At 47.5% G+C, this 141,638-nt stretch overlaps 12 protein-coding genes across 12 annotated transcripts in view; 5 read left to right on the top strand and 7 right to left on the bottom strand.

Annotated features, from left to right (window-relative positions):
- Window positions 1-13,931: 13,931 nt before the first annotated feature.
- LOC128723919 (zinc finger protein ZFAT) lies at window positions 13,932-43,442 on the top strand. Its single transcript, XM_053817684.1, has 7 exons — window positions 13,932-16,015; window positions 16,466-16,956; window positions 18,051-18,435; window positions 19,166-19,552; window positions 34,341-34,544; window positions 43,010-43,169; window positions 43,242-43,442. Exons 1-7 carry the CDS (start codon window positions 13,932-13,934, stop codon window positions 43,440-43,442), a joined length of 3,912 nt encoding a protein of 1,303 aa, XP_053673659.1.
- A 3,327-nt stretch (window positions 43,443-46,769) lies between these two features.
- Window positions 46,770-58,880, top strand: LOC128725906 (protein real-time). The gene is made up of 8 exons (XM_053819680.1): window positions 46,770-46,832; window positions 55,484-55,959; window positions 56,026-56,506; window positions 56,798-57,056; window positions 57,118-57,239; window positions 58,160-58,418; window positions 58,498-58,598; window positions 58,704-58,880. The coding sequence occupies exons 1-8, from the start codon at window positions 46,770-46,772 to the stop codon at window positions 58,878-58,880; spliced, it is 1,938 nt and encodes a 645-aa protein (XP_053675655.1).
- A 2,317-nt stretch (window positions 58,881-61,197) lies between these two features.
- On the bottom strand, window positions 61,198-63,087 carry LOC128726718 (uncharacterized). Its single transcript, XM_053820541.1, is given in 3 exon segments — window positions 61,198-61,385; window positions 61,455-62,975; window positions 63,046-63,087. Coding segments are annotated over 3 exon segments (1,650 nt in total). The 5' UTR covers window positions 63,073-63,087; the 3' UTR covers window positions 61,198-61,283.
- Window positions 63,088-66,364: 3,277 nt separating this feature from the next.
- On the bottom strand, window positions 66,365-72,023 carry LOC128723602 (CCR4-NOT transcription complex subunit 3). The gene is made up of 12 exons (XM_053817360.1): window positions 71,999-72,023; window positions 70,698-70,795; window positions 70,473-70,607; window positions 69,901-70,354; window positions 69,613-69,818; window positions 69,179-69,452; window positions 68,367-68,880; window positions 68,206-68,276; window positions 67,488-68,083; window positions 67,288-67,398; window positions 66,748-66,957; window positions 66,365-66,620 (listed from the first exon to the last, which is right to left on the bottom strand). Exons 1-12 carry the CDS (start codon window positions 72,021-72,023, stop codon window positions 66,522-66,524), a joined length of 2,793 nt encoding a protein of 930 aa, XP_053673335.1. The 3' UTR covers window positions 66,365-66,521.
- Window positions 72,024-74,467: 2,444 nt separating this feature from the next.
- Window positions 74,468-76,229, bottom strand: LOC128726708 (60S ribosomal protein L5). The gene is made up of 3 exons (XM_053820530.1): window positions 76,160-76,229; window positions 75,081-75,782; window positions 74,468-74,803 (listed from the first exon to the last, which is right to left on the bottom strand). The coding sequence occupies exons 1-3, from the start codon at window positions 76,160-76,162 to the stop codon at window positions 74,615-74,617; spliced, it is 894 nt and encodes a 297-aa protein (XP_053676505.1). The 5' UTR covers window positions 76,163-76,229; the 3' UTR covers window positions 74,468-74,614.
- A 977-nt stretch (window positions 76,230-77,206) lies between these two features.
- LOC128727146 (protein-associating with the carboxyl-terminal domain of ezrin) lies at window positions 77,207-79,386 on the top strand. The gene is made up of 2 exons (XM_053821019.1): window positions 77,207-78,343; window positions 78,403-79,386. The coding sequence occupies exons 1-2, from the start codon at window positions 77,207-77,209 to the stop codon at window positions 79,315-79,317; spliced, it is 2,052 nt and encodes a 683-aa protein (XP_053676994.1). The 3' UTR covers window positions 79,318-79,386.
- Window positions 79,387-79,548: 162 nt separating this feature from the next.
- On the bottom strand, window positions 79,549-82,340 carry LOC128723920 (peroxidase). Its single transcript, XM_053817685.1, has one exon. The coding sequence runs from the start codon at window positions 82,338-82,340 to the stop codon at window positions 80,262-80,264; it is 2,079 nt and encodes a 692-aa protein (XP_053673660.1). The 3' UTR covers window positions 79,549-80,261.
- A 5,101-nt stretch (window positions 82,341-87,441) lies between these two features.
- Window positions 87,442-90,380, bottom strand: LOC128725791 (serine/threonine-protein kinase GL21140). Its single transcript, XM_053819560.1, has 9 exons — window positions 90,130-90,380; window positions 89,817-90,041; window positions 89,604-89,730; window positions 89,075-89,492; window positions 88,907-89,004; window positions 88,561-88,827; window positions 88,333-88,482; window positions 87,983-88,260; window positions 87,442-87,511 (listed from the first exon to the last, which is right to left on the bottom strand). The coding sequence occupies exons 1-9, from the start codon at window positions 90,378-90,380 to the stop codon at window positions 87,442-87,444; spliced, it is 1,884 nt and encodes a 627-aa protein (XP_053675535.1).
- Window positions 90,381-109,061: 18,681 nt separating this feature from the next.
- LOC128723921 (iron-sulfur protein NUBPL) lies at window positions 109,062-109,956 on the top strand (the record flags this gene model as incomplete). The annotated part of the gene is made up of 2 exons (XM_053817686.1): window positions 109,062-109,360; window positions 109,431-109,956. Coding segments are annotated over exons 1-2 (825 nt in total), but the record flags the coding sequence as incomplete, so codon positions are not given.
- An 11-nt stretch (window positions 109,957-109,967) lies between these two features.
- On the bottom strand, window positions 109,968-111,410 carry LOC128723922 (deoxynucleotidyltransferase terminal-interacting protein 2). Its single transcript, XM_053817687.1, has 3 exons — window positions 111,212-111,410; window positions 110,854-111,149; window positions 109,968-110,351 (listed from the first exon to the last, which is right to left on the bottom strand). Exons 1-3 carry the CDS (start codon window positions 111,408-111,410, stop codon window positions 109,968-109,970), a joined length of 879 nt encoding a protein of 292 aa, XP_053673662.1.
- A 1,302-nt stretch (window positions 111,411-112,712) lies between these two features.
- LOC128727740 (zinc finger protein ZFP2) lies at window positions 112,713-119,089 on the bottom strand. The gene is made up of 10 exons (XM_053821678.1): window positions 118,855-119,089; window positions 116,642-116,913; window positions 116,358-116,528; window positions 115,758-116,289; window positions 115,409-115,685; window positions 115,126-115,311; window positions 114,951-115,041; window positions 114,718-114,852; window positions 114,505-114,604; window positions 112,713-114,410 (listed from the first exon to the last, which is right to left on the bottom strand). Exons 2-10 carry the CDS (start codon window positions 116,825-116,827, stop codon window positions 114,271-114,273), a joined length of 1,818 nt encoding a protein of 605 aa, XP_053677653.1. The 5' UTR covers window positions 116,828-116,913; window positions 118,855-119,089; the 3' UTR covers window positions 112,713-114,270.
- Window positions 119,090-132,925: 13,836 nt separating this feature from the next.
- The window catches only part of LOC128723453 (uncharacterized), a 19,991-nt gene continuing 11,278 nt past the window's right edge, over window positions 132,926-141,638 (top strand). The window contains exon 1 of the mRNA XM_053817197.1: window positions 132,926-133,273. Within this exon, the coding sequence (XP_053673172.1) occupies window positions 132,926-133,273 (348 nt within the window). The remainder of the gene's footprint in view (window positions 133,274-141,638) is intronic.

Genomic DNA, 141,638 nt, shown 5'->3' on the forward strand with positions numbered 1-141,638 from the left:
AGGCACCGATTCTTCATGCATCTAACAAACACACGCAAGGATGTGTGTGTGGGTTTTTTAAACCAGAAAAAGGACAGTTTTCTCTCGCATATCCATCCACGTTACGGCAAGCCAAAGGCACTTTTCGAGTGAGTTTTTGATGCAAAAGTTTACAGACAAAAATGGTTTGAATTGTTCGGTTCGGGCCCCAAAAACCCCGAAACGCGTTGGGCGAAATTTATGCCGGCCATATTTCGCCTGGCCCTTTCCTAATAGTTTGGCTTCCTTCTTTTGACCCAGGCAGCTTGCTTGCTTGCTTGTTTTTTTTTGCTTGCATGTTTGCCAGAAGGGCCCCAGCGAAAGCGTTTCATCCCTCATCGTGCGCACAACCCGGAGGCAAACTTATTCAAAACCACTCGCAGGACTCCCGGAAATCTTCATCGAGCGCGCGGCAAACCCGGTATCCCAGGCCCCGATTCCGCTTTTCCGCCTTTGAACAACCCACCGCTCGCTGTAACGGCATCCAATCAAACGGAACTCGTTATCGTAGATAACAGAGTCGTAACATAAATATGAACGGAACGGCACCGTCGGTGCGCACCCTCCCGCACACACACGCGCGCACACACCACATTTCCCAGCCATTTTCCATCACTCTCCGGCGAGAGGGCCCCCTATCTCGGTGGTGCCATATTCGACATTGAAGGAAAAACGCCTTTCTCCATCATCTCGGCTCTGTCCTTCATTTCTTTCCTTTCCCGTCGCTTGCGTGTGTGTGTGTGTGTGTTTTTGTTCCTCTTCTCGCCCCGCTCCGCATCCCGTTCTCTCTGTTCCGTAAGGTCCCGTTTTTTTTTGCTGCCCGGGTCACATCTCAAACAGTCGGAATATTTTCCCATTCAATCGGCCCTGCGCAGCCACCACCATCAGATCCTTTTTCTGTGGCACGGTTGCAACATCATCAGCATCGAGGCACACATACGACCGAGCACACATACAAGCACATGCACTACAAGGCACTTGGGCACGGCCACCATAACCCGATCGTGATCGGACGGCCTGGCCTCCCCCCCGGACGACGAATGCTTTGTTTTCCGGAGCATCGGAGCGGCAATAACACGTACAAGACTTATGAGGGTTATCCTAAGTTATTGTTTATATTTACTAGCATCTCATTTCTCGCCGAGCGACGACACTGGCAGCACAAATGTGCTGCTTGTGTCGGGGTCTCCACCGTGGGGCGTTCAGGCGTGTGTCCTTACGGCGGTTTCTGCGGGAGCTGCGTGTCTGCTCGCAGTGCGATTGGATTTTACAGCGTTGCGTCAATCGTAGCAGCATGCAGCGCCACAATCACCATGGCAACCGTAGTTGAGAGCGAGCCATTTCTATGGGATGGGGGATGTGTCGTTTTTGTTTCTGTTATTGCCCCGTGACGCTTCGTTTATTTTTCTTTTTGTTTTAATCAAACGCATCCATCGCCCATTAATTTCTTATTCATGCACACCAATGCGCTCGTCCTTGTCGGCTTATTTGACCCGACAGCTATCGCAATCCTTTCGTCCTTTTTAAATGGCTTCTACTAACAATATACATGCCTCAACCCAACCAGACACACACACACACACACAAAGTGCTCGTGTTTGACGAGCCCTTGGCTGCGCGATGATAGGCAGCACGAGATATGAAAACGTCCAATTTGTTCTACGGCGTGTTGGGATCCTTTTTGCCCGTGCCCGTCGATGCCTTTTTCCGTGCGAGGTGCTCCGAACGAGAACAACACGTAACCGCGCAACCCTCTGCGCTCTCACGAAATCAAAAGCATATCACATCGGCACGGGAAAAAATACGGTTACGATTATGGAAATAGATGAAACGAAGATTGACACAGCGCCAGCGCCGCGAAATGGCGAAATCGTGTTGGCAAAGACATTCAAGCGCCCTTTTTCGCACAAAGGGCCCACCCTTAGCCCGGCACCCAGCGCCAGGGCCAGCGCCTTCTTTTCCATCTCTTTTCGATCAGCTTTTCCATCAAAATAAAATCGAACGCCGAGAATGCGAGATTCGATCACGTGGGCGAGAAGCCATTTCTCTGGTGCGCCTGGCTTCTCACCCCGGCCGGGCAAATTGTGATGGCTGGGAAATGACAGAAAACACTCTCCTCCGGGAAAAGCGGCAGAAGCGGCGAATTGTGTATGAGTGTTGGGGCCAAACGAGGTCACATCTTGTGGTTGTGATTTCTCGCTACTCCCGGCGTTCCATTCTTCGTGCGTTGATGACCCGATGCCCGTGATTCGCTTTAACGAATTTCGAATTCCCGCTTTCCTCCGAACTCAGGCGACACGGGCTCTCCCGGCCTTTACCGATTCCCGTCGTCCGTCCGGCATACGGCACATTTTTCCTCATTACGGATAGTGCGGGTCGCATCGATTTGGGGCCCATCATCATCCGGCGCTCATCATCGTCGGTCCAATAAATTTGTCGCCTACGGATCTGCGCCCGAGCTAGGTGGCCTAAATTGACGCCCAACGCGCCATTCCGGGTCTCGCGTTATCATTGACGGCCGTATCGGCCGGCACGGCATGAGCGTAACAAAGAAATAACTCCGCCGAGCCATGGGAAAACTTCGTTTTCAATCAAGAAAATGTCCGTACAAGCCTGGCGCAATATTTATACGCCCCCAACCAGGACACACGCAACATGCTCGGCTGGGGCCACGGAATTGCTCCAATTCCCATTACGTGTGACACCGTGCACATTATTTGCGTCCCATCCAATCAGCGGACACCGATGGACGATGTTTACCGGCCTGTTTATCATCGCAACGGCATCCGTGCATCCTGTGCACTCGTCACGGGCGTCACGTGGGACGCAAGTGTTGGCAAAAAGGACACGACGATTATAGGGGGGTACGAGATGGTTTGCCACTTGATTGGATTTCCGTACGAGAGATTTGAGAGCTCGGGCAGAAGACTCAGAAAAAGGTAGACAGAGCTGAAGCGATCTGATTGTGCTCGAAAAGCGCACTAAACGTGTCGTAAATAGCACATCCAGTGTCTGTTTACATTGCTGTACATGCTATTTATAGTCTTGTTGGAAGGCTCAAAAAGAATATTGCTTGGGTGTGTGGCGGAAATTTAGCGCTTATAAATGGTGTGAGTTAATTTCGCTTCATTTTATGCACTGCCCAATACCCAACAGTCAGTTTTTACGAGCCCACAAGCGTTCGTTCGCTCCGCCTGCAAACAGTACCACTAGCGCCATCTATGGACAGGGACGGCAACTAACGGCGAGTAGGCACCATCGCGCGCGGGCTAATAAATCACGCGCTGCGTGAATCTAAGCAACCCCTGGCACGGCGTTCGTCGTCGTTGGTGTATCGCCCATTCATCCCTTCATAATCTTCACCGCCAAGGGAAAGTCCTGCGACCGAAAGCCGACCTGTTACGGGGCGCCCCGTCAAAATAACCGTACTAGATCAATCGGGGCAACATGGCGGGCTTCGGGCTTTCGGATGCGAAAATCCGGTCTACATGTAACGCATCAAAAATCCAACCCCCTGTTCGGGCAGGGGTTGGACGTTCTTGCTGACTGTGAGTTATGGGCCATTTTTTTTTCTCCTTCCTGTCTTCCGAAGGATTGCTCGTCTCTGGGTATGAGCTCGCACGGCTGGGTATGGCATGATGGTAGTGGTGGGTTTTATTTTATTTCCAGCCAGGAAAATGCGGGATACTAATAAAAGACACGGCATTTAGCAAGCGTGTGCCTGTGAGATGGAAAGTAACACGGACCATTAAAAGTATGACATACGGGGAATGATGCCATAAAAAAAAATACCCAACGATGGCAAAGCCGAATGGCGGCGTTAGTGGGTGGTGGTTGGATTTCCATCCAAATTGCGCGTGGTGGCGAGACGAGCGTAAGGAGAGAGAGAGAAAAAAAAAGGAGCTAATGAGCCTCATCATTTATTTATCTCACCGATGGCGCTGCGAACAAAAAGGGGTGGAAATGGCTATGAAGGAGATTTATCGGTAAGCCGACAGCGAGTACCGAATGCGCACAAAAGTACTGCTCGTATTATTTGCTCTCTTCTTTTGTCGTTTAAAAAACACTACACAACAACGAAAATCAATTTAAATTCTTGCGTAATAGCGCGAGATCGAGCTTCCTCCGTGTGGATTTGTGACGTTGGTTGGAAAATGAAATTTTAGCAACACTACCCAACCCCGACGGGGATGCTCGCGTGTTGAGCTCGTACAATTTCCACGCTGCGAAAACCTGGTTTTCCACGGCGTGTTTTATGTAATTATGTACCGAATATATAAGTGCAAACATATAGCGTTTGGGTGGCGTGGGTGAAGAAACGCAGAGAAAGAAAAAAATGGGATCCTCCCGCATAGAAACGAATCCGAGGCGCGCCTGCCAGCGATATGATGAGATGAAATCGCGAATGAGATGATATTCAACATATCATTCCTCGCGAAAAACTCTCCCTCCCCGCGCGCGCGTCTGTAACCCCCCCCCTTCCCCTCTCACGCTGAGGGATGTAAATTCCTGCTTCTTCGGGAAACTCCCGGGGGAGGAATCATTTACACAAATCCTGCCAGTAGGGAGGAAGCACTCGTCCGGGCTCGTAAGAGCAACAACCAAGCGCAAGAAGTAAGACGAAGAAAAGAAAAAACCTCCCACTGCCTCCCCCCCGACACATCAAATGAAAAACACGAACGAAGCGCGTTCGGGCATTTGCCAAAGGAAGCGCGCATCCTGACGTTGACGGCCGCGAGAAAGAGCCAGCTTGAGGCGCACCGTGCGCGCGTGTGGGTGTTTGTATATCCTGCCCGTACCCGGTGGTGCCTGTGTGCTGGGTGCTGACGGTGGTGGGGTGGGGTGTTGTGTGTCAGTCACGAGAAGGGAAAACTCCGGGCGCTACACGGCCACCCGGCTTTGACGAGCAACCGACAGTATCGAAGACAGCCCACGGGCTGCGGAAAAGGTGTTCGTTTCCTGCGCGCACCAGCACCACCAAAGGCGGGGGTGTTCGGTGAGTGGGTTTGGTGGGCGGTAGAGAGAGAAAGAGAGAGAGAGAGAGAAAGAGAAAACCTACGCCTGGGCGCCCGTAAAGGTGCGTAATGGCGTACGCCGTCAAGTCGACGGAGCGCATCCCGACATCGATTAGACATAAACGTGTCACTGTGAGCGCTGGCACGGGCGCCTTTTTTGACGTGCCGCAGGGCTTCCGGCGCACACCCTTCCCTTATCGGGCCCTTCTTCTTCTTCTTCTTCTTCTTCACCTCCTCCTCCTTCTACACACAAACGACGACGTGGAAAACGCCGCACACATACAGCGAACGCTCGATGGAAGGACGAAATGGTGCCTACCGCACAACTACAGCGATAGTTCCGGGGCGGTTTTGGCATCGGAAGGGCATCGATACAAGATGACAAGGACGACGCTGACGACGACGAGGACGACGACGAGGACGATACACTGACGATGCTTATGTACTGCCTTGGATACAGGCGCCCTCTGATAAGACACCCGAAACGCCGCTGCAGAGCGACCGAAATGAGTGAGCGCGTAACGCCCGTAAGGTTGGAAAACCGAGGGACAAGGACAAAGGGGGACAAGAGTGGGGGGAGGGGAGGGAGAAACCCCGTTGGGAAAACTTTTGAGCGCTGAAACACCCACACACCCTTCTTCGCATCCACCCACCCACCGCGGGGATACCGATTGCAATGAATTTCTCTGCAAATTTTCTCCCGCTTTTTTCTTACGCGCTTATGGTGGAAATTTCTAATCCCCGGTTCGGGTGGGGTGGAATTTTTACATTCGTTTCTTTGCTTTCATTTTGGGCGTTTGGGTGATTTTGTGTGTGTGTGTGTGTGTGTGTGTGTGTGTGTTTTTTTTCTTCACCGGGAAAGGGTCAAACGCGCAGGTTGATGGGGGGTTTTCACGCAAGCCAAAAGTCTTTGCGAGTCGGATGGTTTTCTTTTTCGCTTGTTTGCTGAAGGGGTTTCGCGTTGATTGAAAGTTTTGATGGCAGATGGAAGGCTGCCATGCGAGAGCGCCGGTGGATTTGTGGCCTTCGTTGCGTGGGCGAGGGAAAAAAAGCCTTTCCCATACCGCTGGTGATACGGGAATGAGATATCTGTGTTGCTTGCTTCTAAATTTTCTCCCCCTTTTTTTCTCCTGTACGGATGCTATAAACGCCTTGAATGCTCTGAACGCATGTCAACGCTCTTTACCATTTTTGGTTTGGTTGACGATGATGGAGGTATTCAAAAGAATGTTGTGTGTTTTATTTACTTTGAGAAGTTCAAAGTCGTTAGTAGAGCGTTTCCAACATAGAGCGTAGAAAAATTGGGACGTAGCACAATGAATATACATATTAACAATGCTTTTTATTTTAAATTATCATGCATTCAATGTTTTTATTTTCTAAACTAGCAATGAATATTTTTTAAGGAAATTATAAATGATATTAGAAGGTATAAAATACATAAAATTTCTTAGTTGCCTATATTGAGTTATCAAAAAAAATTCGTACATAGTTTTATGCAACAAAATCCTTACACATAATATATCATATCATAGTTACGAAAGGTCAATTTTTAAGAAGTGTTCCCATCGAGACAAAAATCTGTTCATTTGCAAAATAATTAGGAACATTTTTTTAATATACCATTCGTAAAATTGCATGCCTATTGAACGCGAAAGCCTCTAGCCAACGGGACCTTCTTGAAATCTCCTCAAATCTCTCCCAAAAGCCAACGCTCCGGGGACCAAAACAGCGAAACGAAGGCGGACAGTTCTCGAACAGTTTCATATCGCACGCGTGCAAAACATTTCGCACGATTGATGGATCCCGTGGGAGCCGAAATTATTCATTACTCCCTATATTATATCGTCAATTTGTCAGTACCGAAGCGACGCCGGAGAGCCCAAGCACTCTCTGCAAATCTGCGAACGCATCTTGCCACCCACTCATCCGACCAGCGAGTCCTTTCGCGCGTTGGGAAATCCTGTCCCATATCGCGCGCACTGGACGAAACCCATCTTGCAGGAATGCTTCGTCCTGCGGAATCATGCGAGCACTCGACAAACGGTCGCGGCGTCAACACCACCGTAAGGGGTGGCTTCTGCTTGGGGAAACAACCGTTCCAACCGAGGAAATGGGCCGTTCGTCGGCATGTGTTTTGATTTAAATCTACCGTTAAATGGCGTAAATTGCCCCGGTCGGTTCATGCGAGCGCTAAACAGCGCTGCACTGCCACAAGGACACGATTCGCCAGCCGTTTGCAAGCAGGAAGAGAGACACAGTTGCCACTAACCAGTTCAACGACACGGGACGACTGTTCGCTTCTCGTGAGATTTGATAATTCTTGCAGGCGTGATCAGGCATAAAGCATCATGCACAGCAAGGCGATGCAATGGACAAAATTTCCAGTGCCAGTTCCTTTGCAAGGATATGTACGAACTGGTTGAATAGTTTCAATATCCAGTTGGAAGTATGGAAAGTGTTCTGTTAGACGGACTGCTTTTTGATGCTCATTGATATTCATTGCATAACATTGCATTTTCTGCTACATACTTATGTAACTTGACTATCAAATTGAAAAATTGGCAAACATAACAAACATGTGATTAATTGAAAATGATCATATAAAAATGTAAACGAGTAGAGATAGATTTTTGCAAACAAGTTCATAACCTGACAATATCATATTTACTTATGGCATTGTTTAAAGCATTGGAAATTCAAACGTAATTTTTAAAACCATTCCTAAGTTAATTCATGTTCCAAATTTTACAAGATTACTCACTCGATGTTGTAGCGATAGTTTCACGCCTTCCATTGCAACTAAAGTCCCTTCCTTGCCGTATCGTTTCCAAGACCCACAACATGCGAAAAATCCTCTAAAATATCACTTTCTCCAACACGTTACCGTTCGGTAACACGCTGCCGTTATCTACTTTCACCCGCTCGTGAAAACTCCCAGCATCCACAAGGCGCGTCATCTCGTTAATGCACCTCAAACTCGGCTAATATACTGTCGCATCTGCGACATAGTGCGCCTGGAATCCGCCTCAAGTTCATATTTCGCCACCGGGCCCATCTTGCCGCATCAGCCACCAGGAACACGCGCTCGGTAATGGCTTCCTGCTTAGCACTGCACCGTAGCGCCCGTGAACTCGTGGGGGTACTTCCGGAAAAACCCCAACCCAACATCCCATCCCACAAATAATAATGCGTCAAGTGCGCCCGGGCGCATAAACAAACCACTCGGAACCGTGCGGACCAACGCACGGAAAACGCACAACCAACCGAACCGTGCCCGTGAAGTGAACCCGACGGAAAGCACGCTAAAGTCAATCGGATGGCCTCCTTGCTCCTTGCTACAAGCCCTAGGACGAGCCCAGTTCCAAGTGGGGCCCGGCAAAAGACCGTTCGCGCCAGGTGTCAGTCCCGGTAGAAGTCGCCATCGTTGAACCGCCAGAGCCAGCGAGCGAACGGAAGCATTTATCTTCGGCCGAACACGCTAATACGACGACAAAACATACATGTCCTTTCCGGAGGACGAGCATGGGGCTAGCAGAAACAGCATCCTTTGGCCCCACGCGGTGAAGGATGCACGGTTGAGCCTGGGCATCGTGCGAGATCCGGCACACTTGCGAATCGAGCACCCGTTTCGCAGATCCACCAGCGTGAGAACCGGTCGGGGAAAATCGTTCGAGCTTTTCCACCCCCATCCCAGATCCGGAAGCGTGTCGGTCAGTAATTTTTGGCGCGCGCGTGAGAGAACGGGATTTTCCGGCACCGGCAGCGTGCATTCCGTCGCGCCACACGAGCCACGCGCGCGTTACGGCCTGTGGTATTGCGGCTAATAACCGCAGGAATGTGAAGCGCGAAACGTTAAATCAGGGCGAGTTATGAGCGTGCTTTAAACAGCGATCGTTACGTCCCGTTCAAATCGGTGTGTAGCAGCACCAGTGTTGGGGAAGGATTTTTTGGCACGCTAAAAACAAGCCTTTTTTCTGACCACATTTTGGGGTATTTATTTTTTCTTTAACATATTTACAACTCCTATTCTACATAGATGTTTTGCAATGTGCATTTTTTGTCTTACAAATTGAAGGAACTTTTATTATAAAAATCCACACTGGCGCATTGTATTTCGTTCGATGTATTCCGCAAAAATCAATTAAACGCTATCTCACCAACAAACGGTTATCTAAGAAAGGTACCCCGGTTTCTGCTCCATATGTCCCATTGCGCTTCTTTTTCCGCTTACAAAGTGTCGATCACGTTGCGAACATTGCAATTTCGGTCCTAAACCTTCCGACAGCACCCCAAAACCCCAGCAAACATCGTTACGAACGTCGTTTCCTGTCCGTTTAATGTGAACGGGAGGGAGAAAAAAAAGAAACTCCCCACCAACAGTAAAACAGGCCAAGGCACACAACGCTGGGCCCCAACCGCAAAGCTTCGGGACATTCTTTGGTGCTGTGCTAATTTAGCCCGAGGCGATCACCCTCCATCGAGCGAGCAGGTTGGTACGGTTTCCGTTCCCAGCAATGTCCGAGTTCCGGCCAGCGGAAACCTGCAGTGAACTTCAGCGGACGTTGGTTTCGAACGCCATCGATAAGGCGGACAAGGCACGCGTCCCTTGGGCCAATAAGATTCGAGGTTCGGGCGCTTCGTCAGCTACGGCCGAGATCCGTGGCCGTCAAGACACGAGTCCCCGTGGTTACGAGAGAAACGCGTCCGGTGTAACTGCCCCAATGCGGTCCGATATCCTGGCGTGTGGGTCCTTCTGTCCGATCAAGGGGACCCGATGTCGTCAGCTTGCTCCAACCGGCAACGATGGCGATTCCGTTCGTCCTTCCTACCACCACGGCCTTCCGTTGACGGACATCTCCCACCTCTCCTGACTTCCTGTCGCTTTCTTCTTCTCACCACTGGTCCCGTGAACTGGAACGCACCGGCATGGCATGAGCATAAGCGAACGCACAATCGCCACGGCGTGTCATGCGAGCGGGTTGCTTGTTTGGTGCTGGCGCGACGCAAAACCATCCGAGGCCGGTCGGCCGGTGCACATGTTGGGGCAAAGTTTTACTACCCCCAAACCGGACCGGAAAAGCGTCCCTGGGAGAAAATTTAAGAGACCTCAGGGACAATTTTATTGTTTTCAATATCCTGCAAATCAGGGCCCCTGGTCGGCGCCTTCCCGGTGCGTACACTGTCGAGGCCACTTTCGTCCTGCAACCGGACAGAATAGTTCGTGTTCGTGGGGAACGGTGAAAGCGGTTCTGCATGTCTGGTAGCGTCCATGCGTGTGGTGTCTCCTTGTGGGGCGTTGTTTTCAACGCCTGGCTTTAACTCATTGGAAAACAAGGAAGTGAATGCTGAGATACAAGGAAGGACGATTATTCCGTGCAATTTAACCGTCTGATTGGAATGATTGATACGGAGTTGGAAAAGGACAGGGTTAAGGCAATTGGCCATGTAAAAAAGTACGAGTCATTGGCAAAAGTTCCAAAATAATAAATGTCACGCAGAATAATAAATGTGAGTAAGTGTCACAAATCTATCATCTAAGTAGGCTTCATCCATATTCAAATTTTTTTCTTTCATCACCAAATATTCCCTTTGATTTATTTCGAGAGGGTTTCAAAACAATAATTAGAAAAAAAGGAAATGAAGGAGATAAATATTTCTTTATTCGATAATCTTCTTAAATCTACTAACGATCCAGCTAACGAAATGATAACCCTTTCTTACTTCGCTTTGTTTCACCAGCGCCAATAATTCTTCGCATTTGTCACATTGAATGTGCTGCTTTTTGTGAAGCAAAATAGATGCACGCAAACTTCGCCCCATTCTTCGCAAGACGCACCGGTTATGCTTCATCCAAATTGACTGCATCTGTTCCTTAATCCATACAAAGTACCCGATTGTTGAAACTTTCGCTCGTCTTCAGCAAACAGCACCAAACTGTGAGTCATCTTTGCAAGCAGCGTCGGTGTCCCGGAGCACGGGAAAACAACACAGCTCAGACGCATTACGAAAGCCACAATTGTAAAACATTATGCATGATCTTTTCAGCAAGTTTTCCATCCACCCCCCCAAAAGCGGTCGAGTGCATGTGCGTGTGTGCATGGTGCGCGTTCATAATGGCGCTAGTGTTTCCGCTACGAGAGCTTAATCATGAGTTATTAACAGCGGGCGGAATTTATGATCTTTCGCAATCTTTTCCCCGTGCACACCGGGAGCTCGTTTTGTGAGCTGCTAAATTATCCTGCTGCTGCTTTGCAAACGCCAAGCACCACACCACGTGTGCAGAAGTCCTGCGGTACCATTTCCATGATGAATATGTTCACTCACGAGTGGCGCACGTACAGTGTTGGGAGGTGTTTGTGTATGTGTGTTTTTGCATCATTTGTAGCTGCTGATTTGTTTCCCATGCACCGAAATGGATGGCAGATCTATTGGCACATTACGGTACCGCGCGAAGGACGAATCGCAAAGGGTGTAAAGGTAAAAGATCGCACCCATTCGACTGGCCACGGTACCGATCCCACACGTGTTCGCACTTTACCGGCTGAATAGGGGCCCTTCGATTCTCCGAAACCCTCGCCAACGTAATTAGATATATTTATTAATGTTTCTGCCGGAGCGTGTGTCTTTCGGAGCTCTTTCCAATTCCCCAGCCTGGCCGGGTGTTGGACGATGGTAGCCAATGGACGGCCCGTTCGTGTTCGAGTGGGTATGAGCGTGGCGTAAAATTCCAACGAACTCCGGACCTTGGGGACCCCTGGCCACGGTCCGAGCGAAGCGGCCGTGGAAGAAAAGTTCCCCACATTATGTCGTTCGCAGATGAGGGATGGTCGTTTCTCTCGGGCTCGTCTCGCCAGTGCCACCGGACTTTGTGCTGGGTTTTCCCTACCGCATTACGACTGATGCGACCTTTTTCAAAGACAACCCGAACGGAATGAAACCGGGCGAAGGTAGCACGGGCGTTGGGATGTAACTCGGTTCCTCGGAAAGAGTTACTACCGATGTTTCAATATAGCTATTTCGATAGTACGGACACTCGGGGCGAAAATTTTCGCGCTTCTGAGGGAAAATTCTGGCAAATGAGGTCATATTGGCTAAAGGAACCAGTGAGGCTGAGTTAGTCGATCGATCTAGTAGGCAGGAAATGAAAATGGCGTTTCTATGGTGCACATTCTAAGCGCGAAGGACCAGATAGAACCATTTATAGAAGAATAACAATCAATAGTTTGATAAAAGTCAACTCTAATAATTCCTTCTTCAATGTATTCAAAACATCCTCGAGCAACTCAACTGTATTGTATTTCAAATGAATTAATAACAATTTGAAAATTAACATTCAAACCATCAAACTATATTGTTCTACTCTATTTGTTACAAAATTGGATATGTTCTTCTTTTCAAAAGCAAAAGCTCCACTTTCTCACGTGTATTTCGACGAAATCCAACAGCTCATCACCTTCATTACACAAGTCCTTCGTGCGCACATCTTGCGTACGGGTGTTCTCACATGAACCGAGCGTTGCAAGTTTTGCCAACACGCTTCGGGTGGGCCATGTCTATGTGTACATAAATTTGTGTAATAACCATGTGATATATCAAACAGAATTTATTCCAACAATTAGACAACAACTTTGCCCATTCATCAAAATAAGGATTTCAGTTTTATGACCATAACAAGCTCTAGATGGCAGTATAATCATCCTCCTCAGGGATCATAACATTCAGCAAAGCTTCCTGCCCCTGGCCACTGGCGGGGGCGCCACCAGTCATCGCTGCCCTCGGCGTGGTACAACGAGCCAGGAGAGCAGCCGATATGGCAGTATGTTAAAAGATATCGCTTGTACGGCTTCACGGACGGTTCCATTTCCCCGGGCCGGTGGTCACACACGCCTCACACGTCGTGTGCATGTTTCCCGGCTCCGTCGAGTGAACATTGTACCAACCGTGTAACCAGTGGCTTCTTCTGTCCTGGCATGTCCTGGCTTCTCCCTAGCCGGCCGCCGCTTAACCCCTTTTAATGCGTCGGTCCTTTTGTTGTTCGACCGCAGGCCTGCATCCTTTTGCTCGCCCCGGTCGCAGTAAGTAGCGCTGGCGCGTTCGGAATTTCGGGGAGCCCACCCGGAGGAACAGTTCCTTGTCTTTCGTGTCTGAATTTCCGAAGCCGGTCAGCTCTCAAACGGGGGTAATGGATTCGTTGGCTCGCTCCCTCTCCGCCCCGTAAGCTTCTGACCTCCTAAGTCCATTTTCCACCGGTGGGCTCACATCGACTCCGAGCTTCTATCGCCTCGCCGAACCGTCATCGTGATGTTTCCCACTCGGGAAGGATAGAGACCGATATATTTTATCTGCACAAAACAACGAACCGAACTTTGGGGAACGGGGACGAGCAATAAATGTTTTTACATGATATATTTATCAGAAAGTTCTTTATCACCTTTCTCGGGGAGGCAGCAGCACATTAGCAGCGGATTGCATTGTTACGGCGAATGATGCACACCGGTGGGCCTCACCTCCTTTTGGGCAGCCATAATCTCCATGCCACCGTTGGTGTGGTTGTCTTCGTCATAATGAACTCACCTTCATCGGGTGGCCGATATGCAAAACGTGCGATTCACCATCGCTGCTGCGCTTGCTTGCTTATCTCTCAAGGCATCCGATCCGGTGGTGGATCCCGACGGTCGTTTGACTGGCATCGTGTCGCCGGAACCGCAGCCTGAAACCGCAGCTGATCCGAGAACCAACGCGCTCGGTGGACGGCGAGAATGTCGCTTCTTAAATGCGCGCCCCGTGTCTAAAGTTTGATTTACTTCCTCGTTTTCGCAGGTCCGCAGGTTCCCGTGCCGGTGTGTGTTGTGAGAGTTTTGCGACCTTTGCGACCGGCTTGCACACTGCGGCAGAATGCTGCACGAAGAGGACACCGAGCTGGATGACACTCATCTCTGCATTAAGTGTGGCGGCACCGTGGTGGGAATTGAGAATTACATCAAGCACCGCAAGGCGAACTGCGCCCAACCCAACGCAGCGAGGTCCTCGGGCGAAGGATCCGGTGATGGTGCTGTAACGGAGCCGATTGGCAACACCGATCAGCGAAACGCGGATGGTACGACGACGGAGCCTGCACCGGAACCACCGGCGCCCTACGGGACGTTCGACTTTACCGAAACAATCAAGGAGCAACCGGAACACCACAAGAAGGTCCCGAGCTATGGCTATCATAACTACGAGCTGGAGTCGCACCATCATCATCATCATCATCATCATCACCGGGCGGACAAGAGTGAGGTGAATTACGAGTACGAGCTCGGGGCGGATCTGTTCTTTTCGTCGCTTGAGCTACAGAGCAGCAGCAAACCAAGGACTTCGGCGTCAGCGACGACGCCAACGGCATCCGTACCTCCACCATCGCTGCCACCGGTAACATCCGGGACTCCCCAATCGGGACCCGGAACCAGTGGTACTGCGGCAAAACCCAAACCAAAGACTCGCAAAGGATCTGCACCCGAACAGGAGCATCCGGATCATCCGCTACCGGACGATTGGCTAGCGGCACCGAACGAGTCCGATAAGCTGCTGAAGGCCGTCAGCGACATCAGTGGGCACAAAAAAGTGGACTTGTATCCGATATTCCATCAGGAATCACCCGATCCGTCTGAAGAGGACAGTGATGAAGAGGAGGACTACGATGCGCCACCTCGGACGCACACCGGTGGCAAGTGGAAACCGGAAAATCGTCCATCCGCGGCACAGTGGCGCCACTGGCGGCCAGAACCGCTCGAAAAACCCGACCCGGAACCGGCAGAAGATGAGGAATGCTTCAAGAGTTTCTCACCACCACCGGGTCATACGCGCGGTAAATGGGTCCCTGGATCGAAGATCACACGGCTCGAGTATAAACCGACCCACGAACCAACGAGGACCTTCGCGGACAACTACTGGTGTAGCATCTGTAACCGACGGTTAGCGTCGCGAGTTGTCTATGAGCGACATTTGCGTTCCAACTTGCACCTCAAAAGGGCCCAAGAAGAATCCGAGCTGGAACGAGCCATTCGACCGTTGTACGCCAACGAACTGTCGAAACAGTTGACGCGTCCAAGACCTCCAGCTACGACGGTGGATGACCCACCAGGACGTGTGAAACGACACCGGAAGTGCTACTACACGCGTTGTGTCGTCTGTCAGACACGACTTCCGACACACCTGCTCGGGAAACATCTGATCTCACGATATCACTACCGACGGATGTTGAACCACCCCGAGCGGACATTCGACATCGTGCTGCGGAACATGCACCGGATCGTGCTGCAATCCCCATTTCAGTGTGGTCCTTGTCGATTCTACGCCAACACGGAGGCACATTTTATGACACACTGGCGATCACCGGAACACGTGGCCCGAGCTGCCACCGGATCCGGTAACTTCTGGTGCAGCTTCTGTAAGTTCGAGTGTGAAGGTAACTTCCAGATGACGGAACACCTGCAGGGAGCGAACCACCGTGAAGTGATCGCCGTCATCAACCGATCGGTGCCGATCATCATCCGCAAGATCACGCGCATCCGGTGTGAGTGTTGTGGGCAAGAGTTCCGATACAACGCTGAATTGCGGCGACATCAGCGACTCCACTGTGTGGCCGTGAGTGAAGAAGCGCAGGATCAAGTGCGTACGAAGGTGCAGAACACGTTCGCGTGTGAACTGTGCAGTGCGACGTTCCCGAACCGGATGCGGTTGCTGCAACACGGTCAGAAACTGCACCGACTCGCACACTACTACTGCTCGATCTGTGAGTGTTCGTTTGGGACGGCACAGGAGTCCCTGCGTCATCGGCGCACGACGCGTCACAAGGTCATGTCGGCGAGAAAGCGATCGATGGGTAGCAAAGCGATCGGGTTGCTGCCCAAAAAGTGTTCCGTGTGCGGTGTTCAGGTGTCGGATGTGTTGGAGCTGAAACAACACATCGAAAGCGAACACCCGGAAGTGCGTTACAGGTGAGAGCAATTTTTGATCCTTGTTTGATCCTTCCAAGCGTGTCCTGGAGGAGGTACAGAAGTGAGTTCCTTACTCCTCTTGGAGTAGAGGACTTTTCCACGTTTACCAAGGCCATTGCTCGTTGGCAATCAGCTCCATAATTACATCGCTTTGGTGTACGACACGTTCAAGGAAGCGTGATTAATCAAACGACGGTTTTCAATTTAAAGAACCCTGCGAGTGGCCAAAAAAGTAGAACACACACGGGCACCTATTTATACACGAGTGACACGGTGAGCTGACCAATTTCCCGGCTCATTTCCTAAACGTTCGAACCGAAATCCAGGACACGATTTTTCTGCCCTCCTTATCATCCTCCCTTCTCCAACCGAACCACCGTTTGACGTGACCGTTTCGTGGAAAATCATGCTCATGCAAGCCACCCATCCCCATCTTTCGCCTTCTTTCAGCTGTCCCCGTTGCGGCGAGTGTTTCGTTCTGCCGCAGGAGCTCGGCAGACACGTACGTGACAAAAATTGTACATTTTTCAATTCCTCCACATCGCCCGAAACGCCACCGTTCCCGAGACCGTGTGCCACGACGGATGTGCTCTCGAATACGGCACCGAGCCCATCGTCGGCGTCGTCGAGGACACGACACCAGGACACGCCGACAGCGGTTGCACTTCCGGCCGTGGAAACTTCGCCACCAGCACCATCGTCATCGTCATCAGCAACCGGGCCGCATCTTCCGGGCACAAATTCAATTATCTCGAATGATTCAATTAAAGTAAATATGAATGATCGTAAACTAGGCAAGGAGACACATCTGTATTCTTCCGAGGCGACGGCCACGGCAGCGGCGTTCCTGTCGTCGCTCGACCGGGAATCGAGTGCCGAACCCGATTCACCCCCGGTGCGAGCCAGCCTGCGAACGGGCACAGCTGATGAGCCTGCGAAAGGTTGGTTGGTGTCCATATTTCACTGCTTTTTATTTTCCCTGCCCTTTCGGTACAGCTTGGGAAAGCGTTGGATGGTGTTTTCGTTTTTTTTTGTAGTTATTTTAATTTTGGAACCGAAATGGAAATCAGCATCCCCGGGAGCACGGGCAGACGGGAAGGAACAACTTTTCCCGCTGCTTCGTCCACTCGAACTCTCCCGGCAATGGGCAAAGGGTTAGCCGTTGGATGACTAATCCGGTGCATCTGGGCGCATAGTAAGTGGGGCAAGCTGATGGGCAGCCGAATAATGGAATAGCTCCCGTCAAGAGTTTTGCGTCACGGAATGAGTCACGGGGAGCCAAAGTTTGTTAATTTATTTCCCAGAACAAAAACAGAACGTCTGTCCAAATGTACGCTGCAATGCTACGGTGCTTTGGAAGAGTCAGAGCGATTGAATGAAACTGCAGTTGCAATCAAAATTATGCTACCCAAGCCAACTGTTTGTTGCCTAATATATCAAGTATTTTTTCATGCTAATTTAATATCTTCTGTTTATGATTCTTTAGTATATGAATCCAACATGATAACAGTAAGAGCGTGCTACTTTTGAATACTGCTGAAATGTTATTTGGCAAACAATTTTCACTCGAATGAAACTTTCGAAAATGATTTATTGATAATTTTTATCAATTTAATAAAATCATTGCATACCTTTTTATGTTTTAATCCTTTACGTTGAGTTGTATTACAATAATCCTGAATCGAAACATATTACGAAATCATATTTTGTCATATCACTATCGTTATTCCATTTAACCTCTCAGACTACTTAGATACGCTGGCTCACGGCCTACTTGATGGCTCCAAACCATCGGTAAATTCTCTCCCATTTCGCGACCGTCCCGGTCAGCGTCCTACCAAAAGGACACGTTTGACCACGCGTAAACGCACCACCACCCACCGAAAGCCGTAAATTTTACTTACTTTACCCATCAACGTTCGCTAACCGCTTCGTACACCTTTTACGCACACCTTTCGTTTCATGGTACCGTTCGCCTGGGGGGAAAAATCGCCACATCAAATCACATCAAAAATGGCGCCCGCTGTACAAACAGTCGATATGATGGAAAATTATTCACCCGCCAGCTCACCACCCACTGCCCACTCACCAGCATCGCCCGTAGGATCGTCGTTTGGGATTAAATTGGAAGTGTCCTCGCACGGACGGCCACCAAGCGGATCGCCAGCATCACCACCACCACCACCGCTATCGCCAGTGCGCCAGTTTCGCCACCCTTCCGGTGGTCCTTCGCCGGTGGTATCAAATTCGGATTGCGATAATATTGTAGCCGCTCGCAGCCCGCAAGCGTCAGCAGAAATCTTTTTCGCCATGGCTAATAATGCGTCCGAGAATAATACTGTTTACGTTGATGAAATTGTTGGCACCATCGGCGAGGACGATTCGGTCGTTTGCTGGCAGTGTAAAATATGCCCATTCAGGTATTTGTTGCGCCCAGGGTGAAAGTGGGATGAAAATCGCCACCACCACCCCCACGGCGGGAAAGTTCAATTCCGGGGATGAATTTTTGGGTGAAGGAAAATGCTACACTTTCCCGGCCTTCCTAACACCCACCAGGCGGCTCCATTGGTCCTCAGTTATGGCGTGGCTATTCTTTTTACCGAGCGTTTTCTGCTTCTTCTTCTTCTTTTTTTGCGCCTCCATTTCCTCTGTTCCTCACACCGATTGTCCGTTTGCGTACCAAATGAGCCGGATGAGTATCGGGCCTGTGTTTACCTGTTTGCTTATTTGTTGCTGTCCTTGCTAATTTTCCATTTTCCCACTCTTGGAGTGTCCTTTCTCCCCGCACGCCATTCGATGAACCTTACCCTCCTGGAGTTCTGCCACCCAATTGCCCAACGTTTGCGCGAACATTTCCATCCATGCTGCATCCATAGCCGTGCCAATGTGCGTGTGTTTAGGGTGGAAGTGGAACTGGAAGCGAACATTCGCACGCACGACGTACTGACCAAGTTGGCCGGACATTTTCAGCCCGGCAAGGCTATCGGCCCCGAAAACATGGCCGTTTTTCTCCCCCACTTTCACAGGGCGCTGGCCCTGGGATGGCGGGGAAAATGGCGCTTTTTCAACCTTCATTAAAATTTTCTCATTTCATTTATTTCGTCCCTTTCCTCGGTTCGGACCACCGTGACCGGTTGCCTCACCAAACAGCACCCCATCGCAGGCCGAATTTCTGTTTCACGAAATTTTGCACTCATCAAAGTTGGATGACAAAGCAAAGTCGTCCCCATCGGACCGACCGGGGACGGCGCCGGTGAGGCAGCGCCCGAAAATCACCTGCCCCCTCTGCGGAAAGCCATTCTCGAGGGCGTCCCTTCGGTGCCACCTGCGCCAGCACACCGACGAGCGGTTGTACCCGTGCCCGGACTGCCCGATGGCTTTCACGCGCAAGGCCAATCTCAAAAATCACACCGATAACATTCACCGGAAACCGGCGCCCTCCGAAGGGCCCGACGGGCTCGGGCAAGGCTCGGAAGTGGCCGGACCCAGCACCGCGAGGACCGTCTGCACGACTTGCGGCAAAACGTTCGCCAATCGGTGAGTAGCAGCAGCCTCCGTAGTTTTTCCCGTGTAATTGTTGTGCATGCCCGGTGCCTACCGCGGGTCGCATTTGCCGCTAATTTATGACCCGCTGGGAAATATCGGAGCGGTTAAATATTTAGCAGCTTCTTTTCCGCGCGATTTCCACTTTCTGGTGGGTGACTCGTCGGGGCCCGGGTGCCCCGTTGTCTTACGGCGATAGGCGAGAATTTATAGAAAGCATTTTCCGCGCTTTTCCGGTTCCGGACTTTGCAGCCGCGCAAAAGAAAGGCAAATTAATTTTCCATCAGTTTCCACGCGGCATTCCGGCCGCCGACGAGGTTTTTCATGGGGTGGGAAATGGTGCTACAAAACAAAAAACAAAAAAATACGTCCAGAATTGTACGAAAACTCAGCAAGCTACCCATCAGACGCCAAGGCGTGACGTTTCCTTGGCAACGGGCTCGTTCGCTCGTCCATTTGATGGTCCAACAATACCAGGACGAATGGCCGACGTCAGACGTCGTCCGTCTCGTGGTATAATGGGTGCAATTAAGCCTTCGGACGGGTGACGTAAACCACCTTTTCACCCACCACCCCCCGAAAACCACACAAACACGCGCACGCTCGTGGCTCGACACCGCACATGTTTCGTTTGACAAATGTTTACATAAGTGCGCCGCCGGCACCGGAATAATTATGTGAGGGAACGAATAGAAGTGTAACGATGATAAAACTGATAACTTTATGCGGCCACACCCCACGCCCACGATGGGTGACGGCGATGGCGCCACGCATGGCGAACACGGATAAAACACGGTGAAAGATATATCCCTCGAACACCGGGCCAGGGTGGCTCACTCATTTTCAACGCCCGAAATGCCCGAAACGCCCGGCTGCCACAAATTTCCCGTAGATCCCGAGCTCAGCACCAGAATGACGGGCCAACCCGACCGGTGTGTCCTGTCGTCCTTTCGTCCTGCCAGCGGCATGCTTGGGCCAAGGGGGATGTAAATAATTAAATATTTTTATATCCTTGCACGGTACTTTATGAGTGTTGAGATAAGCCGTCGTTCGCAGCCACGTGTGGTGGAGACGGTTTTACGCCCCGGGCGTCCATTTGCATGGTGATCTGAGTAGAATGGCCCACCGGAAACCACACACACACACACACACGCGCATGTCACGTCCTGATGCGCCCTGGTCTAACACCTTCACTGGAAGAGTCAAATTCCGGCGCTTGAATGACACCGGCCTTGAATGACGGTACCATCGGGTTTCGGGTTGGGTCATGTCATGGCTTCTTAAAAGCTCGTGAGCTGTTCCTCGTGTGGTCACCGGTGCGCCTTGCAATGAACGAATTCCAACGGTGAGCCCCTAGCATGTGGTCGCTTTTCTTCTCGCTTCCTTGCATGAGAATGTCAACGAGATAATTCAGCAATTATCCCTACGCCTCGGTGTCGCAGCAGCGGACTCCAACCGGGTGAAACAACACCGAGAGGAACTAATTCATGAATCGGACATCAAGATCACTTAAGCGTGTGAGGATTTTCCGGGCTCTCGCTCTCCGCTCTATGCCCTCACTTTCCATCCCTGTAATGAGGTCACGATGGTGGACCTGGCCGGTCGGAGAGCCGATCGGTAAAAGATTCATTGTAAGTGCCCCAACTGGCCAGCGTGAATGAGAGAGTGAAAGGACATTCGGATGCTCCTGGTTAGGAGCTAGGATGCCGGCGAACCGGCCAATGGACGGTTGGGCGCATCTTGCCACGTTTTCCGCGCCCATTACCGACACCACCGGGCACATTAGCATGGTCGCGATTAGTGTGACCCCGCGTGATTGGTAACCTGGTGGCGAATGGGCAAGCCGGGCGAGTCAAATGAACCGGAAAAAAGGGCGCCACGGCAACGAGCACACCGATAAAATGCAAAGTTAATTACAGAAAATCTAACGTAATTTGTGAAAATAGCTACTTGAGCTGATAGATTTATCGAAAGAAAGCGGGTGAACAGCAACAAAAAAAAGCAATGGAACAATGAGACCGGGTGGCACAAAACGATGCTCTCATCCAAATGGTCGTCGGGTTCGACATGAAATGGAGGGTGTTATTTGTTTTTTTTTGTTTCTTTCACCGACGTTATGCTCCAACCGATTGCACCTTTAGCAATGAGCGCTTCTCAGCAGCTTACGAGCGTACTGCCAATTAATGTCATGTGTAATCTGAAGACGAAGCAAACAATCGCAGACCTCACGGTGTTTTTATCGGTAACGGGACGAACGACCGACCGGTTAGGGGACGATTTTGTCCTGATGTTGTATCCGTCCTTTAGCTCACTCCAAAATTCTCTTCATCGTGTTGCCAAGCAACCGGGATAGCGATGAATATGCAAACAGCGGCGAATTCGATGCACGCAAAACCATGTGTTAGCATCTAAATCGAGTGTAGAACATTGTTTTTTGTTTAAAAAAAATGCAGCTATTAGAATGAAGTAACTATTATCTTATATCAACAACGATTTCTTCTATTCATTCAGCTTTACCTATTTTGGTAACATTTTTCGATATGAATTTATTGTTCTAATTTGTAAATGTAAATCAATTAGCTTGTTTCATAAGCTATGTAAAAAGTTCACTTGTATAGCGACACATGAACCCTTTTTTCATCAAATATTGTTAAAAAAATGACATTATACTTTAAAAATGCATCAGAGCTCCGGTACAATGAGTATGAGAGAGTTTCATTTAGTTACTTTGAACACCGTTGTTATTTGTTGTTTATAAAAATTGTAAATATATGATTATCAATCTTAAAAGCAATAGAAACAATAACCATACAATAATCGGGCTTTTTTTAAATATGTTGTAGCCTTTTATTAGACTTTCTCCAGCTATTTGAATGAACATCAGAGAAACCTTCCTTGCCTTTGGAGTATTTTACTACAGAATCTCATGAAATGCTTCTTCTACTACTCCATTCTTTTGGCGTTCTTTCCACGGTACCTAATACTCCATAACTCGAGCGTTGTTTTCCACTCATAAACAGCCTTCTAAACAGCGACACGATTCTACTTCACCCGGGTTAATTATGGTTGCGTTATTTTGCGCTTGGTAAAATCTCCACTCTCTCGCTCTCTGAGCAGTGAACCCCCAGCAAAAGCACCCTCAAAACACACCACGGCGTAAGCCCGACACCCAACTGCACCAGGGTTCCTATTAAAATATATCACCGCTCAAACGAACGCTTGTAATTGGCAACTGCACGAATGTAGATAAATTTCAAATATCCCCCCGAAAAACGGTCGCTCCCTATTGGGCTCTTGCCCGGAGGGGCCATCGGTCGCGTCGGGGAAAACTATGCGCGAATGTTCCGTCATTTGTGTGTCCCGGCGTCCGGACGCCGATGACGATGATGCTGACGCCCGGACGCGCCGGCCCCATTTGCCGGAGTTCATCCCAGGGACCCTTCTTAATTGGTGCGATGTTACGAAGTGGACAAGCAACTCCCACCACAACCAGTGGCCCAGTTGGCGCATAAACATAACAGCACATAACTTTCAGACCGTCGGACCGGCGGTCGAGTGAAACCCTTCGGATGGTGGGTTCGCAGGACGGATCATTTTTGTGATCGACCCTCTCGGTTTACTCGGGCGTACTCGTCGGCATATGAACTTGCCGCGATGGCCGGTGACCGAGAAGAGACCGAAGACCCGAAACCGTAACAGATGGGGAATTTCTGGTGCTGGGATGTAAGGGATATTAATATGACAACCCCTTACGTGGACATACACGAGTCCCTCTCGCGTATATTTAGCGTACCACCCTCGTCGTTGTCAATAGGGGTAGTTTTGAGATTTACTATTTTGCCTCCCGTGCACCTCGGGAACCACTAATCGAGGCCACCGACCTGGGGTCCATCAAAACTATGTGCCATAACCGAGCATCGAAGGTATTTTAGGTAAGCACCTGCGAATGCCAAAAAGGACACACTCCAGCACAATACCGGAAGAGGCCACCTTGACGGTAGTTTAGTTTGCGGAAACTTTCTCGTTCACCCTGAAGTGCTCGCGTAAGTTCTGATTTATCATAGTCGAAGTAATTGAATCAATTCGTTCACAACCGTCGATCCAGTGCAGGACCAAGCCGGTAGTGTCTCAAGGTCCCTAAAATAAATTTCGGGCAACATATGCATCGCTAAACGGTGGCTCTCGGTGACGCTCCCCCAAAAGACCCAGAAGGCAATTTACGCCGTCTGCATCTTGCGCCAACCCGATGGCAGGAAGATTTAATTACATATTCATACACCGTCCCGTTTTTCACGGCCGGGTTCAACTTTCGTTTCCCGCTCCAGTGACAAGGACCTTTCCCAGGAGGCGAAACGCAATCCCGTGTGAGCGAAAGAATCCCCGTCCGGAAAACCCGCCTCTAGGGTTGAGGTATAATTCGATTGAGTTTTGATGATTTGCCTCTAATGCGAACACGCAACGCCACGAAGTGTCGCTACTTCCGGCCCGAAGGGGGAGGCAGGCGCGTTAGGAAATGAGCTTAACCCGCCCGCCCCGGTTTCACATTTCGGTGTAATTTATGAGTGAAACACCGCCAAAAGGGGTTTTTGCTGGTGGACAAAAAAGGGCCAACCCGTAACCGTAAAAAGAACACTCACACAGGAATGGGCTGGCAAACAAAAACGTTGCGATGCCGGTGGAAAAACACGTGAGGAAATCCTTTTCTGCGCGCCACCACCACCGGTCTCGAGGCTCATTACTAGGCGTGGGGCACCATTTTACGACGTCCCGACGACCGACCTGCGCACATACACACCGGAGAACAGATCCGCAGAAACCGCTACTATGCCAATTCATCTAAATGCCGTTTGCTCGTTTGCATTACGACCGGGCCGGGAGCACACGCCCGAGCTCGGTAATGGGCGGACTCGTCCTTTCCAGCGTCCTGGCGCACGGGCATCTCGGATTCCGGGCGCACATCCGGGGACACATGTAGGCGAAAGATTAAAATTATTTCCAGCACAACCTCGACATAATGGAGGGTTCTTACCTAGCCTCGGCTCGGTGACCCGCCGGTGCTTGACCAACGTGTCCTGCGAAAAAGGGTCCCGCTTTCTTTCGGCCCCGGTGCTACCGTGGCGCTAACAGCTTTCCGTTCGTATTTCCTGTGTATCGGACCTTCCGGTGCGCGGGGAGAAACAATTGGCCGGTGACGGCGACGATGGCGGAATCGGCTCGCGCAATACCCCATTAAGCATAAGTATAAATCTAAATAGCAAATAAATTATGAAGATTTTCGTTTTATTTGTTTTCGGTAAAATTGTAGACTCCCGGTTGCGCCGTTTCGGTGGTGTGTAGACGAGCGCACACCGGGGTCGAGGATAGCACTTTCAGTTGTAGGGATGGCGTTGAAGCAAAAAAAAAGAAGAAACAGTACAACACGACACACAAATCGCCACACTTTTGTACCGTTCGGTTGTTTGCAACACGGTGAGGATCGTTACTGGGCGAGCTGCTTTGCCGGCATCCGGGAAAAGCGGATCCAGAAGGTGAGATCGTGGTGGGAAACATTACCTCCCGGGGCTCACGTATACAAATTATCGATAAAATGCCGATTTAATGCATTCTCGTAAGTGAGACGTGTACATTAAATCCGGCAGTCGGTAGTTGGTTTATTTTTTTTTATTTGTTTTGCTTCAACAGTCGACGCTGTCTCGAATTCATTTTCATGGTGTCCTACGATCGAAACAAAAGATTCTTCAGAAACGTCAAACCCATGCAATGAATGTCATCTCGTAGGTTCTCTCGATTCCCACAAAAACATTCGAAACTAAAAATAACAACTGTACACGCATTTATTTATGGGCAAAGGATAACGTTCCACAGCGCAGAGTACGAGCGTTTGGGCCGTAAAAAAAAGAAACCATTCCTACGAGTGAAAAGCGGATAAACCAAATCCTTACGACCTGGCCGCGCAAAACACCGTCAAGGAGGAAATGCCGCTACCGTACCTTACCGGAAAAACCATCCACCGGACCGGAACTGCACTTCTCTGCGCATCCCTGGCGGTTGTGGCGCTTTTCCCCGAGTGTCCTTTTTCACCGCTGCGACGATAATGCCCTTCTCGCCTACCGTGAGTGGGGGTGAGGTTTTTTTTTTATTGTTGCTATTTTTGCGCTTCGCCGTTACGCCACTTTCGGCCGGGAAAATTCTTTCCCATATAATTACACTGGACGGCCATAAACAAGTTGTAGGCATTCTGTTTGCCGCCGTCTCTACCCAATGGACATCTATGCGAAAAATAAAACACTTTACTATCGCTTTGGCTTCGGCCGCGCCATCCTCGAGACCGTTCGGGACCATCGTCTTGTGTACCATCATCGGTTTATCTTCCGGCCGGGTCAGCCAACGGGAAACCGAGAGGCAACTTTTGACTCGCCGTGGCCACCCTTCGCCAATCTTCTCCCCGCCCGGATGTAACCCGCCGTCACTAACGAGTGGTACTTTGTTTTATTTTGCCGAGGTTTTCGTCGACGTCCGGCATCCCGGTTGAATATTTGCAATATAATACTCCCCGGCGAAGGGTGGCACGGGCACCCTCGGAGGATCGCTGCACGAAGCCCACTGAAGGAACCACGGAAAATGACCAAAAATGATTCCAAGACCCATTAGACGGGACAGACGTGGACAACGGCTTAAGGGCGTAGCGGAGCATATATCGGTTTCGTAAATCGTTCGCTTCGCTTTTCCCGGCATTTCCCGGTTTTTTCCCGGGCCAGGTGAATGGGGGTGAACATTACACCCACCCCGGTGGCGGTGGAAAAGTCATCCACCGTGGGCTGCAGGAATCCATCCGAGATCCGGAACCGGATTCGAAATGCATACTTTTGGGTGGCTCTTTTTTATTATGATCCTGGTTCCGGGTCGGGCTGGTATGCGCACTCGAAGGCGGCTTTCGGTCAACCGAATGGCGTGGAGCGGTTCGGTTCAATCCGAATAGATTAAATAGCGAAATGACCCCGCCGGTCACCACATTCGCTATAAACTCCCATTTACGGGTTGTCGGAAAAGATGTCCTTGGACGTTCGTTCGTTCATTCTTTTTTTGTAGGATTTATTTTATTTTTTGTTGGTTTGAAATGCACGGGTTCCTTTGATTTTCAGCATCGGTTTGACGTTTTGGAGTAGGATGATGTTGCCCGTTTATTCGGTTTCGGTGAAGCATTTAAACGCACTGCTCTGCGACGTTAGGGTTTTCTTACAAATACAAAAAAACAACATTCCACTCGAGCAACGCTCTTGTTTCAATGAATATCAAACGCTAAATAGCGCTTATTGTTTCGGTAATTTCCCGAGCACTTTCTTCCGCTCGAGCGGACGCTTTTAAACCCGTATTCCAACTCATTAGAAGCGTTCGGAATAAAAATACCCACCGCCAAATAGCCGAACGAGAAGCGTTTGGTCAACCGCACCGTATTCCCATCGGCAGCACACATCACACGTTACGACGGCACACCGTTTGATGGCCACCATCGAACCGGTCGAGCAAAAGGACCAAGGGACACGAGCAAACAGATAATGGCCGTATCCGTGCGATTCACCTACACATTACCCGAAATCTTGCGCCAAACTCGAAGGCGTTAGGTGGGTTAGCCGACGGCCATTACTTTTAATTTCTTTCGTCCCGATGCACGCCGGATCGCATCCGTGCACGCCGGTGTCCGGTGGGTGTTTTGTTCCGTCCCGTTCCACTACGAAAGGGTCGGAAAATCTCACCAAACTCGCGCCAGGATGGTCCCTTTTTTTATTGGCCTGCATCGAAGTATCATGGTCAGCTTATTTTATAGCGTCCCTTTCGAGGCAAAAGAGCACCACGGGTAGAAAGAGAAAGGGCTACCCGGGGAGAAAGAGTGCCTTAGAATTATTCCTTCGACCGAGGCGACCGACGCTGGCCAGGATCTATCGGTGGCGAATGTCCAGCGGGCACCGTGTCGTTTTGATAGGCGAAAAAATATTCCTTATTTCAGTTGACCAGAACATAAATGTCTATAAATATTTCCCCAAATCCACCCGGCTTGCAACCAATCGCAACCAATCGTATCCCCAGCCCTGGTGAAGGGCCACACGGTGTCCTTGGTGGCACCCGACAGGACGGTTGCCTTCTTTTGCAGGTGATAATAATATATTTCCTCTGCTGCAAGGACGACGTTGGGCTGTGCTTTTCCTCTATTTTTTTTTGCTCAATCCTACGTTGGAAAATGCGCCTTAAAACGGGAAATGAGAAGAAGAAAAAAACTCCCCCACTCTTGCACACACACACACACACGGACACGGACACGGTTGGTAAAGACTATCGCGAATTCCTGAAATTCGGTCGAAATCCCGGCTAGCCGTTTCCGGGGGTATTTACTAGCCGCCGCTCGCCCCACAATCCAAATCGGAAGGACACGCTCGGTATTTCATGAAGACCGAAGACTGCATTTTGTATTTTATGGCCGCACTTTGTCGGCGGCCTCGGTACGATTGAATACTTTTATCTTCCCGTGCACCCGCCACCGTTTACATGATTTACGGTCAATGGGATTCTAAACATCCTTCCCGGCAGGTGGCCAACGCAAGCGAACGCCAGTTCTAGGCCTTCCCGGGACGCACCGGGTAAAGGACGAGAAAAATGTGACCAATCCAGCAGGAATAATGTAAAAAAAATACAAGGACCACCACAAACGGTGTGTCTCTCGATCCTGTGGAAGTATTTTAACGTGCATTCCGGTCACAAACCCACGCCATTTGACGTTTCTCCGTCGGGAACCGTTTCTTCGCCGTCACCTTTGCAGGCTGCAGGAGCGAGATCCTGCGAATTTTCGAATGTCCGACCACGCGACCACAAATGCCATTTCACATATCATCGCACCGAGCGCCACCCTTCGCGACGGGCGTTTGAGTTTTATCGAAAAGCGATTTATAAACGACGAACCATCCTGGCGATGATCCCATCTCCGAAGTGCACCCGATCACGGGTCGGACGAGTCCTTGCTCGTGCGGTTGCCTTTATAAATCTTTCCCCAGCGTTCGGTTATCCTGTGCCAGTTCCCGCATCGTCTGTCAGACGTCCTTGACTCCACGTGTTTCACGTTTCCGAACGCGCGAACGCTGGCGCTGAAAACGATCCGGAAACCACTGCGGCATCGAGCTCCTGTGGTCCTGATGCGTCCTTGCGTCCGGATGCGTTCGCACTTGGTGGCCCCTTTTCCCCGTCCGGGAAGTGGTAATGAAGTGTGCACGGAAGTATTTACCGCACCGCGTTCGCCGATGTACGCGTTTCCGAGTGATTGGCGCTTCACGTGGCGATGATCCATGGAAATGTGTCCCATTCGGTGGGGGAAACAAATCATTCTTATCGCTACCTTGCCAAGGAAATGGGCGATGGGCCAGCAGAACACGGCGCACCCGGGACTCGGATGGTTGGCGTTTTATGGCGAACCGATCGCACGGTGATGTCTGATGTTGACATCGTAGGGTTGATTTAAGACACGCCCGCCACCAATGACGCCATCGTGCGAGGCACCGATAGCGATTGATTCACGCGTGGTTGCGATGCTTGCAGGGCTGTGGATAGGAGGGCTTTTTTCGGACGATTTTTTGGTGTCTGAAGCGACTATAAGCAAGTGAAGAGTCTTATGCGATATGTTGGTTGATGGTTCGTTTTGCTGTACCATCAAGTATAAGATTTATTTTATGTTTTATTGCAGATGTTTATTCTATAATTCTATGAGCAACAAAGTATAAACTATATCACGCATGTTCTCCTTGTACCTAGTAAATTATTGTTATTTTCATTTATTTAGCAACGGCCTGGCCGTTTTAGATTTGAATAATTATTAGTGAGCTGAAAGGCATTTCCTCCCAACAGCCGCAGAGAGCCTTATCCCGGGCTGACTCGGTTAGTTTTTGTAATGGTTCTGTGGCATATATCACATGTAAGCTTTGGTAGATTTTTGAGACCTTTATGAAGGTAGTCATTTCTGAAGATTCCTTAACTTCTTCGACGGATTCAAACTGCTTTACCTCAAAGTTCATCATCAAATCATCAATACGCGGGTTGAACTTGCGCGAATGGTTCTGTATAATACCGATCAGGAAAAACTGAGAGAAATAGAAACCACTCATCCAGGTGTTTGGTTCACTCTCGTCGATCCAACGTTGGAAGAACGCTAAACGCAGAACAAAATCGTTCACGTTGCTGCCAAGAGCTTTCAGCAAGGGATAGCTTTCCGAAAATCACGCCTTGGGAATGCGGGATATTTTCATCAAACGATAGATTTTCTGAGTTGTGATTTCATGCAGATCTGATTCTTGATAGGCCGCTGCACATTCATCAGACTGATGCGTATTTATTCGAGAAACCGATTGAACCGTGTCATTTTCTGTTGTATTCAGGGGTAGCCGCATTCATTTCCCTCTTATGGTATACCTAGTAAATTAATATCCCACACTTATTACTTTATTTTTTGTACCTTTTAACACAACATTTTGAAGGATTATGGATTAGTTTGTTAGGATTTTATAACGATTATGTGGCAGTGAACATTCAAAACAACAAAATCAGTTTGAACTGCAATTTTCCTGGATCAATCGATCCTGGGTGCAATTTGGATGCCAATCTTTATGCTAAAAATATTGTAAAAAAATTATATTGTTTTTCTTTTAAACAACTTAGAGTCAGTTTTCCCAACATATACCCTGTCCAGAACTGAAAGATAAATCTATCGTTAAACCTTTGCTTGCAAACATTCCGGACTTCTGCTTTTAAAGACAAACTTTTCCAAAAATATCCTTCCAGCTCTCAGCTCGCATGCTAAATTTCCTTGCTAGTGGAATCAACACTCTACCTATCTTTCTACCACGACAATTCGTTTAAAATTTCTTCCACTGCTCCTCTCCAATATTTGCTGCGATTACGCGATGTTTTGGGAATTTGGTTTTTTTTTCTTTCCTCATCGTCTAATTTACCGACATTACCAATTTACCACCCAACAAGCGGCACCGTACAGTGAGGCACCCGAATAAAATTCCGCCACACCTTCATGGTGGAATAAAATATGAAATATTCAGCGCCGAACATGCGATTTTATCCGATTTCTTCTCATTTCGGAGCCAATTTTAAAACACGCCCGTTTCACGCCGCCACCAGACCGGCGAGAGTGGATGTACTTCGGTGTCGTCATATATAAATATATATTCACCCGCCGTTACACAACCCGGCCGTTTTCCGCCTCATTCGGCCTTTCAGAAGAGTAGGGTTAGGGTTTTGCCTAGAAGAAGTGTTACCTTCGGTTCCCAGGCGCGCCACGAATAACGAATGATACGAACAACTGTGTTCAGCAAACACCTTGCCGCTACACGGTTTTATAATTTCCTTATTACGTATGCGGCCCATCCTGTGCAGACTTTTGCTCACGACATCCTCGCTCGCGTGGGGTGGGAGTGAGTTTTCCGCGGCTCGCGTCGTATTTACACTCCCACACGCACCTCGGGCGCCTGCTGAAGTGAAATATTTTTCCCCAAATCGTTCTGCCATAATTTTTACAGATAAAAGTTAATTTTTGCCCGCACCATCGCCGTGTGCCGAGGGCACTCATTCATTGAGCCGTTTACTCAACGGATTCCCGGAGCCCCCTCACAGCGCTGCGCCAAAGGACCAAACACGAAAAGGACGAAACAAAAAATCAAGACGCTAAGACTAAGACGTTTTCCAAGGGTGAATCCAGTGGGCAGGATTCCACACCGCACGGAGCGCCATAAATATGAAAAACAAACACACGTGGAAACGGCAACACCCGCGCGCAGGTCGGCAGCCTTTCGGCGAGGATTAATGGAAATGAAAATCGTAAAATGTAGTCTCCTCCGCCCTCGTTTGCCTGCGCGTGGGTGGTATATGAGCTTCGTCTTCGGTTACGTTTTGTTTGCCAGCTACACGGACGAGCTGCAACCCAGGGCACCTCGCTTCACGTACGGGTTTTCCCAGCGACTTTTCTTTCTCCCACCCCCAACTTTCCACGGCGACTAGTTTCTTCCGCCGGTTAATTACCACCCAAGCGCTGGTCTAGCGTCTTTTGAATTTTAAAACGGGCGCGTTCCGCTTGTCACCTTCCAAGAAGGTGTTACTTTTCCCTGGCACAAAAACGGGACCATTTCGGTTAGCAAAAGCCGCGGATGCGCAAGAAACAAAAGTGCACCGTGAGTGGGTCGGTGGGCGGGATATCTTATGCCTGGCGATCGTCGCCACCATTTCATATGCAACGTGGTGGATACCGGCCATATCTCACCGGGTGTCCTTTTTTGTTGTTTCTTTTTTCCCCGAGCCAACCGCTCACGGTGCATACCTAATCGACCAAGATCGGGTCGTTGCAATTTGCTAAGTGTTTTCCTAAGACACCCCCGAACTGCATGGGCAAAATGGCCAGCGAAAAAACTGCGCTACAATGCGCGGCGCGTAATTGATTGTGGTTCGCGGTACTATCTCCCCGTTCGAGTCGCAGTTTCCATTTGCTAGTTAGCAAAAGCGAGCCCCGTGCTCCATTCATTTGGCGCTGAGAGAGCGTGCTGAGTTGATTGCAAATTTTACTCCCATAATGTGGGTGCTTTCGAACATATATTTATCCGTGGCCCGTCTCGCCCATTCAAAGTAATCGGCACCATTAAGCATCGTTCGACGGAGCCAGAGAGCAAAATTAAGATCCGCATCCGATCTCCGTTTCGCTGTGCCATCGTTATAAACCATTTCCGAGGAATGGCATGCGGGTGTTCGGAGTTTTTTTTTTTCTACACATTTTTCGCTTAACGTTCGACGAATAGACCCCGCGTGGAGAACTTTCCCACTTGGGCAAGTGCAACACACAAATGCGGAGAAGATCGCGTTCGATGCCACCGGAAGGGACTGTGGTTGATGGGTTTTTTCCAGCAGCCGGGAACCGCCATCACGCGGCAACTCTGGCGTGACCCATTCCGATGGTCTGGTGCCCGACGCCCGATGCAGCTGATGCCTGGTGATGGTCGAAAAACGGCCAAGGATCATTTCACCGCCACCGGAGACGGTCCCGATGCATCAAGCAATTGCAGCAAGTCGTCCGTGCCGGCGTGTCTGATGAGCGCAATTCTTCTCCATCGTCACCATGCTGCTCCATGGCACGGGTGTTCCACAGAAGAACCTTCAAGAAAAAGCTCATCAAGAGTGGAGCGGAATGGAAAGAACGAAAAAAAAACTGAAGCGTTTCGGTTTCGAGTTTCCGAGTGTGTCTGCTCGAAAGTGCAGCAGCTCCGGTCCCTTTCGGGACGGTGGCAAAAGCACGATCGCTGGGATGCAAATTGGCCATCGAACACTTGAGCGCGAGCGCTTGCAGTGTCCTGCAGGCGAGCGGGCTACCAGGACATCCGGAAAATGCAGCGCCACGGTCGCAAGAAAAACTACACTTGATTATAATAATAAACATAAAAATTTATCGCAACATCCATTCCTACTAGCGCGCACGGGGGCTGGAAAAAGAAACCGCCAACAAAGGAAGTTTGAAACTCGCCCGAAAGATGAGCTTCCCTTAGGCGGTGGAACCGTGCGCCCTTGTGCCTGGTTCCAGTGGTTGTATAGAGTGAAAGGCGAGCGCTAGAAAAAGACGATGGAGAAAAGACCAAAAAAAACGCCACCACGGAGATCTCCAAACGCAGCTCAAACGAACGGCACGGAACGGATCTCTGAGATGTCATTTGCATTTCGAACGTAAAATGTCACATCATGCAAAGCGAACCGAAGGGACACACTCGGCCAGTTGCTTTCTCTGGGGAGGGGAGCGAGTTGATGGAAAAGAAAGCGACTCGCTCGGGGTGAAGGAAAAGCGACCGAAAGCGACCGGCCGAAGGAAACCCGGGAGACAGCAAAGGCTAGGGCAGCGCCAGCTTATAGATATATATGATAATTGCATTCCGCTTTTGGGATGAATGGTTTTTAGTGCACGATGGCCGTAAGTTTGAGTTTTGCATACGGGGGCACAATCCGAGCTGACCACTTCTTTGTTCGCTGAAGTAGGAACATTTGCTGGAAGTTGTTGAACTAGCCGGTGGTTGGCTGCAGCAGCAGCGGAAGAGGAAGAAACCCCCTGCTCGGTCATAAAACTCAAACTCAGAAGAACGGCGGTGCTAATACGTTTAACAAAACGTGAATATTTCCGCTATCTAGGTGGAGAAATAAAGTAACTCTAAAATGGAACAAAGCACCTCGCGAACCAGTGCGATATTGTACCTGCAAAGGAACGTCTACTTTTGTCACATGAAACAAGAAAAAGCGCTACTTGCAGTAACAGCAAGCTTATACATTTTATACAAATAAAACTCCTATACATCTGACCTCTACTGCACTTTGGAAATATACAATTTTCATTCAAAAAGTATCTTAATTTTCAGTCTACAATCTCGATATTTCATGTGTTATTCCAAGGATCACAAATATCAAAGCTCTAATTGATATACTGGGGGCTCTGTCCCTGGCGATTTCTAATTAAACACAAAAAATGGAAGGCATATCTTACCTCAATCGTAATGTTTCTTATTAAACACAAAAATTATAAGCGATCTCTCGTGTTACTTTTTCTACCCAGCGCAATCGTTAATTGTCAAACTCGAATAAAATCATAGCCTACTAAGCATTCGCGCAGATGACACCCGAAGGAATCCCGCATGATGGATTGTCCCTACCGGACAGCGGGCATTCGCTAATACCATCTCATTGCTTTGGTTTCTTCTCGCTCACCCAACAGCTACATCATGCAACAGCACAGCAAAGTCCATCACGAGCAGCGATCCGTCAAGGAGTTTTCCTGCCAGTACGAGGGCTGTCACTATTTGGCCCGATCCGCGGCCGAAACCCGCCGCCATCTGCAGTCACACTCGGACGAACGAAGCTTCGCTTGCGACGACGAAGGATGCGATTATCGAGGAAAATCCTTGGCTCAGCTGCGCAGGTAAGTGGCAGGCTCAGCGTTGTTGGTATTGTTCCCTTAAGGACCCGCCTAAGGCAAGGTGGTTGCTAATTAAATGATGATTTCGATAATAATTAGCCACATCGTGAAGCCTCCGGGACGACCGGCGACGTTGACGGATGGCTGTTTGGTGGTGAATCTTTTTTTTTTCGCCTAGGTTCGTTTCTTATTCCGCCTTGATTAACAAATCACCGCCTGGGAGGGATTGAATTTTTCCCGCTTCCGAAAGCGATCAATTAATTTGCACATGGGTTCAGTTGGGCTTATGATTGGGCCCGTTCGGAGGCCACTACTGAGCTCTCGAGGGAGAAACGAAATATGATTATTTAAGACAACCCCGATTAGCTCATCAATATCCTCCAAAACTCTGCCCCGACCACGTGACACGTGGATAAGCCGGCATATTAAAGTGCATTAGCATTCTCAGCTCGTGTTTCGCGTGCCCGATCCATTCATGTCCTTCACTTCCTGCAGTTTGCTGCTTTTGAGCGAGCGTATGGAAAATTACCATTCAATGCGTCTCATTGTGTGTTAACGCGTGTCGATATCGCAGTTCTATGGGCAACTTTTCCCTCCTTCGCGATTCCTTCGCGCACTATATAAGGACAATCACGCCTAGAAGCTGCAACTAGCGCTGGGGACAAAGCAAGAAACTCCCCTCGCGACGGTGGATGTTAATGCGATCGACAACAACGGCAACAGAAGAAGCACCACAACAACAAAAAAGACTGAAACAACCGAAACAAAACCGCAACAGGATAGATGACAGCGACAACTGCATGCTGTTGTTGGCGCGAGCATTGCGGCTGAGAATGAGCAGAAAAAGAAGAAAAAAAATAAAGGAGAGCTACATAAATGCAAAGTATGTTCGGTTCCGCGCTCTATCTCGGTTGTGTAGATAATTTATCATCGATTGATTTTTTTTTTGTTGTTGCTCTCCCTTCATTTTCGTCCATCGGGGGGGGGGAAAAAAAAACCTTCGGTACGTAACGAGCCGATACGCGGGTCTGCGTGAACCACCTTACGCATGAAGGATTTGCACCTTTACCTGCGTTACGCTTGGCATCGCGTTTTGCGTTCTTTTGCTGAGAGGTCCCTGCTATCTTGTCCACGCCGTCAACGCAATCGAACGCGTCGAGGGGCAACAATTTTAAGGGGCACTACACGAGACCGAAAGCTCTGAAGCAGGCACACAAGCCCCCAATCGGAAAGAGAAGGAAAGAGAGAGAGAGAGAGAGAGAGTGAAAAAAATCGACAAACAACTACAAGGCAATGGAGAATAATTAAATTAAATTAATACCGAATTCCTTTGATATCGGGGCACTTTTTTATTGTTTTTAATTTCCAATCTTACACATACTCACTACCGTATTGGTCGGTGCTACTGACGACGCTTCGGTTTGTCTTTCCGTCATATTAAGCGCACGGTGCCGGGGACCGGTGGAGGACGGCACTGAAAAGGATTCCCTCGCCTTCCCCACCGACCGACCGGAGGATATCAACTCGATCCGGAACGCATGCATATAAATAACCGCGAACGATAGTGCGAAGGAACCGCCAAAGTCCGGGGCGATCGTCGGGGAGATGGTACAAAAAAAACGAAAGCAAAAAACACGTAATAAAAGCACTCGGTCGGTCTCGCACGCCCCACCCATACAGCTGAGCCAAAATGCCACTGTGGCGCAAGGATATATCGAAATAATTGGACACGAGTCCGCCGAAAAGCTCGCAGTCGGTGCTGATCGTGGGATATATTGGGGTGGGAATTGACGGGCACAACAAGAACCGCTCTGCTGGAAATGTTTTGCGGAGCAATACGTAAATTCAATAGACACAAACGCTGATCGCTGCCTGATCGGTTTTCTTTTGCATTATTTGCTCTCCCTTTCTCTCTCGTGCTCCTTCACTAAGACGGCTGCTCCTGAGCTGCAAAATATGGCAGTTTACGGCCATTTGGAGCATATGCGTCTTGTCGGGGTGCGATAGGGGATGGATGGGCGAAAAGATGCAATGGGAATGTGCATTTTTGAAGGTACAGAAAATTCTTTGTACGTTGCATTTTTCGCAATTGGTATTACAATGTAGGGAGATGCATAAATAACTGGATGAATCTCTTTATACTACTATCATCAGTAGTAAAATTCGTACTTTTTGTTGATAAAATATATTTTGTTTTTAACAAAAAGTGCTCTGCCATCTTATCGATAGAAAAATTTGATATTTTAATTAAATAAACGTTCACAAAATGGAATAAAATTGAAAGCCTCCGCTGAGGGAACTGAAACGCATAATCACTGAAAAGATATCTAAACACAACAGTGCCCTAAACCCGACAAGCATATTTAAAGTCCCCTAACTACTCGAAACTCGTCAGTACATTTTCGCACCACAATCCCCTAACCGATCAATTCAATTTTGCAGCCAATCACCCGGCAAAACCGCGACCGCGGACGAGAGTATGACCGACTCGAAGCGCGTCGAAAAATTCGATATCGTATCAGGAACGATCCCCCCAAAAACGGGGATTTCGCTCACTTCTCTGACCGCCGGAGCTCGACGACGCACGGGCATGGAAAGAAAGCGTACCCGAAAATGCATACCGGTGTGATGTGGCAAAGTCCGCAAATTCGCGATCGCTTTATGCACGAAATGCTGCAACTCGGTAGCCCTGGCAACGCGCACAAAACGAAGACAACAATGACTACTGCGATTGGGGTATTTTTCCAAACTTGGCCCCCGGTTGTCGGGATTTAAGGCCAACCGTGCGGGGTTGCAACGTCTTTTTTTTTCTTTCCACCCCACACGAAAACCCCCAGACACAAGAACCCGGAGAGGGCCAGATTGTTCGCGGCACGGTTTTGCGATATCGATGATGGGGCTTCGAAAGGCTGCAACTCTGGAGCACGCACGCACCACGAAAGAGTGAGAGAGAGAGAGAGAGATGAAGCGAAAAAAATGGCTTCACTCCGGAAGGAATGCAGCATTTCGATGGGTCTGCAAGGCTTCTGCCTTAGCTGCGGCCCGTGAAACAAAGCTTCCCTTTTTGCTACAGGGCGCACGTCTGTCACGGTCGTAATATTGTCAAAATCTAGATCAAATAAGATATCTCAGCGCACGGGCATATTTCTGTGGCCGTTGGGAGAATTCTCGAGAATTTCAGGCCCCAAAAAAAAAGCTAAAGATCACGATAACTGAGACAGTCAGCTCCGCGGCGTACGGCAGAGAACCTCGAGCTGATTAAGCTGCTCGGGAAGGGATGCAAAAAGGCAGTGAATTTACGCGTTCATTAGGGTAAGAAATCGGCTGTCAAGCTTGCATTCAAACGAAAAAAAAAAAACACCCCATTTCGTTTCGTTACCATTCCGCGCAGCATGAATGCAGCGGATCGTAATTGCATTATTACCAGTTCAAAGCGCCATAATGATTAACCTGCAAACATTGTACGAAAACACGAGTCTTATCCTGCACCTCGGCTTCGCGGGTCATGAATAATGCATAATTATTTGCACAAAACCCGCCCCACTCCCCGGAACGAATCATAAATTAAATCACACGCCCCCGGGAAAACAATGTGATAGGAGCGCGCGCGCTCGAACCCGATCCACCAGGATCAGCTCGCGACGGTCACGAATTTATCAACCATTTCGATATAAATTCGCCCACCCGACCCACAGCGCCACCCATCCGAAAACGCAACATGGGGAGCTTTTTTTTCCACCACGGGCAGCTCATAGTTAATATTCCACCGCTTATTTTTTTTCCTCCCCCCCATTGTTTCAGGCTTGAAGCCCGGCGTTTCGTAAATTTTCCCGCAAACCCGGGTTCGCTTTCGTCTTTTAATCGGTTGCATATGCATATTTTCGTTTATCTTCCCGGTGCATCATCATCTTCGGTGGAGCGCTTCTGCAGGTACTACGGTTATTACTCGTATTATTGTTATTAAAAGTTCACCACCCACCACCCACCACCCACCTGGGTCCACCCCATTCCGTCCATTTCTTTCCCGCGGACCCGTCTTTAATGTAACTGCAACTGGTTGCAGCGTGGTCATGGTAATTTTTTCCCTCCCCAGCATTATTTACTCTACTCTTCTCTTTCATTCTTTTCCTTTTGCTGCCATTTGCCTCCAAGAACGCCCCCACCATGGCGTAAACGAACACGCACGGGATTGGAATGGAAAGCGCTTTTCCCTGCGCGCAGATAATTCTTTATGTTATTATTTCGTTTTATTATCATTTGCATTACTATGCATTCCGCTACGGTTGGTCGCGCCGGGCTCCGAACTCCACCCAAGTCCCAAGTGCAGTGGATGCAAATGCATAATAATGCACACACAATGGGAAGCCTCACCCCAGGCCACCCGATCGTGTGTGCCCGCGCAACCGTAGATGACGATGTTAATGACGCCCGTTGGATGTGTCATCAATAGTGGGTCCGGTTTTTTCTGAGTTCGTGTCCTTTGCCACCAAGGCGAGGGGTTGCCTTGATTTGGCACGAGGAGGGAGAAAAAAAAACCCCCCACACGACACACGATCGCACGGTCTTAATCAAAACGGACAATCCTCACGATACGCACATTAAGCGGGCAGCCATTCCATTTCCATTTCCACTTTTGCTGTGGGCTCTTTCCCATTGTGGGTGTGCGAGCAGCGAATGGAAAGCGTCTCAAAAGCGTGGAAAATCAGGAAAAACTATTCGCCCCCCCGTTTCGCTTTTCCCAAACGAGTGCGGGGTGGAACGATTTGTTTACTTCCGCATTTATCGCGTGCACGGATGGGATGTCCTTGCAATGGATTAGCGCCATGGTTCCGATTGGTCCCACCCACGGTTTATGGTTATGACGAACGGCGAAGAACGACGTCCGCAGCTGCACAAATGGGTTTATTAGACCAACACGACAACACGAATTGGTCTCTCCCGCCTCTGTACGGCGGCCAATGGGAAGCGAACGGCGGAAAATGCGCCGATGACCTTCCTTGGTTCGCATTTTCCGACCCGATCGATCGTTGCGCTCCTTTTCGTCCCGAAGCTCATCGTTAGTGTGCGCCTGGAATGCGCCTTCACATATCCGTATATCCTTGTGTGTTGTTTGCTTTTCTGCGGTTTTATGTTGCGATTTACTTTCCGCGCTCAGTTGGGAGGCTCAGTTTGGGAAGGACTTGGCAGTTACGTGGCAGTCGCGGCACGTTTAGAAGAAGCTTATTCGCGCGCGCAAGTTCAATGTCCTGTGGGGGTGAGCTGAAACACAGACGCGTTCTTTAAGCCGTTTTCCGTGAGATGGTGGAGGAGGCAAGGCAGTAAATGAAAGCTTCGTGCTCCGTTGGACATTCACAAATCTGTGATGAATTTTAAAAAAAATAAATAGGATCCTTTGGGATAAACAGGCGTGCTGAAATTGATTTGTGAAAGTTCTCAAAGTTCGTCATGAAGAATCATATATAAGACGTTTACAGACATTTATGTGACTGTTAAATAAGAAATAAATGTTCGTATTAGCTTTCATAATGCAATCAACGCACATTTGGCGTCACTTCAGGTACCTTATGTTTTTAAATTCACAACTTATTTCTGCCGATTTCTGCCGAAGAGAATGTTTAGACTTGGAAATACAACTCGCTCGTTGACAAATGACTAAACGTGTATTATATGTTTTAAATTATTGCTCAGGGCCTCAACTACCATATTTATTTGTTCTTTCGTGTTAATGTTTATAGGCAAATGAGTCGATCGATTGCTAATTACATTTTCAACAAGCAAAAATGATGCTTTATACAGCTTCTGATCAACATTATTGAAAATATTGCATAAAGTGCATTGCTGCATTTCAAATTTCCCGTTTTTCCTATAAATATGTCTCACTCTCTCTCTCTCTCTCTCCCTAATAAACCTAACCCTTCACCTGATGCAGCTCCAATGCACCGAAATCACAACTCGTCAACCACCATCGCCCGAACGTAATTCATCTTCCCGCGATGCCCATTTCAAGTACGCTTCAAGAAAAACCCCTATTCATTCCATTTCATTCACCCAACCCCAAAAGGGCTCCATTTTGCCGGTTCGAATTATTCGCTCCCTCCTTGTGAAGGTGCTGTGCGACATGTTTCCCTTTTTCCCGTCCAGATGGCTAAAGCATCACGACGCAGCTCGAAAGATCGCGAATTCTCGCGAAACACAATACGGGGGAGAGCGAAACAAAAAAGAAAAAAGGGAATGCACCTCGAACAAATCAAACCGTACTTGATCCTCGGTCTCGGAGCATCGATTTCGCCGCTCGCGGCTTTCGGCAGGGCACAAGGCACAGTAAAACCAAACCGACCCGAATGGAAGAAGAACATCCAGAACATCCAGAAATTGTCTCAAATACCCACCCCCGAAAGGGAGCTCTCTCCTCGAGCTCCTGATCCCTTTTCGTTGGGGGGGGGGGGGGGCTTCCGAAAAGGGGATCGCGCGAATGCCGATTGTCGCATAGTGATCGCAATTTACATAAAACCACCACCAGGGTGCAGAGAAAATGCGCCGCCCCTAGCTTACGATCGCGGGATCGATCGCCAGGGGCTTCGATCTGGAAAGCGAAAACCGGAGGGAACAAATGTCAACGCGCGCAACTCGCGGGAGTTCGGTTTCGAGTTCCACATTTACAAAAACCACCCCTCAGCACACACACACGCACACAAAGGAGGGTGGATGATATTCGATCAAGATGGGCAGCTCGGCTGGGTTGGTACAACAAGCTGGCAGATGGAACACGATCGGAACTCGAGTGCGGAAAATCAAACCCTGCTCGGAATGAATCCGTGGCAGGAATTGCGCCCTTTTTTTTGCTGGTTGCATTGCGCTGCGGCAGGAGTTTGTTGCTCGTGTCGTTGGGAGGAGGGTGCACGTTATGTTTGTACATTGTAACTCGATCGGTGGTGCTCGAGCTGTGGGAGTGAAATTGTTACAGCTTTAGCACGCGGGCGCGAGCGCAGTAGCGGTAAGCGATTTTTAGTAATGTGCGAAAGGAAAGGCGATCGATCGAGTGGATGGGAAAGGCTCTGGAAGCAGGATAACACCTCGAAGAGTGATGATAGGCTCGTTCGTTGAGGGGGTTCTTTTTTTTGCGATCGATCGTGATGGGTTTTTGGATTTAATTCGGTAAACACTCTGAGGAAGTTGTGGGAAAACAAGCTTGGAGAAAAGTATGAAAATGAAAGAGCTATTTTAATGGACATTTTGCCTTAAATTTGTGACCGATTTTTCTCCAAAATACTCCAATCATTTCCTCCCAACAATCATCGTTTTGTAGCTCATTTTAGAGTAGGGCTTAAATGATTTTCTCTTCCACAAAAAAACACAGCCATTCATCAAACATTCCCACCATCACACCTTTCAATGTAATTGAAAAAAAGCGCCCCTTTTATTAATCACGTGCCTTCTCCACACGCCACATGATCGCCAGCGCGCCTCTGTCAGCGATCGTGTTTAGCATAACATTAACCCTTTTAACCTGCACCACACCGAAGGCGTCGCCACTTATCACCCTTAAACTACACCCACAACGAGACGCGAACGATCGCGAGGACGCACGTAAAAAGAAAAAGGTCCCCACTCCCGCGCGTAGTAATCGATGCCGTTTTGGGGCCGTGAAGTGAAGAACACCAAAAAAAAAAAAAGCCCTCCCCTTAATACATATTATTATCGACACGATATCATCAACGCGTATAATTTATATGATCGCATTGCAACCGTTTTGTGTTGTGTGGCGGGTTTTTTGCGGGTTTTTCTTTCCTCCTCCTCCCGCATGGGCTTTTTTAACTTCCCTGTTGTCAAGCCTTGTGCCCTTGTTTCAGCCTGCCAACATTCAGGGGAACATTTTTCTGCGCCCAGGACGAGCACCGAGCGAGTCAGTTAATAAGTCACGATTTCTTCATTTTACGGCAGTCCAATTTGGAGCGACCACCGATCACATCGACCGATTCTTGCGAACAAGGCGCGTGTACGATCGCATTCCCTCCTGCTGCTGCTGGGAAGACGGCCATTTTGCTTTTAGGCCATTTCTTCCGCACGCGGCCACATACATGGTCGATCATTATTCGTGCTTATGCTGTTTGTGCGCGCGATCGTTCGCGATCTTTCGCGAGCTTCACGGTGTGCGGATTTTTTGCGCGATATTTCGCTTGGACAATTAAACCAGACGGTTGCGGTTTTTGCAAACAAAACACACCCAAAACGGTGCACTTGCGCTACGGGGTTTTATCAAGTGAATTTATTGTTATGAACTCCCTGGGATGGGTGGCCTTTTTTTCCGGGCCACATTACCGTTTAATGTGTCAACCGGGCCATATTTGAGCCGAGCATCCAGCGGAGCTAGTGCCCTTTAATTGATGCTTTCGAGGACGCTTGCTTTCCCGCCACCTTTTTTCACTTATTTTTGCTCTCTCTCTCTCTCTCTCTCTTTCTCCCCCCAGACACGCGCTTTATCGGCACGAGGACCTGAAGAAGAAGTACCGCTGCGATCAGTGCGATTTTGCCTCGCACATTCCCGGACACCTACGGCGTCATCTTTTGGTGCATTCCGGAAGCAAACCGTTCGCCTGTCCGCACTGTGATTACTCGTGCAACAACATTGTAAGGCCACTCTGATGATCAGCGATCGATGCAAGTCGAATTTACGTTTCTGTTTGTTTGATTTCGTTTTAGGAAAACCTCCGAAAGCACGTCATTTCCACGTCGAAGCACAAGGGCAAGTTTCTGTACGAGTGCAAGTTTTGTCCGCGATCGAGTGAAGAAGCCAGCTATGGGACGAACTTTCAGAAGGAGTATCGAGCGCATCTGCAGGACGTTCACAAGCTGACGGCGGAGGAGCTGAAGAGTGCCTCGATATCGTTGGCAAACGTTTAAAGGGGTTTAGAGCTGCGATTTATGGACATTTTGTGTTTGGTTTAGAAATAAGAAAACGCACCAATAAACGGGAAGGTACAAGACGAGAGGCCAATGTTTGATTTTTGTTCTGTTAATGCTTTCGAGTACTGATATAATATAATTTCGTCTTTTTATATGATGGTTTTTTCTTGATTATCGAGGTTTGGAAGTGGGAAATTTTGTGATGAAATGATCGAACGTGCTGTAATTATTCTTCGAAGTCAATTGTATAAAGTTGTTCTCCTTTTTCGCTGGACCTTAGAGCCTTCTACCTTTGCAAGAATATTATATTTAGTCCAAGAAAGTGCTTTGAATGTTCATTTTATCAACAAAAGGTATTGCTACACTTGGTTTTCATTACAAGTCCCTTTTTTCAAGTCCCTTACATTTCAAATACACTCAGTTAAAATCGCATTAAAATTATTTGAGCGCTAACTGTTGATGAGTTTTAAATTTTACATTGCTCGTTAAATTAGTCAACTTTTCTTTCGTAAAGGCTGGTACAGTCGGATGTAAGCGACTGTAAGGACTTTTTTAATCGGACATATTTTTGTCATGAGCTTTTAGGATCACCATTAACACTGTTCGTATGGAAATTCCTCACCATTCCCCATTTCCCGTGGCTGGAGATTTTTTTTAGGTTTGCCCTTGCTAATTTTAGCAGTGGATGTTCTTTTCAGCATAACAAATTTTAAGAAGCATTGAGAAATAAATTAAAAGCATCTTTTTCAATAATTTGAATCAATAAGCTTTAAGCAGCATTGATAGATAAAATAAAAGTATCTTTTGAATAACGTTAGGGTTCTCTTGAACATGGTTCTCGAAAAAACCAGCGTTGATTGACGATAACTTTATAAATAAATGATATATCACATCCATTTTACAACAATAGATTTCGACGGAGAGCTTTCTGGTCACAGCTAAAGGATGTAGATGTAATAGAATAAATTATTTATTCAATTCATTTTGTGTATTGTCTGCAGTACTATTATCAGGTGATGAATGAGACACGCCAGTTTTCTCAATATCGGACTGGCATAACAGAAGCTTATTTTCCAATATAAGCCCAATCATTTTAAAATTCCAATTAAAACCGTGCTTTTTAATTGATCTTTGACTACGTGGTAACATGTGCTAGGATAGCGTGAGGCCTTTTGAGCCAAAAAGAATTTATGATTTACGAAATTATTGCCCACTTTTTAAATATCAAATGTGCAAAACGATATTAAAAACAACTTTATTGCAAAGAACATGCTCATTAGAAGCGAACATTCAATGACGAGTAAAGTAAAAACGATAAACTAATGAAAATCAAAAACAGCTCTCGAACTTCACGAGCAAAACTGCGAAAATTTGACAAAAAAGTAACAGGAGAGCATACTAGGTGATCAACATCAAATTAAAACTGACCAACAGATGGCGCTAATTTTGCTGAAAATAAAATTTTAATTATGTAGTTTTAATTTTCACTCACAGATGACGCTAAACAAACGCTTGAAAAATTTTAAGCGTTTTGAAATTTTATAGCGCTTGAAATATTTCACTGAGTTAGCGCCATCTGTGGGCGAATAGGAGAAGCTTATTTTCTTTTTAAAGTAATTAGCGCCATCTGTTAGTCAGTTTTAAATTTGATATTGATCAGCTAGTATGCTCTCCTGTTACTTTTTGTCAAATTTTCTCAGTTTTGCTCGTGATGTTCGCCAGCTGTTTTTGTTTTTCATTAGCTTAGCGGATTTTTTTGTAGGGCGTTGGGTAATCGCTTTTATTGAGCATTTTGTATGCAATGAAGACGTTTTCAATATCGTTTGTGCATCTGTTGTTTAAATAATTAACAATGATTTGGTGCTTTTTTATGTATGTTTTATTTCGTGAAGCACAGTTTTTCGCAGATCTTAGCAGGTATTAAAATACACTTTTCTTCTTTTCACAGAACTGTTTTAATTCGTACTCTAAAACGTTATTACAATATTAAATCGGCTGAAATGATAAAAATTGAATCGCTGAATTAGTCTTTCAGTCTTTCTTAACATAAACGTATATGAAAGTTTACAATTGATGCTTATTTCGTTGTCTTAATGCTAAGTATTGATTTATATAATGCATTCTGTAAAGCCAGGGCATTGTAATTTACATTGTAAAGAACTTATCTGCGACAATAAGGCCTTCTCTGCAACGATTTTCGCGAAGAAAACTCGTATATTTCGAGGTTCTGACTTTCTTAATTTTTTAATTCATTTATTATCTCCATTATATTGCTTTATTTATTACATTTCTCATAATATAAGCGCATATTTATGTCCATCACGCGACGCGCCAGCAAAACAAACGTCAAACAGACGAGATATTTTGACAGTTCACGCCCAGCGCTGGCCCTTAAAGGGGGTGAAGGCTCGTCCCGTGGATTTTCACAACACTTTGGTCTGTGCAAGCGCGGGGAAGGCAGCTCCAACAATCGCTGCTCTCGATGGTGTGGTGGCCGTTGTTGTTTTAATTCGTCTGCTAACGTGTCAACAATTCGCAACAACCCCTCCCAAGGACGGCCGCATCCTGTGTGAAATGTTTCCGCGAGTGATCCGTTAACCAAACGAAAAAAAAACATCCCCCATAAACGCGTGCTCGTGGAAAACTCCAGCTAGCTAAGGCCAAAGGCCCTTCCTCGGTGCCAGCACAATTTTCTTCTCACCTGCATACACACACACACGTGCGCGCGTCCCAGCTCCACCTTCGCGCAGGCTGGTTCACCTCGGCGCGGTGTAAATAAGCGGAAAAGTTACCTTACTCGGTTCGGTTGCAGCAAAGGGTTGCTTTGTTTTTACAGCGCAGTTGATATGCGTCCCTTTTACCGTTGGCAACGGGTGGGCCTATCGGAACGGGCCAAGTGAAACGTTTTCCATTCATTCATTCATTCAGCAGCATCAAAGCAACCCGCGTGAGTGAAGGGCTACCGCGTAAGGAAGCGCGATCATTGTGTGCGAGTGTGTGTTTGTAGCTGAAGGAAAAACCGGTTCCAAAGCGAACGGAAGTGAAGCTTAAAAGGAATCATTCGTTCACTCCGGAAGCGTCCAAAAGTGTTCTATCTGTGTGTGTTTGTGGGTGTTGCTCGATTGAGCTTGCAGGAAACGTTGGGAAAAGCGGAAACCAGGAATTAGCCCCCGGAAATACCAACCAGTCAGGGCGTACTTTGATTCAAAGTACGAAAGAAGGGAAAAACCGTGAGCATCCCCCGGAAGAAGTGAAAAATAATCCAACCACCCTGCACCACCACCCCCTCCCCATAGCCCCCAGCAACAGTAAGCCCTCAAAAGCATGGTGCAAAAGTATGAGTCTCCCGTCCGGATCTACAAATATCCTTTCGAGCTGGTGGTGGCGGTAAGTAAACGAAGATGAAGACTATTGTTTAAACCACCCACCCCACCGGAACCATCCCCCTTTTTTTGGTCCCTGTTCCCACCCACCACGAGCGATTTTCCCGCCCTTTATGCGCTCACGGGCATTTCGCGGGGTTTGTGATATAAACAACACGTCGCTGCATCACGCGCGGATGGCTTTCTCAATACCGGTCGGTCAACACGGCAGGCATTTAGCCACCGGCACCCGTTACTACAGTCGATAATTATATCAGGGACGCCCTACCGAAGGGCAGACAGCGACCGGTTCCGTGCACCTCACACGAAGTCCTTGGTTTTATTTTCCCCGATTCGTACGACGCTGGCGTTCGTTTATTTTTGTTTCACCACCACAAAACAATGTCGTTTTTTATTTAATGCCGTACGTGCACGAAATGTGCTGCTAATCTAACACACCAAAGAAAAAAGAAAAGCTCTTCCCTTCCACGTGGCGCAAGGCGCGATTGCTGAAAAACAGCCGCCAAGTAGGCTGTGTGTGGTTTTGTAACGCTTTGATTGTCTGTTTTTTTTTTTCGTTTGTTTGTTTACTAAACACTTGCAGGGAGCTCCAGTTTAAGTCAACTCACATTTTTGCCTTGTTTTTGTGGCTCATTACCGTGCCAACAAAATCTCTGTGTGCCTTTTCCTTCAGGTTCAATGGGCCATTAGTTGACCTCAACATCGCCGCACTGTTGAGTGCGTTTTGTATCAGAAGCTTGTGGTAAACGAACGGCTCGACAATAAGCCGTTTCGTAGTCCCGCTTGCAAGCACCATTCGACTCGAGTGTTTCACTTGACCTTCATTTTCCTGCCATAAATCTTTACCGTATGGTTTATTTGTTCACTCACACGGCTCGTTACAAAAAGGCCTAACAGGACGAGAGCACGATAGCAAATAAAATCAATTTTTTGGTGTTAAATCTTGGATGATCAACTGATGTGACGCGACGCGAAGGTTATCTTTATTAAAAACATTATATTTTAACCAAAACTCAAGCTACTGCTTTACAAAAATAAAAACGATGATTCGTGCGTCACTGAGTTGAATAGAATTATTTCCACGTTTCTAGAAGTCCCACATGAATGCGCTCATTTACCTTTCGGTCGTCTTTTCAGTGCACATTTTCTTGGCGCACCCTTCCGAGGAACGAACAATTAAGCACGCTCAAGGCGAGCGGAAATTTATACAGCCAGCCCCAAAGAACGCGAACGCGCTAATGAATATTGAACAAATTTTATAACCCATCCGCCGCGGGGCTCCAAACGAAAGTAATGAGATGGCTTAAGTGCCCTAAATTGGGTAGCGCCGCCGCTGGTTTGGATTCGAATTTTGATGCCTTAACGATTGAAACTCAATACATATAATTTGAAGATAAACGGAGATAAGAAAGTCATATTGATTATCCTGTGGCCGTGTCTAATAAACGTTAGGAACTCATAGTAGAAATATTAATGGAGAAGATTTGTTCTGCTGAAAAGATCGTATATAAGATCGTTGTTAAAATTTAGCTTCAGACCGCCCTTCTTTTGAACCATTGGTACAATCCGAGCAATCAAGAGCATGTGTTAAAATTACTTTTCTAAAGCTGTACCCAAAAATTAAACCCCTCAACCCAGAATACGTTCTCCTCGCGCTGCAACTAAACACCCGGAGGCGTCCAATCATTGCATCTCGTGGGGGAGAAATTTTACACCACAACTCGACGGTAAATTTTCCATCCCATTCTCGCTTGTCGATGCTTATCTACAACCCCCCTCGGGGAGAAAGGTCAGGACTCTTTAGTGGTCCCGAAGGAGTGCTTCATCAATTTGGCGCTTAATCAGTGCCCGCCGCGCAGTCCGAATTTGTCCCCTTTCGACTTAACTTCGTCAGTCCGGTTGGTTGGGGAAAACTTTTCTCTTCCATAAAACTCCATTTCGCTTAATGTGATCTACGTGGCGAAGCTTTTACCAACACGCTGGCTCGAGGGTCCTTAGACGTGCTTCATTTTTTGCTGTGCTGATGGAATTTACTCTAGTCCCTTCACTAAACTCGACGGTGGCTTATTGTGAGTAGTGACAAGAGAAAAAACAAACGTCTGCATGAGAGTTAATTTTATTTGAGAGTTGGAAAAAAGGTAAAAAAAAGTAATTTACACGATTTAACAAAAAAAAAGGCGTTAAATCGACAGTCTATTTATACAAGCGCACGAACGAGCGATAATGGTAACGGACAGTGTTCGGTGAGGCGAATGTGTGCCACCCATCCAACCACCCCCCTTTTTGGAAGGTGTCTCGTGGGCGCGACCTTTTCCCGAAGGTCCTATTTTCAACGGGCACTTTGAGGAAGCTACTCCCAAAGAGCCGGGAATTGTACCCTTTAGGTCAGCCGGAATTCCTCCCAGTTCGTGTTTGATTCGCCGCGTTTTTCGATGTAACCGCAGTGGAAAACTGCACCCTCCGATTTCAAGGTTGCACCGGTGCTGAAACCACACACACATGCACACACACCAGAGAGGGTGAGCAGTTCGGTGAGAGGTGGTGGAAAATTCGCAACGGAATGAACCGCCGGACGAAATTGCTCGAAAGTGCGCGCGTGCGCACACACTCACACACGTCGGTTGTCGTGCATTTTTCCAACATAACATCGCGCCGGTTTTGGTGGAAGAGGGGGGGGGGGTGGGAGACCCCCGCCCCCCCCCCCCACCCCACGGGTACGACGTGGCCAAGAGGCGCCTTTATGCCATGCGAATGTCGGAACATTGGCTCGCGGCGGATTGCAGCCGACTTTCGAAACAGTAACAAATCTAAAGCATCTTTCGGTGTCTCTCTCTCTCTCTCTCTCTCTCTTTCTCTCTCTGTTTTAGACACGGATCGAGAGTCAGTGAAGACTCGGTACCGCTTCCAGCAAATGGTGCAATAGTGCCACCATTTCGGCCCTGGGCGTAATTTTCCATCCCAACTCACCGAATGATTCTGGTGGCCGGATTTATCAGCTGTTAAAATGGCCCATTCCATTTCGAGCTGTTCATGAAGGCCACGAAGAACACCCCAAACAGTAATGGCAGTGGTGGGGGTACATTTAAAGGTCAACAAACGGCGCTCTCCTGAAAAATTTGCGCCAATGTTGTGCAGGGATTTTCCCACGAATTAAGTGCTCCTTTTTTGCTCGAAACCTGGCGTTGACTGGCGACTCGCCAACGTGCGCGTGTTTTGAGTGAATTGTCGAGAATGTTGGGTGCCCTTTTCATCCCCAATTTTACCCTTCTCGAGCACAGACCCACACACACACACACGCACACCCCGGTCCGGAGCGCTTCGGAATGCGATAAAATTAATTTGACCAGTTCTTACGTCATCCCTCGTGGCGCTGTTTTTCGTTGCCGACGGCAGTTTTTCCTTTTTTTTTGTTGAACTGGAGAAAAACGATATTTTACAAACAAAATTCGTTCACCGAAATGATGAAAGCACTAGCTGCAATTTAATCGGTTGCATTGCAGCACTTGGCTTTAGTAAACACCGCCGCCGTCCACGTGCTACGAATGATGCTGATCGAAATATTGAATTTTGCAACCTCCGTTGAGCGCCGCCAGGAAGAGCTCCCGCAGTGGGGCAGAAATTAGCAAAGCACTGTTAACACCACATGTGTGAACTGGTGGGGTGGTGTTAACGATCGTGAAAGGTTACAAAAACAGCAACCAACCACCGTGTGTTGTGGAAACATCGAGCAATCGTGGCTGTACGGGAAGGATTGCAGGCAGGCCGATCCGATGACATTAATGGCATTTACGATGGTGCTGCTGTTTCTGACGCTTTTTTGAAGCGCTTTAGTGTTGATGCATGCGAGGAAAGATAAAGGATCATCGGTTTTTATGAGCCGCCAGTTCAGAGTAAATTGCTCGATCAGACACACCGTGATTTGATTGGTGCAATTGCGGGAAAAGGCGCGCGAAAAGCCGCCGCGTTGTCCTTGGGCTAGTGCGCTTTTCGAATGGTTCGTTTTACGAGGATCGTTCTTTGATGGAGCTGTAAAAAAGGCTCGTAGCGTTTTTTTTGTGTTTTCTGCTCAAACAATTTAAGAAGGGTTTTCGAAATGTAGGAAAAGATGCTAACACAAATTGTTTATTTGTTTGCTAATTCAACATAAAATGAAGACATATAAATAATATCACTGAACCACAGAAATGGCCACCGTATGTCACTCGTTTTTGGTAGAAAATCAGTTTCATTACACGCAGCATGTCATAAGCTAAGCTTTACGTAACAATATGGGACATTGTTTGGCAAAAAGAAAAGCCATAAAAAACAAATTAAGACCCCCCTGCTGGCCGGAAAAGCACGCGTGCAACAATTTGCCTACGAAAACGCGCTCTCCATGCTGTGGCCAATTGAAGGGTAAGTCAGTAATGTCAGTCACCTGAGAACCGGAGCCGTACTTGTTGTACAAAAGTGCAACGTCCTCACTCGTAGGGCTTCACACGCGTACGGTACGGCCCAAAAATACGTGACCCTTAAGGCAGGTTGTGGCTGTGAGCTGCAAAAAAAAAAGGGCAAACCCCCAAGCCAAAACAGAACCGTTGCACGTTGCTATGATGGAAGGAAAATTGCGCTGCATCGTGGGACGGGAGCATACTGAAAAGCGAAACCGTTCATTTGACGACCTAATTTCCACCCGAGAACCCCACATTCTATTGGGGTTTGGGGTTTGCGAGGGTGGCGGTGCACGCAAATGGGTGAATAAATGATAAACAAAAGTGGCATAAAGCGTACAAAAAAGAACCGGAAGATCCACATGCCAATGTTTGCCGATATTCGACGCGTGGGTCGGTATTGCGATTACCAACCGGTACCGGTTGTTTGTTTGGCAAAAGTTTCCCGCTTTTTGTCCCATAACGCTCGGTTTGTTGGCTCCGAAAGCGCTGATGCACCTTTTGCGCAAAGGAAAAGTCGCACAATCGGGCAAAGGCATAGGAGGACCCCTTTGGATGCAATTGGTGTGCCCTATGCCCTTTGTCCGCGGTGCGTTTCTCGCAAACCATCGCCATCACCGCAATACAAGTTGTCGCAGGAACGTAGGGTTAAGGCCTAGATTAGCAAGCCAAACACACAGCAGCATTTCGCGTGCGGTTCCTCTCGTTGACTTAAACTGTTCGTCCTTGGAGCGCCTCGCAATGGAGGGCAAAGTGAACGTTAATTTGAATAATTCAAGAGCCCCAGGCCCTACCAAGGGATGGTTTGGTTAAATTTGTACATTTTCTCGATCATAACTCATGCATCAGCCGCCACCGGGAAACGGCTGTGCAGTTCTTCCAGGCGATCCAGCACGCGGATTCTACAACAGGTGCTGCTGTTCCTTTAACGCGGCGTTATTATAACGCTGAATGATTGATAGCGTTGAGGCAGGAAATCAATATTCGGACGTTTGGTGCTTCCTTCGGTAGGCGGTAAGCGGCTTTTCCGGTTGGTTTAACCGAGATCCAAAGAACGATCGATACCGCATCTTCCCTCGAAACCGGAAAAAGGGAAAATGCGGCCTGTTGTGGAAAATGCCCGTGGCCGTATTGTTCGCTTAAGTGGACGCAACTGAACGACCTCCAACCCGCACGGGGCCGGTCACAGGCAACACGCTCTCAATCCCCGCTGATTGGATAATCAACGTTCAAACCCGGTGATTAGTGGCGGAATTAGTATTGATTGTGTGCGGGACCCGAGGGACCGGTTTCCTTCTGCACCACGTGCGGCGTTTTGTTTGCGTTATCCTTACCGTAGGCGGTAGGAGGGCCACCGATCTATTTTCCGGTATGTAAACGACCTGCTCCTGGGTGCCGATGGAAGTTGTAACGAACCACACGCGCACCTGGTCAGCGCGCTAGCTTATCATTTCGCGTGCCATGATTGCGACGGTGGAAAAGAAAAGCCAAAGTTCAACCGTCCGCTCGGTTTGAACACGTGCATCCGATGACGACGCACGTTATATGCATGCGAGGGCTCTTCAGGGAACGATCCTCCTACTGCTGAGGGCTAAACCCTGCTAGGCCAGAGTTCAGCCATTGACCCGTAACGCGGAGATCTAATCAAATCCTCATACCCAGTGAAAACGAGGCAAAGGCCATCACACGGGGACCTATGGGAAGGAAAATTATACACCACGCGAAAAGCTCGGTCATTTGAGTGCCGATAGATTAGAGTGCCCACCACCAGGAGGCCAGTTGAAGCGATGTAATTCGACACGATGTGCTGGAGCAACACAAAAAAGGGCAAAAAAATAATAGTTAACAACCGCTAATCGACGTCATTCAGTACCGATGGAAGCGAACTTTCCTTCATTCCGTTGGCCATCCAAAAACCCGTCGTTGCACAAACATGTCAACCCGAGTTGCAGGCGTCAGAAGCATCATGATAAACGACGGGCCTCGCTCCTTTTTCGTTTGGGACGGGGATTTTATAATTCTCAACCAAACCACCACCGGCCACACTCAACAAGTGGCTCAGTTACAGTCCACCCCCAGCTCGACAATCGACTAATGCAACATATTGATCAAACCCGTGCTGTTAGAGAGCAGGCGAATGTGCTTGCAAAATGGCAAAACGATCGGGCCCTGTGAAAGTGCGCTGAAACCACCAGGGGGGTGGCGGTTGTATAGGTGGCCCAGCCGGGCACTTGAAAAGCCCATGGTGCCGTGCCTCTGGCCACACCGATATCATGAAAGGCGCCCCATTTATCAGCAACACCGCAACGAACGTGTGGCTGTCTGTTACGTTGGCAGTGACCAAGCTGTGCGGCCCCCAAATGGCGCCCCAAAGCGCACTAGATAGAGACTTCCACCCCCATCCACGTGTGTGTGTGTGTGTGCCTGCCAGTGACAGTGAAAAGTATCATTTTTCCAACGCCCAACCCGGGCGGGAAGCAAGAGCGCAACGAAGAGGATACGCTTCGTTGGCGGACGTTTCATGTGGTTTCATGTGGCTCCTCCACCGGGCTGCTGGTGTTGAAGACGAGCGCTATTTATAAATTGATTAACGTGGGGATGGGAGCACTGAGCGATCCGTACTTGTGATTATGGGGTTTTGTCAGGAAACGGTGCAACGGTGCTGACACCCGGCGCGTCATTTGCACGCCTTCGGAAGGCGCGGGAACACAATAAAATCGAAAAAAACGCGAGGAAATGCCACTAACATCCAGTTCCTGTCGTGTGGAGAATCCGGTCCGGTTCCGGTCGTTGTGGCGGAGGTTTATTAGGGCTTAAGGCTGTTAGTAATTTACGTCCGATCGACTGTTGCCCCTTGTCAATTGTTGCCTAATTGATTGATCGTTAAACGACGCGCGAAAGGATAAAAAAGGAAGCTAGCTCTGCTGGTGGTGAGAACCCTTCCGAAGGTCCTTTCAATAGGTGGTGCTCCTTGTGAATGTCGAACGGCAACTGGCTTAGGACACCTAACTCACCTCCTTTAGCCCCGTCAAGGACAGACTGATGGGTTTAATCCTCCATTCATCGCTTCGCTAGGGGTTTTGCGCACAGTTTATTGAATGATAATCTGCCGCCCATTCCGGGTTGATGAGTTGTTGGCGTTACTGTCGCTACTGACATCGCAGTTTAATTGACGTAGGTTTCGCAATTATTGACAAAACTTTATCCAGAGCCCCCGTCGTGGAAGGTTAAGGTTACGGAAGGCAAGAACCGGGCGTCCTTACGTCGTAGCGATAGTAACGTGAGCCTTTTCCTCTTCACTTCGATTTTCTTTTCTTTTTTGGGCTCATGGCGTCGCTATAGGACACACGAGCCTTTTGTCGACTCATGGTGGGTGGAAGGAAAATGGCATCGTTCTTCGGTTTCGAAGCGAATGCCAATGTGCTAAAGAGAGCAGGAGCAGCAGCTTGGTTTAACTTTTCCTCCAGGAAAGCGTGTGGGCGACTATGGCTGTAGGAAGTGCTTTGCGTTAATAAAGCCTGTGAGCTCGTGGCTCTGGGATGCTAAGAAAGCAAATTTAATTTATTTTTCATCACCGGAATCGGTAGCAACGAGAGCAAGATGCTCGAGACTACGGTCACGGGTCGGTTACACAAACTTCATTACAGATTGCGTTACACAAGCACATTTTGCCGAGGTTCTTTTTTCGGATTAATAAATAATACAGCACAGCTTCACTGTCTCTGCTTGCGAGCATTGCAAACCGGTTTAGCGACAATAATGATTCAATTTCGTTAAACGACATTTCGTTGGAAAGCACAATTTCTGTTGATTTATCTGTTCTGACTCAAAGCAAGTAAATATTCTGTTGGCTTTCTCTTGTACATAATCGATGATCGTATTCAAAAAAGCATTTTTCAACTCTAGTTTAATCTATGATTTATATTACAGCAAATGTTTTGTAAGATAAGCCACGCATTGTAAGATAACGTGTTCTCATAAACGAAACTTACGTCAATTAGTTATCTTTTCGTTGCCACTGAACCGTTTTCTCCAAAGCGAAAAGAGGGCGAATGATCATTTGAATAGCTCGTTTCGTACAAACGTCCACAAGCTGCGTATAATGGCAAGCTCGGACAGCAATTGAAGCAAATTTATTGCCCCATTCAAAGTGCAACATGTAGTGCAACAATATGCAGCTCAACTGATCGTTATCGTTGTGTTTTTGCTATCCCCTAAATTGCAGGCATACGAGCGCCGCTTTCCAACATGCCCGCAAATGCCGATCGTCCTGGATTGTGAGGTGATCGAGGACAGCGTGTACGAGAATGGATCGCGCCGGGACACGAAACGTCGCTGCAAGATCGCGGTTGAGGCACCGTACCTCATCAAGAAGATCATCGGTGTCGACGTGGTGTTCTTCATCCAGAAGAACTTTCTTGACATGAAGACGCGCACGTTGAACATTGAGGCGACGAATGAGTCGTTTGCAACGCGTGTGGAAATCTTTGAGAAATGCCGGTACTATGCTCACCCGGAAAACCCAGACTGGACGTGCTTCGACCAGACGGCAACGCTTGACATCAAGAACTTCTTTGGGATTGAGCACTCGATGGAGAAGATGGGCATGAAGCAGTACACGCAGACGACCCTTAAGGGCAAGGAAATCATCGAGTACTTCGTGAACGAACTGAAGCTGGAGGGCATCACGCATGTAGACAGGTTCGTGGAAGCGACATGTCATGGTGTCATGTTTTTTTCATGCCTTTTTTCTGTCCCTACACACAGATGGGAAGCCGACACAACGGTTAGCTTGGCAAACGCGTCATCGACCACCACGGTGCTGGCAGAGAAACCGCCACTCTGTCGCGATAATTCCATCCTAGACGCGGATTACATCGCCAAATATCTCGGCCAATTAACGCCCCTGCAAGAGTCGAAGCTCGTGCAGTTGCGCAAACGCTTCGAGCAGACGCCCTCGGAACACCCGGAACCGGACTACCAGACGTTGTTGCGGTTTTTGCGAGCGCGCGATTTTAGCATCGACAAGGCGACGGCCATGTTGCAGGAGTCGCTTCAATGGCGCAAGGAGCACCGGATCGACGACATCCTGGGCGAGTACAAAACGCCGGTTGTGGTGGAAAAGTACTTTCCCGGTGGTTGGCACCATCACGATAAGGACGGACGACCGTTGTACATCCTGCGGCTTGGCACGATGGACGTCAAAGGGTTGCTGAAGTCGGTCGGTGAAGATGAGCTGCTAAAATTGGTACGTTTCAGCACGCGCAGGTCAATGGCTTTGCGTTGTGACCTACAACAGGAACCTCCTCGTGGGGGTTATCTTTATCGGTAACTGGCAAAACAAAGACCCGAAGCCTCGACCTTAGGGTGTTATCACAATTCTCATTAGTGAAGGAATCCACCCATTCCGAAGGGGGTCGTGGCTCGCTTTATGGCCTTTCTCCCGGGGCAGCCCACTAGCACTCCAGTTCCGGGTGTTATCAATTCGGAATTCGCCACATCCGCCAAGTAGTAAACAAGCGCTTTCTTCTTCCCCCAGACGCTGCACATCTGCGAGGAAGGCTTGAAACTGATGAAGGAGGCCACGAAGCTGTTTGGCAAGCCAATCTGGAACTGGTGCCTGCTGGTTGACCTGGATGGGCTGTCGATGCGGCATCTGTGGCGTCCGGGTGTGAAGGCTCTGCTGCGCATTATTGAAACGGTCGAGAAAAACTACCCCGAAACGATGGGCCGCGTGTTGATCGTGCGAGCACCCCGTGTATTCCCTGTCCTGTGGACCATCGTTAGCGCATTCATCGGTAAGACGCAAATAACCCGCTCATTGCATTTGTAATAACGCTCATGATCTCTTATTTTCAGATGAAAATACTCGCTCCAAGTTTCTGTTCTTTGGCGGTCCGGATTGCATGCACGCGGAGGACGGTCTCGAGCAGTACATCGATACGGATAAGATCCCGAGCTTTTTGGGAGGCTCTTGCAATGTAAGTTGTCGCAATATGGCTGTGCAGAGTGTATTTAGGATGCATCTGTGCCTCTATCCAAGAAAAATCCTCGGATCTTTACCTCGCGTGTTCCCAATTCCTCCTCGGTATAGACCGTGAAGTTTTCGATTTTTTTTCACCAAGTACTAACAGCTACCGTTCCGTCATTTGCCGTTCTGTGCAGCTCAACAGCATACCGACGGTGGTGGAACCGATACCGGCCAAACTGTACACGCGTTGCTTTCTGAGCGTGTGCCATTGTGTAAGATACCTGTGCAACTACATTTTTCTTCCTCACCTTTTTGCGTTCACTGTTCAACTGGCATTTTTGCTCGTACGACAATCTGATCAATCTCGATCAATCAATTCATTCACATCGCAATACACATGTGTTGTTGTCTGAGGACTTCATTTCCCATAATTGCCTCGTGCTCTGCAACAAGTGTAACCGTGTGTGCGCTCGTATTTCGTCCTTTGTATCGTCCTGTTTTATGCTCGTCCGTTCTCATGCTGTTAGCGTTTCATGCAACTCCATCGCGTGATCACGTGCTTTTTGCAACCCTTCGACATCAACCGTATTTAGCGTATGCGTATGCCAAACTTCTGTCCCGGAAGCTGCTGAGACACTTAAAAATTGTATCCTTTGCATCGGTTATACCATTTCATTGCGCCTGCTGAAAACAAATATTGGCCTTACGAAATTGCATCCATCAACCATCGCAGGCTCGTTTTTGCTCTCTTTTTCACATCCACTGTATCCAATTGTTTCCGCTAACGAAAAGACAAAATATCCAGCCATTTTTGGTAGTATCGCTTTTGCTCGATTTCCCATTTCTTTGTAACGTCGTTTTACATCCATTTGTTGCCACCGTACACCAATCGTTCAATAATCGACCGGCTCCGTACGCCTTCGTTCGCAGACGTTAATCCATGAAGGGGGTCTAGTTCCGAAGCATCTCTACAAATCGGAATCGATCGAGGAAAGCAACGGTGCCGTACAATCGCACGATCATCACGGACTCTACAAATCGGTTGACCTCAAGCCCGGCCAGCTGTTCGAGCTACTCATTTACAACACCGACCCGAAGAGTGTCCTCACGTGGGACTTTGAGGTGCTGAAGTATGATGCACTTTTCGCGGTTTATCACACGGACACAGAGCTGGAGCAGCGAGGAAACGGTACGTTCAGGATTCAGACCGGTGTCCGTTGTGTTTGGATGCGTTAAGGCTTAACGTTTCTTATTTTTTACGTTTTTAGATAACTTTTCCTCTGTGTTCGATGCGCCGGAGTATAAAGAAGGGCTCAACTATAAGAAAATTGAACAGAGCGTCAAATGCCGCCCGAAGGAAGGAGTTCAGGTACTGGTGTTGAAATGCTATTCGAAGCTGTGGATATTTCCTGCTTCCTGCCAAGGATGTACAGTAGCTAATTTCGTTTTCCTTTCACTGTTCTCCGCAAAATAGGGGTCACACGAAATGGCATCCACTGGCACGTACGTCCTGCAATGGATGTGTCCCCCGTCCTGCGATGGACCAGCTCAATTGATGTATTTCCACGAAATCCTCAGCTCAGCAAACTACAAAGGCTCGATGACTAGTCTGCAGTCAGGATTCTCCTCGAACAGCTTACAATCGCGATGATGAGTAACGCATGAGACTGACCCACGGGGAACGACTGCTGTTGTCCCTGTGCCGACGGCCGCCAATACTGCCGCCCAATCAATGCTAGGAGAGCGGCCTGAATCGTAGCACTTTGACGCTATACCATGTTTTAGTCGCAAGCATGCAAACGATATGGATCTGTCATGGTGGAGCAGATTGGAAGACATTATCCCTCGTCAAATGTTAAAACGACTCAACAGGAATCACTAGATAATATCTCACAACTGCTAGTTCAGCTAAATGTCACAAGGTTGTACGCACTGAAACCAAAAGCAACAAAACAAGAATCGAATTAGAACGAATCTGCTCAACGAAGCGGGAAAGGATCTGAAATGAAAGGATAAGCGCGACCGGTCCGGGTCGGCATATCGAATGGTGCATCAATCCAAGCAAAACGTGAATCATAATCAATTAACGATACAATCTCTCATTAAGAAACAAAAGGAAAAAGATCTCGTCTAGCGTACAGCATAGGTTTACTATCATTGGTGTAATAGGAAAAATTGAACCTAATTTAATATGAACCTTAGCGATGCTACTTCCCTGCCGTCCTCTCTCAGTAGGCTGAGCGTGTGTGTGTGAAGAGGACAATAAGTAGTAGAACGTAACTGTAGGAGAATCGAAGGGGTCGAACGGAAGCAAACGATCTGTCGAATGCTTAACAGAACACACCATGTATTAGCATGGTTTAGAACGCCCAACGATGTACCATTTTAAAGGATACCAGAAGTTCACATTGTAGGCAGGACGATCGTATAGTAACCATTTGCCGCAGGAATCTCCTAGTGGCCGCTTACCCCCGAGGCAAACATGCAGCAAAAGCATCCTTTTCGCACATGCTATAACGATGTGGGTTAGGTTTTTTGTTACGTTGTTGCATGCGGCCGTTGACGGAGTACGTGCAAGGGGCACTTTGCGCCAGAACCCCGCGTATCACGCTATCGTAGCATAATGCGAGAACAGTTTTTACACAGTATACCATAATGAAAGGGAGGAACATAGGCATATATATATGTATCGAAGGCTTTAGCACCATTGTTCATAGCATTGGGTAGGGTAGCAGTAATAGGTAAAAGAATTTTTATTTTACATTAGAACACCGTCGCACGCCGTGTTCGTATATTTTATGGACTTACTCGAATCATTGCAGGTTAATGGAGCGAGCCCTGGGAGGAAAGCGCAAAAGGTGATACAAGCACGGTTCATAGCAAGTGTGTGCGTGTGTTGAGTGAAGTTTTATTTTCCGTACTTAATGTAAGTTTGTTTTATTAGTTCGTTTGGTAGAACCGTTCAAAAGACTCATAGAGACTATTAGTTTAAGCCAGGGCGGTTATGTAGATTTGTTACGAACGGCGAATATGTGTATACCTTTAGTACCGTAATATCGAAAGTGAAGTGCGTGTGTGTGTTTAGTTAAGCAATCCTGTTACTCCTGGAAAAGGAGGATAAGTTTGAATACATGTCAACCATCCACCTTATCTCTCATTGTATCATTACGCGTACGGTTGATACCCCCAAAAGGAAACATTCCACTCATACGTATTGGCATCGTTACTCAAAAAAGGGTTCTGATAAAGAATACTAGGCGCCACTGCATGAGCAAAGAAAAACACGTGAAAGCTCGCATGCGCCCCGGATTTTCTAACGGTTTTGTCGCAACAAAAAACATGTGTTTGGCGCAACTGTTGTTAAGATATAAATAAGCAAACAAAAACGCATTATGAAATAACAGAGAGGCAGTTTGGCAACAATGAATTATTATCGCATTGCGTTTGTTATGGATAGAAGTGTATTTTTTCTCTTTGGTCAGGCACAACCGTGCGATTAAGAGAAGCCCTGGTGACCTGATTTGAAGGCGCGAAGATCACCAGCGATGTCGGTACGAATTTGTTACGTTTGCAGCCGCTTTTGTTCATGTTTTTACAACACCCGCAGCAAATCAACCCCTCCTTTTGCGAAACGGCTACAACTCAAGTGATATTGAAAATTGTCATCCAGCGGACGGAAGGACGGAACGTAAACGATGGTACACAAAATCATACATATTTCCGACAGGCGGGAGGTTGAATTAATATAACGCTCAGTGCAAAATAACGTATAAAGGACCGGTTTGGGGATGGGAGGTTTCGAAGGACACACACCACCACCGTGGTACGGGACAAGATTTGTGAACGTATTGTATTATCGATATTAGAATACACATTGCAGATAATAAAGAGGATAATCGTAAAGGTTGTGTTGCGACATTGCATTTATTCTCCGGCTTGAAATACATATATATTTCTGGGTGCCACGAAGCAAGTGCATGAAGCTATCGTGCATGTCATGGATGCATGTAGAATACTTTTGCATTTCGCTTATCACTAACAGGGTTCTGCTCGCTTAGCTATAGATTAAGTTCTTCAACGACTTCACCGACGACAGCATCTCAATGGCTTGCGCCTTCTCCAGCTTGATTCCAACACAATGCGATATGGTTATATCCTGAAGGAGGAGTGAAAAGGACATGGGACAAAATTAACGCCTCGTAGAATCAACAGCTTAGAGCCTTACCAAGAGATTGAAGCAATTGGCAACGATTGCATCAACGGACGCGTTGGTGAGGGCACGAAGGTTTACCAGAACCAGCGCCCGCAGACGGGTCAACTTGCGTGTGATCAACTCCAGTCCGTCGTCCTCGAAGCCCCGTTTGTTCGATTCGAAGTGAAGCCGCTCGAGCAGGGGACAGTTGCGTACTAACGAAGCCACACCTTTGGTCGTTACGTGCGGACAATGCGTGAGATACAGTTCTCGTAGGTTTGGAAGGTTCAGCGTCAACAGCGAGGCATCGGACATGTCACGACAGCTGTACTTTAGACACTCCAAGCGGTCCATTTCCTCGAATCGCAGCACACCGTCGTTGAGGATCTCGCGTTCCTTAAACACGAAGTTCTCCAGATCCAGGATGCGCACGTTCCGCATGCTTTCCATCAGCGTGCGTACGACGACGATGTCCCGCATCAGCGAATCGTCATCCACGTCCTCCAGGTACAACCGGTGCAGGTTGGGAAAGGAACAAAATATGGCCGGCGAAATAAGTGGGAAGGTGACGGCCAGCGACAGCTCTGTTACACCGTCAATCTGCACCGTCTCGTCCCAAGCGCGGACATCGTACAGGCACATCGTCAGTCGCCGCAGATGCCGCAGTTCCCCGAGTGCCCTGCAGTTGTTGATGCTTTCCGCGATAAGCTCCAGCTCTTGCAGGTAGAGCAGCTTCTTGGGCAGTGCATCAACGGCTCGCAGTGACAGTTCCGAGCCGATCGTAAGTGACCGAAGCTGCGGTTGCTTTTCGAACAGCAGTATTAGGCCATCGGAAAAATCGTCCTCATTTCCGGCGCTTTTCAGGTTGAGCTTGTACAGTTCCATCCCGGTGTACGAGTTCAACAGCGCCAGGAGCGGTTTCATTTCCTCCACCCGAACGGTCAGCTCACGGAGTGTCCTGTGGTGGTCGTCGAGCAGTTGCTTCAGGTGATGCAGCTCCATCTCGAACCGTTCAAAGGATAGCGACACGAGCTTCGCTCCGCCAAGGAAACTAAGATTGCGCAGCAATCCGTACGAGGGCAGGTGCAACTTGAGGTGTTTGAGCGATTTTAGCGACGTAAGGGCCGTTTGAACGTTAGCGGGAATCGAACCGTACGGGGATTCCGATTCACTGATGATGCACAACCGTTCGAGATTGGAGAGCGTTGTAAACACTTCCAATAATTCCGCCATCAGCTGCGTGCACTGAAGTGTGAGCGATTTTAACGCGTGTCCTTGCAGCTGAAAAAACTGCCCAAATTCGGCCCGCTGCGCAAGCTGCTAGTTCGCGATGGTGAGCTTCAGGTTGGATTTAGGGAATGGGTGAACAGATTGCGCCGCCAGGACGGTTTCCATGGCAACCAGCTGATGCGTAACAGGATGAATGGGACGAACGTGGAGCGTGGCATGCTTTGGCAGGATAAAGGTACGAATTACGCTGCTCCACGCGGTGCACACACGGGCCGCAAGGACGAGCTCATCCACCGGAAGAAAGGTGAAGATTTTACCTAAAATCTGCAACAGACAAACGACACATCTCTTACAATACAATGAAAACTCACACTTTTCTTAGCGACGAACTCACCTCGTTCGGAAGATCGGATAACTCCATCGTGGATTTCTCAGATGAGACTGCCAGCCGGGCTACAGCAAGCTCACTGCAGGTGCTGGAAATCTCGCCGCTATTTGGTCGATACTTTCACGGTGGATTATAAATAGCTGCACCGTGCATCGAACAGCAAACATGGCCACATTACACGGACCAAAGTGACGTCGCGAAGAACGGAACTATCTGCACGGACCCATTCAACAGGTGAGAGTGCGCGTCCGAGTGTGCGCAGTTCCTTTTTTTGCCCTTGAAAACCGTACCAGCACCCAATCTGGACGCAAATTAGCTGAGGGTTAAGGACTACTCTCGCAGGAAGCATAGAGCCATGGTAGAAAGAAAAGGAATCGTGCACAAGCTTTAATATATAGAGTTTTTATTTCGTTAATAATTACTCAATCAGTTTATCTATAATTATAAATCACATTTTAATGCAGTTGTTTTTTGTTCATTCATTTATCGTCATTCGTGTTTAAAGGAGTGCCGTTCGGCCGGTGCACTCAACGATTCTCTCCGCGCGGACTGTTTTGGACTCGAACAGGATTCAGATTTAACCTTTAGCGGGCGACCCCCTACGGTCACAAGAAGAGTAAAGTTTTCGCATCTGAATAAAGTTTCCACGGCCACGTTCGGCACTCTCCTTCTTCACGTCTCTGGCGTTGCTACGATTAATTTAGCAACATTTGTTTTTACATTTTCTACGTTTGTTATTTCTTCTGTCTGCCTCTTGTTCTGCTGTATTCTATTACTTGATGTTTAAGATGTTTTTTTTTCTTTTTTGTTTCATTTTTTGTTTGCCATATTCACTTGTTCTGCTGATTTAGATTGCGTGTCCGAGCATTTCAGTGTTTTTTTTTGTTTTAACATTTTGGGCAGTGACAGCCTAAAAATACAACTGCACTGCACTGTTGTAAGCGGAGCACGTTCTCATTTCCCGCGACACTTCGTTTGCACTCAGAATCAGTTCTTTTCCCTATTTCCTACTGAGCGGTCATAATCTCCTACTACGTGAAACTGCGCCGCCATTAAATGCGGCAGAGATACGGGCGGGACTTGGCTTGTCTTCCCGGGAAAACCCCGGTGGCTGCTGCTCCGTGCACCACTGTACGTTCCTCCCAGCCTCTTCGATTCGGAGAGTTCGCCTGGGGGTACAGTTTTATATCCCATACCGAAACACCGTGCGTTTTCGATATCGATGGGCAGCATCCTCACACAAGTCAGCTCACACAACTACGCCTAGACTTTCCGGCAACGACCTGTTTTTACACAACACAATCCACTAACAGATGCAGACGCTTGTCCCTCGAGAAAAAAATAACCATCCGGCCGCCGGTAGAAGCTGGCTGCTGCTTCCTCGTTTGCCGGAGGCCTCGTTCCCGGGTCTCACGGTCTTTGATGGTTCGACAAAGCATCAACGTCCAATTCGCTCACATATGGTTGCTTATCCGTATCTATATCTACACCACTATCGCACACCCTAGCTCCATCGCACTGAGAACGGCCTCGACCCTCAAGAACCCGCACACACGAGTTAAAGGTAGAGCGAAATCGCGAGCAAATCCTCCAAAAGGACTTCCTCTCGAACCTAACCGTTTCGCTCGTGGGACGTTGCGTAGTCGTTTCATGATGTAGCTTCTTTTTTGTTCTCTAAATTGTTCATGTTTCTCCTGCACTACTGCGCTTATTCGAGAGCTGCGCTTTTCGACAGTCGATTTTTCTTTTGTGTTTGCTTTCTGGCAGCACACGTTCTAGCAACTCTTGAGGCTCTGTCTACGGAGCTGCCTACAACTACCATGTTTGCTTACGGAAACGGGAAACAATCATTTGACCTGCTACGCACGCTTCACTACTTCACGCGTGTTCAAAACAATGTACGTTAAAATGGGGTTCCACTTTTTACAAGCATTTGCACAATCGGACCCAGTGCAGACCTAGACGCGATCGCGGATGAAACTGCACCGAACCGTCGAACGTGTTTGCGGTGAACCCGATAAACAGTAACAAACGAACGGAAAACAGGAAATATCGATCGACTGAGAAATGAATGACCCGCGGGCTGGCCTGTCTGCAGGATGGACTGCAACACCACCATGCACGGGAACACGCGTTTCCGCAGATGACGACTACATGGGAATAATGATTTTTTACAATTTTAAACTTGTAACGCCCGAACGCCTACCCGTTAGGATGTCTGTGATCGTGGTGATCGTGTTTTCGATAAGTTTTGGGAAACTTTACTAACATTTCGCCTACCGGGACTACACCCGCTCATGATTGTGTAAGGTAGCAGAGTTACTTTTTACACGCTTCCGGCATAATCTCCGTGCCCGTGGTCGCAAAGGTGCAACTCTATGAATGGATTCTGATGAAATGAGACCGACGTGATGTTTCATCTTACTTGATGGGGGAGAAAATGCAGTTGGAAAATGGGTGATCCGTGAACTTTTCCCATTCTCCCGTATTCTTCTTCATCTTCACGTCGCGACTCGAACGCAAGACGTTTTGCTTGTTTGCATACTTTTTATGTTTTCTTTTTCTCGCTAATTTTTTTTTCTGGTTTGGTTTTCCGTTTCCGTTTTCTTCCACAGTAGGATGAGAGTTTAAAATCTATTTTCTATCATCAATCAATCTTGGGTTATGATTACGTTGTCTAAGTGAATGGTTCATCCGGAACGTAGAATTTTGTTTCCGTATTTTTGCTTCTTCTTGCTAATGCAAGATTTGATTCTCTCTTACTAGTGATTTGCGAATTTTGCGAAAGGCCTAGGCGCTGCCTAGTCGCCTCCAATAAAGGCCCGCGAAGCAAGATAAAGCGCACATTTCGTTCGCTAGAAATTGACATTCCCTAGTCCTTGCAATGACAGGGGTTGTGTGTGTGTGTGTGTGTGTATGTGTGCCGGTTAAACATAAAATGCATCTTTCATTGAGTATGGATCAGGCACGATCGCTTGAAGCATCTGATCCTGGCCGGTTCCACCGAGCGCCACATACATATATGTACAGAAATTTCCTATAATGGCATTTAATCCGCACGCGAAGGAAAACTTAAAAGCATGACTCACACAGCTCGGCAGCGTTGCAATACAATTAAAATGAAAAACTGGTCGATAGCCGTTACTCCGACGTTCGTTCCGTCTGAACGGGATAGCCAATCTTGCCGGATGCTAGGTATTTTGGCGTCCACAATGCGCCTTCCGTATGCGGCGCAGAAGAAAAAGCCTGTTGCCGTAAGCAAATGATCCATTCAGTAGTGTATGCATCCTCTCACATCCTTCAAGTATGCATCCATTTCCGCAAGCATTGGTGGTTTCACGAATGTACATTTTTCTCTGTGAGTTTTGCGATCCTGTTGAATTTTTTTCAGAACATTTTATAGTTTTTATTGATCAATTTTTTTCGTTTCATTTTACTTTTCCACATATTTTTTAAAAAAAGAGTTCCGTAATCTGTAAAGATCAATTCAGGTCCCTGTCTTCTAAGTACTTGTATTCAAACGTAAACCCTTCCTTTTTACGCTGGCCCCATTTTTCATAGTCAAAATAGATGTAGGTTCCCTAGTAGAGAGTGAGATTGGAGAAAAATGAAGACAAAAAAATGAATGCAATGAATTCATACGCCGATGTGCCGATGATCGCCCCGATCGGTAAAATGTTTGCCTCTCTCTCTTTCCCGTGCGCTTACCTGCTCGTACTCTTCGTTGATCACTTTCGGTTCTTCGTGGCGCTGGAACCACATCATATATTTCGTATGAAATCTCCAGCTCTGTTTTTTCAGCGCCTTTGCGGCCAAATATTGAGCCTTCGTTCCCTCCATGTAGTAAAACACGAAGAAAAGCGTCTCGGGTGAGAGACGCTGGAAAAACTCAACCGTTTCAGAATGTGGAAGTTGTTGCTGAAATGGAAAACGCAAAAGTAGCACAGCGGCATTAGGCATTAAATCTCATCCAACCAAACAAATTATGCTGCTTATCCGTTAATGTTTACTTTTAATAAAAGTATTTAGTATTCTGTCTACAAAACTACCATTTGATTTTGGGATGTTTCGAGACATGTTTCAATAGAACTTGCAATATAAGAAAACAATGCTTCTTCCTTATATTGGTAAGAAACAATATAAGGATGCATACCCATAACGCAACAAATAAGACATGTACGCATATTGGCGAGTATCCTTATCTTGTTTCTAAACATTGGTGGCGAACATGATTTGTTGAGAACTTACCTGTGGAAAGTGCGGTGGTGTCTGCACGGGTTGACGTTGCAAGTACGGCCTTAGCCTCTCTGAATCGCTTGGTGTTGGCAGATGATAATAGGCGGCTTCCATCAGTTGGAACTACAAGATTGATCCAGTTTGCTCAGTAAACTTTCCTTTTATAGGCTACGGACGGAAACGTCCTTACGGGGAAGACGCGGAATGCTTACTTGTATTTGATGCTCTTTCTGCAGCTTTGACGTCCCGAGGGGCGCCACGCCGAGTAGGGGTGGTATGCATGCCTCGTGGGTACCGGCTGTAGCCTTCATGACTCCGCCAGTGCCACTGTTTACGTTGGCGGCGTTCGAAATACTTGAGTTAGTGTTAATGATCGTGTTCGGTCCATTCGTGATGGCAGTTGCTGACGATGTCGGTAGTAGATTGCCGGTGGCGGCACCGGTAGGGACACCGCTAGCGTCCACCATAAACGCCGGCCCGCCGGATTGCGACTGTGCCGATGGATTCGAAGGAACTGGCCCAGCCTGTCTCGAATCGGCGGACTGTGGTTGTTGTTGTTGCTGCTGTTGCTGTTGCTGCTGCGAATGCTGCAGCTGCTGGCCAGCCACGGCAGCGGCTGTGGCCGCCGCTTGGGCAGCCGCTGCTGCTGCCGCCGCCTGTGCGGCCGCTTGTGCTGCAACTTGCTGCGCGGCGGACGTCGCCACCGTCACCGGGGTCGCACCCTGGGGATTCTGTTGTTGCATTAACGTGTTTGGGTTGGAACTTGGGCCAGTTTCGAGAACTCCTGTTCTATTTATCACTTCTTGCGCTGCAGAGACAAAAAATACCGAAGGGAATAAGACAGAAATAGAGCCAATGATTCATTACATGCGCCAATTGTTACACAACGCCCCATCGGCCACCGATCGCCGACTCGCGATCGCCACTTACCGAGTGTTGTGGGACCGTTCAGCAACTGCTGCTGCTGCTGCTGCGGTGGTGACATCAAACTAGGTGACGCTCTGTGCCGGGCAGCAGGAAGCGAAAAAGAACAAAGAAACACGTTAGCGGGTGGATCACAACAGTCTCCGACGTCGCAACACTTCACTTACCTGCTACTGACTGCGGAATTGCTGGGAGAGACACAGTTATTAATAACGTTCGCCCCGCTGCTACTGATGGTAGACGCGGACGATGTACTCATTACATGATTGTTGCTCTCCGTACTTGATGCCGACGATAGGGCATTGTGAAGTAGCATGGAATTCTGACCAGGTGGAATCTGCTGGGATTGCTGCTGGGCCTGTTGTTGCTGTTGCTGCTGTGCCTGTTGCTGCTGCTGCGAAGTGGCGTTTGCCTGCGTCGTAGACGACACGCTACTACTGCTTGCGGCAGCCACTACGGCTGCAGCACTCGGTAGACTATTCTGCGCTTGTTGCTGCTGTTGCTGCTGCTGTTGCTGCAGCTGCTGACTAACCTTAGGTTGAGATGCATTAATTATTTGACTGAGACTGCTGAAGGCGTTCGATGCATTCGAAGCTTGCGTTTGCAATGAGCCAGTCGCTGACGTTGCTGACGCACCGGTCGCTGTCGTAGGCGTGCTAGGCTGCAGTAAAGAGCCATTTTCTACAAAAAAAAAGATAATACAAAAAATTGTAAAGCGCGAAATTATTACCATAAAGTTATAGACAAAATGTGTCCTTCTAAACAAGCGAATCGTATCATCTAAAACGAAACAAGGTGCTTGAACCACAGTTTAGACAAAAACAATCCCTAAACGAACAGTTTTGGTAAGGAGACGAATGAAAATTCAGGATCAAAACCTTTCTAAAAATAATGCAACAGCTTTGACTCTTCCACAATCAAAGCTCCGGTATCGCACAATACTGATCGCAAGTGATTTTCATTCATTGGAAATACTCACTGGGATGTTGTTTTGCAACGGCAGCAAAAGCGGGTCCAATGATGGGTATACTGTTAGGCGGCTGTGGTAGTACCAGCATGCTGGGTAACGCCGCGGCAGCATTCGCATGGTTTTTGCTGGGCGTCGAGCTGATTAGCCCGGTCTTGGACGAATTGTTACTGTTGCTACTACTGCTACTGGTGCTATTACTGCTGCCGTTGTTGTTAACGGCATTACTGACAGCTGTGACGGACGGGTCCACCTTGCTAGCTCGGATTGCGGTCGGTTTCACCGGCTGAAGGGTAAACAAACATTCGTACACATACATACGTACATACACACACACACACGCATCCACAAACATACGAACGAAAAAATGCATTTTAATCTCCTCTCGAAAGAGCATATCATCTTGCGATGTTGTGATATTTTTACAACGTGTACACCACACTTACCGTAATCTTCGTGCCTTCGCTCTTTGAACGTTTCTCATTCAGATTGTTATTATCGGCGGACAGATCGCTGCTGTGATTGTGTAGAGTGCTGGCACTGTAGTTTAGCACCGGGGACTGCGCCGGACTAGTTCCAGATATAAGACTACTGGGCGATCCTGCCGTCTCATTGCTGTTATTGCTATCCGTACCGGTCGATACCGGGATACCTGCAGAAATACGAACAAAGAAAGACAGCGGTTAGAGCAATGGCACAGATACGCAGAGTGCTGCAAATAGTGCTGCACGTACCAGAGATTTCCACGTCATCCAACCCGATGATATCGTCGTAAATGAATTCGTTTTCCTCGAAGTCAGGCTCCTGCGAGGAATCGATGTAGTACTCAACGTCTTCCTTGATCTTCTTGATCTGTTCCACCTCGACGCCATCGTTGTCGAGCATCCGCAGCAACGTCTCCAGCTTCGTGACGTGGAACTTATGCCTCTCCAGCTTGTTCTTCAGGTCGTCCATTTTGTCCTGCTTGTCCTTATCGAGTTTCTTCTTCTTCCCCGCTAAGAGTGATTCAATCTCACACTCGAACTGATCGATCTGTATCTGCAGTGAGGTGATGGACGATGTTAGCCAGCTGCTAATCTCTTCCTTTTCCCGCTGCGCAGGATCCATCTTTTGGGCCGCGCCCAGACCCTCCTTCGAGTATGCTTTTGTTTTTGTTTCCCGTTCGACTACCTTAAACCGCTCCATTTGCTGGTGTAGTGAGAAAGAGAAAACAATATCGAACCAATTTGAAAGATCGTTTCATCGGGCGGCATTTGGATGGGAGGGGAGGGGAGGGGGGGAGGGAACGGCGAGAAGGGACACCTACGGTTTCTATGAGCCGACGGTTTTCCAGCAGCGCACTTTTATCCTTGATCTCGCCGGATGCGATCCATGATTTGATTTGATCACGTAATCGCTGCAGCTTTTTGATTTCCTTCTTGAGATCTGCTTCATACTTTTCCTGAAACGGGGAAACGAGATTGCGCACAAAGAAACAATGTATTTAACGCCTCGCATTGCTCGCTTGTTACGCCGCGGCCTTTAAACGTACTTTTTGATTGCTGTTCGTAGCATTATGGACCTTCTGCCAAATATCTTCAAACGTTTCTACGCCCTCAGTGACTTTCTTCAGGCACCGATCAATTTCACCTGCAAGAAACGGAAAAGCGAAAAGGGGCAGAAAATGAGCGCTCTGGGTTATTTGTGGACTTGCGTGAAAATGCGCTATACGGCTAGTGGTGGCTGGCAACGGAGGAGACATTTTCAGCGCGGTGTTCGTGCAGTTGATGGCCCACTAATATACTCGTTCGATCGAAACGTCAAGCAAGATCGCGCAACCTGTGCTGTCAACAAACGACTAATGAAAAAATGCGCCCGAAAAAAAGTAAACTTGCTACTAGCTGTCAATGTCGACGAAACCTCCGCGTTTGCGTGCTCGCCGGAGGTTGCTACTCGGCATCACTAAACCAAGCAACACGGATTTAACGCGCTACCCCATCTGACACGGAAACCGAAAATATCTATATATTCCATCACGTAGTCAGGGTAGCTTTGTTTATAACATAACAATACATGCGATTACAGCCCTGGGGCTGGTTGGTTGGTATATTCCTTTTAGCGTCACCGGTGCGCACATATGTCACTACTGGGCGCTACTATTTCCCGTACTCAAACAGACTCATTCATTAGCATCCATTTCTCAAACCCGATATCACACACATATATTCTCGCGGGAAAAATAACAAACGCGGAACGATGCTACTTGCTTACTACTTGCGGGTTGCGAGATTTGTTTTCTTAGCACGAACGCCACAGCGAGATGATCACAGCCTACTTTTCTGGAGTGTTGTTGATTTAGACATCTAACCCACTTCTCCATGATGCTCGACGATGATCATATGCGTTGACGCTGGATGCGATATTTAGCACATTTAATTTTCAGCATTTATTGGACGACCGATAAAACGGGATGCTGCGGGTGCTAGGCATGGCTATTCAACTAAGCCCGTTCCGCGCAGCATCCATACTTCACCGATATCCTACCACACACTCCGTAGAACGCAAGAGCCATTTGGCTAATGTACGCTTCCATCACAATCTTCGCCACTCTTCTTCCGTGTTCAAAACTCGCGCATTTCCAGATTAATTCGTACAAAATTGCACAATCTCGTCAACATGCACAGAATGGTTCTACCCTCGGCCCAAGCGAATGCCACCTCGTTCAGTTAATTGTTCTCGTTGGTATCTTCTCCCACCGCGAGTTCGCACTGCCCCGTCGCCACTGGCCGCCACCAACCACGACCATACAACGAACAAAAGGAAATAAAGCCAACACGCGTCCGGTCGTCTCACCTTGCAACTTTCGCGTCGCAGCCATGGCTATGTACACATCTGTTCACAGATATCAGACATAATCTACTCATGCAAAACGGGCCTCCGGAATGGTGGTTCTGGCACGCGCCCCCGAAAGCTTTGCGACTTCCGCGTTTGGCCGCGTATCACTCTGCTCGCTCCAGCCTTTGGTCCTGTTCCGCAGCACGCAGTGGTGCAACTCTGGCGAGTCCTTTCCGTCCTGTAGGGAGAAAGGAACGATGCTGTGGTGCGCGCCTGGAAGGTGGAACCGTGTCGAAGGATGCTACCTCCGCCGCTGGCGCCTCCGTTTGTGCCTGTTTCTGTCCACTAAACAACGACCAGCCGGGACCACATGCAACCCCAGGGATCTCCAGGTGCGCGAAAGTGAAATTGCGCGAGCTGGTGGTGAGGGTCTTTTTTTCCAGCGCCTCTCCGTTGCACCGCTTCTAATGCCCAGCCATGGATGAGGATACGCGGGTCGGTTGTGACGGCGCCGAATGCTGCCCTGCCGCAAGGCTTGGATCTGGCCGCCGGTTCCTGGACCAGCGCTCGCAGGGAAGTTGAAGGAAATGAAGGACGTTTTGTGTACGGCTGGCCGTTTTCTCGGACCGCAAACAGGACAAAAAACCTGTGGTCGTAGTAGCTTTTTTACGAGCAGCAGCGCGGCGACGGTGACGACGATGCGTGTATGTGCGGCGCTCTCGTACGTGTCTACGCTTGTGCGTGTGTTTGTGGCGCTTCGATTTCAAGATGGCCGCACCGTGCTCATTCAGCGAGTGCGATCTGCTTCAGCTTTGCAACCCGAATATTCTTGCCATTCACGACTAGGGCACCGATCGAACACACTACCGCGATTCTTTGACTATTCCGCTACGCTGGCACTATATTACCGAAGCCCGTGGACGAGCGCACAATTAACCATTCACGATTTATTTCTCTTTCGACAACACTTATTTCGGGTGGTGGTGTAGGCAAAAAGTAAGTTCGCATATGGGAAGGTGAGCTCGTGGCCGCTTTTTCGGGCAGCCATGCTGAGTGTAATTTTGACACGTAGAGGTCACTCTCCCGTTTCACGCACTGCGACGGTTGCATTTCTGTTGCGTAGCGATAAATGCTAGCACGTGACTTTATTACGTTCAAATTAACTCTCAGCCTTACGTTAACAATGTAAGCATAATATATATTTGGACCTCCGATGCCAAGGTATTGACATAAACGGATCTATAACCCTATCAATCGTAAAGGATATGGTCGTAATCCTGATTCTGACCATAAGAAACGATATGATTTGGTTCATGTGGAGTTTAAAAAAAATCAAAAACATCGTCGTAACTTGAGGAATATCTTAATGTCGAAAGGATTTGCACTTTTCTTGTCCACTGGTCCTACCTTATTTATGCTGTATTGCTTGCGCGAATGCTACAACATAAGCCAAACAGAGAGAGCGCCTTCGTAAAAATTTGAATGAATTTCGAAAGTTCTCTCATAATGTCATATTCAAAAATGCTCTTTATGTTGCTTGAACATTATGCTTCTCTTGTTTTGGCCTACATAGGCCGTTTATTTGATTTAGTGGAGTTCTTCGTTGCATCCCCACGCATAATAGTTGCAAGTAGTAGTCAAGATTCGAACATATTTACCGCGGGACACGTGTAACATATTGAACGTGTTTTCTGTAGATTCAATTTTGAATCCTTAAATCCATGAGCCTTGAACACCCATTGTCGTAGATTTACTAATGGAGCAATATTACTGATTCGCACGTTATAACCACAGTAATATAGAATATGTTTGTGAAAAAAATTTCTTATTAATTTATTCCGTTACACGCACCTGCTGAATATGTCATCATCAACTTGCAATCTCGCTATAAGGTTTTGATATGTTATTTTACCGAATAGATCATTAATAGTACAGTAGAGACGATCGTTCCGATTTGTATCACGTCGACGGATCGTTCCGATTTATTTTAATTGTGGGATCACGTCGAAGAAGCAATCAAGACTATTTTTACTAAATTTAAGCTATATAATATTTTTATATTGAAAAATTTATTGTATGTTCCAGGTCAAAGATCTGTGTGTTCTGAGATCTTAAAAGTTGCTTATAAACAGCAGAAACTGAAAACTTTAAAAAAAATCGATAATCCTCATCCGAAAGAAATATTATTGGCTTATGTATGTGTATTGTTTTATAATATGTATTTTTGTTACTTTCCAGGTAATACAAAAATCGTAAACCAAAGAAACAGAGTAATATATAATCCATTCACCCCAGTCAGATAGGATGACGAACAACAAAAAACAACCGGCAAAATATTTGATTCCCATTCTGCTGAACAGAAACATTACATTTATTCACACTCTATCGTTTACCGAAACACGGTTCCTCTAATTCACCACCCTCGTGACGATTTGAATGCTGCGATCATTTGCAGCACGGAACCGAAAACTACACTCAATACACTGTACGACGATCGCGATTAGTTCACAAACACCATACAACATAATGTTAATCTTCAGCAAATAGAAGCAAAAATTAAACGAATGTTTTCTGTTGCTCGCCAGATCTGAGCGAGAGAAGAAATAATAAGGATACACCACGTAGAGTACAAGCTTATGCTTCGACGTCGGCCTGGATCTTGGCCAGGAAATCGGCCTTGTGCTTGGCGATCTTCTCCTTGCGGACCTCCAGGGGGAGCTTGGCCAAAGTCCACCGCTTCTTGGTGACCTTCTTCTCGGGTTTCTTCGTGAAGGAAGGATCTTTGCGGATGGCGGCATGGGCATTCTTGTAGATGTTTTCAATCTGTGGGAAGCAATTCAATAAAACCAAACATTAGACACAGAATTGGAATAGCTATAGCTTGTTTGACGGGTTTGAATTCGAGGCCAAGACTGGAATGAATGTGCGATTAAAACAAGGAAGTTCGCTGGGAGGATATATCCCGCACACTCCGAACTATTTCGGTCGCAGCTCAATGTGGTCCACTTTCGGACACTGTCGCGACGCGAGTTGTAAAGATCAACGACAGTAATTTGGGGTGGACGTGTGGCTCATTCGCAGGACGTTTGGCAATACTCACATCATCAGCCTTGATGCCCAGGGAAATGTACTTGCTAAACTGACGCTTGAACGCCTCCTCATCTTCCTCCTCCAGGGTGCGCATGTAGTTGGCAACATGCAGACCGAAGATGTGCTCACGGTGCATCTCGGCGTTGAAGCTCTTGTTCTCGGCGCTGTAGCCGGGGAACCGCTTGACGGAGTGCGGAATGTTCAGTCCGCCATCGACAGCACCCTTCATTGCACCGAAAACGCGGGCACCGGTGGTGGTACGGGCCAGACCCACATCCAGGTAGCACCGGAAGGCAGCCGGGCCTTCATCGACGGCCTCGACCAGATACTCCTCTCCGGTCACGTCGGTGCATCCAGCGTACAGGGTATCCAGACGCAGCTTCTGCAGAATGCGGCGAGCAGCCAGCAGACCGGTACAGTAGGCGGCGGCATAGTTGGTCAGACCAACCTTAACGCCATAACGTGGCAGCTCGTGCGAGTAGGCCGCGCACACAATGCGATCGCCTTCGATACGGGCGTACGCAATCTGACAAGTGATGTCGCGGTTGCTCAGGCGAACGATCAGGCGGAACTTCGGGGTGTTGTATTTGTTTTTGTCCTGGAAAATCAGGCGCTTGCGAGCGTAGTAGTCGGTTTTTCCCTCGCGACGGCGGCGGAACCTGACCTGATAACGCTTGAAGTACTGCTTGTTCTTTACTACTTTAACGAACCCCTGAAAGAAAACAGAAACCAATTCACATTAGTCCGAATGTTTAGTGAGGTTAGGATGCGCTCGGGCAATCCGAGGACGATCGTTTTGTTTATAGCTTAGTTCTACCCTCGATTTAAACTGTAGCCCACACAACTAATCACGCAAAACTCCCTGCAGGCACATATTGGCATGCCTTTTTCCAATATGCAGCAATTAATGAACAATTCCTTCATCGACTTGATCCCCACGTCTCCACGATGGATTGCTGCAAGACCCTATCGATGCTCGTGGGGACGAATTGGAGGTTTGCGTTGAATCATCCAGCCAACGATCATTTCACAATTACTCGAGGCGAGTTACGACGCCTATTTTACACCCTCACATCACGGAAAACTTACCATTTTGATTTAAATTGGGAAAATTTCGACACACGATACGCTCAGCACGTTTTCTACACGTCGGTGTCTACAAGAAAAAGGAAGGAAAAAAGTAGAAGGAAAGGAAAAAGAAAGATGGCGTAGCGGCCGACCCAGGCTGTTGACACTGACAACTGTCAAACGCGTTAACAACTAGAGGGTAGGAATATGAATAAACTGCAATTATTGATCAATTAATATTTTTTAATGTTATTTAACATAACAGGTAAAGCAATTAGAGACTCTATTGTATATTTCATAATTTAAAACGTATTTTATTTCATATGATACAGTCAAACCCTGCTCGTTAACAGTGGATCTTGCCGATTCCATTATTTCAGGATCCTCAAAACAATGAACAGGAAACAAACTTTTTGCCATTTAATTAATCCTTTATTATTGATTTTTAAAATACATCGAAAATAGTGGTTTATAGAGCCTTGAATCGTAATTCGTAATCATAAAACATTGCATCAACTTGTCCTGAAAATTTTGCGAAATTTGAAACCATACCACAAGTGTGACACCGGTCAATTCGTCAACTAACGTGAAAGCTGTCAGAATGGGGTACGTGCAATTGTTTTGAATAGAATTGCTAGTCAAGATTTTGTTGATTTTTAATCAAAAACGAATTTCAATCACCTGTCTCCTTATGGAATAGATAAGTAATAGAGTAAAGCCTTGGGGAATTCATGTTTCAACTATGTGTGAAGATTTTTTGTTCTTGTGATTCTCTCAACACGAAGGAGTGTTGAATGACATTATTCTTTTAAAAAATTTATGCAATAAATTGTGATAAGTTCGAGGTCAACTACGGTGCGCCTTTCTGCATTTAACTTGAGTCAATCAGCCTGTTGAAAAGAGGAATGCCTTCGAATAAGTGCATCAGCAGCCCGAACGTTTCTCGAACGTAAAAAGATACCACTTCCTACGGCAAAAAGTGCAGAACACGTCGACGACGTTTGCATGCAGGTTTACCAAAGTATGTTGCATACATACCGGCCATCGTAGTTGCTTCCGGTTTGTGATATGGGCAATGAACAGTCGCAGCTAAAAGGAGTCGAAATCAGCAAGAAAGCTATTCAGGTGACCGACTACTGGTCGCTGTACAATGGCGAACTTCCCAACACCAACGGTTCCCCCACCAGTATATCTATATTCCAAGGCGAAACCCTAGTCAGCGGGCAGTTCTGGACGAATCAAAACCCACTTGAGCGGGCCATAAAGAACCTGAAAATCTATCGCCATCCGTACATCCTGAAGTACTTCGCATCATGGAGCAAGGGATCGCTGAAAATGCTCGCCACCGAGCGGTGCCGTCCGCTGGCAACATGCCTGAACATCACGAGCGACGTACAGATATGCCTCGGACTGAGGAACATTCTGTGTGCATTAATTTTCCTCATCGAACAGGCTTCCGTGCGTCATCTAAGCATCAGCATATCATCGATCTACGTGACGGATGATGGCGCCTGGCGTCTGGCCGGATTCGAGCATCTATGGCGAACGACCGATTTCAATCAAACGCTGCTGGAAAAATCTCAACCATACCGCTACACCAAAGCGATCGACCCCAACGAGCTCACCAGCAAGGGCCAATCGCTGGAGCAGTTCGCGTTTGGTGTAATGTGCGAAGAGATATTGCACAACAAAACGGACGTCAACATTCCCTCGGTGGAAGACTTCAAGGCATACTGCGCGACTCATTTGAAGCATGGAAATCCGGCGATGAGGCCAAACCTGTCGGCCGTTCTGCTGCATCCCATCTTTAACCACGATTTTATACTGATACATTCCTTCCTTACCGAACTGCCGCTGAAAGGGACGCAAGCGAAGCAAGAATTCTTCATCGGCCTAGCTGACCGGCTGCGCTCTTTTGATCCGGAAACGGTGGCAGAGCAAATGTGCGCTTTGCTCCTTTCGCGCATTGTTCTGCTCGATACGACGGCACAGCTGTGCGTGACGCCGTACGTGTTGCGGCCAAAAAGCGACGATCTGTCGCCGGGGCTGTTTACGCCTAAAATTTTCTCATCGTACATTTTGCCAAAGGTCAAACAAGTTTTCTGCGTGCAGGACGCACAAATACGGCTCATGTTGCTGGAGTACTTTCCGGCGTATGTCGAGTACTTTACCAAGGAGGACTTACAGGACGACATTCTACCTCAGGTAAGTGCACGGTGTGGGTCATCCGGACCAACCTTCATAATGCTTTGTTCTTATCGTAGCTCTTGCTTGGAATTAAGGACACGAACGACGTACTGGTTGCGAAAACGTTGCTCTGCCTGGCCGATCTCGTGCCCATCCTCGGTTCGGCCGTAGTTATTGGCGGCAATCGGAGTAAAATTTTCGCCGACGGACGACCGCAAGGGATACCGGATGCGTCGAATCCGTGGAGTGGCGTGCGCTCCATTACACCGGTTATCGGCTCCGGGGAGTTAATTTCTGGTAGCCCTGTACCGGATGCGGGAGGCGACAATAGCACCTCGTTTTCGTCGGTGCTGATGAACCCGAGTAGTTTCAACATCATGCCGGAACGGTTGTCTCCCGAGGGAGAAGACATTTATCAGACCAACTCGGACGTGGAGCTGGACGTTGACGAGTGGAGCGATTGGGAGAATGACGGTAACGAGCGTACGATTAACCAGCTGCGTTTTATGGATTCTGCGAGGTCAGAATCAACTCCGCCCACCTCTACCGGTATGAACGGTATCATGGGGGACCATCACGGACCGGAATCGAATGATGGTGCCGCACTGAGTCGTGAAAACTCCACCGAAAGTAAGGGCAAGCAATCCCGAGAACCACAGGCCACGGTCGAAAGTATAGAGCGGCTGGACATTAAGACACAGCCATTCCGAAAGAGCGACGCGGCGGGTGGCGAAGAGTTCGATTTCTTCAAGGACATGGAACCCGTCATCCAGAAAGCGAACGTGTTGCTTATCGACGAAGAAGATGCACCGAAACCGACAGATAACGGCACTGATGATCCCGCATCCGGCCTGTTAAGTCAGCATCCGCAAAAACTCATCGATAGCGAAGAAGAGATCCCTCTCGTAGGCAGCAGTAGACTGGAGATCAAGTTGGATGATGCCGAAGCCACCGAGGATGGTTGGGGTGATGAAGGAAACGATGAGTGGTGAAACATCGCATTTCGTAAGCTTTATTTAGACGCTTTTGTTTCTCCTTGGTTTAACAATAAAGAGGGTTTAAAAAAGCTACCTATTGTGTGGTGTATTCAATTGAAAGAAAAAAATGATTGCTCTACTCTACAGCTTCGAGTAAAAATACACAGTCTGAAGTGAAAAACATTGTCACTCGTCTCTTCAACATACGAGAAGATATTTTAAATTTAGGTTCAACATAGAAGGATCGTTGTAAGGGATTCTTACTGAAATCTTACAAGAATAAATGTTAAAAATATAATTCGACATAAAAGGTACCATTCGCTTGTACAATTTCAAAAGCAAATAGCTTGCCAGCGCATGAGATTCAAATCAAATGATGCAGGCCACAAATGACACGTTTCATTTGCCAGTCAAGATGGTTACAGAGCGGTTGCAGCATACATGGGGTGATCTTTTCATTAATGGCTCCCAATCCAGTTCACCTCGCTATTGAGGACGACCGTAGCATCCGATTACTCAACATAACTAACACCACACCACGTGTCGATAACGAACCGGGAACCCCAACTCATCACCATGCCGTCGTTGTACTGCTGCGAAAAGCAATAATTCGATAACGAAACGTTTAAATAGTCTGTTAAACACGCTAGCTCGTTATTTTTACTCTTTCCTTTTTATTTCAACTACGCACTAAACCGTACCGAATGGGACACGACCCGGCTTGCGATGGAGCACGAAATAACGTCAACTTTTCCCGCTTATAATTAGTCACATAGATTGCTTACATTGCTAGGAAGGCTTAGTGCTAATGTTCCACAACTTGTTCCACAAAGCCACAAAGAGAAACAGATAGAGAGAGACTGGTGCCGTGGGCGTTCATAAAACGTGATTAATCGACCCTAAACTGTACACTGTCCTCGCGTTCGACCTTTCTCCGACCGGTGAGTAACCCTGTGCGGTCAAACAAGTCCGGCAAGATCGAGTGGTGGCAGTTGGACGCATTGAACCAGCGGGTTATCGACCGCTGGTACGTGGAAAATATCACGTTGAACCCGTTCAACCTGCGCCGTGTCGCACATAAATCGCACAGCACTGTACTCAGCCAACCAAGCATCCAATCGATCCTGGCGTAATAACGAGGCATTTTCCCGCTCAGAACCATCCGACATCGACAGTGATCGTTCGATCTGTTCTCGGATGAGACAGGATAGTGTAGGACCTACAGTAGCTCCCACAGATGGCCATTCGGCGATGGCACCAACGATCAAATCGACATCATGGACGGTTGCGTACGCGGTGCGTATGATTTCTAAATCGGCCGGTTTCAGCACACGCTCGAGGTCACTCCAGCTGGTGACCGGTTTTCCGTTACACAACGTGAAATAGTCCGTATAGCGAGCCAATCCGTGATCGCGGCCACGCTGAATATCGAGTGCCAGCACGTCCAAACCAACATGGCGCACTCCAAACAGCAGATGAGCCATATCATCCACGTACGATGTGTCCAGTGCCATCGCGTTTTGGCCCAACACCGATCCGACCAGCTGACCGAAGTAGTCACGCTTTCGAAGGTCCTTCGGACGGTAGAACAGCTTCTCCAGGTCATACGTGCCCGTGGTCGCGTTGCTGATCTCTCCCGGCATCATCGTGTTGTAGAACCGGATAGCGGCCGTTGCGAACTCATTACTCACTCGGTCGTCCTGTTCGTTGGAAGGATCAGCGCTAAAGCTCGTCTGATTTCCGCCTACGATCACTGCCAACCATTCGCGGACGATCTTCTGGTACAGGCGGGTGTTGATGGTGCGTGCTACTCCGAAAAGCTGTTCATCAGTCCAGGCAGGCTTTAATAAGGCTAGATGCTTGGCAAGCCGGTTGTGTGACCGCAGAAACAACGTGTGGAGAAGCGTGATGTACGGATTCACGTTGACACGCGTGTCCCCGGAATCGTAACACGCGGTTTCGAGGTTTGCATCGGGTACGCAAAAACGGCCACCGGGTGTTTCCTGCAGGTACTCAACGGAGTCAAACAGTTGCGCTTTCAATCGACCACCTTTGCCTACTCGCAGCTGGTGTGTATCCTCCGCTAGATTGCCGTAAAGCTGGGACAAATCCAACCTATTCGTGGCCTGGTTGAGCTGATTGGCAGGACCCATAGTGCAGCTATCTGCTCCAACCGACAACGCACTACGGACATAATTCAAACAGGTTGCTCGGTGCATCCCGTAGTAAGGATCATCTGCAGGAACCAGCATCGGTTCACAAGCAGGATGTCGATACCGTGGCAGTAGCTGACCATGTTCAGCTGAACAACATTCGACGTGTGTGCCATCATTCGTCGTCTGCACGGTTGTCTTGGCGAGATCATGTTCGATAAACTGACTCCACTGGACGAGTGCCACCGAGCGTGTGTTGTCGAGATCCTTTCGATCACCTCGTGCGACCACGTGGAAACGGGCGGAAATTTCCCGCGCTTGTGGCAACGCACTTCCGTTAGTACTGCGTCGGAACGAGTATAGACCATTGTCATACACCGCAGGGAGTAGCCGTCGGTATTGATCATTGTGCTCCTTTTCCGTGATCAATTCGTGACATTCATTACCAATCGCCGAAGGAGGAAGTTGCGTTCCGCTGAGATACAAACCGCACTCGTACGATGGCACTCCGTTGGGGCTGCAGAAGCGACTGGCGAAGAAGGAAGACGCTCGCAGGATTTTCCGAGCGAGGAGATCCTGTTGGCGGGTGCTGGGCGTAGGATAACCGTCGATAATCTGCGCGTACGTCGTGCCACCTTTGGTGACTTTCCCGTGTGGACTAGCGGCCAGTGATTCCTCGGAACGACCCGCCATTTCGAACACCGTTTCACTAAAATCGAGCGCCATCTCGAGGTTTGCTTTGGTCGTAAATCGATCCATTTTCGCGGCAAACGGTGGATCGAGTTGGTACCGATCGATGCGATCGCTTATCGCCAAGGATGTAACGTATCCTGGAGACACCACTAGTGCCACCGCAACCAGGCACGATAGCAACACTTGGTGCATTTTTGTTTTAGTTCTGAGAGCACTTGAAGATTTAAAAGCTACGATCGCACACAAATACACAAGGCACTGATCGAAGAGTGCAATTCCGTCGAACTCGCCCGCTAGGGCGCTAAATAGGCGTCCACTCGGTCGGATTGCTAGCGAAGAATTGAATCTTCTCGACCCAGCGGGATGTTTTGCGTTCGGAACCCCAGCCATTATCACATTTTCTCGGCGCAAACAAGTTCAACTGTGGACCGCGGCGTGATCGCGACAACGCACACAAACCCATCGCAACTTGGTGACCAAGCGGCTGTCTGATCGTGTGGTGTTTGTGTGCGTGGCCTTCTCGGGGAGGCGATCGTCAACAAGCGATCATTTGCGATCAAGCGTGTTCTAGCCGTTGCGTGGTAGAACGCGCGCGGAATCGTCAACACATTCGTCATTTATTTACCGTGCAAGCAAGCGATCAATCGCCCTGACGCCCGGATTCCTTCTGCCTGGAAACTGGAATCTGGACTCCGAACAGCACCCCGATTGGAGTGTGTGCTGCGGAAAAAAAGGAAAACGTTTCCAACCGTGGACGTGACTGGCATGCCGCAGGGATTCCGTGACGCATTTGAATGTGCGACTCTCGGAAAGCTCATCCCGCGAGGCCAAACACGGGTGATCGAAGGATTCCGGATTCAGCTGCGGGAGGATAATTGGACGCAATTAACCCGCCACTATTGACGGTCAATGTTAATTTCTAGCGCGATCAGTGCACGTTACAGACGGTCTCGCTTTTTGTCTCGCTTCGTCGCGATTGTTTCGATCCTCTGTGCACACTCTTGTGCTGGGAGTGCACTTTGGAAAACACGCAACGTGCACAATCGTCCCGATGCCAAAGCATCAAATGATTCATCAAAGTAAATTGAGCACTAATAGCGTGATTACAATTGTAACGGAAAACCACGCGTGAGCAACGTTTTTGAATGGGAAAAGCTGCAAAATGCGATATTATTTTGAAAACCAAACCATTTGCGTAGTTGCAATGTCGTTTGTGGCATTTTGCCATATTAGCTGGTTGAATATATGGTTATTCAAATGTCTTGTCGGTTGGTAATAGTCATCGGGACAGACCGCCGTTCAAAGTGTAGCCGTAATTCACACTCACGTGTAAAAATGAACCCTAATTGTCACCATGCTAACGTTCGCGGTTGTTGCATTTGCCATGGAGCTATTCTGTAAAATATCTACGGTAATTTTATGCTGCAGCTTTTCTATTTTATTACACCACCAACTGCTTCATTGAGCGCAAAGTCATCGTAAAAATTGAATAGAAAATACCCGATGCCAGCCGGTTGGTAGTGAATCTGCCTCAATCTGGAAACGGCTAGCTAAATGCAGCGGCGTCGCGGCTGCAATAATTTAAAAAAAAAACCGGTACACATTGCGGTTTAGCTCGTACGCAAGAGAGAAGGTCAGGCGTTAAGGCAACGAGGGAATGTTTGTTTCTCCGTTTGCATTATTTCCTGGGAGGGAGAATTTCGTAACGGCATTTTTCGTGTCATTTACTTCAGGAAGCATATCCTTAGTCGGCTGTACATTAATACCATTAGTTAGAAAATTTATATCAAATGTTTTTAAAACAACGCAAGCAAGACGATTAACGAACAGTGACGCATGGCATCAAAGATCAACCGAAGTAAACTGATCGGTCACAAACCGATCGTGCGGCGGAATAGTTCGGCGTAAATAAATTGTGCTTAATTGCTGTTTATTTGCGCCATTGCATAGCAAGAAACCGTACACGAAACATACCGAAACAAAATAAGTTCTTTCCACAGTGAAAATGTAGCCTCACGAGCGTTTTCATGGTCTCAATAGCTCACGATAGAATAATTTATTCATATATGATTTCACCCACCGCACGTGGACGATACAAGTTTATGTCCGTAAACGCCACACGCATGATGCATTCGCTCATTACTCATATTTCTTTGTATTGTGCCTTCCGGTACCGCAACAAGCAATAGATTTAGCGGGCCACTGCGGTCTCATGCTCACATACTGATCACCACCATCGATCGGGTGGGTATGCCGGATGTTCCTTTTCTAATAATGCTAATGATTTCGTTGAAAATATATCCTTACATATCACTTGCTGAAGCGAACCCAAATTTATTTGCACAGCTGTGTGCAACGGTTTGCAAACTCATGAACCTCTTTCTTCTGCTGTTAAATGGACCATATCGTATGCCTTCCTATTAGCTTTCAATCTCTATTTACAACGATCTCGATGCCTACGGGCGGATAGTGAAGAATAATGTACGATAGAAGCAAAGCGTAGCGAAATAAATATATCCTTAATTGCATTGCTTCGGCCAATCGAATATATAGTTTGAATAATTTTTGTTCCTCTCTAATGCATGAATAACCGACAATGAACGCGACTGTTTCCTATTGGATTGGATGGAGTTATGATATTTTGAGAGCTTAACTGAGTTACGACTCGTTTTGCGAGGCTCGTGGGTTGTGTGATTCAGCTGGAAGCGTTTGTCTGTCAGTATGCTCGTTAATCTTTTTTATTTCATCTTTTATCTGTTACTTCTTATTGTCCTTCTGACTTGTTGCATCTCTGCTGATCTGCTGGTCTATTACATATGAACGGTGTGAATGTTGCTAAAGCTTGTATAACTTAAACGTAGAACCGACACGGGATAGATTTTCCCGCTCTTTTGAAGCTGCTGGAAAGATAATTGCGCGGAATAATGTCGGAACCGAACGAAAAAACATTCGCTGGACAGATTGATTGCAATGGTGATCTTGTTTTTAGAGGCTCAAAGACGTATTGCATTTTTGTTTTGCTACGGTTCTTAGATGTGTTAGAAGTTTTGTAATCGGGGTATTATTAATTGACGCTACAAAACCACGCACTGGTCTCGTTGTGGCGCTAATCGAAGAGAAACGCTGCTGAAAGTTTGATTGAAATTTGTTCCTTGATTTACGTTTTGAAATTCGTCGACGTTGTGTGGTTGAGAAACCATTTTTATTATTATTGCTTCTCTTTATCTCTCGCTTTCTTGTGATCAACTCGTCTGAGTTTTCTCGTTCGTAAACGATTCTAAAAAGCCAATAAGCTGTCTATAAACTGTATATCGTTTTCATATATAAAACCGTAATCTATCTGTATTGATGTTGACGCGTGGCCTTTGCCGGTGCACCTTTTTTGCTGTTGCCTGTAGTGGATGATATCATTTTCTCGAGGCACGTTTTATTATACTGTTCAACCAAATCCGACACCCCGTTCTTAAACGTGATCCTCGGAACGCTGACGGGATACCTTTTGCCCACAACTATAAGTTACGATAAAACATTGCAACATTGAGAAGTGACCCAACAATTGGGATGCATTCTGGCCATTCCACTTTCCCAATCGGTTTGTATAAGCAGATTTTAGATGCCTAGGCCTTTCAATTTTTTCTTCTTTATCCACATCTCGGTTCTGATGCGATATAACTACTTGACTAAATAGTCGCTAGTACAATAGTATGGATAAAATTACGCATGCTTTTAATTTGTTGCCGTTATATGCCAAAAGCAATACAGCCTCTTGGTGACAGACACAGTGACTTGTCGCCTTGAGAAAGGTGATATGATTATCAAACAATATTTTCTCAGAGCGGTTGTGCTTCGCCCAGCCTCTTCTATGCTTGAGTTGGCGAGATAAATTTCTTACACTGTAAATGGTTGGATGTTATGAGGTTTATAGTTTACAGACTATCGTATAGAGCTCATTACAGAAATGCTGCAAATGTGAGAAAAGTGGAATGATTAGTAAAATACCGAAGAAATTCGTTTTACTAACGCACATAGATGCAATCGTACCGAGCAACAAGGGAGCGCAAGGTTGCGTAGTAATAACAACTTATAATAAGGCGTTTCTAAAAATAGCAACACGATAAGAAAACAAAAGTGCATTTGAGATCTTATATCTTTAGCGTTCAGTATATTTCATGTTTCGATGAAAATAAAGCATCCAACAAAAGTGGGTTTGGGTTGCTAATGCTAAGCTTGTTCGCGGTGAGAAGGCATAACCAAAACCTAGTCCTTTGCCAAGCCCCTTCAGTCGTATCTTGTAGTGAGAACCTTAAAGTACTAGAATTTGGAGTTTGCGTGGGTCAAAAGTAATAGTGAAATTCATTTAACTAATTTCATAGCATATCCTAATGTAGCATACGGTTTTCATTCCTCTCGTGCAGCCATGTTCGATAGTGAAACCTATAATTCATTGCCTAGTATGCATAAAAACAAACCGTCAATGTGCCTAATTTAAACGATAAAATACTACTGATAACTAAATTATCAAAAAAACCCAGCGGATAACAAAAAAAAACATTTTTCACAATTTTCGACAATGACTGAATGAGTAACACCTTTGCTTAGCAATTCTGTTCATCTGACGCCTCGACTCTATTCGTCACACTTTCCTAACATTAGGGTTCTATTGACGTAGTCTAAGAGTGGTAAATAAATAATTACTAACGTGCTGTTTGGATGGTAATGATAATTGCATATCCTATGTCTAGGTACTTCTTTATTCTAACTAATAAGCATTTGAAACGGTAATTTTTTCTCTAATAAATCTCCTAATTTTGACTTTATGCTTGTTCAAGGTGCACAATAAAAACAAACAAAAACACATTCACTCAAAACTACGATTTTCAGCGTGATAGAGTGCGTAAGTGCATGGAAACAAAAAATAAGGTAGAGAAAATTTATGTTGCATATTTCTCAAAAACAACGCTCATCGTAATGATAAATAGTAAGGCATTATATACAAATAATAAGTATTCCCGAGGTACGGCATAGTCAATACAAAAATATAATGCACAGTAACATAATACGCAATAGTAACGTGACACAAACCTTTCGTTTTAGTTCAGTTTGCAGAGTTCACTCGAAATTTTGTCCTCCACTTGAGTGTTCTGTTCCGTGAGATTTGAATGAGGTTTGTTTCGAAACGCAAATCGTTTTTCATCATGCACGCTAAACACTACCGATAGAACTCGCCAGTCTAGCGATACACAATTGTAAACGACGCGATCGTGAATTGTGATGGCTCTAGTTAAAGGTACATCTACTGGGTACTGATCGGAATTCCAACCACGGTTTCTAATGTATCGCCACAGTTTTCTTCAATTACGATTCTGATTCATGGTTGATATATTTTTTGATTTTTCCCCAGATAGGCAGTGATGCGTTGTGGAATGGAAAAAAGACAAAAAACACGATTGAATAAAAATATCAGCATAAAACATGCAGTACGCCAATTGCTATACCATACCGACAACGCTACGATTCTACGATGTGCAAACTCACATACATTAAATCAGTTCCACGGTGGTGGCCGATAAATTTACAAAACAAAAAATAGCATACATCAAAAGGCGTCTCAGTATGATCACAGAATTCTTAATCCTTCTGCAAAAGTGATGTGCAGCACTGATGTAACTCTAAACATCATGTTGTGTTTGCCCATGAGGCAGTAAAAAATATAAGGTGCCCAAACACCTCTACTGAACGAAAAAGAACAAAAAAAATAAATCTGTACACAAGTATCTACCGTGCAGTAAATCTACAGCATGCCCTAATATACATGATTGGAGAAAATTCGATACCCATTAGGATCGCGCGTATCATCCACGATGTCACTCGTCAACCAGGGATGGTCGAGAATGTCCTCACTAGAAAATCGCAGCTCTGGATCCGATTGCAACATATTGATGATCAGATCACGAACACTATCGCCAATGTTGTTCCAGTATGGTGCCGGAAAGTCGAAGTACCCGTTCAGAATAGCATCAAACAGCTGCTCCTGCTGATTGTCAGGCGAAACGAATGGAGGAAATCCACACAGTAAAATGTACAGAATGATACCGGCTGCCCAAACGTCAATCTGTTGCGGTAAACAGTAATATTTTATTAAAACAAAGCTGATTCTCAAGAAGTCACCAAACAAGGACATTACCTTCACGCCATAGCCAGATTCCATAAGGATTTCTGGTGCAACATACGTCGGTGTTCCGCAGATCGAGAGCAATGGTTCCGTTACCTCGCAGGCTAGACCAAAGTCTCCGAGTTTCAAAATAATCACATTGCCATCACCATCCAATTCCACCTGTAACATTTCAAACGTGTTAAACTCGTCCACCATTCCAGTTGTTCTAATATTCTATTTTAGACAACGCCTACTCACCAACAAATTCTCCGGCTTAATGTCCCGATGAACGATGCTAAGGGAATGCATGTACGCCATGGCCGACGCTAAATGTTTCATCATTGTCTTTGATTGATTCTCCGAAAAACGCGTCACTCGTGTTATGGCATCGAAAAGGTCGCCACCACGAACCAATTCCAGCACAAGATACATATTCTTAATGGTTTCGATGTCGTGCACTAGCTGTATGATGTACGGGTGGTTTAGCTTCTTCATGACGCGTATTTCCGCCGCTAAATAATGATCCTGCAGATAGTCGTTAGAGGTACAGGTAAGTGAAGCATTAATATCACTTTGAATATGCTGCATTTAACGAACTGATTACCTTTCCTGAGCATTTTGATTTGTCGATTATTTTCAGAGCGTAATCCGAATTCTTTAGTTTATCCTTCAATTTCAGTACTACGGCAAAATTTCCGTCACCTAATGATGATATTAAGAGAGATTATATGCCATCGTTGTGTCTATCTCCAACACTAGGGATGCTACTAACCAATTATCGATCCAAGCGTATATTTGGCCTGCAGTTCCAGTGGTAACGAGTCCGGAAGGATACCCCCATTAAGCACGGACTCATCCACACAGACAAACGTATCATTGTGGCTCTTCACAGGCATCTTGGGCTTTGGTCCAGTGCGGGTCGTACTGCTGCGTAGCGTTTTCCGGTGGGCGGCGATCGTTTTGCTTTCCTCCGCCTCCAGCTCGAAATCGTTAACCCCGACCCGCTCGTTGCCGTACGCAAAGAATACGTCATCTTCATCGAAAAATTGTGCTAATCGTTGAACGGGCACCCCCGAGACGGTGAACACTTTCCGCACGCAACCCGTATCCAGCTTGACGCACTGCGTGATCGCCGTCAGCACGTGCTCGTAGGTGGGACTGTTTCGTTTGTTCAGCAACAACCGAAGGATCTGGACGTGGGAAAATAGAGCGCACGTGGTTAGAAAAATCGTTACGTTAATTAGCTTACACGTCTTTTCCTTCGCAGTGGGACCAGACGGCACACCGTGATGGTTGCTCACCTTTCGAGGTTTCACGCCATTTCTTATGAGTGTTACGATCCTGGGATGCACCACGGAATCGATCTCTTTCAGCGGGGTCGACCCGTTTGACCCTCCATTCTTCACCGGCGACAGCGGACGTATTATTCTGCGAAAATGCAAATCCGTACAAATAACCTTAGCAAACAGTATCTAACTCGCGTCGGAATTCGAGAACTACGAAATGGCCCTCACCTAGACAGTCTGTTCGGGTTTTTCGTGTTGGTGTTGGATACGTTATAGTCTATTCGCTTGAAACCTTCATTGTTGCAGGAACACACGTAACTTTTGCCATCCTCCAGATCGTCCACCTTTTCGATTTTTTTGCCCTCGAGGGTGTAGATCGCGCGTATCGCCCCGGTCAGTGTTACGCTGTCCTCCAGCAACCTTGTTAGGTCCTCCGTTAAGCTATCAAAAGACCTATTGAGCAAACGAACACTCCCGTACGGGAGGGGGAAAACATTCATTATCAAGTGCTTCCGCTATTTCCGCTGTCGCATCCCATTACCTATAGCGCTCTACCGAGACCGGTATCGTGCTGCCGACGTAGAACTTGTCACCATTACGAAAAAATCGTATCCTTTTCGCTTTTTTCGCCGGCGTGCGACTGCTGGAGATGCGCTTCTTGAGTGTGTTCGATTTGTTGTTCGGTCCGCCGCTGATGTCGAGATCGATCAGTTCCTTTTCTAGCTCGGAATTGGAGCTGGTACGGCTGTTACTTCGACTGAGCGTCGAAGTTGTATGGGTGCTAACTTCCATGCCCTTTGCTTTTGCTGGTTTTTGCTGGCTGCCCGTGGATAGGAGAGCTCGTATTGCTTTTCACCGGTGGCGGGATCCCTGCGTAACCTCGTGGCAGAAGAATGTTATGCACTTGCTGGAGTGGCGCGTGAACAGGTTTCTGTAAGCGAAAGCAAACAAACAACATAGTGCATAAATACAAGAGAACAAGTATACTGCAAAAACATGTGTATTTTGTCATTATTCACAATCAGAGTTGTCTGGGGATTTTTTTTATTGTTGCTAATGTTTGAACGTATTGTTAGTGCTTAAGGTATACACTGGTTTACTGTTTCGGTACATGAAACAATTGTTGACAAACCCAAAAAATATTTCTAAAAAAACACTTCAAAAGAAAATTGAAAAGAAATCGTAGAACGGCAGGCTTTGTTTCAAAAGGTTTATAACACCACCCAGAATATAATTACAACAAGCTTAAGGAAACTTTCGATAAAGTCCCCACAAAGAATTACTTAAAAACAAACTTTCGAGTTGTTTGGCGCTCGGGGGAGTACGTTTGAGGCTGTGTGTATAGAGGAATCATTCGTTACCTCATAAACTGTGTTTCGCTAACCTTTAAAAAGTTATCACCGAATCAACCTTGCACAGTTGTTGCTCAAGTTAGGAAGCAGTGCGTGCGCTGATGTAAACAGAAGCATACCTCAAACTCATCAAACCGGCGGGTGAAACTTTTCCATTATCGCGTTACGGTGCACCCAAAGCCGCCAGAACGCAGAGGAAAGGTTAACCGCGTCTCGCGGAAAAAAAAAGAAGCGCCACGCAAGAAAAGAAAATCGTTCTGCTACACCTTTTGGCCTTCGGTTTTCCGACGAAAGGCTTGCGCAACCAATTATGCATAACAACCGTAAGTTACTGCTGGTACGCTGCCCGTTCCTGAAGCTGAATTTAATTCCTATAAGCAATTCCACATCGCTCACCGCTACTGTTTATGGCCGGATAAATAAAACATTTAAGCCAGTCAAGGCGAAGAAACGGGGTGTTGCACGCACGTTGTTTTTATACTTGAAGACACCCGCAAAAGCCGAAAGTGCAAGAGTAACGGTGGTCTGCTCTTCCGAAGGTGTCGTCAGGAGCAAATTGTCCGTCGGACACATATGGTCACCAAAACCATGACCTCAGCAGGAAGCCAAAACAACACGGTGCAATCTGTTGCAGCGGTACATTGACGCCTCGCTGTCGGCTCAACCTTAGGCTTCAGTGCGTTGGCGACAATACGGGCGATTTAGTTTTTATTTAATTTGCTCAATTTTTCCACCTTTCCATCGAGTCTCGGGCGAGCAGCCATTATGTGCTATTTGTTTAATAGAGCGCAAAAATTGCCTGCACCCGATGTAAGGGCCAGTCAAATTGCAATTTCTGCACGGTTGATCCTGACTTACAAATCAGCTAAACGACGGTTTATGCGGACTACAGAAGGCGCCTCTCAAATTACAGGGAACTCTGAAAACCCCGAAGCTATCATGGGTTCATCTGATTAATTTGCATGAAAAACTAATGAAAAAATTATAGACTATTATAGTCGATGAAAATCTTGAATCTTCCATAAACCGTAAGAAAGCTTGCGAGGGATGCTTTGGCGAAAACCACATTCTTCAATCAACTGTTACTTGTACTAAATTTCTATAATATTGTAGCTGAAACACAATGATCTTTAAGAAAATCGCCATGTTCGATGCGATGACACTTTATAAATCCGATCAGCAACACCTTACATGAGCTGTATTATGCAGTACCGATCAAATGAATACAAAAGCACAGCTTTGAGATGCAATTTAGTTACACAGTATGCGATTCAGACATTGGGCATGGGAAACAGTTTGCGTGATGACCTGGCTCTCGCTGGGCGGAATGCAAATGGAGCACGTTATACAGTCGTCGAATCAAGCGTCCCACCAACATTCAGCATAGTCATACACGCGTGATAATTGATTCCCATTCGTGTACAGCTGCTGGCTGCGATTTACATAACCACCCACTACCCTTAGGTGTTGGACGCGACCAGCCACCCACGATTTGGCGACGAGGAAATCGAATTGGAACCCCTACTGGACAGTGGACACGACAGCAGAGCATCGGAAAGGGTGGATGAGCTTGAATGATGGATTCGCTTGGTGGCGTAATGGAATCGATCGGTCTTTTCCCAGCGACATCGCCGCACTGCGTAATCAACATCGCGTTCGGTGGGTGGTAGCTATCGCTACGCTAATTTTCCGACCACCTGCATGGAGGCAAATAGCCAAATGGCGAGAAAAAAACACACACTTTTCGGGCAGAGGGTTGGGCCGGTAGAGTTTGAGATAAACATGAGCTCTAAAATAGGTCATAAACCGGAAGTCCATTAACGAGTCTTGCTGATCTTATTTGGGTTTAATTCTTGGCCCATTTTTGAAAACTGTGAGCATCAAACATCGTTAAGATCATTCGGTATGTGCAATGGGCGATGTCTCAATTAAAACAAATCTCTATGATAACAACGTAAGTGATGCGTTGAAAATCATTTCATCTAAATGAACACAAACTTACTGATGCATGTGATTTGAAGCAGCCTATATAATTAAATCTTCATTAAATCAACGATCCACATTAAACAGTTTGAAAACAAAGCAACATTTAAAATTCAAGCGAGGACCTCTTCTATTTCACTACCATAAAGATGTCGGTTTAGCGGTTTGAAAATCTCTGAATATCAGTAAGGAACTAGAGAGTTAATGCCCAGTTGTCGAACCATTTTAGATTCACTTGTCAAACGCCATTTGCCTGCCATGGCTGTTATTTATCCGATCCGCCCTTTTTGTCCTACTCTTTCTTCTTGCAGCATCGACTGCGGTGGAATAAACAACCGGGTAATGTACACACACACACACGATCCCAGTTTGCAACAACCGACACTGCACAAACAATCAATATGGTGATCGTCGTACAAACAAGCGCCCCCGGAAAAGCATTGCCTCCAAGTGCGGCGGCAACAAGGCGAGATAAACGCGACATGACGTCGCGAAGGGCTACGATATGCGCGCCCGCGTGTGTGATTTTCATTTTCTAATCAGCTTCATGTGCTCGAAAAGCAACCAGCACGCAAACACCCCCTGCTCTGCCATCTGTTCTGATAGTCGCGTGGATCGGTGGTGAGTGCACGCACCATAAGCGCATGGGGTTTTTCCCACTTCAACCCTCGACTAGAGCAGCTCACGAAGCAGCGATCGCGATACACTTTTCCTTTGGCCAATGATTTACAGCCACTTCGATTAGAATTAATTGTAACACCAGCGTCACGGCTCCCGGCGCGGAAGCAATTATAATCGTTTGTCCGTCATGAGAGAGGTTGATCGCGTGGCCGCCGCGAGGGTTGGCTTTCCCTTTCGAAAACGAAACCAAGCGCAGTGAATCGGCGGCTTGGGGCACCCGCAGTGGGTCTTAGGATGCGAGGAGAAGCGCAACAACAAAAAATCAAAAGCACCTAGAAAAGTGAACCGCCTTTCCGGGCCGCCTTTCGCGGGCACCCTCTGGGAGAAAGCGTGGCCGAAAACCATCATTAATACCATTAGTTTTGGGCCACTTTCGTGTGCCCGCCTGTCGTCGGGGCAACGGAAAAGCGCTGGCTCAATCCTTCGAAGCCAATAAGCCGTTGCAATAAGCTGCTAATGGGTGATTTTTCAGGGGAAAAAAATCAATTATTTACGGCCCTAAACCGCGCGCAAAGGGCCGCAGCAACCGCAGGTGAAGGAAGACAATCAGAGCACGAGACAGAACGCAGCGGAACAAAGCCTACACCGGGATCAAAACGACCTCCCTCCACTTTCTTACACAACTTAATGATACGAGCAGCTAATCATAAAGGCAGGTATCATCGTAAGGTCGGAGGATTGAATAGGAAGCAAACAAATACTAAAAATCGATCGTTCATAAAACCCAGCAACAAACCGGCCGAGATGGGGGTCGAAAAGGGTGGAAATGATTTTATTTCTTGTTCATTTAGCATTTAGGACAGAAAAATGCTCATCGGTATCATCGACAGGGGGTGAGTTTCGTCAGCGAATAAAAAAAAGTGGGTTACCGCTCGTTATGTCTCAATAGGAACGGGATCGTCATGTGATAATCATAATCCGTTGAAGTTAGCTCCTGGTTGGAAAGGTAACCGTACAAAAACATGATAAAATATTCGGATAGGGCGCATCCGCACGAGTTCTTGTAGGGTCGGTTATACACCTGTATATGCAGTTTATGGCGGTGTTATGCTTCAGCTGATCACGTGCTCGTGATCGGCAACATACGGGGTTTATTTTTATTAAAGCCAAGCCGAATAACGCATCATAACGCTTGCGATGATAACTTTCTCTTCTACGAGCGATGCAATTAGTAAAAACTACCGATACTTCAGCTGGAGAGAGCGCAATATTACTGATAGTATATTAGAGCTAGCCCCTGTCGATATCGATTGATCGATAATCATTCACAACCTGTCAACTGGGCCATGATATACCTCAAACAACTCGTTACAACTGCTTCGTGCAGGGGGTGTCTATGCCTCGCTCTATGCTTAACCTTGTCGGTGGATGTCCTGATAAGAACCGTCGGTGTTGTCGGAAGCCGACAGAGAACCAGGTTACAGACCAAACAGCGTCACCGTTTACCTTCACCTACCACAAGGACAGTTCGCCGCCCCAGCGGGCGGGTTGCCAATTTTTATTTCCACCCATTTACTACACGATATCTTGCCAACCTTCTCCGTCACAGTTCCTTCTCTCCGTGGATCGTCCCACGGCGAGTGGCTGGTAAAAATGGCATATACCGGTGTTACCGGTCTCCGGCTCGTAATCCGAAATAGATGGGTATCTTTTTCAATTGTACCGTTTACGCACACGGTTGGAAGTCTGCCCACGGGCCTCATTCCTCGACGCCGTACGGATATGGTGGTTTTAAAATATTAATAAACGTTCCACCTGGAGGATTTACGAACAAACCCCTCCTCGAGACCATCCTCAAACGTGCGAGTCGATTGCCATTTTCTGCTGTGTCGGAGCTTCTTGGAAATCTTTCCCAAATTTACCGCTCTGTTCGGTGCTTCCTTTTGTAGCGAATTATTTATATTTTTTTCTCGAGCTCTAACCAGTCAATGACCTGGCCATTTTCGGTGTTCTTCATCCTGGGTTAGCAAATGACGCGATTTAGCTTCTCATTTTTTGTTAAACTTTTAATAAATCCAGTCCGCGTGGTTCTGCCACCACAAGTTCACGGTTGAAGGGAAAACTCTGAGGCTCACGGTGTGCTTCCTTCCTTTCTGTGGTAGCCTACCTATCACCATTAGCCCTAGGACACGGTGGCTTTGGCAGTGGTCCAATTTCATCTTCCAAAGCGCCACCGTGCTAAAGAGCTTCGGCGTGCGTTTGGATCGATAACGAAAATTTGCCCATTTGTTTGCACATGCTCACGGATTGAAACGGTCCACTCTCCGACCCCAGGACCTCACCGGAAGTGACCGAAAAACAACGGACGCACCTAACGAACGCGATGCTCCCCGGGGGGTTCTCGTCGCCTTGTGGCCAGGTTGGATTATTGCCCAGATTTTCGTTCTAGACGATTTAGCGGTAACGAAGAGAACGTCGTCCTCGTGCTTAACTAGCGACAGGAGCAGGCCACGAGGTGGTGATCGAGACGTTACGCAGGAAGATCGCGCGAAAAGAGGCCAAAAGCGGTGGACCCGAGGCCGGGAAAAAGCAATCTGTTAAATGGCCGTGTTTATTTGTTGGCCCAAGGAGAGATAAATTAAAACGCGGCCGTAATGAAGGTATGATTATGGAGCAATCGTAAAATCGCAGCACCGGTGCAGCTGGGCGTGACACTTGCCATGAAATAATAAGACGTTGAGGTGGGTGTTTGCTTCAGAGGGAGTGATTCACAGGCAATTAGAGAATGCACAACGCACGCATTTTTATACGATTCAACCCAAAAAATATAAACGCCCCTTTAGGGGAGTCGAGCAATGATAACGCGACTCACCGCTTTGAGCAACATCTTCCCTCAGGGGAGCATTTCCACACGATGAACATCTGGTTTCGTGTTTCGTAAATGAAAGAATCTTAATTAAGCACGACAATAATGTAACGGAGCTATGGCAAACTACGGTTTGGGGCTGATTCGGCGAAGCTACAGCTTGGCAAAAATCACTATCTGTTAAAGGGGAGGGAAATAACACCCTCTCTCTGTCACATCTAATGACCCTCCCAATTTACATAATGGCGTTCAAAACACGCACACACACGCTCTTCTCGAGCGCTAATAGGCGACTCACACGTAACACCGGTTTTTGGTGATACATTTTGAGCACGGTGAAAATGCCGGGGAAAAAATGGTGGATAAATCTTCCGACGATGGTGCGAAACGGAACCAAAATCTGAGATCTTCGCACCTCCGTTAACTGAGCACCGCGACGTTTTCGAGTGGTTCAAGCTTTTTACGCTGCCCCAGATGCTGTCATTAGCGCCAGGCATTTCCCGCAAAGATACACGGAAAACTAATTTTCTACAGTTTAACGGAACGGGAGGGATTTCTTTTCCACGCGTTTATTAAATCGCCCGCTTGGCTAGCTTGGGTGTGACCGTGAAAATCCGGGCGTTTTTCGTATCCATGGCCAACGACCGGCACCGGTTATGAGTGTATTTAAAAGCATGCTAACAGCAGAAACGGTCGTTGACACGGGTAACTGATAAAAATGCGAACATATTTATTTTACAATTTTATGACCCTTTTTTCTGGGCTTTCGTTTATGCAGTGTATTATAAAACGTACACTTCTTGACGAAGGTTTGCGAGAAAACCGAGTATGATAACGGTAAAATCGTTATATGATAACAGGCATAGAAATGGACGTCCTTCTTCATGATGCCACTGCAAATGGACGATACATTTCTTCCTCCATCAAACACAAATCAATTCGTATTAGAACGCTTCCGACTGTTTGCGGCCAACTGAGGGAAGAAATATAGGTTGTCTTAAGCCAAATATGGACGCCTCGTGCTTCGCCGGGCAGATGGAGGCGAGAGGCATCGGTTTAACGATACTTTTATGGTTTGGAAGACTGCCAAAGTTCATAGGGGACCTATCTCCATCGTCACTTCCTTCCCACGCCTAACTAGGGGTTGGGCAGTTCCGTCATATCACACGCAGGGAAAGCGAACAATAATAGAATGCCAGCTTTTCCAAAAGATTCGTGCTTTTCCCCCCAGGTCGAACGAGTTCCTATATTGATTACGATGATACCGCAGTTTCAGCAAAGGGAACCCGTTAATATTATCCAACCAGTATTTATAAAAAAAACTCCCAACAAGAACGTCAGATTGCTCGACATAATTAACTATCATGAAAATCATTTGAAAAAAAGAGTAAAGCACAGGATTGGATATGTGGAATATATGTGTTGTACAATCTGCCACAGACATAAAAAAAGATAGATGAATAATGTGTTACTCATTCACCGCTTGCTTGAAGCCGGAAACAACACATTTTTCTTTCATTCCACAACGTACCAACCGCGGCGAGCTGGCATTATGTTGGAGGAAATTCAAAGCCAAGTTCCCCGGCAATCCATAGCATCACAATTGACTTTTCGCCTGACATTGACACACACCATCCAGTGGATGGAATGAAATGAATATTTATTATTAGAACTCCCTTCGTTCCTTCGCGCGATCCTCCTGACTCAAGCAAGTGGAATTTTGTCGCGACGACTTGCGCGTCTCGCGAGACCAAGCCCTCTGGGTGAGAAAACGCTGAAAAAATGTTACAAACATTCCACCGAAAGGGTGTGACGTCAGGGTGTCTCTAGGAGTCCTTTAGCTGTTGACACGTTTCCACTCTCTTTTAGCGGATTCCCTGTCAAAAACAGCCACCAAATTCGCTCGTCAAACGCGCTGGATAGAGGATAAGTGAGGTGTACCCCAACCCATCCAGCCATTGAAAAAAGGGTCTATACTCTTACAGATTTGGCCCTGTACCGAGCAGTCCCAACAAGTGCCCCTTTCGTGATTGTAACGACGATTTCGCTTTCATTCGATTAGTCAACAGGGACCGCCGTGATGGCACTTTCTGCCACGCAAAGCATGTCCTGATGGTTGCGTGTGTTTGTGTGTACCGGAGCGATAATCGTCCATCAACCGGTTGCGGAAGGGACTCTTTTTCACTTGCAATATTTCCCCGGAGTAGCAACGCGCCCATCACACGAGCGACTTCGCACCAAATAAAGACAATAAAACTGCCATCCAAACCCATGGGAGTGCGAAGCGTGATCCAACGGATAATTCCAACGGAACCGGTTTATTTTGCATAATCAACCTCACGTCGATGGCCGGAAGAGGCCAGCTCCTCATGCCAGGGGACCACAGGACAGGGTGCAAACACTCCAAGCCAACGGACGATGTGTTTACCTTGGTCTCCTTCATCATCCTTCGTATCATTTTCAATATATGATCACCCCACACACACGATCATCATAACAAATGTCTCCATCTTGAGGCTCTGACTCATCATCCGGAAACGTTCCTTTCGTTTGGAGACGTGAGATGGCAGCCAAAAGGGGCCAAAATGATGCCTGATTCAGGCGTGTGCACATTTTTGCAACTTTGTCAGAGTCTCTCAACTATTTAGCGGCCATATGCGATCCAAATGAAGCTTGGATGCAGGGTTGCTGCTCTAGAAAAAGACCCCCGTATCGAACGCGATTGGGGTAACGACAATAAACTAGTTTAATTTGGTTAGAAAAGCGATGCTCTAGGCTTAGTAAATAGAACGCAGAGTAGCAAATTATGCTTGCTTCCTCGTCATAAAATACCGTACGTAAACCTGCTGTAATAGCTTCTCGGAAAACCCTGTACTTTTCCTCATCATCGTAATGAACACAGGGGGAGCCGATTTTCTGTCTTTAAATAAAAACAAAGAAATTGACCCACTTAACGAAATGTGAAGCAAAGAAGAAAAAACCAACCTACACACGCAACTCCACAGAAGTCGTTGTACTTGGCGGGATTGAACGAATCGGGGGAAAAAAATGAAACTATGTCGCGTTTTTTTTTTCACGTTGCTGTGGTCTTGCCTCGTCGATGACTCCACACACGACACATTGCAATCTACCGTCGTCATTCATTATCAGCGCTGTGACTAAGAATCTCGACCGGCCCATCGTAGGTCTGTGAGCCTGCGGCAACGTTGCTTTAGAACATTGGGGATGATTAGTTGCCTGAAGTAGGGCAAATTTGAAAGCAAACTGTGGCGCTAGAATACGAGCGAGCCACCGCTGCGAGGCTCATCGTTACACGCCCTAGTGGTTCCGTAGCTGGACAAAACTCCTTGCAGCACGTTCCACACGTCACCGCACAGCACGGGCACGTTGGCAGGTGTACAACAAATGCGGACACGAAAAGAAGCGAGAAAAGCGCCACGAGCCGTAGTAGGTGCGGAAACGTGTGCTTAATAAAAATGAAATATTTTCACGTCAACCCAAAACCGACTAGCTTTGGACGCGCTTGTGCTCTGGGCGAGGACGGTTTGATTGTACGGAATTTTGGAAACTCCTGCGTGCGAGGTAATCACACACCAACCTGGACATGCATTGCCTCAGAGCAACAACCGCGTTTGCAGGTTGAAGGCGAAAAAAAGAAGAGCAGCAGAATGGTTTGAGTGGTATGATTACCATATTTTTAAATCCAGATCAAAACCCATACGTACGGCGGCGAGTAGTTTCGGTCCGTAGATTATATCACTGTAAGACAACCGAGCGGCCAGCCAAGGCAGCTTTTCCAGCGCACCGTAACCTCTTTTAGCAGCGGCAACGATAAGGCCCATCACGGAAATAGACCGTTTTTTTTCTCTCAAGAAGCCTCCGCTCAAGAAGCAAATCGTGCCAACTCATGTAGGCGAAACAAAGCTAAATCAGGTTAAGCACCGGGAGCATCTTTGCTTGCGAGGTGTTTCAGCAGCCCAGCAGGATTGTTCAGATCGTTGCACAGCTTGGGCAGCTGAATGGTAGAGTTTAAGTGGTGCGCACTTGTATCCGTTGCGTTTTATTTTCCCGGAAGCGGAAGAATGATTTTGTTATGATAAAACATACATTTTATTTAAACAAAAAATGCTCCTTTTATAGCTCAAATTTCTGGAAATGTATAAGCATATACATGAATCCTATTTCTTACTACAACGTTGAACAAAAATTGATCTACAATCAGCACTGAAATGTAGCACAAATGGCTATTGAAATGGAACCATTTATTTGACAACATTATGCATGTAGGCTAACCGATGAGAGTACTACTTTAGCTAATATCCTTTCTGCCATGGATTTCGCGAATTCACGCACAAATTAAGCCCAACGCCCCTTCGATTGACCCCAGGAGGTTCTGTTCTCTCTTTTTGTTTTATTTTCAAACAATCATCGCTTTTTGGGATTTTTTTCCCCAACAGTCTGATAACATCGTAACCGTGTATGAACAACGGAATGTAAATTGAGCATAATTACGAACCAAACTGCCCGGCACCACGGCCATGCCCCGACACGGTGGGAGCATAAATCATAAAGTACGTTGACACCAGCGCAAAAGTTAGCCAGCCAGTCTGAGCCGCGGTGGGTTTTCTTTTCTCAGAACAGTTCCAGTCGAGTCCCACGTTGCGCTCCCCGGGTCCTTCGCTAACAGCAAAGCAAGAAGTCGGAGGTAAGAACGATCAACCAACGGCCTGCTAATAACGTGAGCCTAGTTTGCCGATATGGACCCCGGTCACGAACGTCATAGCCAGAATTCTACGGCCGCTGCACCAAAGGCTGGCCCCGCGTGAACGTGACGGACCGAACCCGTTGTCTGAGGTAATTGTGCTCTGCAGCAATTGGGATCAACTGGTCGAGTCAAAGGACTGGCAATGGTTTCTAGAAGAAAGTGGCCACGTGCCATCGACGATCGGTCGCTGGCTTTTCTTCTTCTCCCAGTGCTAGCTAGCCCTGAAAACAACGCCGCAGAATGTTTTAATTACTACTCAAATCGACTTTTAAATCAATGCAAACATTCCACCACGCCAGTGTCGTCCGAGCTGGGTTGTCCTTCAGTAGGTAGGTGTTACTGAGAGAGAGAGATATAGGACAAAAAAATGGCCCCTTTTAAAAGAAACAACCGACAGAAGGTAGGAATGAAAGACTGCGAACGTCATTAGCATTCGGTTGGTCCCATATACCAAAAGGACCGCGAACTCAAACGCCGCCACGACGACCGTTTGCGTAAATCGCGTAAACATAAGTTTGCGAATGTCTTGCGACAGAACCGGTGACATTCTGCATCAATCATAGCTTCGTGGTTCGTTCATTCTCAGGGAGGTTCTGTCGTCGCCTCGGCCCCAACGTCAGCTAGAGGCAGGTTTTCTCTATTTTTGTACCGATTTCCCAGCGTTTTTCGTGCGTTTACAGATACCGATTGCATTGTGGCGCGCTTGCCAATTTGTCGTTTCGAAAACGTTTCGAGCCGCGTGCGCAACCACGGTATGGAGAAAGTGTTTCCACCCATAAAACCGTGCTTTTCACGAACCGCATGATTGCTATTGACCGCGAGTGGATCACAATTTAATGCCAACAGCCACCAGCCACAAAAAGGTGGTCCAGAAATTAGTCCTCTCTTCAAATCCGTACAAAGAACCAGCGAAGAAGCATAAATCGCGGGGTCTTATTAGGCCGGTTAGTTGCGCTCGTTTATCTCACACGAAGCGCTCTAGAAAAATGAAGCACCGGCGAATGCGGTTTATGGTGCTCCCAGGGAACATATCGTGACGAAAACCTCCGCAGTGTTCACCACAAGAAAAGCGAGATAAGCCCACGGGATCCGGGGAGGTTCGTACATTTCGTACCGGTTGTAGCTAGCCGGCAAACAATAACTTCTACGATAGCGAACCGATGTCGTCAGCTGATAAGGCGTGGCGTGGCACGAACGGGCTAGACCCTTGCTAAGGCCAAGGTTTTAATGTGCACCCATCCTGGCCGTTGTTACCTGGCTGACAGGTGATGCATTTGCGAAATATATATATATATATATATATCAATTCGACAAAAGCATGCGGGCAGGCACACAATCCACAACCACGCAACCCGCTCACTATCGCTTTTAGCGTGCTGTTTTTTTTATTCTCCTACTAAGGCTCACGAAACCACGCGAATGAAAAAGGGATGCATTCGCAATTTTCCCGCAGCTTTAAACGATGGGGCTGGGGCTTGTTATGTTGTGCTGGACGCATAAAAAAGGGCAATGTGAGTGGATCTCGTTTCGTGTTGCTTCGCATGATGGTTTGAAAGTGCAGGTGAAAGGAACGCACTCAAATGGGATCGTTTAATGACACCTGAAAATTAGCATCCATATCATTTAAACACATTTCGCCCCGCGTACACGCTGGCACGCTTTTCGACGATTTCTTGTTTCACCGTGCACCAATAACGTCCATTGGGCCAGTTTGGGTTGGGAGAGAGGCGAAGCTTAAAAGGAAAATGCAATTTCAGCTCAAAAAACTCTCACCCAGCCCGAGGCTTATTCAACGCAGAATTAACGCAAGCTTGCTTCGGGGAGGTGTCCAAAAGTACAGACATTAATTACTATCAGCGTGTTCGCGTAACCCAGTACCGGCAATTTACAGCCATCGGTGTATAGTGGATGTTTGTCACCATAAAATTAAACCATCCCATCGGTCGTCTAATCTCGGTTCAATAAAAAAAGAAACCTGAGGACACACCCATCGGGCAAGCCTAGGGGTGTTATAATGCATACACTTCAGGCTACCGTGTTACAAATCAATCCCAGCCTATCCCAGATCCGGTTAGTTCCCTGAAACAGATAAGCACTGCAGCCGGACTTAGTGATGGGGACTTAGGAGTACAGAAACGCTATCGTCATCTAACTTCCTCGTATTGAGGTCAGCAGAACACATGTGGCTATTTTTTCCAATCACTCCATTTCTACACCACACCAGGGCCAGGGAAAATAGCTTTTTCAGCGCTTCTAAGGTGCAGAAAGGTGTCGTTTCTATACGACAAACTATCAGCAACTCGTACACGCAACTCAGTGGCAAGACAATACAGTTCGATCCATTCGATACGCATCATCGGACGAGCCAAACGAAGCTGCACGAAGCTATTGAATTGCGGTGTTATACAACTCGATCAATCTGATGAACGATGACAGGCTAGAATGGAGAAGATTTTTTACAAAAAAAACAGAACATCAGAGGAACAACACATTGTTTCACAGAACACGGAGCATCTCACATGGCACGGAAACAATTAATGCATTAATTTTCTAAACATGCGCCCTTTTAGAGAACAAACTTTGGAGCAATTTGAAAATGATGCTTTTCAGTCCATTTCAAAGCACCGCCCTTAAAATCCATCCACAATAGCCCATTATTCAAAACCTCGTAGCGTATTAGGCTTTCCTGTAATGCTCCTCAGGAACCGACGTTAATGCTTTTCACAAATGTGCCCGTGAATGAGCCTCATCCGTCGATACAATAAGCACAACGCTAGACACAAAGTCGGTCTCGCTGTGTAAACTTCCCCGAGAGCGCGTCTCGTAAATCTTTATGCCACCGCCTAGAATGTGGACCATAAATATCAACTAAACACTCGTGCGGTTCTCGTCGTTTGGATGGATATTTCCCCGGGTTCCAGCTAGCAGGGGATCGAGCTTGTGAGAAAGATAATGGCCCCGGCCACGGTAGTCGTCATCGCTAATCTCTCGAACCACCGAGCGATATGGTTGCGAGAAGATTTGATATGCAATAATTAGTCCACCACAAGGTTTGCTAAGGGGCGCGGAATGTTTCATCTCTTCGCGGGTGCACACGTCAATAAACAACCCACCGGAACGGACCGGAAAAAGGAAACAGAGGCGATTCGAAACATCAACAGGAACGCGCACAGCTACGTTCTGTCTGAAGGATGCTGCGATGGAATTGCCTTCCAAAATTCCAATCCCAAGTCCGAGACACCAGCTCGAGGGACAGAAAGGACCGCGCGTTGGGGGGTGCCGTTACCTTTTTCCGAAGGGCGCAAACATCGTAAGACGACGGGAAGGACGACGCCGGCACATTCTGCGCGCAGGAGTACATTTTTAGACTCTCCTTGACATCGACACTTCGCCAAGGGACGACGTCGTCGACCGGCTGCTTCCTCCAATGCCACAACAGAGCGGGGAGTACAATAAATACACCACTCCCAATCCCACCCATCCACCCCCATTGTGCGTGAGGGTGTGCACGTGTATTGGTGAGGAGGGTGACTTTTTTTTCTCGCGTTACTCCGTCAAAGCGCGTGGTTCTCATCGTTAGCGTCCCGGTGCCGCGGAGTGCTTCGAATTCCGCCGCCAGTGTGCGCAGGGGTTGCTGACTTTTCTGCGCCGGGAGGGGTGGCGCTTTTCCTCAATGAAAATGGGCGGCGTGCACACTTTCGCACGCACACAGTGCCACACACCGCTGCGCCGGATATCCGGCCGAATGGAGCATAAATCGGGTGGGGTGAGAAGCATAAGGCACCCGGTTCCGAGAGACGGGAAAGTGTGCGAGCCATATGGGCCTCCACGTTTGTGTGTGTGGGGGTATGTCGCGTGAGCAATGATGAGTTCGATGGATGCTTGCAAATTGGGCACAAATGGTCAGCAACTTTCTTTTTCCTTCACCCGCGTGTGGAAGGAACAAAATCATAGCCTACCATGTGATGACGAAGCAGGCCTTTCTATTTTGGTTTTTTCTGCGTTCGCTTTTCTTGTTAACCCCCTCACATTTCGGCAGGCACGCTGGCACTCCAAAAAGGATCTTGGGGCACAGGGATATGCCGTTGGCGTGTTAAAGCCATCGCCTTTCTTACACCAATACACACCACCCCTACATCGATATACAACGCCGTAGGACGGGAAAAAGAGAGAAATTTGCCAAATGTCACTTTGTCGTGAGGACGAAAGCCTTAATTGAACACGCCAACACCTGACGATGGCTGCTTGGATGGGGCAAGGGCTCCGTTTATGAATGTTTGCTTTAGGGAACCATTCTCGAGGATAGGCCAGCCCACAGGTCGCATGTTTGATGCTGCGAGCTGCAAGAAAGAGCGTGTCAGCGAAAGCGGCATGGACAGACTAAAGCCAGCTAAATGCCAACTGGGTATAAGAATAGTTTGCCATTTTAGCCAGCGTTAGCATAAGCTGGCCACGAAAAAGGTTCGATGCGCGCACATGCCTTTTGAAAGCGATGTTTTGAGCATTGCTTTTTTGAACTGTCTCGCTCTGAATCGACGGACTTCATTCTGGGCTCGAATACAGCTCGTTCCGCCTACAATTGCTGGAGCATGCTTTTCCTTCAAGATTTTAATGTTTTACCATACAATTTGAATAACAATCAGCTTCGTTGCTTTCGATAATATCGACATCGTTAGCATAAGGTCGAACGCAAGCACGCATACATTCATAATTTAATTGAGATTCCCGCTTGAGCACACAATACATAAAATGGGTTTCCCTGCTCCACTTCCAATCGCGTTTTTTTGTTCCACCCCGCCTCTTCGAGTGTGTGGGATTAGGCGTTTTTGTAAACATTCCCGAGTCCAACGCCCCGTTTGGGATGATGTTTCATTTTTTATTAGTTTTTTTTTATCCTCGCTTTATTTCGCTCTAAACAAACCGTGAATTCTTACCTCGGATCGTTGCGCGAAGCGGCAGAAGTACCTCGCGATAATTAATAATGCAATGCCGACGACGTCAACATTGCCAGCGCACAAGGTGAGGGAGCTATATCCGCGGAAAAACAAGAAGACACTGAAGCCAGACGAAGCAAAAAGGTAACGGTACACACGCTAAACACTTGATCGAACACACGCACCGCACCGTTTTCACCAACCACCCCTTTGGGCGGGTGCAATAAGGGTTGCGCGAGGTGGTTGTGAATTTTCTCCGTTAATGCTTCCTTTTTTGTTGCACTTTTACACAGGCAAGCGCCACTGGGTCGAAACGGAACCAGAATAAGGCGGTGGCGACCAAATGCTCCCCCGTCGACTCAAACACACACACACGTTTTATAAACTTTTTCCGGCAACAGCTCCTGCCGGACCGAGCTTGCACAGATTCTAGCACGATGCACACAGATTCGAGGGACACAACATCGAACGAAGGACACACGCGTTTAGCACACACGATTTTAGGAGCCCCGGAGCATCTGACCCTCTGCGGAGCAGATAACGGCGGCTATATGATGCGAATGACGATGACGATGACTGGTACGAATGCCACTGGCACTGGTTGCGGATGTGGGTCGCTTTACTAGCCGTTTCCGTACGTCGGTTGGGTGAATGCTGCTCAGAGTGCATCCGGTGATCGCACCTTCGGAACAACACCGAACGACGACGAGAAGCTGCCTGCGGCAACAAACAAAAACACTACACTGCCAGAATATGCATTGTTTTCACCTTTTGAAACTCCTACCGTTTTCTTCTTGGCACTCTTCTTCCGCGAGATTAAGCCACGATGCTGCTCGGAGACTCCCTAGAGCCTACTTGAAATAACTTCGTTTCCTGCCCCGTTTCACTGCACCGTTGGCCGGGTGCGTGCGAAGGACCTTTTCTTTTGCTGGGACCGGCTACTACAGGCCTCTTTGGAGCATATTGCTTTGTTCTTCTTAATTATTTCCTCTCTATTGCCCGAGTACACGCCGATCCCATTCGACATCAAGAAGCGCTTTGAACAGCTAGCTTCGACGGGTGGGACACTCAATCCTTGACAGCGAGCGATCTTGACAGTACAGGTGAAAGTCGACATGCTGTCAGTACGGTATCACAAACTTGAGCGTTAATCGTGAATCGTACCGTTTCAAATATTGTAGACAAAATATGTAGATTTTCTTTGCCGCATGAGAAAACTGTTCCACTACTTAGGTCATAAAGTGTTTTTTTTTAGTCAAAAATTAATACAGAAGGGTCCATGGTCCTAGAATCCACATTGAGAACATCCTCGACAGAGAAGGAAAAAGAGGAAATTTTTGTAATAATGCAAAGGTGAGCTTATCTATATTTCTTAACGAAGCTTTAATACACGATTTAGATTCTCCATAATACAGTGAAATGATACAGATATAACGATTACGATAAGTGAGGATATAATGGCTATGAAAGGTTTATCTTATTTTCACGATTATTTCGATAAGTTGTTATTATTTGTTCCTGCTTTATTAACCTTATTTTATTTATGTAGTAATTGAATTAAATTCAATCAATAAAAAGAGCACATCTAAAAAAGTATTTTCCTTTTTGTTAATTCTCTCAAGCAAGCAATGTCGCCAAACTAAAAATCTAACATGGCGGAGATTTCGAATATTCAAAAATTCAGTACAGTTCAGGACAGTTCAGCTAGGCTTTCACCATGAACAACTTTTCACATTGTTTAGGGTTTCTAAATGAGCTGCTTTCAAAATATTTGCTTATCATAAAATTAAATTATAATTTGAATTAGATTACTAAACGCTGAGATGGGACTTAGCACCAACGCCCTTCACGATGGGCCTATAAACGTATGACAGATCCTTTCCCATACTTTTAGTAGCTGTTGAGGAATGCAGACTGCGGTAAGAAGAGAGCAAAAGGATTAAACAATACAACGCACAACTCAAATAATTGTGTTTGAAACCGCTAATGATCAGTTTGTATTCGTTGTGTATTGTGTTTGTTTTAACCGGTGCGTTTGTTGTAGCTTATGAACTAGTATAGCATGGATCAGTCTTTTAATTCATTTCTATTGGTATATTATTCACAGGTTTAAAAGCACCGTAGTAAAAAGATAGTTCCACTACATTGAACTTTTCTACGATCGACTACTGCAAAATTGCACACAAATTGATATCCAATGGGTTACAAAGCTAAACAACAACAACATTCCACCAATTCTATGGTGACTAGGAGCATGACCAAAACGCAGCAGAAAGGAAACATGAAGAGAGTCAGAAAGACTAAATCTAATAAATCCAGCTCTAGAATTACTGCGCAGAAAACCAATCCACAAAATGCTGCAGTTGAACAATCACCTCCAAGTGCTCGTCCTGATCAAGCTCTAGCAGCTGCCAACTCATGTGTACACACATGTCCTGCGATACTCAAAGCGCTCATTGCGGAATTGAAGCTCTTCAATAAGCAATTGGAGAGGATCGAGAAAAAGATCGACTGGTTGAAGAATATAATAGAATGTAGAATGCGATAAGCTTAAAGTTGGTTGCTGAAGCAACCGCTTATAAGAATTAGATCGATGGCAAAGGTGTTAAATTTAAAGTATTAAACTATACGAAAGAGATACTTCAAATAAAAATGCTAGGAACTAGCTAAGGAGATGTTTGGGCACTATTAATGTTCGTTTAGTTGATGTTATTTGTTTGAGGGAGTTTAACGGAAAGATTGAACATTTTGACTCCGCAATTATTTAGCGCGTTCCGCTCTGTGCCGGAATCCAACCCTGTATCAACTGATTTAACGTCAAAAGTGGATGTAAACAATGTAGTCGGAACATTACGAAACTAAAAACCGGTACAGATGCGTTTGAAAGGATTGTTCCTTATGTTTCCTCTAGGACGATATACTAGTTTAAAATGCACCAGGCTAGCAGTGCGAATGTTCGCCTCAAAGCCAGACCAAAGGCAGGCGGAACTTATGGCCAGAAGTTTACCGAAGAGAATGGCACTTCCGGGAGTCCAACACATTGTCGTGGTATCGTCCGGCAAAGGTGGAGTAGGAAAGACGACGACAGCGGTCAACTTGGCCGTCACACTAGCCAGGCACGGGAAAATGGTAGGGCTGTTGGATGGCGATATTTTTGGCCCATCTGTGCCAAGGATGATGAACGTCAGTGAGGCACCGTTGGTGGATGAACGAAACATGATTGTTCCTCTGCTCAATTACGGCGTGAAATGGTACAGATTGTCTGCGAATACGGTAGGGTGTACAACTAAGCAGCGTAGCTAATGTTTTACATATTTACAGTTTATCAATGGGTTTGCTGGTTGATACGGGACCGGTGGTTTGGCGTGGTCCTCTGGTAATGTCCGCAATTCAACGATTGTTGAAGGGAGCAGCGTGGAGCCCTTTGGACATACTTGTTGTAGACACGCCTCCTGGTACAGGTGATGTTCACCTTTCGCTGAGCCAAAATGTATCCATAGACGGGGTGGTGCTGGTCAGCTCCCCACAAGCGGCTGCGCTAGATATTACCAAAAAGGGAGCCGAAATGTATCGCACACTACAGGTTCCTCTGATAGGCTTGGTAGAGAACATGAGCCACGTGGTGTGCGATAAATGCGACAATCAGATAGAATTCGCCGAAAATTTGGTCGAAAGATACGTCAAGGAACTTTCGGTGGATGTGCTTGCACGCATACCGATCGAAAAGGATGTGATGCAGTGCAGCGATGCCGGAACTCCCGTGTGTCTCAAATATCCCGAATCGTTGCTGGCAAAATCGTACGACATGATTGCAACCAAAGTGATAGACTATTTAACGAATAAACAAAAGCGTACAGTTTATTTCTTCTTCTTGTTTTTCTTTTCTCGCTTCATCTTCATCACTGCTTTGTGGTAGGCCTTTTTCTTTTGTCTCTCCAAAGATTCGGCGTACTTGCGTTTGTTGAACTTCTGGAACTCCGCATCAGCCAGCAGCTCGTCAACGAGCGATTTGGACTTCAGTTTCTTTATGCCCCGTTCGTTGAAGTGTTCTACCGGTGAATCCATCACCTTGCCGATTTCGAAGTATTTGGGAAGCTTTCTCTTTTCCAGTCGCTTGAAGGCCAATTTTGGATCCAACACCGATCGCATTTTCATGAGCTGCAATTCGTTTTTCAGCTCGGTAGTGAGCTCCGGGGCCGGCATATCGAACCAATTTTTTCCCTTGGTCTTATTACGTTCAAGCTAAAAGTAATAAGCGTTATACCATGAATTGCTCTCCTGAACACGAAAACGCACTATTAATCAAGCTAAGTTTTTGCAGTCAGATTACTAAAGAAGACATCAATCGGTTCAGGGATCTCATAGAAACTTTACAAGCCCCGTGTCATTCTGGACCCATTGCAGAAGAGCTAGAATGTTGGATCTTGAAAATCGCATTGTTACAATCGCTTTAAACATGGCGATTAATCTGATCCGTCCGATTTCAAAAACGAAATCCCTTCGTTGGAACGGAGAGATCGTTATAGAAATCGCGTTTACTGTCTCATTGGCCTTACGACGGAATGCAAAGCTACAGAATCGAAGCATCGACTTCATTCCGCTAAGATTACAATGAGCGGGCGTGATGAACGCGGGTTGAGTCTAGAAAAGTTGCTAGAGTATCCAAGACACCATTTCAGCTGTCGAATATATCATCAAAACAACGCGTAACTGCATTAATCATGAGATCGTTAAAATGTCTTACTCTGTTAAGCTTTCGAATTGCCTCATCGCTCTTGGCTAAGCGTGCAATATCCTCTTTTTTCTCAATTGCGGGTGTCAAAATGGCACTCTTAAGTTCCTTCTCAACATCCGTGCGACCAAGCTCATCGTTGGGAGCAGTTTTTCGGCGTTTTGATGAATCTTTTGTGCCTTTACGTTGCACCTTCGCCGGAATGCCTCCCGCTGTAATATCCTTTGGACGTAAAACCACTCGCTGGATATCGACATTATCATCTTCATTCAGTATCTGAGAAATGCTTTGTCCAGGAGGTGGTAATCCTGAAGAGCAATTACTTCATAATTAGTTTCATGGTAGAAATATTATTTTGTTTAATCCATACCATCGTAGTCTTCGTCGTCGTCGTCGAGGGCATCATCCTTTTCGACGCTGCCATTTTCTTCTTCTGTGCAACGCGGTGTTTGAACAGGTTCGATACCCTCGTATGTGTTCAGGTATGCTTGAGGTAGCTTTACAACTGGAGCCGGGATTGACGAGTTGGCAAAGTTGTCCCCGGTAGTATCAACGAAGAACAAATCCATCTTTTATACCATAGGTAGCGTATAGGCGGATCTATGTAACAAACGTGCGTATAAATTGAAGGCAACTCTCAACGAGGAAGACACATTTTATGGTGAATCACAGACTTATAATACTAAATTACCGTTTTGTACGCTACGCGTTGTAATAGAATAAGGAAACTCTTCGTAATGTCCTTTAGGTCCAATTTTACGTGACTTTGGGTACAATCGGGTAAACAAAAACGCATTGCCCTTTGACAACATCATAGCATTTTGACAGCATGGTCTGTTGTCAAAATCACCGTTTGAACAAAGCGCGGTTTTTTAAATGAAGAAAAAAATTATAACAGTTGAATGATCAGCTTACAGTAGAAGAGTTCAACGTGTACGAACGTTTATTTTCCAGCAAGTAGTAAAGTTCGAGCCGATTTTCGATGCTTCCAAGGAAGCCTACCCAAATGGATGCCTTGAGGGTTATCAAGGAAAAACAAGGGATTGATGTAGCAAAGTTAATATAAGTATACTTCCGAACATCGGGATCGGGATTACACAGCTTATCAGCTAACGTAATGGACTAAGGCATGAAAGCAGTGTTGAATTTACTCGGAGAAGTATAGAAGGCTATATTCCACTTCTCCGAAAGAAGAAGAAATGTTTGCTTGTTTTATATGCAATTCCACTAAAATAGATACGCGAACCATGTATGGTTTTGTTTATATGACAGTGATCATTATATCTGAACCTATCATAAGCATGTTAGGAAGATCTTCTGCTAGACTTTCGTTAGTCGTTTTAGCTATAATGATTTTATTCTTGCTGGACGAGTAAAATATAACATCAATTATATAACCACCAGGGAATTATTTTTTATACAAGGGTAATGGGATAAACGAAGAATAGATTTGTATTACAGTTAAAGAAGAATGAAACACGAGCTAGCTGAACTGTATGGCGGAGCAGACATTTTAACGGTGGCCAAGACCCGGAGGATACGATGGCTGGAACACCTGATGGGGATGGCGGACCTAAGCCCCACCAGGAAAGCGCTCGCCAGCGACCCGTTCGGCACGAGGCGCAGCGAGATCGTGAAGTAGGACCTGTCGGAGATTGGGCACAGCCAAGGGTGGAGGAGAGCAGCCCTGGACCGCGTTTTCTGGAAAAGGATTGGTGACCTGGCCATGTCAGCACGACGTGCTCAACTATGAGCGAGCCAAGGAAAGAGACAGTTTTATTGTATTGTCATCTTTGTTCCCTTCATTAAGTACAAGGAAAATGGATCAAGTTTGTTGATTTTCTTTAAATTATATATTATCCTTAATCGCTTGTGCTTGCGTTTGTTTCATTATTGAAGTATTGAAATTATTTAATCGTCTTGCCTCCGTTACTCTTGAGTGACAGAAGATCAAGCGAGCATTCTTTTTTACAGTGACAGTATGAGAGAATCGTGCGTGCGTATTCATGACATTTTAGTGTAACATTTAAAAATCTATGTACAGCTCTATGTTGCACTCGGTAGCCCTTTTCCGGCCGCACTGCCGATACATCTAATGGCTGACGATAAGAAGGTAAAGAGATAGCTTGTTTTTAACGTTTTGTTCGACACCACAATCGGGTCTTTACATTTTCATTATATCAAGAACGGATGTCTTTACTATTTTGGCCTACCTTCGATGGTACAACCGTATAGTTACTTCATGTGGTTTGCATACATATATATATAAACATAAAGTAATAAAGATCAGAAGAATCTTGGAAAGACCCTGCTGTTAATTCTAGTAGCACTAGGATTGGACACAGGCGTGGAGACTGATGATTTTAGTTTTGTTCCTGCCTTTAAAATGATTCAGGATGTAGCATAGCTTTCAAGATGTACATATGTAAGAATCGATACACGTTCTAAATAATGTATGAATCGCATTACAAAATAAAAATAATTATAATAACCATATTAGTGGCTAATGCAAATGAAATGCACCTCTACTGCTGTTGTTAAGTTATTCGCTAACATTTAGCTCATTTTGCTTACTATTAAACGGACTTAAACAGAATAATGTTTGTGTTCAAACGTATCGTCATTATTTACAATGCACTGCAACAATGTTTGAAATCTGGCTGAATCCTTCGATAGTTTATCAGCGCTTGTAGTAATTTCTTCAACATTTCTTTTTGTATATTGTACCTTAGAAAAGAAGCTTCAAACTGCGCAAACTGATACTCCAACCTAGTTCGAGCATCGAGCAGTGCAGCATCGAAGATCGTAATACATGCTTAGATTTACGGTTCGTGTCTTAAAACAAGGTTGCCAGGGTCCGGGTAACTTCCGGACAAACGTGATACTGGGTTAATTAAAGTGAAAGGGCTTAACTGTGCCCCAAATAATGAATTCTACCGCCACGATGCTATTGTTGCGTGTTGTTGAGCTGGAACAGTAGTAACAAGGTCTTATCATCATACGGGTTAATTTCGGGACAGGGAAGCGCGAAATTAGTGTCCCATTGTGATAGTGATTTGAATCTTTGCTCCATCACTTCATGTACGCCCGATGACTTCTTAGCTCATACTTCGTCTCGCTGCAAAATGAGCCGGGTTTAACTCTTAATGTTGCTGCGCACATGGATTTGAACCACATCCAACAGTCAACTGCACTAATTATGTTACTACAAAATATTCCTACAGCATTCAATCTGCATCCTTAGAAACGCTCCGTTTGCCGTTTCTCACACTCCAAATGCAGCCATATTCAACTTAACTATAACTCATTTTAACTCGTATTGTTCATTTTAAGCCCTCGAAACCAGCACCATTCCATTTATGGATGAGGCGGTTGTCTGACTTGCTGGATGCGATAATTTCGACTGCGTTTCCCAGTCTGAGAACGTTTCTACATGCCGGTAATGATGACTTCACGTGGTTTTTCTTCCATTTCAATAATCTCCTCCTTGTGTACAACTTGCTGTGTGACGACTTGTTGCGTTCCCTGCTGCTGTTGCTGTTGGTTCTGGTGCAGTGGCGTGGTTTGTCCTGCGGAACAAAATTAGCGTCCAAAAGGGAAGCATATCATTAGAGTGACCGTCAATAAAGGAACGCGACTGACAGGATAGTTCGAAGCACATACCGTATTTCTCGTGGATTCCGCGATGCCTTTTCAGAGCAAAACGGTCGGCGAATGCGGCCGAGCATATGTCACACTTGAATGGTTTCAAACCGGAGTGTACCTGCGACAAATAGTAAAGCGTGTATGAGTAACAACCACGATAGTCAAACCGCCAGTGCGAAAGAGGGAAAGAAAATGGAAAATCCATTTCATTTGATGCAATGCGCCCATTACCTTTTCGTGATTTTTCAAATGAGCCGCCTGACTGAACGCGGACTGGCAACGGTTACATTTGTACGGCTTTTCACCAGTATGGATGCGCCGGTGGTTCCATAGCGTGGCATGACGCGCAAATCCTTTGTCACAGACCTGCCCAAAAAAGTCCGTGAGAGAGTAAGATTGTTAATTTACATCGTGGGTAAACAAATCATGGAACACGCATAAGTCCGGTGGTCACGAACACTTACCTCGCAAACGTAAGGTTTTTCTCCGCTGTGAGTTCGCTCGTGATTCTTCAAATGTGGGGACTGCGAGAACTGCATGCCGCAAGTTCCGCATCTTTAATGTTGCACAAAGAAAAAGAGTATCGTTTTAATCAGCACATGTGCCTTTAACCTCCTTCATCTTCGTCCTTCGACTTACTTGTAAGGCTTTTCGCCTGTGTGGATGCGCATATGGTTCTTTAGATAAACGGCCTTCGCAAACGCTATCCCGCAGACGTTACACTTGTAGTTCTTTTCGCCCGTGTGCAGCTTCTTGTGTGACCAGAGGCTGGAGTATCTCGAGAACCGCCCTCCGCATGTGTTGCACGTAAATGGTTTTTCGGGCCTAAAACGATACAAACCGTTAGTAGGCACGGTCGGCACTGGGCAACCCGGTAACGGGGGTCAGCCGTTGATACAACGACCGAAAAAGGAATACCCACTGCTGATGGATTTGCGATTGGTGCATGTGCTTCTTCTGGCCACCAACTATAATTACACCAGAACCGTTACATTTGTTACATTTTGTGACAGTTGCTAAATTACGTTTTTTAACCGGATGCGCATTCTGCTGCGGCACGAGCTGGGCGTGTTCGGCTTTGATCGGGTGCATCTGCCCGGGCATCAGCGAGTCCATCGAAGAGTTGCTGTTAGAGGCGTTCGGAATTTCACCGATTTCGAACTTGATATCACCGTCCGGGGCGACAAAGATTTGCGTTGCTAAATGAGGCACAATAAACGAAACAATTGTATTAGGACATTTCCACCACTAAACGTCCACGTGAAACTTACTTCTGGCTACCGTCTGGGTACCGTCGTTGCTAATGCATGTCTCGCAGCGGATCAGCTTCGGACCCTTCCGCTTCGGGTTGTTGTGAATTGGCCCATTGCAGGAGATGCACTTCTGCGATTTGTCCGCTTTTGTCGTGTGTGTGGCAACTTGCTGTTGTTGTTGTTGCTGCTGTTGTTGAGCTTGCTGCTGTTGGGCTTGCTGCTGCTGCGCTTGTGCTTGCGCCTGTGCCTGCGCCTGCTGCTGTTGCTGCTGGGCGGCCTGAGCATCCTGAGCATGCTGCAATTGCTGTTGTTGCGGGGCCGGATCGAGTGCCTCGGTGGCAACGATCTGGATCTGGCCCAGGTTCTGTCCGGTCTCGGAGATGAGGTTTTGTGCCTGCACCAAATTTTGGGCCTGCGTCACCACCGTGATGGCATCCGATGTCGTTTCCCCATCCTGGTTGTGGGTACGCTTGTGATGGTTCAGCAGCGTCAGATGGTTGAACATCAATCCGCACACATCGCACTTGAAGCTGATGTTGGATATGGTATTCTGTGGATGGAGCAATGCACAAGACGCTATTTAGAACCGGTTCGAACCCGACACCACTCTGTACGTACGGTGATGGGCTTGTTCACGACGAGCTGCCGTCCATCGACTGTAATTCCGGTCACCCCGTTCGGTATCGGCATCTGGTTGACCAGGGCACAGTTCGCATACCCGAAGGGCTGCAGATACTGGACCGTTTTCGTGTCATCGGACAGCTGCGCCAGGTTCACCGTGCTCAACGCCTGCAATGTGGTCGAACAGATCGCCGGAAAAGACAAGAGAAAAGGTTCGTTAGATCACCCGATCGTCGCGTGGGATTGGAAATATGCTATGCCAACCGCCAGTGACGGTTTACCTGGGACGTTGGCGTTAGCTTTTGTATCATATTCACATTGGCGTAGAACGTTGAGAACTCCGGCGCCTGCTGGTTCGTCTTTTGGCCCTCCAGTTTGTTGCCTTTGTTGATGTCGGTGGTCGTGGTTTGGTACTGTATGCCGATTGGTGTGCCCGTCGCCGTTTGGATGTTGTTTGTAGTGAACATTCTTTTAGTTCGCGTTGCGTTGATAACTCTACACTCGTCTGTCCGGCGTAGATGGCGCAAGCATAATTTCCGTTAGCACAGTCAACCTGCAAGAGGAGGGTATATTGTTAATTGGCTGTCTAAAATGGCTTGTCAAGCAGACAAGCGGGAAGCGGGAATAGCTCGCATGACACTTTTCTCCCGCAAAATGTTTAGCTATTCCGTATCCCTTCCATCTGTATTATAAACCACGTTCCCAATTTGACACTAGTCCTTTACGCGCGAAACACGTTTCAAGGATTTGGCGCGCAACGGAAGCGTAACTTTAGTTTCTAATGCGACCCTACAGATAGCTTGTAGTAATTCTCACAGAGATATTTAACTAATTCCAACTACAGTACTCCAAACACAGAACGTTGCTTTAGACGTATCCTTTGGGGTCGATGAAAACAATTCGCAAACACGTTAACTTTAATCCAAAACGAACAACCAAAAGCAGCATCACATCACTGCGTCCTTTCATTCCTACGCATTGGCATCCTTTCGAGAGATGGTCACCAAAAAAACGTAAATAAACCGCGCAAACGAGCGAGAGATGGCACTTTTGGGTCACAACGCCAGGCTATATGCTAGAGCGCATTCTTTAAGGGCCCTTTTCTGTCTTAGAAAGAGAAGGAGTCCTCCAACCGACGCTCTCACAAAGCACCTCGAAAAGGATGGCACAGAGGGAGATCTCGGTCTCGATCCGCCTTGTCTGGTTCAACTCTAGAGCGGAGAAACTGCTCGCTCGAAAAGCCAGCATTCACCGTTCGTTGTCGCGGTCATCCCCCTCACAATGTAACACCACCGCTAGCACCTACCCGTGCCTATCAACGCATAACGCCACGAAAAAGAGAGCAACGGCGGCGCACGCGTGAGAGAGCCTACCTCTAGCCTACTTTGTCGGAATAGGTGTGTGCGAGACGAGATGAGACGAGCGTCATCGCACACGCACACCATGGCAAGCGCGCGCGTTGGTCTCGCTTGCGGCTTGTTGTATTCGTTCCTTCCCTTTTCTTTGTAAAATTTCTTTTTCTCCGAAGGAGACAAAAGTAGAACGCGCTGAAATTGATCGAGCGAAAATATATATTTCACTCGACAATCGAGGAAAGCGCGACGATGACAGCGACGTGAGTAAGGGGGCAAGCGCGCGCGCGCTCCTACCGAAAGGGATGACAGGCGCGTTCATTTACTGCAAAGGCCCGTCGTTTGTTCCATATGCGACACAAATGCACCCACTGCCCACCATTAGAAGGATGCGCGCTAGCGTGCAGTGCCCACCGTTGCACTCTGCATTTAGCCACGGGCACAGTTTTCACGGGCGCTTTGTGCGAATAACGGATTACCGAACCTGCGCCTGGCGTGTGCCAAGCCACGGCTACGCGGAGAGGGTGCAACGAAAAGCGACCACTTACTGTGTGCACTTGCGTGCCCGTGGATTCGGACGCGAGAAACTGCAAGTACGCGATTTTCGTCACCGAAAAGCTTCGATGCACACACGATGCGCTTTCCAAACTACGAATTCTTTCCACTTCCGTTCACGGCGAGCGCGCGTTCGCGGCCATTTGCTAACTCACTCTCGCTCTTTGCCGCAAACGGCACGTACACCACCAAACGCGCTGCCTCTCTCGTTCGTGTATGCGTGCGTCTCTCTCACTTTGCGTGCACTCTCAGCGTACGCGCGCGCCGCATCATCACCAGCCTGCCGCCACTACATCACCCGGAATATACGGGGGTTAAAATCGTCGTGACGAAATATTCCTTTTCCCCGACGGCAGTCCCTGTGCCCTTGCGGCGATGTCTGTGCCCTTCCCGTAGCCGTGTAAGCGAAAGAAAATCAACCAAACTAGCGCAATTGCCGGGACCGCGCGCGCGTTGGGCCAAATCGACGCGGTGGCTGTGGATCGATTTTTGCCCGCAATTTATTGGCCTCGGCGAGCGGCTCTACCTCTGCCTGCCTTGTGACCCACAAGCTGGCGGGTGCGTCAAGCGTGCCTTCGGAGCCGTACCTTGGTTTTGCAGGGCAGTCCCGCAGGAGTTTTCACGTCGCGGTTTTCCGTTCTCCCGTAGCGGTCAAAACAAATCACAAATTCCTAGCCGACCAACAACACGCTCAAGTGCGTCCCGTTCTGATTTCGTCGTCCGTTTCGCGGGCCGCACAGCGTCTTTTGTCTCACTTTAATATGGCGGTCACTCACTCGAAGGTTTCACACTGCACGGAAAAGAAGCACGACGAGAAAGCGCCTAAGTCAGCACACATGAAAGGGAAAAAGTCGTTTGTTCCGTTCGGCCACGGTCACCGTGCCCGTAGGCTGCCCGCGCGAGAGAGTGAGCATGAAAAATTGTGCGCTCTCTCGCGCTCAGCCGCGTAGTCCGTTGGCGAGCGTGTGAGCAAGCGGGAGGTCCGATGTGCCGAGTGGCTTGGTGTAGGTGCGATCTACGCAGCAAGCGGGCAAGCGCGAGAGCGAGCGAGCGAGCGTACGAGAATGGCTGAGCAGCGAAAAGTGAACGGGACATTCTCTCTCTCTTTTTTTGGGCCACGATCATGGCCTCACGGGGTTGCGAACTGTCAGCTGCATTTCAAGCGATTTCAATTTGAACCGTTAACGTAACAAACAAGACGCTGTGAAAATTGTAAAATTCAACGATTTTATGCTTGAAACTACGTAATTCAATAGGATTTCTGTTGCCTTGAAACATATCCTCATGGTGATGAAACATGTAATAACAGGAACTTGTCAATGATGGGTTTAATTAAACATATTAATAGCCCTTAACGAACACCTGTTTGACGTTTATGTTGTGTCCCAAATAATCTAGAGCAAATTTAGTTGATTTTGAATTCTCTTTTCGGCGCTTTTCTTAATTTTGTAAGGTTTTATATTGTAGAGAGTTATAACACACTCGGAAAATAAAATAAACTAATAATTGATTGAAAATGTGAAGTATTTCAATGAGAACCAAGGAACAATTTCGGAAAGAATTTCGCTCTCGAAATATCCCTTTGACAGTTGATTCTACTGTCGGATAATATTTATTTGAATTTATCTTAGAATTTAGTAAAAATATGAACAAATACAAAACATGCTTTGAAACTTGTAAAACACAGAGGCAGTGTGATGATGGCTGAGCGAAAAATAAAGAAATTACGGGAAAGCTTGATACAGGGATGCTGCATGCATGCGTTACTTTAGGTTTAGATTTTGATTGCGCAAATAATGCAATAATAATATATGATTCATAACATTTTTTAACAATACGACCAATAAATATGATAGGATTATTTGGTCGATTCATTAATTCAGTAATTTCGAAGGGAATGAACGTTCGCGATCTTCAGGATACGTTAAACGGCTATGCATTCATAAGCTATAGTAGCGCCATCTGTCGTATTTCACAAAATTTAAATCATGTTGGGCCAAGGGCACATATTTAAATTAAATTATAATTTTAATATGACAAAAAATAGTTAAGTATTACAGCAGTTGTGTTAAGTATTCAGGCAAATAAATTTCTGAATATTATTGTAAATGAATAATGAGTTTTTGTTAACAATAGCTACAACACTTGAAATTTGTTTGAAATTTAATGCAAACCAATGAGTAACAAAGATCATCTCTTAGAAATAGAACAGAAATAATAACATATGAGGATGGAAGTATATTACCGTTCTTTATCGATCTCTTCCAACCTTTAGAATAGCTAACAATGAAACTCTACCGATCTGCGTCAATGCGAGCGCTCGCACAAGGAACCCCTTGTTTGAATCGATCGTTTTTACCGATCATTCCCACTGGTCTTGAACGATTCCATAACAGTACACAGCTGTTGATTGAATGCACACAATTCACCGAACCGAAACGGGATCCGAAAGCTAATCAAACTTTGATCAGGCTCTCTTTCTTTGCGATGAAAAATATACCCATCAAAGTCTAGCACAGACTAGAGCCTCCCGCGAGCCTAATCCATGCATGTTGCTCACAAACGACGATCGCGATCTTGGCTGGGAGTTTGCGAGCTGCCGCTGCCCCGTTTTTCAGGCTTCTCGATCTTTAGCCATTCTCTTTCGCTCGCCGTGCCTAAACTTTCCCGTTCTCACGAGACTTCGCGGCTGGTTGGGGAGAAGTTTTAGCCTTCCACCAACACAGCGAGCCACCCGAAAACCTGCTGCTCCCAACCCAACTCTCAATTCAACCCCCTTCTTCGCATCCTGTAGATCCTCCATAAAAGCCCACCATCGCACCCCCAACGTGCAAGGAGCCCCGCTGGTGGTGCCGTAACGGCCTCCTGTCGCCAGGCGTCGCGTGATCGTGCCTGTCCTGTGGAATGCAGGCCAACAACGGCCAGAGCCGCAGCACCGGTGAAAGAAAAGGAGCAAATTTACGATCTCAGTCAAGCCCCGTGGTGTTGTTGCTGCTGTTGCTGATGTTGATGTTGCGTTGCCTCAGTCGGCCCGAGTGAGTGAGACGGTCATACCGCGTACGCATTCGCTCGTAACCGTCTGCGCTGGCGTCTTCGATCCAGCGAGCCGTTCTCGCGCATTCGCCTCTCGACAGTCGAGGCGTTTTATGCTCTCGTGTGTAGTAGCGCGCTGCTCACCGCTAGGGCTGCTGTGGTCGGTTGTCGACGGAAGCGTTACGGTGTATTATTTTATTTTTCTCCCACCGGTTCGGTTTGGTCGGGTTCGTCGCTTATTTGCCGTGTGTTGAAGTCTTTTGTACCAAATGCGCGGGGTCTGTCCGTTGATCGCTTGCGTGCGTTTGTAAGAACTTTCTGGCGATCGTCTGAAGTGTGTTCCCCGTTCCCGTGCAGTCGTGGTGTTCTGTAGTCGTAGAAGGCGCGCTTTGCAGTCTGTCGTATTGCCTGGCGCGAGTGGTTTTGTTTAACTGTAATACCTCCCATTTGGGGGGTCAGTGGTAGAAGTTGTTAAAGTTCGAATAACGTGCATCTAACACGTTCCTGGTGGTGTGTTTTTCTGCTATTTGATCGAGAGCGAGTGGTTCCAGCTCGTGTAAAGTGTGGTGCAACGCGCAACGAGTGCATGTGCAACCGATCATTTCCGAGGTGGTGTTGTTTTCGTGGTGAAGATCAGCACAACAGAAGAAGGAGCACAGCAAACAAGGACTGCAATACACAGTGCCGCGTCGACGCAGCGTTCAGTTCGCGTGGCCAGCGTTATCAAAGAAGTAAGTGAAGGCTCAGGTCTCGCTGAGCGACGCCAAAGCCGTTGCCGTGAGCTTCGCGTGCTTTTTGCCGCCAGAGTTCGTTGCGTTGCGATCGAGCTGTACGATCAGCCGTCAGCATATTTTTTTATGCTCTCTCTACGCCTTGCGTCGTAGTTCACCTGAGCAGAATGAAGTAGGATATCCGAAAATGGAGGAAAGTTGATACGCTCGTGCGCGTACGTATTCGCTAGCCAGGGCACGGTGTGTTTAGTGTGCGTGCGCGCCACGATCGACGGGCGCGTCGGTGTTGGTTGGATGTGAAATCATGGATCGCTGGCTGGGACCAAGACGACGTTTAAGACGATCGTTTTTGTCTTACGAATAAATCTGGAAGGTGGAAATAATACACGAAACGTTTTCTCTTCTGTCAGCTCGCTTTCTCAGACCAGCGTCTAGAACAGTCTCCATTGCGATCATCTCGCCTCAGTGGATGGAAAATGATGCAAAGAATTTCGATCTAAGCATCGATTGTCGAAAGATCAGTAAACCAAACATCGAATCAGGCCAACCTAATAGGCTTTGTTACAACTAAAATGTTTCGAATTGAACGATTCAAGCGATGAAATCAGCGATCGCGACTTTCTGTCTCATGATCGACGGTTCGGGGATCGTTTGCTTTAGTACTTTAAATTAGCGCGCACTTTTCGCTGATTCATGGTGAGCAATAAACGTATGGTGTCAATATTTTGCGCCCAGTTTGACGTGCCACCAATCCGGGCATATGACACGCCGCTCTAAAGGAATTGGAATTTGTGCAACCGTATCTGTTTTCCTTTTGCTTGCTGCATGTTGTTGCAGGGTTGTTTTTAAAATTATTCGCCTTGCTGATAATCCACAGCCACGAGACCACGGCAGCGCTCTTTGTTCGCCCGTACATACCCACTGAGAAATCCCCTCGTTGATGACGTGTGGCCGGAAAACGAGTTTCCGAGTACGATTTCGATGGCTTTCAACGGCTTGACCATGTGCGCCCCGCCGTGAGTTTTTTTTCGCCCCGTTTGGCGTACGTTCTTTCGCAGACCCTTTGGCCCTTCTAAACGACACGCAGCACATTTCGGGCAGCATGAGCCACTCGCACGCGCAAGGGAAAGTAGATGTCGTTTGCGATACTCCCGAATAAACTGAAGGGTCCGTAAAATCCGCTCGGAACCGCGGGCCGGGAACGGATCAGATTAAAACGGTTTTTGCTGGCCCCTTTGCGCGAGACAAAGGGTAGGTTTGTCCCATGACGGGAAACAAATCACGGACAGGAACGTTAATCTGCTGGAATCTTAGCTTTCTTTCCACCTGTGGAAGGGCATTTTTGTTTTTTGTTTCGGTGCATGTAGCCTATTTGACTGTGACCTAAGCGCTTTAGTGCGCTGGTGTTCGCTGGAATGTTTGGAAAAGGGTAACGTGATTATCGTGTGTTGTGTTGATTCCCAACCGAAAGGCTTTATTCATTTGCATTGTTTTTCTATGAATTTTAAACAGATTTATCTCACGATAAATCCTGCATTTCAGACCGCATTTCAATCACCTTCTGGCTAATGAAACTCTCCTCTTACATCCTGGAGGCACTGGAATTATTCCCTCAAAAATTTTACCGTAAAAAACGGTGTGAAATAGGGTTTGACTAATCGTGGCTTGAAGGAAGATCGTCGATTGGTCCTATATTTCACTTGTTTTATGTTCGTTATCGCGCAACGCGGAAGAACGAATGGATATGCTTCAAGATCACAATCTATCTGCCGTTCGAAGCAATGGCCATTAGAATCGTCCAGGACGAACGGATGCTGTCTGTATCGGTGGCCCTTCGAAAGCGTTTCGCACTGGAAGGAAAAGGATGCAATGAGAATACGCTTTCGTTGACATTCCCCGACGAAGGCACTGACGAAGGACTCGTTCACCACCGCCCGGGTGGCCAGCTGCCGGTGGAAAGCTGGGAACCGAAGCGAACCGCGCCGGGAATGCTTCCAATCATCCACAAAACCCATCTCTTTGTGATTTTGCGATGGCAGATCTGTTTCCGTGGCCTTCTCGGGTTCCTTTCCGTGCGGGGCTGTTTTTTCCTTCTTCTACTTTTTTCTGTTCTACCCTCTTCTGTCACTCTCTCTCTCTCTTTCTCTGGGTCTGTTTGCGCTTGGAAGCGAGACTCGTTTCCGTCATCTAGCGGTGGCGGTGGCTTCCTTTGCTTCCATTTTCGGTGTGCCTACCTGCGCCGGAAGGGGCTAATGGATGCCCGAGGACCGATCGGCGTTGTCCCAATCGACCGGGAAACCGAAACCCCGCCGCCAAGGGTATTATTAAAACTGGATGCTGGACGTGGAGGTTGAATGAATGCTTAAGATAACATCAGGACCGCCAATCGAATGCGTCTGCTGGAGGAAACACAGAGAGACAAAGCGAGGAAATCCCATTCGATTTGTCATCTCGAAATCCCTTCTAATGACGGTGGCATGCTGGCAAAGTGTGGCGCACTTTCTTTGGTTTAGTTTAAACGTCCGTTCGCTTCAGGTTTCCTTCCGCTCTCTTTACTAAGGGCATCAGGACCGGTCAGCTAGAACCAATAACTTACGGGATGCTCCTCTTTCATGGTCTTGGGGTGTTGGAAAACGCAGAAAATTTGCATCATACGCCGGTGAAGTCGTTTATCGACAGCCCGAGATGTCAACGGCCATCTGTGGTATGTGGCCTCGTGGGTCTCTTTGGGTGGGTTCGAGTGAAAACCCTTCCGAAAGGGCGTTGGAATGGGGAATTGGATTTTTTCTTCATCTTCACCAAGCAGATGCCTAGACCTAGGTTGGACGAGTGCAACGAAAAACCAGTTTTTGGTTCGACCGTACGGGAAAGTGTTTACCGATCGCCGTATTGCAGAATGTTGCTGAAGCCGTCGTCGAGGAGGGTTTTGGTACACTTGAACGCGGTAGAGCGAGCCTTAAGGATGCTCTTTTGACCGTGTATTTGGTGTAAAATCTCCTGTCTTTAAACGCAATAGAAATAGCTCTTTTTATTGCCCTTTATTTATGCCATTTCTCGTATGCTTTTAAAACACCGAATTTCCCGGAAAGCGATCTGTCCGTTTCGGCTTTTTTTGCCCACAAACACAGATCCGGAACACTCGAAATCGAACACGGCACCTCGCCCCGATCGGTCAGCTTAATTTACGGGCTTCCGTCTAACGTTCCGTTCGTCGTCAAAAAGCCCTCCAGCGATGCCTTCCGGAACCAGACGCGTTTATTAGCCCGGCATGGTTTCGGATGCGCCTCACCACGACGCGTTTGCGTGTCACGTGGAAGGAATGCAACCTCCCTCGTTCGGGAAGGCGTACAGTGGGCGGCACGAAGGTTAACGTACCACATCCCGTGAACCTTTTGGAGGAGCCCGCTGAACCTGCCTGCCCTGTGACGGCAGGAAAGCGACGACTAAAAACATAGGAGGTCGACCTGGGGGAGCGCATCTCGCTTCGGTTGGGGATTGAAAATGGAAAGTTTAATTTTAAACCAACGGTGCTCGAGAAATGGACTTCGATGTTCGGGGTGGTGGGATGGGAGGGGTCTGGTGGTGGGACACGAGAAAGCGCAAGCCGAACAAGCCCCAAAACAGCACCCCTTTGGGGGTCGAGTTCGCGACCGGGCTCAGCTTCCAGGTGGAAATCGGCGGAGGATGAAACACCTCATCAAGCCATCAACGGAGGATCGAAGGAATTTTTCCTACTCGTGGCAAGGGACGGCAAAAAAAAGGTAGAAAAGAAACTATAATATACGCCACAGTGAACTTGACAACGAAGCTAAGATTGCGGAGATGATTCCCCTTACCAGCAACAGGGTGGTTATATCTTCGAGCCAGCTGCTGTTGCTGCCTCTGATGCTTCCCATTTCGCAGTTGTTAATCCTCTAGGCCCGCCTCTAGGCCGCCTGGAGGGCGCAAGAACAGGGTGCGAAAATCTGGCACGCAAGAATGTCGCTGTTATTCGCCTTCTTCGTCGAGAGAAGCAAAACAAAATCGCGATCGTGCGGCCGCGTAGGGGCGTTGTTTCACTTTTGTTTGGTCGGCGAGGCTTCTGGAGGGCATGCTGAAGTAGTTCTCTTGCGTTTTTTTTTCGCAAAGCCCCGATGAGATGATTTTTTTTCTCTCTCTATCTTGCCCCCTGCACCGAAAGGGGTGGAATCTTCGGAACGCACACATCACCGGGGCGTTGCAGCGATTTGTGTACATTCCGCGCATTCCAGAAACTGTGGAACGAACGCCGCCGGTTGTGATAAAAGAAACATATCGACAGCAGCATCTGGTGTTGGAATCCGAATCGAACCTTTTTTTAGCTTCCACTCGCGAATACATTCATTACACGGCGATCGGGGTTGGTGTTGATTTCCCACCCGACAGTGTTGCTTCAGGGGAGATTCCGCGAGGTTAATGTATTTCAATTTTTGGCAAAGCCTACTTGCCTTTCAGGTTGTGGCTGAGATGCAAGCAGAGTTAATTGTGGTTCGCTCAGTTGGATAACGTCAATGTACCGACGCGTACTGCAGATGGACGGGTAATTAATGGTAACCATTCCGAATTACCGTACGTCATCGGGTGTCTGTGGGTTTTTTGGTTTCGATTCCAACCACAACCGTGCAAACGTGCTAGAATCTTCCCGAGTAGGGTGAGGTGCTTGAATTACGAATTTTTAACATATTCTTGTTAGTGTTCCGAAAACTATCCTGTGTTATTTATTTTATCACAACCCACACGTTTGGTAATTCAGGGCTTTCACCTGGTTAGAACCCATTCTAACGGCAGCCAAGTCACGCGCAAAGCAACGGAAGGGTTGCATCAGACCTCGTGAGCTCAGCGCTAATTTAAAACCCTCGTCTGATGATGGCTGATGTAAACTCGTACGTGACGCAGCCGTGACGTGTTCGCAGGTTCAATCCAACCCATGTAAAGTGTGCCATGGATGGTGGGAGGAAGATGGCTTCACGTCTGAGCATGTTGATGTTCTCACCCAACCTCTAAAAAGGCGGTAACAGATTACGTACATTCGTTTCTTCGTGCGGTGGTTCTGAAAAAACCAGCTGTTGCGCTGCCAACGTCGCCAAAAAGTGTATCGCAGAACAAAAAAAAAATGGGAAACAAAATGCCACCGCTTCAATTAGCAAACAAACGACCTACTAATTTTCTGTTAAGCCCTTTCACGAACCGCGCGATCTCACGGTGGAGATGTTCGTTCTAAGGCCACCCCCATTCGCCTTTGAAGTGTCACACCAGCGTCATCGAGGCTTCCCAGGGTTCCGGTGGTGGTTTGGTGGCGCAACACCTTCATCTCGTTCTCTAACCTATCTCACTAGGAGGGGTCGGGTATCTGTTGGCGTTTGTCACAAAATGAAAATGAGCGGTGGAACAAAAGCGAGAAAAGACGAAACAACGCGCAAACCAGAATCCACCATTTGCACTGGAGTTGTTTGTAACGAAATCTAGTAACCATTGGTGTAAAGCTGTTCCCGTCGTCGTTGGATCGCCCTTCCATTGTGTCTCGGGTGTCTTGGATGCCTTTCTGCCGTGCAGTTAGCACCAAACGGCTCTGTGAGTTATTAGAGAGAGGGTTTGGACGACATTTTTTTCGTCTTCTCCTCACTCACTCAGCAGTATTTGGGGGCAAACTTCCCTGAAATGACGAAACGTGAGACCACCGCAAGGTCGCACTGCGTTTAACATTTTTCCCGACCTTTACCTACATCCCTTGGAGTGGTCACCCCCGGAGCTGTTTTGTCATTTCCCAACAAAAGTTCACGTTGGCGTGCGACCGAGTGTTTGGCTGGCGTTATCACGCGAGCACTCGCTGGTAGAAAAGGCACAGGCGAATTGTGTTGTGTTCAGCTTCATGTTTTATGTGCGAGCAGCATTTTCCACCCCCACCCCTTGGGGGGGTGGTGCGTTTTCTCATGCTGTTTCTGTGCTAGTTGGCCAATCGTCGGGAGCGAGCGTGAACCGACCGAGATCGCTTTTCCAAATCGCGCTTTTCCATTACTGCATTTCGGCATCGTTTCCAGGCGACTCGAGGAAACCGACCCAGCGTGGGTGGATGGGTGGGTGGAAAATGTTTTCTCTCCCGGCACACAGCCCCATTCGGCTTGGCAAATGTTGTTTTGGGTGCACGCTTCACGTGCCTAGATGCGTGCGGTTTTTTATTTCCGTGAATCAATGTCAGGGTTTGGTGGTTTGCGTGCCCACAAAGTTCAGCTCCATCTCGGTTGCAGACCATGAGCAAAAAGATAGCTTTCAATGGAGCCTGCGGGCCGTGCTGGCGATAAGAGAGCCGGCTTCGTGGGAACTGGGAACAGGCTGGGTCAAAAACTATCACCAGCAAAATATGATTTGGCCCAGTTGGCGTGGTGGGTTTTAGTGTCACATTCCGGCGCTTCTTTAGTGGGCCATGCCGAATTTCGGGTGCCGCTGTTTGTTTTGGGTACGAAGGCGCGAAACTCGCCGCGCTTTTGTTGTTGATAAAGTAAACATTTATCGGTCGACTCCCACAGTAAACTGTTTGCACATGCCACCCTTAAGGGGGGCAGCTTTTCACTGTGGGTGAGTTGTTTGGGTTTTTTTACTGTGTGCGGCGTACTTTGCGCTCGATCTGTACGCTTTATTACTCCTGGGATTGGTTCCCAACGCGCGTTGCTATGCCGAAATCGGTTGCTTGCTTTGATTGAGGATGACCGTGAATTACCGAATGAAGGTGGGAAATGGCTGTTTTTTTGCATTATGTTTTCACTTTCTAGGCCTATTTCTGGGTATGAGATTCGATAAAAGGAATGTGGGTTTTTTTTGACACCGTCACTTTAAATCAAGAACATTGTTCCAGAGGTACACACATTTGTTAAAGGTCCCAAGGCAGAAGTAGCATTTTAAATACTCTTTAATTGCTGCCGCCCAAACAATGCAATGGGGGCTTTAGTTTCAAAGGCAAACAATGCATCAAGAAGTGTGCTTGCAACATTGGGGAATTCGGAAATTAGCCACGTTACCACATTATTTCTGTTTCAGTGTGATTGAAGTTGAAGAATTCCACCTACTTCCAATTCAAGCCTCAATTTGATACGTTAATTGTGCTCGACACGAAGGCATGGTAAGCCGATATAACGGGTTTGTAAGGCTCTTTTTTTATGTCACATCTGTTCTATTTACGGAGAGAGAGAAATAATTGAAAACGCGTGTACACGTTGACGACAATTGGTGTTGGCTTGTAATTGCGTAAAAAAATCTCTCTTTAGAAATGATCAGTCCGGGTGGAGCTGCCACCGATTCCCCAGCGTGCACTCGCGACAGATCGCGATCTGGTTTTGGGTCGTATGTTTCTGTCCCTCCCCGATTGCATAACAGCGCCCGCGAGTGCATAATAGCGAAGGGTGCGCATGCTGGGACGGTTGGCGGTTTTTAATAGGACCCACGGTGAAGTACTCACAGCACAACCCAGATTACGTGCTGCCACTAATTATTGCCCATGTCAACGTGGTGCTCGTTCGGTAGCACCACGATAAGCGCACCACCGGGAGCAATGAAATGAATTTGGTGCGTTCAAAAATTATCCAACCACACCACCGGTCGCCAGGGCCGGACGTTGGAGCGAATAAATGTTCAGACTCTGGCGATTTTGTGTTTTTTTTTATTTCACTTCTTTCGCTTCGAATTTTCGAACGTACAATTCCGCATTGCCCACAGGGCTCGAGTGTACAATGTTTGAATTGATTTCGCGTCGAAAACCAACGACTGACGCTGGGCAAAAAGAAAATACACACCCGTGCACCGTGCAATATCGAGTGCGCGTAGGAAAATGACATTTAAAATTGTCCGGCCAACGGACGCGACCACGAGCGACAGCAACCAGACCGGTGGGGATGGGTGGGTGGTTTGGGCGCTTAACAACTTGCCTCCCAGGGCACTCTTTCCACCCACCACCCACCACCCACCACCCACCACCCACCACCCACCACCCACCAGGATATGCGCAAACAGGCCGAAACACACTGCATGGCCAACTTCCCTGCAGGCTTTCGAAGTGCGCGCGCGAACGAAAGCAGCAACTTTCGGGCGCTGGGAAAATCACACTCACACACACACGTGTGTGTGTGTGTTGCAATGAAAACAGCACCGGACTGGTAATTGGCCTGTGAGAGAGCGAGACAGGTTGCTCAGTTTGGGGGGTGTTTTTCACTCGTCGTCCTGCGACTCGTCGCTTCGTCGCACACATGCACGTAGTGGCGAGTGGCGCAAAGAGAGCGCATCGGCAAGGAGCCCTGGGGTGATGAGGAGAAACGAAGGGGGGGTTGAAGAAAAGAGGTGAAAATTTTCAGAGCGTACAGCACCCGCACGAAGCGGCGGGGGTGAGTTTTCGAATGTTGGGCGACTTTCCATGCCGTTACCGGTGGGCAATCTGCATGATCGTGGCGATATCAGCCGGACCGGAACCGGATCTGGTCCCGGACTCGGACCCACTCGTGGGGTGATGTTGCGAAAATAGATTTACAATTTATATCACAATTAGTCGGGGTGGCGCTGTTTCTTTTACGCTCACCTGCCGATAAGCGAAAGGAGTGCCATTTCGATGAAACTGGTTCCCCTTTCGGAGGCTCGTTGGGTTGAAGCCAGCCTCCAAAGGGCCCGGGAATGCCATTCCACGATGATTACGGGCATAATTTGCCGCTTGCCAAAGGGCTCATATGACTACACTGAATGACTCATGCCACCACCACGATCGGAGGTCAGGATCGCTGGAGCTTTCAGCCGGTGTAGTCGCTCCGTTGCTTAATGGAGGGTAGTTTTTTTTTGGGCGGTAGGGCGTAGAGTTGCTCCCTTCAAGGACAACCAATGGGCTGGGGCCAGCTCAATGAGTCCCGCTCACCACCCGGCTTCCGTGGGAAGGTGTGAACGAGTTTGCCTCCAAACCAACCATCGCGCGCGGTTGAGGCTAAGGCGGATGCAATTTTCGGGGTTGATTGATTGCCAGGCCAATAGGGGTACGTACGTGCGCGTGTTCGTGATTTTTTCTTCATCTTTTTTGCCTTCTTCTTATTGCTTCTCACCTCGGCCGGTGAATTAACATAGCATGGAGGGTATTTTTTTTGGGCCGCTGTTGTTTTGTCTCCCTGCTCTCAAACCCAACGGGAAGGATCCGTAGCTGGTAGCTGATCCGGATTCGAAGGTTATCTCTCGATCGATGGTGGTTCGGTTTGTCACCCGCTTAAGATAGTAGGGCTCGTTGATCCGTTTGGAGGCTACACGAGGAATGCCACGCGATGACAGCGCGACTGATCCGAGGCGCATTAGCTGCGCCGTGGGTAAATTGTTGCTTGGAATGTGATGAAAAATGTAGCAGAAGGTTGCTTAGCAACTGGGTTTTTAGTGGAATATTCGTGCAAGAGTAGCACCGTTCGATAGCTCGTCTTGGTAGAAACGCCATTTAAATCACTAAAAAAGCCTTCGTAATGGCCGGAACATTAAGCGCACTTTCTACCAATAAGTACTTACTGGAAAACCCCCGAAAGTGTCCCACTGTGTCGCTCGCGAAAGGTAGCCCAATCTCCGTGGCTGATTGATTGGAAAACGCGCCACGGCCCAGATCCCTCCACAACGACGACGACGACAACGAAATTCCGAACCAATTCCTACCGGCGGGCGTGACGAATTATCTGCTTATTAAATAAATTTGCTGCACTCCCCGACGTTCGACGCCATCGACGGTGCCGTTCAAGGGCAGCATATGGTCAGCGGACCTAAGGTGTGGCTCCTCGAAGGCTTTGGGTGGTTCATTGTGGCGCGAATGAGTCATTCGACTGCACAAAACGGGGGGAACTCGAAAGGCACCAACCGAACCGGAGGTTTTTTTTTCGCGAGAGAGCTTTCGAGAAACGTATTCAAAACCCAGCCGGAGCTTTCGTTGGTGCCAAACCGTGCCAAGCCGTGGCATCGATTCCGCGACCCTAGGGCTATTGCGATTGCGGTTTGCAACCGAAAGGAAGTGGCTCGAGAAACAATAAAAAAAAAAGCTGAGAGTACCAAATCAAACGGAACCGGAGAAACTCCCGCACTAACGCTGGATCTAGTCAATCGGTAAGAGGGGGCCCAAAATTAGCTCCCCATTAGCGGTGCAAAATGAGCGAATAAAATGTACACCTTCTCCGTATACCATTGCTCCGGGCGTCCGTTGAGATCGAATCGCTAATTGAGCTCGTTTTAATGGTCCACTGGTGGCGGTCCGTCAGCAATACACTCACCCACCGGTCGGCCATTGTTTCTCGCTCGGTAAGGGTGTCGTTTTCATTGCCGGAAATAATGCACCCTCCCCAATGCAGTAAGGTCGAACAGAAAGCGCCGTCAACCAAACCGCAGACGGCCTCGTGAAGGGAAGGACGAACACGTGCGGGTGGAAGGGCCACGGTCGGATCAATAGCGAATCGCGGCGATGTGGCCATGTGTGGCTGGTAGGAGGATGGAAAAAAAAGGTACCACAAATAGATGGAAAAATGGCGCTGAAAATGGATACATTTAATCTCATTAGACCCGGCCGGTTCCGTGGCGAATTATGAAAGGCCGTACGAGTGGTAGAGCTAGTTTTGGGAGGCTCAGCGCCTTACGGCGGCTTATAGTGGAGTCATTTTGAGGGGTTATTAAATTATGCGAATTATTCTTAGGCCTGACCGTCAGCCTACGCTCAGTAAAGGACCTCAACTTGCGCAGTTTCTTCAACGTGGCTACATTTTCCGGTTTCTTTCGTTCTTGTCTCTCCTCGCAGGTCCTTGGCGCCCGTCAGAATTCGAAGTCCGTGGAACTCGGCGTCTTAAGTGCACGTGTACCGGTGCCTAGGCCATGGTGTGGCGAAACGCGGTGAACAATGCGCGAACCAATAGCGACCGCAAACCCAGCGTTGACAGCCGGAAGCGCGGTGGCGCCCTCTACCGTGGCCACAATGTTTGGCATTTCGAACGTGCAGATCGTGCAGTCGCTTAATGGGCTACCACCGTTGCAATCGGATGGTGGATCCACGTGTATCGTTCGCACGGTGAGCCGAGCTTCGTCAATCGGTGGACCGGGAAGTGGTGTGGCGTTAAGAAAATCCACCGGTGGAAGCAGAACCAGCAGTCCGGCCACGAGTGTCAAGCGAAATAGCTCCAGTTCGAGCTTCAGCAGTAGCAGCGAACGTCGGAGCGTTTTCTACACCGATCCTGAGCAGGGCAGCACGGTATGTATGCGTTAGGGTGAAGGGACTTTATCAGACTCCGTAGGGCTTCTTTTGAACGAGGAAGGTTGAGTTGAGAATTGGTGCAGGACTTCGTTGGAAACGGTTGCGCATGAAGAACAGAATTGAACGGAGGGGACGTTAATTATGTACTTCTTCCAATCGATGCAACTCGAAGGCGGTCTTCAAGCGTCACTTGCATCATGAGCTAATGTTGTACCGGTCTGTTCTCGTAATAGTTAGTATAACTTGGATCTAGCAATCATACCAAGGCAATTATGGAAACAGTACTTTCGCTCTGCTCCGTTGAATGTCTGTTTGCCGAAGACCTTTGTGTTTGATGGACTGAAACATGAATTGGAATTCTTTTTAATGTTTTCATGTGTTTTTAGCCCATTTGAAGTTTTAATTTTTTATCTTGTTGGTTATAGTTTTTAATGTTATTTATTCTCATAGAATATCCGTCAATTCTCCGTTATCAAATATTTCAATTAGTTTTTTCTCAGCCTTCTATATGTTGATGAATTGTAATGCTGCATAGCCTTGTATACATTATAAGCTTTGTATTAACGATATTACAAACCACACCAACTCACCATTCCTGTTAGAAATGATATCATAACTACTTATGAAATATCATCACGTGGAACGCTTTTGGTTTGTCGCCTTTGGCTTGCTTCAAAGAAGGCGAAAAAAAGGCACCATTTACCGAAAATTGATTTTTAAATGACGATTCGGCTTCACACCGACCTTGCCAGTAATGGTTCAAAATCGTGACACGCTAATCGTTGGCCTCGGGAGTCCTTCCCACTCCAAACACCTTAAACAACCCTAACTCATTCCACCACAGAGCACGATTCGCGTCGCGGAGTGTGTTGTAAAGTGTCGTGCTCGCGTAAGAAATCGCCCAGACTCCAGCTGGGGGCCATTGGAACGGATCCACTCGGAACTCCAATCTCTCGTTCCACCACCCAACAGGGATTCGACCGTATCGAGCCTTGATGCAACTGGGCCACCGATCTCGATGCAGATTGGCCATTGTGTTTGGCAGTCCAAGGAAGAAGCGCTTTGGTGTGGTTATGCAATCGTCTGTGTGGAATCGTGTTCGTCCTCCGTTGCCTGCTGATCGACAGATACGGATTCCGATCGGTGATCTGGTTCCAACCCCGTGGATACGGCTTCTAGGGCCAACCGAAGTCGTTGGCGGCTTTTGTGCCTTCGAGCGAACGGAATACTAATTAGATTTTGGCAGGCGAAAATCCAGTGGTCCATCTGGCGCTGGAAGCGTTGGTAGCAGTTTTCATCTTCACCCAAGCACAACGCCACATTATGAAAGGAAAGTATCGCTTTTTTTGGGGTGGGTTTTTTTTCTTCTGTCGGTGAGAGGACTCTCCTGGCGGGCGTAACGTAACGCCGCAAAGCCTGCCCCAAAACTGGCACGTGTAAAGTGCGATTTGAAACGGCCACTTCGGTGCTTTGATGAGCGTGTGAGTTGAAGAAAAAAAAAGCCGCAGCCCAAGCTTAAATATGAAACGAAAATAAAAACCCCGCAAAAAGGAGCCGGTGCTAAAGGAGGTGGTGGCGTTTTTTTACTAGGTCAAAGTTCGCTGCATTCGCCCCGCATGCCATTAGCAATTGGATCGGTGTGGATCGTATTCAGCGAAATTCACGCTTTGCTTTGATGAATGCACACAAACCGTTACGCAAAACGTTATGGAATGGAGCGCTCCACCCCAAAAACGGGGGAGAATCGAGAAGTGAAATGTAAATTGTGTTTTACAGCGCAAGGATTACTCGGGCGGGGTTTTGCCACAACTCCCGCAACGAAACGCTCGCTTTTCAAATGACACCCAATGTCCCCAAGGTTTGGCTATCGTTTCGATGCGGGTGAATTATCGCGCCGGTATTATTTCTCAACCTCCTTTTCGATCAATTTAGCGCCCTTTTGGTAGAGGGAGATGCTGGCGCTGGGACGTTAAACAGGAAAAAGGGTACCACCATGCGCTCCTAGAGGTCTCCGATGCATTCGATCGTGTATTGGGTGGGGGTTGCATTGTAAATTAATGGCTTCAGCAGTATCTAACCGGTACGGTATTGTTTGCTCGTTAGAAACCGTTTCGCAATCGGCCCTGCGGCCACGACGCCCGATGAGGGCGACGAAAGAACTGAAGGAAAAACCCCAGCCTCCGGGTATGGTAATGCACAGACAATGCACGATAAATGCAAAGCAGCTGAAGCCGACCGGTCGTGAAGGGATGCTGGCGGATGGATGATAAAATCCCCTCGGGGAGGAAATTGAAATCGAAAGTCGCTTATTAGCCGGAGCGGTTTGGAGCGATTGTCGAAGATGAATGGAAGTCCGTCGCACGGGCGATAGACGGAAGCGCTTCTTTTGGTGAGTTGCATTTGGGCTCGATTCGATGTGGCTCGTTTACAGGTTCTCGACCTCTTTGGCTTGCAGATTGGGCGGTGTAATAAGCTGGTCGAGGGCGTTGTGTAATCATATTCGGTTGTCTCGGTTAATGGTAGCAATGGGGTGGATTTTTAACCCTTAGGGGTAGTCGTCAAGTGTTCATCGGGTGAAGGAAGTTGTTAAAGGGTTTGCTGTCAAATTTACTGCTCATCGAAGTAGGTGACGGAGGGTGTACGTTACCTTGAGATGTAAAAACGTTACGATGTGCTTTGATGTTGCTGTACAACGTCACAAAAGAGCATTTAATAATTCCCATTTATTTTTGTCTTTTTCGACAAAGCTTGGCTAATGGCTTTACGAGCTTTTATGATATCATCGTTGAGTTTATGGAAATAGCCACATGTTGAATTTCGTATGAAAATTGCTCATTTTCCCGAGTGAACGTTGTGCGTATGTGGCCGTGGTCAAAGTTTCAAATATCTGTCCCTTTCTCAAACCAATCTTTTTTGCCAAAACAGCTTGATCTAGTTTATACTGCGATGAAGATATTTTTACGTTTAATTCCGAGAGACCAAGATGGGTATGGCTCTTAACTAAGCCGTGTAGGAACGCGATTACAAACGACCGTACTAAAAGTTGCTCTCCTCAAAGTAACGCTTCCTAGATCGAGCCAAGAAAGACATCTCGAGCAACAATCTGAAATAAAGCCTCCTCCAAAACGACACCCGACCCATTTGGGGCGCCGTTTTGCGGTTATGAAACCAATTAAAAAATATGCGTATTCCAAGCGATAAATTTCATTACGAGCCGCTCAATTCCGAGCCAACCCACTCACCCTGCACGTTCAGGTGAATCTGGAGGCCAGCGGTTTCAGTCGCAGGTTTATGACCACCATTGTTAGCCTGGCCGGGTTGAACCGGTCGGATCGGTTGTTCTTGGACGCTCGGTTCCTACCTGTGCGTCGTGGGGTCTTCCGCCCGCGTGTCCATAAAATGGCTGCCCGGAAGGTGCAGCACCAAGGGTGGTTTAGTTCGCGAAGCTTTTATGCGCTTTTTTGGGGAGGGATTGAACCACCTCGGTGGAGGAAGATCATTAATGTCGCGTGTGTCTTGATCCCGCTGAGATGAAACCCACGTGTGCCGATGGAAGCGGGAAACTTAGTCGAACAACTCTATCGAACCATTCGGGGGAAGGATTCGTTGGCTTCCTGCGAGAGGCGACATTACCCCCATGCGCTGGAGCGATCATTAATGATGCAAATTCGTGTACCCAATGGAGGGCCGTGCCATTTGGTGAAGGTTTATTTTCGTTAATGGTTGACCCCGCTCCGGATGGTGGAGTTTAAGTGCTGCTGCTTGCATGCGAGGCTCTCCAGTGGCCATCGAGCTGGTTGAGGGATTAATTACGCAGGGTCTAAGCTGGATAAACAAGCGAAACCGGTGAGCGAGTACTCGTGACTCTAGGTCATTTTTGGAACGATGATTTATGGTGGAATCGGCGGTTTTGATGATGTTTTCCTTTCGGTGACATTTCGGTTTTTGTGCTTATTTACTTTGAGGGGGATTTTATGCTGCGTTTTTAGCCTCAAAAAGCTACGAATGTTCGAATGTCGGCTCCAAACTTTGACACTCCACATCGGGCACTAATTTCTAGCATATCCATACGAATTGAGGACATTTTCGGCTCTTGGGTGTCCGTAAATGACGTGTTTGCATGTCTTCTCTCAAACCGGAATGAAGCTGTGAAAAAGCCATCGCGTGAATAAATCGTCCCCCAACGCCATAAGCCATGGTGCCCAATTACGGCAGATCCTCTTAGCTTTGGATTAACATCGGTTCGGTGTCGTTCGGGGTGGTTTTTACACGATATCCACGCAAAATTCCATCCCCTAAATCACCCCTCGATTGGTGGGGCTGTAAAAAAAACGGCTTCCTTCGAGCGATCGGGAGGGCTATGCAAACAAATAAACAAAAAAAGAGGCCAAAAAAATCGATCGAACAGACCCGCAGCGTCAAAACGGTGACAACCGTGCTCGCGAAAGCTCGTGCTCGTGCCAAAATCCCACGCCACCACCCGTGACTGCCATAAACGGGCCCGCAAGCTCCGGTCTTCCGCCGGATGCTTCACCGGTCGCCGTAAAAGGGAAGCCATAATAAGCGTGCTAAATAGACGCCATAAATCTGGCGTGCTCGCGACGATCACACCGGGTGCGTGTCGGGCTTATGTTGATTTTTCCACACGCACACACACGCACAACGGTGGGTGATGGGATCGGGTTCAATATTGGCTCTTCCCGTGGCGTGTTTTATGCGACCGTTTCCGATGTGTTGTTGAAAAATTTCACTCGCCCGTCCATCCGGAATGCCGAATATCGCTTAAGACGCTGGCCGGATGTGGATGGAAGGGCCACCAAAGCATCAATCAGCTCGGGTGGTGACGCGGATCCCTTACAGGCAAACCAGTTCCGGAAGGAACGACACCCCAAAAGCCCTCGCAGCGCGAGAAAGTCACTAATTCGTGGCCAGCTGATGATACGAGCCACCTTTTGGAGCGGATCTTTGAACGATCTACTCCTCTTTCGCCCTTCGGAGGCGTCTTCCACCGTGGTGATGGAACCAATCGCGTTTGATTTCCGGTACTAATCGGTAAATGTTCCGTTCCACTTAGCCCGTGGGCGCGTTGGGCCGGAAAGGTCGTTGCTCGTTGGGGCAATGGGCTACTGATCGCCCTTGCGAACCCTTCGACATCGATCGCTCGGTGGTCGGTGGTTTCTTTCTCCATCGCCTTATCGCGTCCTCTCATTCGGCGCTTTCGTTAGATATTGAAGTTGAAAGAAAAACGCAATCTTCCGAAAGCTTAATTCGTACGTCTGTACATTCGTGGTGGGCTATTGCGTCCGTTTCCGGCGTGTCGTTGTTGAAGATGGTGGAAATTTTCTGTCTGAGCGGGTGGAAGATACAATTTTGGGGCGGCAAAAGTGAATTTCATAATCCAAGCGCTGCGAAATGAATTCAAGAGCTTTCGGTGCAGGTGGGTTTAAAATTGCTATGTTTTTGAGGTTCGCATCCGGCTGCCTTGCGGCGAACGCCTTCGTGGGACTATAAATAAGACAAAATGAATTTTGACAAAACGAATCGTTTTGGCCATGCCTTGATGGGTCGATCAGCAAATTAGTAGATGGCATGCCCTTGAGCGATCCTTTTGTTCGTGTCATCAGAAGATCAAAGCTAGTGTCGATAATTTTTATTTGCGGTTTTGATGTTAAATAGAACCTTTTGGATTAGCGAAATGTTTGCATCAGATACGATTTTATGAGATGAAATATTAGCTGTTTTAATCTCAATCTTTGACTGTACAACAGGTACTATTTGACATGTTACTGCAAAAAGTATCTTGTTGCTTTGTTTCGAATTTTCCGTCTTGATTTTCTCATCATTCTTTCTTTCACTTTTGCTACATTTTTCCATTCAATTCAATTCCAATAAACCCATAAAAGGTTGTTCTAGTCACACCCATTAACATAATTTCATGCGACCGAATCTGCTGTTGTTTTTTCTTTCAACAGCATCCTTGGCGTTATTTTTTTCCAAAAGAATTCGATTACCTCAAGAATTATGCATTCTTCGCATCCCATTTAAGCGAAAGCCGCTCTGCAATGAAGCAATACGTAAATCATCGGCACCACAAAGACAATGCAGGAGGAACGAGCAAACCCAATCCCAAAAAAGGCCCACAACACTGTGTTTATTGATCTTTCCTTCTTCGCGGTGGCTGCGGTTCATGCGAGGGAGGACGATACATTTCAAATTACTATCCACTCTTTATGCAATATGCCTACCGAAGAAGCATCCAATATTCATTCGGTACTGGCGTGTCGTGGCGTTTCGTACCACCGCACAATCGTTTGCGCGCGGCCAAAACCTCAAATTACCATAACTTACCTTGTCCGTAAACGCTCCACCAGTGTCCTCCCGACCGATCGTCTCACGCGGATCCTGAAACCCCGCCAGGAAAGTGTCACGAACGGGCCCCGCATCAATCGCCATAATCGTACAGTGCGGGGCGCATTACACAGGGCCGCTGGTGGTTTCTAATGAATATTTAACAGTGTTCGCGCGAGTGACTGCTTAAAGAAGGAGTCCGCACCCGGTCGCGACCTAACACCCGCGAAGGGCGACCACATTTGGGTGGGGGGAGGGGAGTGCTCTTGTGGCGGTGCCTTGTGTGATCTTGTGTCGCTTTAAAGTGTGCCGTGTGCCGGCGGTGAAGGGATTTCCCATTTTCACGGATGAGGTCACGTGGCAGCGTTCGGGGCGATTTCACGTGTGAGAATTCGGCGCTCTGTTCGGCAGTTTCGCAATGCACACATACCTCCAGGTGTTTGAGTTTTACACCACAAAACAAAAAAAAAACGCATCGAAACGAACCACCCAACCGTCCAAAAGGCACCCAAAAGGTGGAAAATCCCTTCCGCTCGAAGGCTCGAAGAAGAGTCGTCGGCTTGGATTGTGCGACCGGAACGAAGATCACGATTAGTGCTTCGATTTTTTTTTCTCCGCCCTCACAGATCTGCCTTTCAATTAAATGCCTCGAGTTGCCCTACATTCCGAACCGCCCGAGCAAACGGATGACGAAACACGACCGATCGCGGCTGATGAGTCGAGCTTTCTTCTGCGTTACGGTTCCAGCCACCTGAGATCACGTGGCCGCCCTCGAGCTGTCTCGTTTTGGGGGAGCCATTTTCGAGCTCCAAGTGAGCCCTTTTTTCGCGGGCTTGACGCTGATGGATGGATGTTTGTGCAAGCGGCACATGATCGATGGCCGAAGATCGGTTACCACGATGCGTCGCTTTTGGCGTGCTGCCGCTGGCAACAATTTAGCGCGTGTCAACGCGGGGGAGTTCTCTGGGTTTTTTTTCTTCTCTGGTGCCCTTTCGGTGCATTATAGCCCAGATATACGCAGCAGCGTTTTTTTGTTTGGCCTCACCGAGAGCGTACGTGGGTGAACGCGCCAAAGGCTCGTTATGGAGCTCGCTGGGTTTTTGTTTTGCTTACCTTCGATGGCCCATTCGCCATTTGGTGGCCTGCTTTATTTTTATCGTCATCGTTGGGTGGGTGGGTGGGTGGGCTTGAAAATCGTGAGAAGGGGGCAGTTAAGATCGCAAATAAAGCACCAACGGAGGGGGACTGTTGCAACTGCTGGCCGACTTTCGTATCGAGCTGGCACGGCGATACCGAGCTTGCGAAGGTCCGATGTTTTCGTTGGGTGGTTGTTTTTTTTTTCGCTTCTTCTTGTCCGCTAGCTTTTCTGCTGCATCACCGACCCAGTCCCAGCGCCAACGTGGTGGTGAGTCACGCCGGTGTACGCCGTCTGATTGCTAATTGCATTATTATGCTAATTTGGTATCGCAAGTGCGATGTAATGCGCCGTTGACACACGTGAGCTCTTTGACAGTTCGATCTGACCCTCGGGTGACAGCAGCTATGAGAGATCCTTAAAATGCAGTTGGGTTTCGGATCAATTTCAAACCCTCATGTCCCTCAATCGGTTGGAATTTGACGGCGTGATACAGTCATCTGAAAACACCCGCCTTTAAAGCTCCTTCTCAAAAGCTACCCAAAAGCCCATTATGAGCTCGTTTTCGTAGTTCTCACCGCGTGGAAGCTCGCAACTTCGCCCACAACCCATCAGCCACCGCAAGGGGGTGTGATTGATCGTCAAAATGTCACGGTCAAATCGCGTTGTTTGGACGATTAAAATCATAATTTTGTCGGATCGCGCAGCCACACCGTGTGACCGATCCGACCAAGCGAAGGGTCTGCCCTTTTGGGACGGTGCGCATCAAAACCCACCTTGGTGACCCTGAACGGAGCTATAGTTTGGGTTTCCCAGCTGTTGGAAGCGAGCCGTTGGTTCCCAGACACCGCAGGCTGCACCTTGTCGTGGCAGGAAGCG

The sequence above is a fragment of the Anopheles nili genome, chromosome 3 (assembly GCF_943737925.1).
Source record: "Anopheles nili chromosome 3, idAnoNiliSN_F5_01, whole genome shotgun sequence".
Classification (NCBI taxonomy): Eukaryota; Metazoa; Arthropoda; class Insecta; order Diptera; family Culicidae; genus Anopheles; species Anopheles nili.

What these genes read in the sequence shown, in the direction of transcription:
- LOC128723920 (XM_053817685.1), bottom strand. Translation starts at nt 82,340, where the DNA reads ATGCACCAAGTGTTGCTATCGTGCCTGGTTGCGGTGGCACTAGTGGTG.
- LOC128727146 (XM_053821019.1), top strand. Translation starts at nt 77,207, where the DNA reads ATGGGCAATGAACAGTCGCAGCTAAAAGGAGTCGAAATCAGCAAGAAA. An exon ending in AGGACGACATTCTACCTCAG is followed by an intron (nt 78,344 to 78,402) that starts GTAAGTGCACGG and finishes TTCTTATCGTAG; the next exon opens with CTCTTGCTTGGAATTAAGGA.
- LOC128725906 (XM_053819680.1), top strand. Translation starts at nt 46,770, where the DNA reads ATGGTGCAAAAGTATGAGTCTCCCGTCCGGATCTACAAATATCCTTTC. An exon ending in GGCATCACGCATGTAGACAG is followed by an intron (nt 55,960 to 56,025) that starts GTTCGTGGAAGC and finishes CCCTACACACAG; the next exon opens with ATGGGAAGCCGACACAACGG. An exon ending in TTTTGGGAGGCTCTTGCAAT is followed by an intron (nt 57,240 to 58,159) that starts GTAAGTTGTCGC and finishes CTTCGTTCGCAG; the next exon opens with ACGTTAATCCATGAAGGGGG.
- LOC128723602 (XM_053817360.1), bottom strand. Translation starts at nt 72,023, where the DNA reads ATGGCTGCGACGCGAAAGTTGCAAG. An exon ending in ACCGTCGGCTCATAGAAACC is followed by an intron (nt 70,355 to 70,472) that starts GTAGGTGTCCCT and finishes TCACTACACCAG; the next exon opens with CAAATGGAGCGGTTTAAGGT. An exon ending in TCAACGAAGAGTACGAGCAG is followed by an intron (nt 66,621 to 66,747) that starts GTAAGCGCACGG and finishes ACTCTCTACTAG; the next exon opens with GGAACCTACATCTATTTTGA.
- LOC128725791 (XM_053819560.1), bottom strand. Translation starts at nt 90,380, where the DNA reads ATGGAAGTTAGCACCCATACAACTTCGACGCTCAGTCGAAGTAACAGC. An exon ending in AACCCGAACAGACTGTCTAG is followed by an intron (nt 89,731 to 89,816) that starts GTGAGGGCCATT and finishes GCATTTTCGCAG; the next exon opens with AATAATACGTCCGCTGTCGC. An exon ending in AATCTGGCTATGGCGTGAAG is followed by an intron (nt 88,261 to 88,332) that starts GTAATGTCCTTG and finishes TTACCGCAACAG; the next exon opens with ATTGACGTTTGGGCAGCCGG.
- LOC128726708 (XM_053820530.1), bottom strand. An exon ending in TGGGCATCAAGGCTGATGAT is followed by an intron (nt 74,804 to 75,080) that starts GTGAGTATTGCC and finishes TGCTTCCCACAG; the next exon opens with ATTGAAAACATCTACAAGAA.
- LOC128723922 (XM_053817687.1), bottom strand. Translation starts at nt 111,410, where the DNA reads ATGGATTTGTTCTTCGTTGATACTACCGGGGACAACTTTGCCAACTCG. An exon ending in CGACGACGAAGACTACGATG is followed by an intron (nt 111,150 to 111,211) that starts GTATGGATTAAA and finishes ATTGCTCTTCAG; the next exon opens with GATTACCACCTCCTGGACAA. An exon ending in CAATTCGAAAGCTTAACAGA is followed by an intron (nt 110,352 to 110,853) that starts GTAAGACATTTT and finishes TATTACTTTTAG; the next exon opens with CTTGAACGTAATAAGACCAA.
- LOC128723919 (XM_053817684.1), top strand. Translation starts at nt 13,932, where the DNA reads ATGCTGCACGAAGAGGACACCGAGCTGGATGACACTCATCTCTGCATT. An exon ending in TGTAAAATATGCCCATTCAG is followed by an intron (nt 18,436 to 19,165) that starts GTATTTGTTGCG and finishes CTCACCAAACAG; the next exon opens with CACCCCATCGCAGGCCGAAT. An exon ending in TCCTTGGCTCAGCTGCGCAG is followed by an intron (nt 34,545 to 43,009) that starts GTAAGTGGCAGG and finishes TTCTCCCCCCAG; the next exon opens with ACACGCGCTTTATCGGCACG.
- LOC128727740 (XM_053821678.1), bottom strand. Translation starts at nt 116,827, where the DNA reads ATGTTCACTACAAACAACATCCAAACGGCGACGGGCACACCAATCGGC. An exon ending in AGCTAACGCCAACGTCCCAG is followed by an intron (nt 116,529 to 116,641) that starts GTAAACCGTCAC and finishes ACCACATTGCAG; the next exon opens with GCGTTGAGCACGGTGAACCT. An exon ending in AAAAACCTTACGTTTGCGAG is followed by an intron (nt 114,853 to 114,950) that starts GTAAGTGTTCGT and finishes TTTTTTGGGCAG; the next exon opens with GTCTGTGACAAAGGATTTGC.